Genomic DNA, 121,896 nt, shown 5'->3' with positions numbered 1-121,896 from the left:
GGACGCTGCTACGGCGCTTCGCAAGTGGAAGCAGAAGCTTCGGTCGGCCTTCGGGGTGGCCGAGGCGGGAGTTAGCCGTCCACCGAACGTCCGCCACGCATCGGATCCGGTCGACCCGTCCATGATTCCGTTGCCAGTGACCCCTGGGAGACGCCCCAGAGGGTCGACCGAGGCCGGAGTATTTTCGGCCCAAGGTGCGACGTCGACATATTTCCAAGACTCTCACATGGTGACGCCGAGGTCGGTCAGTCGCACAGAACGACTGGCGAGAGAGGCCGAGGGATATCGAACCGCTCCGACTGCTGGACGAAGTGCAAGTCGGACGCCCAGCCGACGTTACGACCTCCGCGATGACTCATCTGACGAAGATTCGTTCGACGTCGGAGACAACGGGGGTGACTTGACGAGAGAATGGGCACGCCAAATTCGTGAGCTGAGCGCTGTGGAGAATGACAGTGCGACACCGAGGCTAGAGATCGCTACACATCTCCCACTCGGAAATATCAAGCCGTACTTGGGACTCCGCGACAAGAGCGAGAAGTCCATGCAGTGGCTCCGAGCGTTCATATACGAGATGAAAGGGACGCACACGCCGCCTAACGAATGGTGCATGGCGTTTGAATTGAGCCTCCAAGATGGTGCTCTGCATTGGTACCGACAGCTACCCCGCAAAACGAGACGCACGTGGAAATTGTTGAGCGATGCGTTCATTAAGTACTACTGTTCGAGGTTCAACCAGTCTGCGAAGGCTCGGTACTACTCGGCCAAGCGAGAGGAGAAGGAGCATGTCTGCGACTACCTCAACCGACTTAACGGCTATGCTCGCAACGCCGGAGTGCAGTTCGAGCATGGCGGTCGTGATGCAAAGGACCACGTCGAGCATTTCTTGGATTCGTGCGAAGACCGAGGTCTAGAAGAGCGTCTGTGCCATGTCCGAGTTAAGAACATTCACGACCTCGAGGATATGATCAATGATATCCTTCGTCGCAGAGAGCGAAAATCGGGACGCGAGTCCTCGGTCCGCCGCTCTCGAGGGCAAGAGGTAGCACGCCGACGCGATGGTGGACGCTCCGAGGATCCGCGGGACGGCTATCGCCGAGACCGACGTCACCGAGAGGACGACCGTCGTCGAGAAGACCGTTACCGAGACGATAACCGTCGCCGGGACGACCAACAATATCGACCGAGGGTCACTCTCACTGACGCACTGACCAACATAGTGACAGCACTGAATGCGGGACGCTCGGTGGACGTGCGTGGAGGATACCCGGAAGCGTACAACGACGGATATGATGACACCGAGGAGTATGGGCCGGAGTCTCACTCTGGCGATGACGACCGATACTCCGAAGGGTACTCGGACGACGGATACGCGTCGACCGAGGATCGAGGGCACGTGGCTGCTGCAAACGACTCTGAACGTCGCAATGCGGCTGAAGGAACGTTCGCTCGCGCCGACAACCGTCGACAGAGGGCAAGTAACGGCCAACGCCCGTATGACCGAGACGACCAGCGCCGAAACTCCACCGGACGCGATGGTCGACGCCAATATGGTCCATGCGCCGCCTGCGGAGGACTCACCCATTCGGCTCACTACTGTTTTAAGCGATGCAAGATGTGCAAGCAGGTTCATGATGCCGGGAAGTGTGAAGCCTTCCAAGAACTCACGAATCTCCTCCGAGCTAAGGTCGAGAAGAAGGACCTCTCGCCGGAATTGCAGGAACTCGTCTATGGGAGTCATTTAAACTAGGCAGCCCGCCAACTGAAACTGGGTTGGTCCCAATCGGGCTGCCACAGTTAGCCAAACCTGCGCTGGATGCGGACTATATGTTCGCATTCGCAGGTGTGAGCAAACGGTCTGATGACTTGAATATGGAATATGTGAAAACGACGGAAAATGTAAAGGAGAGAGGCGTAAGCCTCGGTGAGAGTGAAGTGAATGGACGACGTGTGGACGGAGACGGAGTGGAGCTAACCGATGCTTCGATCCTCAGCATGGCCAAAATCGACCATCCATCCCGAGACCTCGGCCAGACGATTAAACTGTTATCTGGCGAGAGAATGGGGTGGTGGTCATCCCAGCGCTATGACAAGAGGAAGCGATTGCGAGCCCTCGTCAATGGGGCTGTAAACGACTCGCGAACGAGGATTCTGCTGGACACTGGAGCGAATGTCAGTGTGATTTCCGCGTCATACGCGAAACGGTTGCGCTTGCGCGAAGTTCCAGATCACGGTAGGAGTCTGGAGGTGCGAGGAATTAACCCAGGGGTGATGGAGACCCGCAGACGAGCACTCGTTAAAGTCACGCTAGGCTGGGAGCGCGTGTACGAATTTGAAGTATGGGTTATGGATCACAGTGCAGGAGTGGACGTGGTCCTGGGAACAGACTTCATGATTCCAGCCGGAGTCCGGTTGGATCTGTTCCACGGTACTGCGAGACTACCGGATGAGGTAACGGTGCCCCTGGTGAAGTCGCAGAACCCAGCAGAGGCCGAGCCGTACAGCATGCAAGTGACTGGACGCCCGACCGAGGATTTGTCGGTCCCAGGGCGTGAGTGGCAAGAATTTAGGTTACCACGACGACGGCCGCCTCTGACTACTCACGATGTGTGGGCACGCCGGATTGGAAACCTGGTGCCCACTGTAACGAGGTCTCGACGAGGGCAGCCGACGATGGTGCGACTAACGAACGTGTCACCGAAGATTGCTCACTGCGCGAGACACGAATCGGTACTGCTGTGGGTGAAAAAGGGTGACCTGCCGCAAGGAGATGGATACACTCGTTTGAACTCCGCTAAGTATGAGGAGTGGCAAGTCCTGGCGTACGCGGAGTGTCGAGACGAGACTTTGTTCACGCGGGAACGCAAACTCTACGAACGATGGTTGGCAGATCAGCCACCAGCTGTAGAACGACGAGACTATCCGACACCTAGCGGCATCCTACCTCGACCATCCGACGACTTGGAAGGCCTAGACGAGGGCCAGATAACGTTCGCGAATAGGGGCACTGAGGAACCGACAGAACGAGACCGAATGCCGTTGACGACTTCGGTGCAACCCTCTGACGAACCCGTTGGAGATAGATGGGTCGACGAAGATGACGACTCGGTGGCGACCGACACCTCTGATGGCGCGGATACCACGTATACGAGTGAAGAGATCTCCATCCCAGTCCTCGGTGATGACCCGGAGACCCGATTGGACTCTGCCTTCGTAGCAATGATGCATGAGATTACCGCGGGGGACGGTTCAGGTAGTGGGAACACCGATACCAATACGTCCGAACATTTAGCGAATGAGATCGAGTGGACGGACTATGCACACGAGTTGGCGTTCTTACCGGACCTGACCGAAGCCTCGGAAACGGTACTGGATTATTCAGGACCGAATGTTCTGAACCCGAGCGCGACAGCCCGTCAACAAGAAAGTCTCGTTGCGGTGCTGAAACGACACGAGAAGATCATGATTGCGAGTGGGAATGCTCTGCCACCACCGGCCTACGGTGTGGTGTGCGATATTGACGTACAGGGGCATCCACCCATCAAACAGAGAGCTCGGAGAACACCGCTCCGACACCTTCGGAAGCTGTACGAGCTTCTGAAAGGCTTGCTGAAAGCTCGTCTAGTGGCGTTTTCAGACAGTCCATGGGCGTCGCCCATCGTGATCGTGCTCAAGAAGAATGGAGTTGATATTCGGTTGTGCATCGACTACAAGCTGGTGAATGCAGTGACGGCGATTATGGAGTACGCCATGCCGTTAGTCGACGACTTGTTGACCGACCTGGAAGCCTACCTATGGTTCTGCTCGCTTGATGCGGCCAGTGGATTCTGGGCTATTATGATGACGATGCGGGCCCGCAAAGTCTCGGCATTCGTCTGTGCACTCGGACATTTCGAATGGCTTCGTATGCCGTTCGGATTGAAGAATGCACCGATGATTTACCAACGAATGATTGACAATGCTCTGTGGGGTTTCGTCCAACCCAAAGGCGGCTGGCTCCACTTCTCGGAGCTTATGCGAACGGCCGAAGCCCACGCCGAGGTTGCGCGGACAGGGGTGACCGACCCTTCATCGCGACGACTCGAGGAGTCAACAACTCGGGTGACCAAATTCGAGGCCGACCGCGAATCCTCGGTCACGCTTGACGCAGTGAATGGGTTAGTGAACAGCCCTGTTGCCGACATGTTCTCCACCGGAGAACCGGATGAATCCTTGTTGGTGCCGGTGTTCGACCGGCGGTCGTTTGTCGATGACATCTGTTTTGGGTCCGAGACTTTCGACGCGTGCCTGGAGACGCTAGACCGACTGCTCCAACGGTTCACCGAATGTCGCATTAGTGTGAGCTTTACGAAGAGTATCTTCGTCCAGCCAAAGGTGGATTTCCTGTCACACGAAGTCTCTGCAGAAGGTATTCGAGCCGACACCAAGAAGATGAAAGCAGTGACCGAGCTGCCATTCCCTGCTTCAAAAAAAGGGATGCAGTCTTTCCTCGGTGCGCTGAATTATTACAGTCGATTCATCCAGGACTTCGCAGTGTATGGAGCGGCTTTGTATCAGTTGAAGGATGAAGACTTCACGCCTAGTGGCAGCCTCTCGGCGGCCAAGCGAAGCTTCGCAGCGCTCCAACAGAAGGTTGCAGAGGCACCGATCCTCCGGCACTTTGACCGAGACAAGGAGGCGCATGTCACGTTATTCGCGAATGAGTGGGCATTGAGCTCCACTGTGATGCAATACCATGATGACAAGCTGCACCCGGTTCGATTTTGTGGCCGAGTCCTCAAGGACGCCGAGATGAACTACCACCCGGCCGAGAAGGAGGTCTTAGCGCTACTGCTGGTGTTGAAGGTGTGCTACTCCCAGTTGGTGGGTCGGACCATCCACGTCTATACGCGTTTTTCAACGCTCGAATGGGTGCACAAATCTAAGACACTGTTCGGTCGAGCGACCCACTTTGCGGTTATGTTGTCCCCGTGGCACCTGGTGGTCAACAGAGTCAAGGAACGCGATTGCACGTTTGCTCAGCTTCTCCAAGCTGGCCTCACAAGCTTCGTGGAATTGGAAGACTCGTTAGCCCCGGTTACACCGCCGACGAGAGGGTCACCTACTTCTCGTATGGACCCCCACTTGCTGTATGCCTGCCTACCGAGGTCCTATACCGGATTTGTGATGTCGTTCGATGGTTCGGCCAAGACCGAAAGGAACGGTGGATACGGCAGTTGCTCGTGGATTTTGTGGACATTACCAGAATGGACTGTAGTGACGGCTGCGAGTGCTTATCTCGAGACCACCACGGTAAACCTCGCTGAGTATGCTGGAATGAACAACGGCGTCTCAGCTGCGCTCGAACATGGAGCCGAGGATTTAGTCATCGTGGGAGACTCGAGACTCGCAATCCAGCAGTCCCTAGGGGTGATGGCATGTCGAAAGGAGTCTCTGATGGTTCAACTGAATCGTCACCGAGAACTCACGACCAAGCTGCGGTCGGTGAAGTACTTGCACGTGGTCCGAGAATTCAACGCTGCAGCAGATTCGTTGGCAAGCGAGGCTCTCAGCAGCAAAGAATCCAGCGTAGCTTCGACCGAGGCTAGGAAATTAGAATTGGTCGAGCTGAACCGGATCGGAGAGGTCATCTATGAACCCTCAGTACAGACCACGGCCGAAGAGAAACCGACAGTCAGCTTCGCCCGAGCCCAAGTAGCCCGTGGAATCTCCCGCGACAGATCTTTTTTCGACTTTGTGCGGGACGAACCCGACTACCTAACTGCAACAACCAGACACCAAGCAAAAGCGAGGAAGAAACGAGTCCAGTTTGCAGATGAAATGTCGGTGATAGAGCCGAATGGTACAGATGAGCGAGACGAAGCGAATGGTGTGACCACCGAAGCTCAGAGTGAGCTGAGAGCCGAGCAATCGAGCAACGAGGGAGACCCTGGCGCTCCAAACGCAGAAGACGTTGACCCTGTGGTTATACAGGAAGAGCGCCGGAGACGAATCTCCGCCGCCCAGGATGAAGAGCTGAGATGGTCGAACCTAAAAGCGGTCCTCCGAGGCAAGGAAACAGACCTAAGCTACAGAGCAGCCAGAGACGCTTGGAAGATGGCCGACAAGTTCGTGCTTAGCGAGGATGGTGTACTGTATTTTCTTGGAACGAACCGTCGGTGGGGCAACGAACGCCGAGAGGAGACAACGATGCGTCTAGTGGTGCCCACAACGATGATTCAGGAAGTACTACGGAGTTGCCACGACTCGTTGGAAGGCGGCCACCAAGGTATCGGTCGAACGTACCACCGAGTCAAATCAGACTATTTTTGGATTGGACTATATGCAGACGCCGAACGACACGTCAAGTCCTGCCCCGACTGTAGTTCGAGCAAAAGCCGACCACAGTTCCGAGGCTATTCGCCAGGAAATGTCTTAGCAGAGCGACCGTTCCAGATGGTGTCGATGGATTTCGTCATACCGTTACCGAAGTCTCGTCGGGGCAACTCAGCCCTACTACTGTTCCAGTGCGCGTTCACAGGATTCGTCATGGGTAAAGCTATGTCAGATACTACCGCTCTGAGGGTCGCACAGGCTTTCGAGGAATGCGTGTACCGAAGATTCGGAGCACCAACTCTGATCCGACATGACCGAGACCCTCGCTTCATGAGCGAGGTGTTCCAGGCCTTTGCAGAAATGATGCAGTCTCGGTCAAGAGCGACCCTGAGCTATCGGCCGCAGGCGAACGGACAGCAAGAGAGGTCGGTGAAGACGGTCATGCAATCGGTGCGGGTGTACGCAGAAGACCCGCTGCAGCAAGACTGGGACGAGATCGCGGAGCGATTGATCTTCGCTATCAACAACTCTCAAGATGGCACCCGGAAGGACACTCCGTTTTACCTAGTTCATGGGTGGGACGCACAATCCACGCTGCGAGCGATGTCGTCGTCACTCAAACGAGGATTCGGAGGCCAGACTGACGCATTGGCATGGCGCCGAGAAGTGAACCGGCAACAGGAAATCTCGTGGAAAATGGCAATGGAGTACCAAAGTGTCGAGAAAGCTCGGAGGGCGAGAGAACACAATGAGTCGCTGGAGCGACGTGAGAGAGCTGCAGTACCGAATGTCGACGAAAACGAGACCTCTGACGAGTCACAGGTGGAGACGGGGGCAACATCTGATCCCACTGACGAAGGACCGAGGTCTCTGTTCCAACCCGGAAGCAGAGTTTGGTTGTATATGGAACGAGTCAAGCCAGGGTTGACCAAGAAACTCGCCCACCGATGGCATGGACCATTCAGGATCAAGAAAAGGATCGAAGAGTTTGCGTACGAGTTGGAATTGCCAGACCGAAGTGGGTATAGGTTCTACCCGGTGGTGCACGTGTCCCGACTCAAGGCCGTCGACGAATTTGGAGACCGACCGAAGAGTCGGTTAGCACCTGAAGTGACCGAGGATACGAGACTGGACTTCGACGAGGAGTTGTTGCCTGAAGATAGCTGGGAGCCAGACCAGCTCGCTGGCGAATATGAGGTAGAAGCCATCCTCGATGACCGATCCCCGCTGTCGACGGGCACTAGCCGCGCTGTCCGAGAGTTCAAGGTGAAGTGGATTGGGTATGATGAGCCCACGTGGGAGCCTGCCTCAAATTTATCATGTGGCGGGCTACTTTATGATTATCTGCGGACTCGGCGCAGCGAACGACGATTGCAGATGGTTCAAGTCGCTGACGAGAACTAATCTGGAGAGCTACCGAGAGTTGAACTGTCTACGGGGGTGATACAGCCCGTAGCAACAGATGAAATTTGCTACTGTATCAAAATTGCGAGTGACCAACTATTGATTGCTACCAAGCCTCTGACGAGGCCTGGTGGCGACGTCGGTTGACGAATGAACTGCCTGCGGGATGATGCAGCCCGCAGTGACAGACGAAAACTGCTACTGCATCGAACTTGCATATTTACATGTGACGTGAACGATTGTCGAATGAAATTGGATTAAATGGAATTACTTGGAGCTCAAGAACTGCCGCTACGGATGACTACGGGCTTCGGACGGCACACTAGCAGCCTGAGGAACGAACGGAGAAAATTAGTGAGACCAGACCGAAGCCTAGACCTCAGTGGTCGACGCGATGTTAGCCAAAACATCCAGATCCGACCCTTGAGCAGTTGCCGGCTCGTCGGCCGGTGCTGGGACCGAGGAGTGACCTGGTGAAGACTCTGAGACGTCTACATCTTCTCCCTCCTGGCTCGGTCGACCAGAAGCACCACCGACAGAAGCTTGGGCAGCCCATGGAGCCGTCACCGACGCCGACGGCAACGAAGGATCCACCATCAAACCCGACACCACCTCCGCCTGAGTCATCCCTCGGGGCACGAACATTGGCACCTGAGGGTTGCATGGGGCGAACGTGGTGTTGAACGGGTGGCTAGCCGGCGCGTCGACCCAACAATTGCGCCACGGCTGCCTGTCGTCCAACGTGGCGAGCTCTCCGAGCCAATCTTCTGACGCCGGAGCCCACTCAATTACCTCGAACGAATATTGGAGGTACGTGGGCTCCAGCAAGAACTCGGTGATCGACTCCCGAGGCTTGCCGGTGCGCTCGATGCACCATTCCCAACAGCGGTAAAGCATCTGTTGGCGAATGCGATCAGCACGGAGGTTACGGGCCTTGTTGTACTCGGTCCAGGCGGCACGGAGGGTGACGACCGACGGATCGGTCGCTCCAAGCCTCTGTGCCTCGCTCCGGAGAAAAGTCTCAACGGCAGCTACCTGGACCCAGTGGCGCCGCTCCCACAAAGCGAGACCGAGGTCTGCTTTCTCCGTTCGGTCGGTCGAGACGCCTTGGAATTGGCGCCACATTTTCACTGTGCGCGCCAACCCACTTGCGCGAATCGAAATCTTGGACCCCGGCGGATTCTGGTCCAGCCCGAATAGGCATGGGACCTCCGGCATCTTCTGGCGCACTTGCTGCCACGGATGAGCCGGATTAGTCCAATCCGCCAGGGCCCGGATCCCAGCAACCGAGCACGGGGACTCGACGCCCTTTGCAATAGGCGGAGTCACGCTCTGGTTCTGGATCTGGCACCAGGCAGTTTGTGCGCCTGGTGCCGTGAACCCAGGGGTCAAGAACGGGTTCGCCAGCATCGAAAGACGCTGGGAATCCACACTCCCGGGAACCGTTGGCACGGCCGGGGCGAACGAATTCGGGTCCGTGCCTGGAGCGGTCGACAGCGTGGCCGTGACCTCGGAGTGCGCGCGACGCGTCGCAGACCGAGCCGCCGAAAGACGTGCGCGTGGCTGGCTAGCCGACGCTGCAGAAATCTCTGGGGCACCCGCAGCCGACCCAACCGGAGTCGCCGGTGTTGGAACCGACGAGACCGAGGGTGGCGCCGAAACTGGCGGGCCGACCGAGGTCACCAGAACGGCAGGCGACGACTCAACGCCAACGGCTGGAATCGGGGCGACAACACCACCACTGGGGGAAGCCACCGAAGGTGAGGAGACCTTGGGAACCTCGGACGACTGGCCAGAGCCGAGAATGAAATCGTCCGAAGCCTCCAGAGTCTCCAGAGCCTTCATCGAGCGCAAATTAGCCAGCACCGAGGCACTGCGCGACGGGCGACCGTCATGCCGCGGTGGAGTAATCACCGGCGACGAAAATGGCCCGGACGCAGGAACCGCAGCCACCGGAGCTTCGGTGACGACCTCCTCCCCCGACAAGTCAACGACTTCGGCCGAAGATGGAGGCACCGAAGAATCCGGGGCAGGCGTATGCGCCGGAGAACCAGGTGACGGCCCCGCCAAAAGACTCGGTGAGGGTGAGGGGGTCGACCCAGACACGGGAGATGACACCGGAGTCGACCCAGAGGCGCCCGAGGGTCCACCTTGAGCGCGAGCTCGAAGGTTGACCGACGGTCGGCCCAACCGCTTGCCAGCGGGAAGAGCCGACTTCGACAGTGAGCTCGGAGAAGAGCTGCGCTGTCGGAGACGCTTGCGCCGGTCACGCCGACGCCTGGAGACCGAGGGGATGAGCGGCAAGTCATCCGACTCATCGCTGTCGTCCCCGGCGCCGGCAGACGCCTCGGCTGGAGCCTTGGTCTCGTCGCCAGAGTCCATGGCAGCATCGGGGCTGTCCTCCGAACTCTCGGAGGACGAACTCCGGCTGCGCTTGGAACAAATGCTCGGAGGCGACAGCCCGAGCAACTCCCAGTCGATGTCCTCTGAGGTGATACCTGACAGAGGAAACATGAAGAGTTAGAGGATGAGAGACGACCGAACAAGTGGAGACTGAAGACTTACCAGCAGAGGCAAGGACCAAGGTATCCACGTCCAAGTCGTGGGCAGCCGAGTGACGGCGCAAGACGGAGTTGGCTCGCTTCAGGCTCGCATTTTCCTCTTGCAGAGCCTGCAGCTGAGCCGGAACCGCACCCGCAGAGGCTTGAGCAGCCGCAGCGAGGTCGCTCCGAAGCTTGGCCAGCTGCGCCGTGTAGGCAACGAGGCCAGCTTTAAATCGCTCCCGATCCTTCCGGATCAGGCGCTGAGCAGCCGCCGCCGAAGTCTCGGCAGCCTTGGCGCGAGCCGACAAGCCTGCCACGATGTCGGCGTGGTGGCCGAGAGCAGCATTGGCAGCGTTGTGGTGCCGGGTGAGAGCCACGTGATCCAGGCGGAGCTGACGCAGGGTGTCCGTAGCCTGGTTGCTGTCGCTCGTCGCCTGGGTGCAGAACATCTCGATCTTCTCACGCTGTTGCACCTCTGCGTGCAACCGATCCTCTGAGTCGGCGCACTGGGCCTGCAGCCGAGCGATCTCATCCCGTAGAGAGATGATCTCCTCGGACTCGGCAAGCGGGAGCCGAGCAGGTGCAACAGCAGCCGACAGAATCTCACCGAGATCTGTGGCGCTCTCCAGCCGACTGTCCAGGACAGAGTCGACGCGTCGTGGACGCTGGCGCGCAACGCCGACGACCAGGTGACCCAGCTGCAATAGCTGCCGCTCGATGGACGAGGGTTCCGAAGGCTCGGCTTGAGCACTACGGGGTAGATCACCATCGGTGGGGTCAGTTTGACACCCAACCGAGACGCTGTGGGTCGCCGGCGACCCCGGCGGTGTCGAAACAACCGTCGGAGTGGCGCCAAGGAGGTACGCCAACACCGGGGAAGACCCCGGCGATGACGGAGGCGTGGGTGGGGACGAACCCTCTGCACCCTCACCAGCAGCCATAGGCGTGGCAGCCGGCGACCGAGGAACGGTCACCGAAGCTCCGGCGGAGCCAGAAGCAGCGGATGGAGTGCCGCTAGCATCCTGTGAACGTGGATTACGATGGATGCAAGCACCGAGAGGTCAGGCAAAGTTCAAGGAGCATGAAGAAGAAAAGAGAAGCAGGAAACGAACCTCTCCGGATGCATCAAGAGCATGAAGAGCGGCAGCCGTAGCTCGGTTGAGCAACGGCGAGCGGCGAGCCATCAGGGCGCGATCAAGAGGCGCCGCGACGCGCACTACTTGCGGAAGTTTGCGTCGAGGCGGGGGCAGTTGTGGCGTTGGGTTTTGGTGCCGAACTGTCACGGTTTGGCTGACGTTGCACCTTTCAGTGAACGGCGACAGAGCGTCTTGATTGGCGGGTCTCATTTCCCGCGCTATAGTGACCTAGGAACAATAGTGACCGAGGTCTCGGCTGGGTCTAATAAAACCCCGGCCGAGGTTAAAAGCCTCGTTTGTACCCATTTCGTGTCGTACCCTCGGCTGTGTAGAGCCGGCTATACGATTTCCCACAGAGATCTGTTTACACTTGATATTTGTATAGAGATATAGGACTAGCCAAATGATGACCTACAGAGGCTCCCAGAGCTGTAGGAAAGAGAAATAAATCAGCAGTCTTCCCCACAAGCCACCAAGGGTCAAGTCCGTCTTCGGTAAGTCTAGCTAGCTTGTCTTAGGGTCTGGATACGCTCGGCTGCGTGGGATGCCTGTCAGCGAGCTTGAGGTACATTGAACCGAGAGTTTGTTGCTGGTCAGTCCAAGAGATAGGAGTGGCCGAGAGTTAGGGACGACAAGGAGTGTCGGTCCCTATATATTGGTGGAACCCGAGTGTTCCCAAGTGTATTTCACTACCCGCCGAGGTTACCCTCGGCAAACCCGTATTAGGCGTGACTGCCGGTACCCTTACTTCTGAGGGACTGCGGGGGTTCGCGCGAAAGCGCAATATTGCATTCTAGCCCTCGCTCGTGGCTAGTAGTGCAGGTTTTAAGGTTGACCGAACTCAACCTTGGTATACAGAGGCGCTTACAACCAACCCGGTGTAAGGGATCGTTCCTGGTCTTCAGGTGTTGATCCAACGTTCGCTGACCTTTCGCGAGGGAAGCGTGTGTTGTTGGTGGGACTCATACCGTTCGGTAGTGAGATTTTCTGCGTGTTCCTACACGACAGAGCATGCAGAGAGTTTATGTGACGGGCCTCTGTCACACAGTTGCCATCGCGCCTCCGCGATGGCTAATCACCGTCTAGATCAATCTAATGGCTGGGGCGGGGTCAACACCCGACACTGTCTTGTCAATCAATCAATCAGAGTTTAATGTGCCTGTTACTTCCCAAGCGCAAGTGTACGTCGGTAACAGGTTCGTCATAGCCCGTTACAGTTTACCTGTGCACTTAATCCGGGTTCCACCTGGCCTTTCATCGTCTGCCAGTCTGCAGACATATCGTGGTTTAGACCCTTCAAGCAACGCCTACGAAAAGAATGGGTAAGTGAACTGACAGCGCAACTTAGAGCCCATCACCAGCAGCGAGAAGCCACACAAGTTAAACTGGTGCCACCAACGCGTAAAATTGCTATCACTTGGGCTATGAAGGCGTGGAAAAGTCTTGGCTGTGTTGTGATTCAAAAGCGGGTTTTCGCGACTTTCAAGCTTTGAAGATGGGAGCACAGACAACACAGCAGAAACAGAGGCCGTAGTCCCTGAAAACGACGTTGTTGAAGAGCTCGAGCGCCTCAACGCTGTGGTCGATACGATCAGCGAGTCTACAAATATACTGAAATAGGCTATACCTCTGAATGATAATTCCCTTGTGAATATGCTAATGAATTCAAAATTATACTTAGGCCTGTCGTGGCATCGGCCGGGGACCTGCGATGCGACCTAGTGCCGGAGAATTTATGATAAAGCTGCAAACCTCGTCAGTGTTGGTCGACGAACTGCAGAATACTACTGGGAGTATAAGCACAAACCTCAACCATCAATTGGAAGACCAAGTGCGCAAACCAAGCGAGTACGCCAGAGCGACTCTTCTACTGATGGCCTGGAAGAGCTGTTATGTACCATTTATTCAGCGCGCAAGTTTATTTATGCCAGCTTCTTCATTTTCAGTAGCGTTGGCACTCATAAAACGAGTGAAGGCCGGTGTTCAAGTGCTGTTGTATATCGATAGAGGCCAGGGATGTGAAGGAGGCAATTCAAACAAGGAAATTCTTGAGCTTTTGAAGGCAAACGATATTGCCGTCCGTCCTTCGACATCCATGCTGCTCTAGAATTGTCGACGGATCAAAACTGTTCATCTGGTCCAGCAATGCGGGCTCGGGACCATCGATCACCCAAAGCCCCGCAATCAAGAAGCTAATGTCCTGCTGCAGAGTATGCATCAGGTCAGCAAGATCGGTAAGTTCGTACCTCGCGATTTCGCCGGATGCTTACTGTATTTGTGAAGCTGCTAGCTATGTTGCGAAGTTCGTTGTTGAATACGGCGAGGCAGCGTGATATGAGCGACTATCTGGCAGGTCTCGAGGGCCTCGAGGTTCGAGCTGAAGTACCATTTCGAGGAACAAGGAGGCAGGACACCAGCTAACGGGATTCTATTGCGAGGACGGGCGTTACGATGCTGGTCTCGAGCTACTCACTCGCACCGCACCGTAGTAAAGGTAGCTTCAGTTGCTATAGTCATGGCGGCGCGCTCAGGACATGCCAGGCGGAGGACGGTGGTGATTGCCGCCGACATCTGGGCCGGCGCTGGAGCGGAGCAGCGACACCTGCACAGATGCATGTCATCGCAAAAATCGAGTGAGCCACATGGTCGCCTTCAATTGGGACGCAGCACGGCGGCTTCAGCGCAAACCGAAGCATTCGCCCCGATCACCAGCGCTCGACGGAGAGATCGACTCACCTCGGCCTGCAAATTCAGACACATCTGCCGGAACATGGCCACTTCGTTCTGGAGCCCGTTGATAATCTCTGTGGTCCACCAAGCGTAGAGACCATGCACACAAGATCGCACGTCAATCAGTCACCGCTCGTCACGCCGTCGCACTCCATGCGCAAATCCACACAGCGAAATGAAGGAAAGCACGTACCGCCACTGCGCTGCAATTGATCCTGCAGGTTGCGGTTCGCGTGCTTCATGGAAATACATGTACCGCGGGCAAAATACACCCAGTCGCAGAGCGTCAGCTAGCGGTTAACCCCTGCGTCAATGCTCGGCCACGTACCCCGAGTTGATCCTGCACCATGAGGAGCTGCGAGTTCTGCTGCGTGGAGAGCAGGAGCTGGTCCATCACCTCCGTCACCGCCACCGTGCGCTTCATCTGGCCGTCCACGCGCGTGATGGTAATGTGCGCCGGCGTGTACACCGCACCCAGCTCCGCCTCTGACGACGACTGCGGTCCACTAGCTGCTGCTGCTGCTGCTGACGGAGCGGCGACAGGTGCCACCGCCGGCGCTACATTCTGTTGCTTTTTCTGCTGAGACTGCTGCACCTTTGAAGGAGACGAAGCCTGAAGAAGCACCACGCGTAAATCGCAACCGCAAATCGTCAGCGCCCATTTGCTGGCCATGTACCACCGACACACCCACCTTCTTCTGCTGCTGCTGAGGTGCTGGCTGCAGCTTCTTCTCGAGGCCATTGGGCACTGCAGCCGTCTGCACACAAAAGTCAAGGGCCAGCACAACCGTCAGCTCCATCATCAACAGATCTTCGAGCCAACATCTAGTGAGCCGCCAAGGATGGCTACCGGTATTGTCCTTACCTGCTGCTGTTGCGGTGCTGCTTTCATCAAATCTGCCAGCGTGCGCTTGGGCTCTACAGCCTCCGCCTTCTGCTCCCTAACATGGTCCTCCACCTCCTCAGCGGGCGAACCGGCAGGCGACGGCGTCTTGTTCTTCTTGCCTTTGGTCTTCTTAGGCTTGGACACGGACACGAACGCCAGGTCCTTGAGCTGAGCCGAGTCGCTGCAATTGCACACACGCAACAGCGTCAGCAATGGGCCGGCCCAACGAGCCACAACGACGGATCTCACCTGTTTTTCTTCTTGGAGCGCGACTTCTTCTTCTGCTTCTGCTTCTCCTTGCGCTCCTGTTGCCGCTCCTCGGCGCTGCCATCGTCCGAGTCGAAGGCGTCGCTCACGCGCAGCTGGTTGAAGGCCGCGAAGACGCTCGGCTTGCCGCGGGTCGCCATGCTCGAGTCTTAGGGGGTCCGGTAGTGGGTGAGCAATAAGGAAAAGTGTTTGGCTGTGTGTTTTGCATGAAATATAGTAGGATTGTAGCGTAGAATATGACACAAGGTAGGTTGCAGTGTAGCCATCTTCTGTTGCACGCCACCAAATGCACGAGGCGGAAGAAAAGAAACACTTCACCTGGAGAAAGCAAAAATGAGAGTCTTTCGGATTTGGAGGCGCTTTTTGCAGGGTGAAGTGGGTCGTCTATCAGTCTGTCGACTCACTCGTAGGTGTCGGGATACTTGACAGGCACCTGGCGCGCGGCGTCGGGCGACCAGAGCGGTCCTCCGACCAGCATCTCAGTGATTTCATTGCACGAGAGACTCACGGATGAAATGGCATCGAAGAGCTGCTGCGACGACGTGCTCTTGGGGAAGTTGTGCAGGAGCCTCATGATGTCTTCCGGCTCCATCGCCAGCAATGAGTCCTGGAAGAGCGACAGCAGACCTGCAGACGGGCACGAAACGCATCAGCCTGTGTATCTCACAACGCATTCGACAAAAGCCTCACCCATGCTGGCCTGGAAAAAGAACGGCGTGCCCAGCAGCACGTAGACGTCCCACAGCCGCAGCGCCAGGTCCAGCGGCAGACTCCTTGTGAACAAAGTAAGTGCCCTGCCGCGCGAAACATAAGTGAAGAACGAGTACTTAGTTGAAGACTCGGCAGCACTACACGCTGCGAAGTAAAAGCGGAGCGTACCAATCCACAGCATACATCTGCGCGTCAATACCAAGCTCCTGGAAGTGCGCTGCCAGAGCCGGTAATTCGTACTCGAGGATCTGGTTGTACACCTCGATGTAGTGAAATGTCTGAAGTGGAAGAAATACACAAAGGAGTCGGTTAGCCAAGAAAGCACAGGTATGTACCATGCTTGTCATCTCAGTTACGCACTCGTGTCGCCTCTAGGCGGAACATGTCGAATAGCAGGCTTGAACTCATCATAGCCACTAACGCCTTGAAGGCAGTGAAGCTGTCCATGTGAAAACACAATGTAGCTGCCAGGTAGCTCATGCCCTGCACATAACCCAAGTCCGGTCGGTAGCAAATGTACGCCTCTAGCACTTCCGTTGTGCGCGCCGTCCCCTCTGCACCAGGCTGAAACAGCGGGTGATGGCCGAACGTCCGTGGCATGTCAACGTTGACGAGCTTGATGCTGCGCTCCCCGTGTGCGACAAGCATCTCCGCAATGCCCACGGCATCCTGCAGCATATTTTGCGCAGGAAGGATGGCAGAAGACCGCCGTGCTCTTTTTCGATCAGTAATTTCCGTCGCCATCGAGACTTCTGTAGTCGGCAAAACGTCCGAATCAGCGGTAGGCTGAGTATTTGTTGATTCGTCCGTCGTCACGGGGGATTCTTCCTCTTCAACGTTGGTGTCCGACGCAGACGAAGCACTGCTCACACTGGAAACACTCCTCGTTGGTGACTCGAGAATCGGACTTGCACTGCTAGAGCTGGTTGGTGTCTCAGCCACCGAATGGTCCACGTCCCGCTTCAGTGACATTTCCATGAGCACAGCTTGAGCTCGAGCCTTGCAAATGTTGAACAGGTCTTGGTTGACTTGCAGCGTGTTGCCAAGCGTCCACGCCCACGCCCGACCTCGCAGCTCTTTGGGGATGCCTGCAAAGCACAAGGCATCGAGCAGAGGCACATCCTCGCGCGTTCCACCGCTCGGTTGCGTGAACACCTCGTCCAGCCACGTCTCAGTAAACGTCCGCTTCAACTTTGGGAGCTGCTGCCGCCGTCTCTCCGCGCGACGCTCTTTCGACGCGCGCTTATGAGACTTGTTTCGACCGTTCTGCATCGTAGCCGCCGCGGACGATTTCTTGGCTGCACTCGACGGATTCCGTCCAAAAATCGTCGAGTCTGAGATTGACCGCCGAACGCCTACGTCTCCTCCAGGCAGCAGCGCACGCAGCTCCGTGACCCAGCTGCGCCTTTCTTGCTCCGTCGTCGCACTCAGGAAGAGTTTCCTGGTCGGTGTCTGCAGCACGAAGACGAAGTTGCCTGGATGGCGCACCTGGTTTTGGTCATCGATCTGTCATTGCCACAAGTGCCTTTTGATCAGCGATTGCAACATCTTCCTCTAACTTACTGCTAGACACGCACCACTTGGACGTCTCCCAATGTCAGCAGCAGTCGCGGCTTGCGGCCAGACTTGGTCGAGTACGTCACCTCATTCTGCAGAGCAAAATCACCAGTCAGCCCTGCTATTGTCCGCCTATTGGTTGGGTTTCTGGCTGTCGCTTGCCTGAGTGAGCATAAAGTAGCGGACGCGCCAGATCTTCAGGTGCTTGCTCTGCACAACGAACAACGCCCACACTCGGTCAGATGCTTCAACTACGAGTCAGCTACGCCACACGCGCCTGTTTGTGCAGATAGCCTTGCAACACGAGCTCGAGCGGCGGCGGCGCCACGCTCATCGAGGCCGGGCCGAGCTGTTTCAGCACTGCGATTCCATGTTTTCTCTTTTTTATACGTTCGGCGTCGCTGAGTGGCTGAAAAGAAGGCGTTCTCTCGAACCGTTCTGATCGTAGTCCGAGTGCCTATAAGATGCGACTGCCTGAGCTGGCGGTGGCGACGCACTCGTCCTCCGCTCAGCCGTCCCCTGCACGCAGCAGCCTCCGCCTTCGCCTCCGCCCGTCCACCGCCCCCTCCCCAGCAGCAGGCGACGACTCTTCGTCCGGGTGGGCGCTGCCACCGCTGAACCAGTTCATGACACTACCCGGTCGCTTCTTGGCCTCCCGAAACAGCCTCAGCGCCAGCAACAACAACACTGTGACCGCCTCCAGAACCAACAACACGCGGGACAACCTCCTGCACGACGAGGACGAGCGTTGGACCTCTCGCGACCACTTTGTGTTGCCCCACATGATTCACTTCCAGGATGAGTTCGAGGCTGACGACAACACAGGCCCAGCCCCCACCCAGCCGCCAGAGGAGATTGACCTCACGCTCTCGTCGTCTGAGGACGAGGGCGGCTCCCGCAGCGCAGGCAGCGACGTGATTGAGATTCTGGAGCCCACCGATGCCGCTCCGCAGCCGACGCCTTTGCGTCGGAAAAGACGACGGCCAGGTGCTGCGCCCCTGCTGGTGCCCAAGCGCCAGCGCACGATGGACATGAAGAGCGCCGAGTCCACCAACGTCAGCATCCACAACAGTGACGTCGTGGAGGAGTTCAAGGCGCAACTCAAGTGCAGCATCTGCCTGGACGTGCTGGAAGACATGACCTCCACCTTGTGTGGCCACATTTTCTGCGCCCAGTGCGTCCACCAAGCGATCCGCGCCAACGGCAAGTGTCCACTGTGCCAGCGCCGTCTACATCTCAAGGACACGCATCGAATTTACTTTTGAAGAGGTTGGCAGCCAGCCAGCCACACCCGCGAGACACGGCTGCCAGGTCGGCATATATTTTATTTTGGCGTGCTACAATTCAGCTACGACGTCGTCGCCGGCTCCTGGCACTCGCTCGCAGAGACGTCGTCTGTGGAGTAAAAGTGATTGAAATTGAGCCGGAGTAGAAGACTCTACGGGGCAAGCAGACAGAGCACAAGTGTCAGTAGATTAGAGCGGTAGCCGCGTCTTTCGCTATTTACTTTTTTCCACCAACACTAAAACACCAGCGTGTATGCGCAGGAACCGTAATCATAGCAAGCGAAACAGCTCACGTACCTCTGAAAACTCCCGTGTGCTCCGTTCTGCATCGTGGTTCCCTCTGTGCAGACTGGCAGCAAATGCCCACAGCGCAACATCGCAGACTCCGCACAATGCGCGGATGCGAGTCTCTTCAGAAGCTCTTCCTGTCACTTGTCGCTCCAGCCCTCGCACAAACCCCGTCAAGCCCCAAGCTGCTGCGAGAGTGTCCAGGAAAGCGGAGTGGGTCTGCATCACGGTGTGGAGCCCGATACAAGTCAGCTCCACCAGCGCATTATTTTAACGTGGAATGAAAATTTTGCAAGTCTTACCGAGTAACCAAGCGCGTCCAAGAAGCAGCACTGGATAGCGATGGCTACGTATTCCTCGTGACACCTCCGTAGTTCGGCCAGCGTTGTGGCCTTCTGCGACGCATGTTCAAGCTCTGACCACGCGGTCATCAGCACCTGCAATGGCAATAATAACAGGGTGAGCTATCACCCTCGTTGGAAAACTCAACACCTGGGCCAACCTTTGTGGCAAAAGTTTCGTTGAATGCTCGGAGGAACGACTGCATTTTGTAGATCACACCTCCGCTCAGTCGCTCTAGCGGCGAAGACAGTCGCCCTTGTCGGCGAAGCGTACGCAACATTCCCCACGCTTCTCGCATCTCCAGTGACGTCAGTCGTACGTACAGCAGAAATCGGTGCATTTGCTGGTAATGGCCTAGTGATTGGGAGGTGACCACCAATCCGAGCGGCCACGCGACGTCGTACACCAATTCGATCTCACTTAGTAAGCTTGGAACGGATGGGGTCATAGTCAGACTGTCTAGTACTGCAGCAAAGGAGAATCAGCGGGAGCAAAGGATGCGGCATCAAAAACTAACCACCTAAAGCTTACCTTGAGATAGAGCCGAGCTCGTGTTGTAGTGAAAGTTATGTGCAATTGCATCCACCACCACGGATCCCTCAATCATAGCCAGCATAAGAGCTGACGAAAGGCGACCTTCAACTCCCCAGTTTACCCGAGTGCCCGAGTTTAAACCGAGAAGAAAGTCACGCGCAAAGATGTCCATACAAAGCCCTTCTGACATGAGCATCAGCTTGCGTAACCAGCGAAGGTGTTCGACTATTTGCACCGCGTTGCGAAACCAATTCACTGCTACCTCCTCAAGGTTATGGGCAACAAGGCGGACAGGTACTTGCACACAACAGTCGACGATCGATGCAAACGAAGTAAGATCGGCCTCAGCAAGTGTCTAGAGCATACATATAACATTGGTTAGCCTTCCAAGTATTCCCAACACAAATCAGCAGATAGCAGAGCACCTCTGTTAGCGCGCTCATCAGCACTTCGGAGTCCTCTTCGGGTATCGTCCATGAAAAGAATGGATGCACGGGCGGAAGAGACACTCTTGAGGACTCTGTCGGCCCAGCATACCCTCTTGTCTCGGCTGACGGGATGCCACCCTCATCGCTGTAATCGCTTGGCGCTTCTTCCTGATCATGAGTTGAGTCCTGTATTTCAACATCTTCGCTTTCATAAGTCTGAGGAAGGACTTCACTGGGTGTAGCATCATCCGTTGGTTCACTTTGATTCACGGCACTGCTGCTATCTGCCATCTCAATATCATCCGCAAGGCCGTCGCCAGATTTCGTTTTAGAGCCTTTGGGGGGGCTATTGGGCATCCCACAAGGGCCGCCGTACAAAGCCCCGTACATCTCCGCGCCACTTCCTCCGGGTTCGTTCAAGACGCGAACAGTGGTTTTATGTGTTGCAATGTCGGAGGCTGCTGAATTGCCGAGCACACCTGAGCTACGACTTCCAGCCTCTGCATTGACCTTCACCGAAGCTCTCCAAGCACCATCATTCGTAGATGCCGACGTACGATTGCCAGCCTCCGTGTTAACCCTCACCGAAGCTCTCCAGGTACCATCATCCATGGATACTGTCGTGCGGTTTCCAGCCTCCATGTTGACCCTCACCGATGTTCGCCACTCAGGAGCCAGGGCAGGAGTCAGAGGCGCCCCAGCAGTAGCCACTAACAAGAGCTCTTCAGCTTGTGTTGATACCTGGACGCCGCCCTCGACCAGCAACGTCGCCTCTTTAATCTCACCGGTTGTTGTATCACTGCTTTGTGTTTCTTGATCTAATGCCTCAATGAACACAGGCACGATAGTTAGCAGCACATTATCTACAACAAAATTTAGCCATGTAAGTGCACCTGCAGTCCACGCAGCCGTGTCGTCTGCATAAAGACATTGAAGTTGGTCCTTCCCAGTCGATAAGCGCAGAGCGCGATCCCGTCGCCACTTCATGTAGTCATGCCGCTCCTCTGCACCGTCCATTAGCACAGTGTACCTAGTAGCAAGCAATACATTCGTGTGAGCCCATGGTGACGTACACACGGACCAAACCGCTTTCACAATAACGTACTTGTCGAGAAGAGCAAGACGACCATAGGCCTCCTCATCTGCTTGAGCCTGCTCCGTTTCCTCGACTTGCTTCTTGTCGTTGAACGCATCCTCCCGATCTAACTGAAGCTGGCGTTGCTGTTTATCCACCACTTGCTGGTCCAGCAAATTTCGTTGAAGCAGTTGAGAGTTTCTTTTTGCTTCGGCCTGTTCGCATCAATATCAAAAACACCCGACAACTGGTAAGTATTTTTCTTCAAGAGAAAGGAAGTATAACGACGCACTTACTTGTTCGAGCATCGGATCCAGGTATGGCTCATTTTCAGTAGTACACAGCGTTTCCGTAACCACGTTCGTATCAATCTCCGTATCTGCATGTTGAAATTTCTCCGTCGATGCCATGGCCTCTGCTACTGTTGCTTGCCAGTCCTCTGCATGCTCAACAGCTTCATGTCCACGTATAAGCATGGTTAGCGGCTCCATATTAACCTAATATAGTCATCGGCATTTGTTAGCAACCATCACAGGTAAAATCTGGGCAAATATTAAATAGACACACCAAAGGATGAGTCGAACTCATCGCATCTACACTTCGTAGAAGAGCTTGAACTTGACTGAGGTGGATAATAAGACGAGCGATCTCTCTCAGGAACTCGGGTAGCATCTCGACTGCCTGCGTTGATAATTCTTCACTGAATAGCCCGTCTCCTCCTCCAGAGGCGGCTTTTTCAAGCAAATTTCTACTCCAAGTTGTCACTTCAAACTCATCCTAACAACCAGCAAAGAACGTCAACACAAAATTCAATTCTAGATCACAATCTACAACCAAGCACGTACAAACGGGTCTGTTGACTCCAGCACTCTACCCGACGCAATAAGATCAGAAAGCGCAGCTAGCATTGGCGAAGACGATTTCACGAGGAACCATGTCACCAGCTCTTGCATATGTCCGGTGGCATCTTCAACGCGCAGGGACAATACGTGGCCATGCAAACGGTTTAGCAGCGCAACTCCTCGAGGAAATTTATCTACGAAAGCACGACACTTAGCCACTTGTTTTGACTTCATATAAGCAGAACCATGGCACGTACCCTGTTGTAGTAATGGCCAGAATTCTGTGTCTTCATCGCAGCCAAGTACGTGCCCAACAGTTTCCACAACTCGGCACACTTTGCGAGTCCTGCAAACAAGCTTCGCGACGGATACAATTTCTTCATCCTCTCGGTCCGTTTCACCTAGCGTAGATTCGAGGCACTCCTGTGCGATGCTTCTTACAAGTGACTACATGTTGTGCAAATAACAGAATGAAAACATTAAATACACACTCCAAGAGCAGCACAACAACAAAACTTCTCCTTACTCGATGCATCGATAGATACAACTGCAGCGCGTCTCCCATAGCCTGAAGTGTCTTCCCCCCTCGCATAGGGTCTTGGGAGTAGTAGATAGATAGCAGCTCTAATCGCATAAGCATCGTCCCAGCCTTACGAAACACCTACACAATCACATTAACGTTAGTTGACCAACTCGATGCAGCGTAGTCCAAACAAACAGATTCCACCTCCAAGACAGACGCTGTGGCTGATATGGTCGTGTTGCGGAGCTTTAAGCCGCGCTTTTCAGGCAGTTTAAACGTTGCTGTCTGGAAATCTCTTCTAAAAATCGCAGAGTCAACCCCATTCAATGCTCTCAGAGAATCCTACACAATCATTAGTGCGGCCCACGTGAGCAGCAATCCCATTCCACCAAATGAGTGTAAGCTCCCCACTCACCTCAATGAAGTCCTCTTCGTGAATTTCCAGCGGTGTATCCCCTGCGTGATTTCTACAAGCGAAATCTGTAGGAACTACCAGATCACGAAGCGACCGTTTATCCCCTCGAGCTGCTGGCCTGCAGTAGCCTGCGGGCAAACCCGTACGATTCCCCAGTTCCTCCCACGCGTACGTTTGAGCAATCCAGGGCTCAGTGGCATCAAGCGAGCTTGCTGAGCCCCACGACGAATTCTCCGTAATACTGCTTGCTTCTCCCCAGTCTCTCGACTGCCTCGAACCACCACAGTGTACCTCCCGAGTGGCGTCGTAAAAGAACACATCTTTGCTCGGAGACAGTCCGCTTCCTCTTACTTGAGGCTTCGTTTCCTTAAATGCCATGGCGTCAGTTCGACTGCGCTGTTGTTTTGAGGTACCATTGCTGTTTAGCACACATGTCGACAATTAGAAGAAAAAAGGGCTGAGTACATGTAGAGTAAAATACGCGCATACGTTTCCAAGCTGCGATCAAAGCTTTTCCGATGCGGGGAGCCACCAGGAAGGTCAATGAAACGATTAGGCTATGCAAGTACATGAAGAATTAGTTCTTTTTCGCTGAACAACCCTTTGTAACTCTCCTTGCCACTTACCTGCTTAAATGGTACCATGTTGAGGAACCCTCCGTCTCCTGCTGCAGCCACGCCGGCAGCAGGGCACCATAAGCTCGAGTGTTGACACGGTATACCATTGCCAAATGCATTGAACAAGTCTGGCGAAAAGAGTCTGTATAGATTCATTGAGAATTTGTGAATAAAACACCAGCGGTAACAGGTAGCCATTGAGTCCGTGGAGCTGCATGTACCCACCTCGACTCTTCCAGTGGAACTGGGGGCTTATTGAAGATTCCCCTTGAGCGCTGCAGCAGCATAGCATCATTCATACGGATGCGATCGCCAATGCGCTTTTTCGTAGCATCTGAAAACTAAGCAATCGCATTATCAAACCTATCAGCAACGATGGATAACCAAAACAAAGAGGCAATCAAAAGCACCGACTTACCATGATCGACTCCCCATCTGTCGTTCGCATAGGGTCTTCAAGCACAAAAGTCTCTCCGTCGTCTCCACCTGCGAGCGCAACCAGCAACCGCATCACCTCTTCAACTGGAACTGCAGCCACACCACGAAACCGTCAGCCAGTCCCTGTTCCCTCTCCTTGGCATTGCCACAACAAATTCTACCCGCTGTCTCTGCATTCAGTTGCTTCTTCTCAATCTCCATACAACGCTCCACCACCTGGTCCATGCGATCCACGACGTCGACTCTGCACAGCAGCAGCGCACAGTCACAGACTCAGTAGGCGGACCACCAAGTAGCCACCCGCGTCACACGTACACATCGGCATCTTCTCCACACCCCAGCAGCTTCGCTCGTATCTCCAGCAACTCACCCTGCACTGAAATACCGGTATCGTCGCGCTAAAACCGAGTCAAGCAGAGCCTAGTGAGATTATGAGAAAGACAAGTGGCTCTGGGACGCACGTACGGGGCTTAGAAGGCGCTCGTAGACTGGCAGTACGCGCTGGAAGTCGCCCCGAGGCTCATGACAGATGTGGGCACGCAGACGCTTGAGCAGATCCACCACTCCAGCCTCTGGAGGCGCCTGCCGCAGCAACTCGTGCATGGCGCACGATTATTATCTTGTGACACACGAACGCTACACAAATGGCTACATTCACTTCAAGGTGGCTGGCCTAAGGTTGCTCTGTATTTTAGATTAGATGGCACGTGTGTGTCCCATTTACCTACATACGTCCACATGCTGTGCTTGTGCCTACTCCGAGACGGCCTCAGCGATGGCGCGCGCCCACTGCTGTGCGAGGTTGTTGGAGTCCGTGATCCGAATGGTGTCTGACCGCTGCAGGTCAAAAGGAATTAGCTGCAAGATGGGCAATAGCAGGATAACAAGTTGCGACGCACCGATACGACGTCGAACGTGTGAGGGTCGATCTCATTCACCGTCGTGTCAGCCGCGAGGTAAACCTCGCGCTTGAAGCGGCCTGACCACGAGCTGATCACAACCAGGCGCGGAGCGTCGGTGAGATAAAGCTGTTGAGGCAAAAACTGCATGGTTAGTGTCGGCAAACACCTTGTTTGGCGTTAACACGTTGGAAGCCGTACCTCTCGCGTGCGATTAAACATCGTGGTGCGGACCTTCACGGTGGATTCGAAGCGGATCTGCTCATCGTAATCAATACAGGCTGGCCGGTTTCTTTGGACCGAGCTGCTGCTACGTGAACGCTTACTGCACCAGCGAGCAAAGCAATTAGAGGGGAAATGCCATTCTAGGCGCCTCCAAGCAGCACTACACTATACCTGAACTCATCGGACGTGCTTTCTGAAAAATCATCCGAGAAATACTCTGCGACGGTCCAATTCTCGGAAGCGCCATCCTGATTGCATAGTCCATCGATTAGCGCTTCAAACCAATAAAGATCCAACGCAGCCAGTTCTCGTACCAACTTTGGCTCGGGCAAAACCAACTCAGGAGGGCTGTACGGCGGAGTCTGATCGCCAATGTCGTCCCATTCTACACCTTCAAAGAATGGATGATTCTGCATGGCAAACACAGTCAGTTATCGGTCACTTAGACCTAAATCAGTAAAAGATCTAACCTTCAGCTCGGCATAGCCCTCTTCGTTCTGCTGAGCACCAATGCGTTCCTCGGGATCTTGGACGAGAAGCTTCCGGATCAGATCCTGTGCGGCTTCCGGGACACTGCTTGGGAAATCGAATTCTTCGCTCGAGTGGTTAATAATCTGCAAAACGCCAAGTCAGTTTGAGCAGCACTCCATGACGCTCGAAGATTTGCAAGTCTTACCACTTGGAAAGTGAGGTAATCGTTTTCTCCAACAAAAGGCGCTCGGCCAGTAAACATCTACATTTATACGGTCAAAAGGGATCAGTGCACCTAGAACATTGGGACTCGACACTGGCCGTGCACGCACCTGAAAGATTAAGCAACCCATTGCCCAGAGATCGGCCCCTCGCGAAGCCGGCTTGTCGTGCAATACTTCTGGTGACACGTAGGAGGCAGTGCCACAAAACTGACACGCATCGCTACTTTCGCCATCTTGGTCCTGTATTGCCAACACTAGCGTTTAGAACGAATACATCAACGCGATTTTCATGAAGAAAAGCTCACTGAATAGGGCGCCTTACCTTTGCCGTGCCGAAATCAGTCACCTTCAAGTGTCCATCCTCACTGAACGGGACCGCACAAGAAGTCGTTAGGATTTACGATGCAGAGGCTGTAGCTGTCTTCAATTCAAAGTGCACCGTACCTAAGAAGCAAGTTGTCGGGTTTGATGTCGCGGTGGATAACATGCTGCAGCAGGATTCTCCTTCATTAGTATCGCATACAATCACAACAACGACTTCTTTGCTGACGCAGTACCTGGGAGTGCATATATTCCAACGCGTTGACTAGCTCTGCCATGTAGAATTGCGTCAGTTCGAAAGAGCACGCAGCGTCCGAAACGCCTTGTTCCTGCTGGTTCTGATACTCCTTGCTGGTCACAACGCACTGCAATGAGCACCCTCGTATTCCCGGCATGAACAATGAACAGGCTGCGCGCACCTGATGACTCCGAAGAGATCGCCGCCGCGACATAGCTCCATCACCAAGTACAAGCTGTGGTGGTCCTGTACCCACAATTGGACGCAAAAAATGAGACGAGGAGACCAGATGGATTGCGGTTGCGGTGCTGCACTGCCCTTGGCTTCAACATCTTTGAGGCCATGCGCAGTAAATGCATCCAGAGTGCAGACGCCTTACGCGGAAGCTGCAGTAGAACTTGACGATGTTCGGGTGCGAGAGGCGCGACATGACCTTGCGCTCCGTGAGCACGAACGCTGTCTTATTCTCCTTGCGGATGAAGCTCTGGTCCATCACCTTCACGGCGAAGTCCATGTGATTCTTCTTCATCTGCGCGTGAAAAACCTGCAAGCGGCGCCAACAGGCAGCGAGAGCGACAAACCGCCGGGCACGAAGTCAGCAATAGCCCACGCAGCAGCAGCGGCGGCGGCTATAACACGGCTCACCTTGGCGTACGATCCCTGGCCCAGCACATTCCCGAAGAAAAAGTCGCTGGCCTCGGGCGCCGCATCAAGCTGGAGCGCGTGCGCCGGCGTCATGCTGGTGCTCTCCCTACTGGGCTTCGTCAAGTCGCTCAGCGCAGTTTTGGTCCACGCAATACCGGGAATAGGGTTCCCGCACCGGTAGCGCATCCGAAATAGAAAAAGTAAGCCTTTTATTCACCGGTATCAACAATTGTGCATTATTATTGTGGCCCACATGGAATAGATAACGTGCGTACCGGTACTTCACTGGTATTGGTACTCTGCGAATCAGCGCGGTTGAAAATGGTCCTGGCGAATCAGCAGGATGCGCACCGGTTTTACCGAATCCCTCCCCCCCTTTCGTAGCTCCTCGCATTCGCCCCCCAGACGTCCAGGAAGGAAGGTGCAGCTCCCCCGCCCCCGTCCTCTCACGCCACGCAGGACGCAACATGGTCTCGTTCGCGTCGCCTCTGTTCTGGCAGATCAACTACCTGGTCACCAACCTAAGCAAGAAGAACTTCAAGTCCAACGTGGCTGAGCTCAACCAGGTGCGGCCGATCTTGCGCCTCGCTGCGCTCTGTGGCTCAAACTAACGCTGTGTGTGTCGCCTGCAGCTCGTGGAACTCTACGGAGAAGACGCGCGCATCTTCCTGCTCAACTGCCTCGTCCAGGACATCGACTTCCGCGGTCAGAAGGACGCACTGAAGATCCAACTGCTCACGCACGAGGTCGCACAGGCCTCGTCACGCCCCAACTTCACCACTTTCATCTGCGAGGTGCGCCTCCCCTCCTCCTCCCTCTTTCGCTTTTAGTCACCCCCTTTTGACGGATGTTTTGCGACTGTGGCAGGCGATCGAAGGTAGCTCGCCGGACTCTGTGAGTGGACGCCACGTGACGGAGGAGTTCCTGCAGCTCTTCTGCAAGACGCTCAAGCTCAGTCTCCCGCAGCAGGTGACGGTCGGTTTGGCCTTCGCTCAAGGAGAGAAGGCTGAGAGCTCCGCCCAGGCCATCAAGTTCCTGCGCACCAAGATCCCGGAGATCTCTTCGTGCGGCGCCAAGCTGCCGTCGGACGTGCTCCACTCGCTCGTCTTCGTGCTGCGCATGAAGAAGGAGTTCCACGCGGACGTCGCAGAGACGGACTCGTTCCTCGCCAGCATTTCGTCAGCGCACCCGAACGATATGAGTTCGCTCGAGATGGCCCCGCTGACTATGGGCGACCCCGAGCACGTGGACTGTGGGCCGGTAACCGACTCGGACTCGCTGAGCCAGCTCATCTCGGACGTGTCGTCGAGCTGCGTGTTCTATGAACTGATGGAGGATGTGGGCTACTCGTGCTCGTCCTCCCCTCAGGCGTTCCGCACGCTTCTGGCCGAGGCTGGACTCGCGAAGGCTCCCACGATCCCACCGACTCAGGTCGCGGGTATGTTGGCGATGCTGTCGCGAACCTTCACCGGATTGGACGCGGAGAATGGTGCAACGTTGATGGCCAACCTTACGATTGATTTTGAGGCCACCCCGTCGGACGAGGCTGCTGCAGCACCCGTGCGGGAAAACTGGGACCTTGAGGTCATCGCTGAGGTGTTGCAGAAGGACTACGCCTCAATCAAGTGGACCAAGGTTGCAGAGAAGCTGGACCGTGCCGACCTCAGCATCCAGAACGCGACTCAGCTGCGCGTGCTTATTACGGCATTCCAGCGGTTCTCGCAGACCAAGCTCCGCGTGACCACACTGCTGCGGCCATGGAAAAACAGTCGCGCGCACATTAGCATTCTGAAGGCAGCTGTGGAGGCACCACCGGAAGTGCTGTCGTTCTCCGAGTCGCCGCGAAAGCTCGCACCGTTCGAGGGCGCTGATGCATCGGCTGTGCCTAAGAATGGCGTGTGGTTTTCTCTGGATGTAGTGGAAACGCTACTGCAGGTATCCGAGCAGGACTGCTACGGTGACGTCCGCAAGCTCCTGGATGGAGCAATGAAGACATGTCCCGATGTTCTGATTGCCAACCTGGCTCAGGCCTCACCTCGTTGGAACGCGCTGCGCGACGACATGTTCTCGGAGCTCTTTAGCACCTACATCATGGGCCGGCCCAACGCCCCGCTTATCATGCGCCATTTGTGGTCCGTCGCGCCCAAGTTGGTGCTGTACGCCAGCGTCAAGTGCTTCTACGCCGCCACAGCGCCGCACATTGTGTCGCGACTGTTCGCGCTCTTCCGCAACACGGGCGACGCCTTCGCCTCGGCCATTCATTCCAACTATTTTTCGTTTGCTTTGGCCTTAGCCACGATGGGGGCCAACCACGACGTGCTAAACTTAGAGACGTGGCTGGTGGAACGCCTCGCCTCGCAACGGACGGCGTTTGCGACGTCGTGTCTGGCCTTCGTGCACCGCAACTACACTCGCGCAGTGCCTAAGAGCAACATTACGCCGCAGTCGAGCCACGTGCTGTCCATTGAGTCGTTGGCGACTATTCTTAAGTGCATTATGGCTGTTCAAGGGGCGCTACCTGTTACTATCGCACAAGAGCTCAAGCGCATTATCACCCTCAGTATGGAGACCCACCCTGTTATCTCGGCGTCCACGCGCCCGGTCGGAGAGACCGCTAATCCTCACGTACCCGGGACAGGGGGGGCAGCCGTTGGTATTGGTGCCGGAGCTGCTGCCGCCGCGGGTATTCGAGCTGGTGGCGATCCATCTGCGAGTAGTGGTGACGCATCAACCTACACGGCAGAAATGATCGAGGAGCAGGCGAACGCGTACTTCCAACAAATCTACACGTCGGAGCAGAATATCAACGATGTTGTGGCAATGCTGAAGCGTTTCCAAGGTTCTCGCGACGAACGCGAGCGGCAGATCTTCTACTGCATGATCCACAATCTGTTTGATGAGTACCGCTTCTTCCCTCGATACCCGGAGATGGAGCTGCGCATTACTGGCGTTCTATTCGGGAAGCTCATCGAGCACCAGGTGCTTCCTCCCAACTTCCTCCAGACCGCGCTGCGTTCTGTGCTTGAGAGTCTTCGCGAGCCTGTGAATTCGAAGTTCTTCTTCTTTGGTGCCTGCGCGCTGCAGCAGTTTGTTCCAAGGCTGCGGGAATTACCCGCCTATTGTACTAATCTATCGCAGATCCCTCACTTGCAACACGCATTGCCAGAGATTATGCGCCAGGTGAACCAAGTTACCCGCTCGATCGCGCTTTCAGGACCTTCACTCGATGCGAGTTCTGGTAGCAGTGATGCATTGTCCTCTTTGGGGGGTTCACTTCCGCCATTAGGCAGTGCTGCTGAGGGAGAAGGTACATCGAGACTTGTCGCCAGCGCCGCTTCATTTGGTCTTGGATCGCCGCCGCCCGCTGTTCCAAAGGCTCAAGATGATATTGCATTGGATATTCAAATTCCGTCATCAATTTTAAGCCGTTCGGCAGGGCCGTCATTGACATCCCCGTTGCCAAAGGCTCCAGCGGCGTCACCTCCGCCCCCTGCTGCCCCCGCACCGGAGCTGAAGGTGGATCACATTTTCCATGAGTCAAGCAAGGTAGATGAGGATGAGGAGCTCGAGCAGCCTGACGAGACCGTGAAGGATCGCATTCACTTCATCGTGAACAACATGTCGATCTCGAATTTGGAGGCGAAGATCCCGGAAGTGCGTAAGATGCTGCTGCCTGCATATCATGCGTGGCTCGCGAACTATTTGGTGGTGAAGCGGATTTCGACTCAGCCTAACTACCACACGGTATACCTGATTTTCATCGAGAAGCTTATGCGCCCGGAGCTTGAGAGTGAGATCCTCAAGCGTACGCTCCAAAACGCACGCAAGCTGCTGACGTCAGGGACGATCACGACCAATTCTCAACAGCGCTCCTTGTTGAAGAACCTAGGTTCGTGGATAGGTGTCTTCACTCTCGCACGCAACAAGCCTTTGCTGCAGCGTGACTTGGACCTGAAGGAGCTTCTTTATGTTGGCTACGAGACCGGCCACCTTATTGCTGTGACGCCCTTCGTGGCCAAGATTCTTGAGGGATGCAAGAAGTCGAAGATCTTTAAGCCGCCAAACCCGTGGGTCATGGGCCTCATTCACGCCATGAGTGAGATTTACGATGTGCCGGACCTCAAGCTTAACCTTAAGTTTGAGATTGAAGTCCTGTTCAAGTCATTCAAGCTGAACGTGGAGGATCAGCGTAAGGCGCAGCTGCTGCATACGCGTAGTGCGCCTCCTCGTACGGCCAACCCTGACTTCAACGTCAAGGTTCCCAAGACCACCTCAATGATGGGACCACGGTCTGCCACACCACCGCCCGGCTCGGGGGTGAAGCTGGGACGACCGTTGACGCCGGGTAAGCAGATGAAGAAGCCTGGCGACGGATTCGTACCGGCCGGTAGCCCAACTGGAAGAGAGGGGGTGCCTGGGTATGGATCGCTTGGAGCGAGCAGTGGCGGTGGTGCGGCTGCGGAGTCTACAGTGATCCCGAACCTAGCTTCGTATGTTGCTGTGAACCCTGAGCTACCGTTGCGCAATGTGAACCTGCGTCGCCTGGTCCCTCTTGCCGTAGACCGCGCTATTCGCGAAGTGATCTCCCCCGTGGTAGAGCGCAGCGTCACCATTGCGTGCATCACTACCCGCGAGGTGATCCTGAAGGACTTTGCTACCGAATTCGATGATACGAAGATGCGTAAGGCCGCACACCTAATGGTGGCGTCGATGTCGGGATCATTGGCACTTATCACGGCCAAGGAGCCGCTTCGCAATGCTATTGGCACACACCTTCGTGCGCTGCTTCCCACCACCGCTGGGGATCCCCAGCAGCTTGAGCACGTGATCCAGGTCTGCTCCAACGAGAACACGGACTTGGGCTGCATGCTCATTGAGAAGGCATCTTCGGAAAAGGCTATGCGTGACATCGATGAGGCTCTTGCTAATGCGTATGCATCGCGTCGGCGTTACCAGCAGCAGCAAGCACAGGTTGGCAAGGCGCCAGGAGCGGATGGCGTGCACTTTTTCGAGGGTAGCGCGAGTAGCACGGCTGTGGCTGCTTCTGCAGGTTCGCCAGGGGCTCCTAGTGGTCACTGGCCCGCTGCTTTGCCTGAGGTCTTCAAGCCCAAGCTCGGTGGTGTACCACCCATGCAGCTCGTGGTTTACGAGGCCTTCCAGCGTATTCCGCGGCCCACTTCCATGCCGCTTTCATCTCGACCTGGCGCTGGTGCGTTCCCCGGTGGTGTTGTTGAGAAGGAGGGCGATACCGCTGGTGTGAGTGTGACGGCTGCATTGGATCGCTTCGCTGGACTCCTGGAACGTTTTGAGCTGTTCGTGCAAAAGATTGCTCGCCAGGCTGCAGCTGCACAGCGTGAGCTCCCGTCGCTGCTAGCAATCCCGGCGGAAAGCGAGGTCTTCGCAGTTTTGCGCGAGGTGCGTGCACTTGGTGGTAGCGTGCGTCCGGCGTTGCGTGATGAAGCTTGCCTTAAGATCGCGAACCGTATCGTGAAGTTTATGTATGAGTTGGGCAACGGTGGCCGAGGAAACGAGTTGTTCCTGGAGATTTTGGTTAGCTCGTTGGAAGCACTGACGGCAAGCTGCGACAAGCTGCGCAAGGAGATTGTTGGTTGGGTTCTGCGTGCACCCGTGGACGACAAACTGAAGTTGCATTGTGAAATCATTGTGGCGCTTATCCGCTACAAGGTGGTGGATGCCAGCGAGTTTGACGTATATCTGGCACGCAACATGGAGCGCAACAGTGTGGCGATTGAGTTTGCCGTTCATGTGGTTCGCCAGTGCCTGATCATGGAGCATGTAGGCGTGGCAACCCAGTTGCCAAACACTCTGGAAGCGCTTGCACGGATTGTGGAACGTCATGGCGGTGCGACTGCCAACAAGAATGTGCAGATCCTTGCCGCACTGCTAGAGCAAGCGCGTGTGCAAAAATTGCAGAGCCGCCCGACACCGCCGGCGCCACAGCAGCCCCAGAAGAGCATGGGTGCGATCGGCAGTGGTTCTGCGAAGAGCACCGGAGAACGCCCACTCGTGCAGGAGCATGCCGCTTTCCGCCATACGGTGAGCAATGCTCTGGAGCACTGGATCGCCATTTACAAAGAGCCGACTGGCAACTCGAAAATGCATGCCCAGTACCTCCAGATGCTGAAGCAGTACGGTCTGCTTGCTGATGACGAGAGCGTCTCCTTGTTTTTCAAGTTCGGCACAGAGCTGTGCGTGGATGCGTGCCTGAAGAGCTCTTTTGCCGCGAGCGATCCTGCTGCACTCAAGGCGGGTGCAAAGGTACCGCTGAACTACGCGGTGCTGGATGCACTTACCCACTTAATGGCGCTGCTGGTGAAGTACCTGGACCCTTCACCCGCCGCAAAGCTGCAGGTGCTAAACCACGCTGTTGGCGCTATTGCTAACGTCTTGGTGGCAGCACACGACCTGTCGCGCAAGAAGAAGGCCCCCTTCGACCAGCGCGTTTTCTTCCGCATGTTCGTAAACCTTATGAAGGAGTTGACGGCCCAGGAGCCGGCCCTGGACGCTATCAACCTGCAGGTCCTCAACACCTTTGCCAGCGCGTACAACACGCTGCAGCCACTCGGACTGCCCGGATTCGTGTTTGCTTGGACGGAGCTTATCTCGCACCGTTGCTTCATGCCGCTGCTGCTGCGTGCTAAGCAGCAGCGTGGCTGGCAGATTCTTCACCGCCTTCTCATGAACTTACTCGTGTTCATGGAGCCGTTTTTGCGTCATGCGGACTCGGCCGTGCCGCTGCCAGACTCTATCGCGGCGCTGTACAAGGGTGTTGTGCGCATCATTTTGGTGCTGCTGCACGACTACCCGGACTTCCTGAGCGATTTCTACACTAGCTTCTGCGACGTGCTGCCTGCGGCCTGTGTGCAGTTGCGTAACGTGATCCTGTCGGCGTTTTCTCGCTCGATGCGGCTGCCTGACCCGCTGACGCTGGGACTTCAGGTCGCTCAACTCCCCGAAGTGAGCGTGGCTCCGCGACCCATGCCTGCCTGGGGGGCCGCGCTCACGAACAACGGCATCAAGGACTACGTCGACGAGTTCCTGCACGCTACTGCAAACCGTGCGTCGGCGTTCCCGTCTGACCTGATCTCGAAGCTGATGCGTCCTGCTGCCCAGCTGGAGCGCGACCCGACGTCCTGCAAGTACGCGCTGCCGGCGCTCAACGCGCTGGTGCTTTACTTGGGGAAGGAAGGCATTGCGGAAATGGCCAACGGAGGCTCCACGCCGCCGCCAACGCCGTCTGGAGCTGACGCCAAGCCGAGTACGACCAGCAAGTTCGAGCAGAGCGCGGCCATGGACGTGTTCCGCTACCTGGCGGACGAGCTGGACACGGAAGGCCGCTACTGGTACTTCAGCTCCCTGGCGAACCACCTGCGCTACCCGAACAGCCACACGCACTATTTCAGCTGCGTCATCCTGTACCTGTTTTCGTACTCGAGCAACAAGATGGTCAAGGAGCAGATCACCCGCGTGCTCATCGAGCGGCTGATCGCCAACCGCCCGCACCCGTGGGGCTTGCTGGTGACGTTCATTGAGCTCATCCGCAACAAAAGCTACAAGTTCTGGGACCAGGACTACCTCGAGTGCTCGAGCGAGATCAAGGAGGTGTTCGACGACGTTGCTCGCACGTGTCTCGGCACGGCGCCGGGTGCTTCGAGTGCCAGTCCGCTGGCCTCACTTGGTGGAAGTGCCATCTCGGCTTCCTCCCCCAGCACCTCCTCCTAGACTCTAGGGGGTAAGTAGCACCATTAGCACCTTTGTTAACTGTAGGAGCGGCATGCTAGTCGCCTGGACAAATACCTTTTTGCCAATGTAACGTTGCTTGTTTGCTTCATTTTATGAGCAAATCGTTCTCTTATTAGTGAAAATGGAGCGCGAGCGGATATTGGAAGAAGTGGCGAAAATTGAGGCGTACCTGGCCTCGTACCGCCCCGAAGAGGGCGAGCTGGCCTTCAACACGAGCATGGGGTGCTTCCGAGCCAAGCCGCTTCGATCCGTTTGCATCCGTCGCGGCATTCGCGCGCAGGGGAAGGAGTTCCGAGGCGCCTCCACCAAGAACAACTACATCGCAGCGCTGTGGGAGCACTGCAGAAGTCACGGGACCTCGAGCCCCACCACCACAGAGACCACCAGACAAGACACCCCTCCGCTATACGCCGCGCCGCCCAACAGCAGCCACAGCCTCATCAGGCCAGCGCAGCCGACCAAACACTGCGTCATTCGCCTCATGAACGTGCTCTTCAGCGACGGATTCTCGCACAGACTAGCGGCACTGCACGCAGGCGCAGAAGACCGCAGCTTCTGGGAAGACGTGGCTGCGTCCTATTGCTCCACTTCGCTGGAGCTGGACGGACTCATCTCGGCGCACCAACGCTATCGGACACTCAATCCGTCGGCTGCGGAGCCGCATCCGCCGGCCAAGCTTCGAGACGTGTGGAACACCCTGTGCGTCGTGTACGAGGCAGCCTTTGAGCGGGTCTTGATGACCGACAAAAGCTCGGGGAACTTCTCAGAGGTCTACCAAGGCCGACTCGACGTGCTTTATCTGCATGAATGGCTTCGAATCCGTCCTGAGCTCACTTCTACCGTTGGGATCAAGCTGCTGGAGCAGGAAGACACCGAGCAATCCTCGAGCCCCTCGGACGTCTCGGAGACACAGAGCAATTATGAGGCGAGTGAAGCTGATTTGGAGACTAACAACACGCAGACTGTCGTTGAAGTGGCGACAGCTGAAAGTGTGCCCGAGACACAAATGAACGACGTAAAGATCATCGCCGATACACAAACCCTCAACACAGAGGAGGGTATCCCTGAGGCGGAGACGAGCCGTGACTCAACTCAAAGCATCGTCGAAACCCAGGTGGACGAAGAGCACGCGGATGAGGTGCGAGAATGTACCGAGACACAAACAAAGAAACGGAGATTAATCACAGACATTCTGCAGCGAGATGCCCCAGATGAGATGGAGATCAAGCGCCGAAGACTAAACGACTCGTCAGAGTATGTGCGAAGTCTGTTTCGCACAGTGGAGACGATGAGATCAGCGGGCTGTGATGAACCCGTACTGAGCGAAATGCTGCAAGAGGCTCAGCGTCAGGCCTCCAAATTAGTACGGGCATCAAAAAATGAGTTGCCCTAGCGGTAGGTAAACACGAACTTCACGCAGGTCTCATTAATGCAAAGGAGACTTCCACTTCGCACTCACTTGCACGAAGATGACTCTATTCGCAGAGCTACTTCCAGCCGCCTCACTTTTCAAACTTGCGCAGGATGTTGAAGGCAGCCACGTACTGCAGAGCCGTGTGCTTGAGGCTGTACTCACTGTTAGGCAGCCCCACCTTCTCAAAAAGTGCCGGCATGTTTTCCACGGGCTTGCGCAGGTGGTCGTGCGAGGCGAAGTTGCCCAAGAACTCGTCGATCAGCATGTCAACGTGGGAAACCGTGTAGCACGGCGAGTACTGCACCTCGATGATGAGGCCTCGGGGCAAATTATTGCGGGACATGAACGTGCACACGCTCACCACAAAGTCCCCCACCACGTACTGCGTGCCCTGCAGTACAACAACCAAAGCTCAGTCAGGCATGCCACCTACCAGACTAAAGAGCCCACAGTTGTGCACCTCGAACTGCCCGTCCGACTTGAAGGCGTAGATCTCCACTTGCTGGAGGATGTTGGCTCCGTCCAGGCCGCATTCGAGCAGCGATACGTCCTCCATGAGCCCTTCCACGCCGTTGTCGCTGGGCGCGATGCCGTGCGCCTTCTCGTTGGCCAGCACGGCGTACACCAGGTCGTCGTTCTGTGACATTCTCAGCATGAACATGCGCTGGTTGACACAGCCGTCCGTGAGCGTCTTGCGGTTGAAGAGGCGGCAGTGCACCACGTGCCGCCCGACCTTCTCGCCGCCCATTGACTCCAGTTTGCGCAGCAGTTCCTGGTACTTTTGCGTGATGTTGACATCCTGGATGATCACCACTCTGTCCACAGCAAGCAAGGCATAATACAAGTCAGTTCAAGTAGCGCTCCGCTGCGGTAGCGGCCGGCAAAGGAGGTCGGTACCTGGTCATGCCCGTCATGGTCATCTGCTTTGGCAATACAATATAACAATAGTATTTATCATGATATTTCAATATCGCTAGTGTTATATTTGCTTTCGATGGAGGCCGACGAGGAAGAGCGGGAAGTGGCGACAGCGTCGGCCGCGTTGTTCGGCGGCGCGGAGGGAGAGCCACGCTTCGACGACGACGGGATGGATGGCTCCGACCTGCCACCGTCGTTTGCCCTGCCGCTGCTGACTCGGGGCGACGAGGAGGAGGCGGCAGACGCACGGGAAGAGGAAAATACAGCTCAGCCAGAAAAGCAGACGCCAAGCGTGATTTCCCAGGCCACAGAGGAGCCACCAGACAGCGCAGAGGTGGAAGTCGACGCTCAGGAGACAGAGACGGAAGACACCGCGGAACAAACGGAGGAAACCGCAGACCGGCGAGGCTTCCAGTGCCGCTCCGAGAACTGCCCCAAGTTCGCTCAGGCGGGAGGTCTCTGTATTGCCCACGGTGGGGGCTATCGCTGCCAGACGCCGTTCTGCGCCTTTTTCAACTTGCGCACGTGTCCGGACCACGGAGGCTCCAAGCGCTGCGGTGTCACAGGCTGTACGCGCGTGGCGTTGGGCACGTCGGCGCTTTGCTGTGCGCACGGAGGGGGGCGGAAGTGCAGCATTAAGAAGTGTGACAAATATGACGCTGGACAGGGATTCTGTCTGGCTCATGGCGGCGGACGGGACTGTACGACCAACGGGTGTACGAAGAAGGCCATTCGCTACGGACTCTGTAGTGGACATGGCGGACGGGCGCGCTGCAAGGTAGAAGGATGTACCAAGTACGATCGGGGCCAGGGCAAGTGTAAGGCACATGGTGGTGGATATTTCTGTAAGGTGCAGGGCTGCGGCAAGAAGGACAAGGGCGGCGGTCTCTGTGTGGCCCATGGTGGGGGCAAGAAGTGCTACGTGGAGGGATGCACGACGCCGTGTGTTGGTGGAGGCCGTTGCAAGCTTCATGGCGGAGGTAGACGGTGCCAATCTCAAGACTGTCGCAATTGGGCTCTCAATGGCGGTCGATGCAAGGAGCACGGTGGCACGGGCAAGCGCTGCTCGCGTCGTGGTTGCGACAAACACGACCAAGGAGGCGGGTTCTGCCTGGCTCACGGCGGCGGCTTCACCTGTACATTCCCGGACTGCACCAAGAAGCAGGTACGAGGGTATTCGTCTGGGATGCGTCGTTTGTACAATGGTCTTTGCTAACCATAACCTTTGTCACATGTGTTTATCAGATCCGTTTTGGACGCTGCTGTGCGCATGGAGGAAAACCACGATGTACGGTGGCTGGCTGCGAGCGTCTGGGGCAAGCCCGTGGACTTTGTAAGGCTCACGGTGGCACCAAGCCTTGCAGTTTTCCGGAGTGTACGCGAAAGGCAAATAGCGGTGGCCATTGTATTCGACATGGCGGCGGCGGGCGTTGCAAGACCGAGGGCTGCTTGAAGACAAACCGAGGTGGAGGCTACTGCAAGGCTCATGGCGGTGGCAAAAAGTGCACCGTGCCTGGCTGCAACGAGTGGGCCATCGGCGGCGGTGTGTGTCCTCAGCACGAGCTCTTCGGTGCGGCTGCTGTTGTCTCGGTGTGACGATGGCTGCGGAGTTGGAGCAGGCATGACACCAAATATCTATACCATGCGTGCGATTTGTGTTTTGTGTATTTTGTTCTTGAATGGACTTGCTTCCCTCTCGCCTTTTGTCTAAGTGTAGTGCTGCGCCAGTTGTCAGGAGTTCCGCCAGCACACAAGCTTACAGGTACGCGAGGCCCGAGTTGATTGACTCAACCTCCGCCGGCGAGAGCGGCAAGCGCTTTGCGCTGCTGAAGGGCAGGACGTCCGCACTGGACGGTTGTACAGGTACTGCGCGCAGAGGCGAGGGCGGCAGGTTGAGGCCCAGCGGCTTAGACAACGGCGACGGCTTCTGAGGCAGCAGCGAGCGCTTCCCCAGGAACTTGATGAGCGGCACGCGGTGTCCGGACGATGCAACAGCGGCGACAGCGGCAGCGGGGGCCACTTGTGACGACGCGGCGGTCGTCGTCTGTGCAGATTTGTTGGAGCCGCTCGGTGCCAACGCGTCGTCCAGCGAGAAGAGTGGCTTGCCCACCTCGACGTTCTCCTCCAGCTGAGCCAGGACCTCCACGATGGTGCCGGCTACTGGACTCGTCACGTCCACGCTCACCTGACAGCAATGGTGAGTGCTTCTGCAGTGTCATATTCCTATGCAGAGTTAGATAAATGTACCTTGTCGGTCTCGAGCACGAGCACCACTTCGTCGGCGTGCACCGCGTCCCCCGCCTTCTTGACGATCTCCACGAGCGTCCCCTCGCTGATTGAGTCGCCCATGGACGGCACATTGACGGTCTGGATGGCCAGGCGTCCCGCGGACGCGTGGAAGGCGCGGCGCAGCGGCAGGCAGGAACGGCTCAGCATGGCGGTCGTGTTCTGGATAGCGTGGGGCCGAAAATGGACGGTACAGAAAATGTGGCGTTTGGGCCCAACTTCAAGCCACAAACAACGTTTAACTGCCACAAACAATGGATGGGTGCAATAGACTTCCTACTGCACCCGACCTGGCACTCATCCCATCATTAGCATGTCATTCCCGATTGCGCAAAGATGAAGCTGTTCCTGCCGCTGCTCGCGTCGTCCCTCGCCGGCTGCGCGTGGGTCTACCGCTCCCACCAACAGCGTCTCCAGCACGAAGACTTCCTGCGTGGCTTGGCGCAACCCCAGCGGTACCGGGGCCTGCCGGTGGTCGTCGTTGTGGATGTGGGGAGCTCCTCGATCCGCGCGAGCTGCTTTGCACTTGTGTCCGGGGCCCAATGGGTCCTCATCGACGGCTCCCTGCAGCAGCAGCACGTGACGTCTATTGACGTTCACGGAGAGGCCGACTGCGCGCAGATCTCGGCGGCGGTGGAGCGCGTTCTGGACCACACGATGGACTTTCTGCGAGCGACGGACCTAACGCAGAAGCTCGTGGGTGTGGGCTTCAGCACCTTCGCCATGAACGTTCTGGGTGTGGACGCCAAGGGGAAAGTGGCTACTCCAGTGTACACGGTGAGGGGGTTGGAAAAAAAGGGGGGGGGTGCTGACTGGAGAATTGACACAAACTTGTAGTATGCTGGCAGAAGGAAGACCACGGCGGTGTGGGCCAAGGAGCTGCAGGAGAGACTGGTGGCTCGCGGGGAGCTGGAGGACGCCCATAACCGCACAGGTAGAGAGGGCGTGCTTTTGGTAGTGAGGAGTGGCTTGCTGACGGGGTACTGCTACGGTAGGAACGGTCATTCATCCTGCGTATGCGCCGGCCACGTTCCTGCGTCTTCATGAGGAAGACCCAGCAATGTTGGAGCGTGTCACCAAGTGGCAGAGCATTTCAGGCTACTTGATTGGCAAGTGGACCACTGCAGCCGAGCAGGAAGGGTGCTTACCTATCAGTTTTTCGGAGGCGTCGTGGATGGGGCTGCTCGACTTCCGACGCAGTCAGTGGGACTCGAGACTGCTTGAGCTCGTTGGCATGGACAGCAACAAGATGCCGCCGGTTGCGGACTCGTCCGTGCCTTTCTCGGGACTGAATTCGACGTTCGCGAAGCGATGGCCCGAGCTGAAAAGCGTGCCGTTCTTCCTCGGTGTCTCGGACGGAGCTGCGGCGAACATCGGATCCAAGTGCATCGATGCATCGTAAGTGCTATTCAAGTGAAAGGGCTGTGCCAGTGTGTGATGTACTTACACAAATGTTATTTATGACTAGGCGAATCGCTGTGACGATCGGCACCAGTGCTGCGCTTCGTGTCGTGCTGAGTGCGGATGCCATGAAGAATGCGAAGGTTCCGAAGGGTCTGTGGTGCTATCGTATTGGCGAGGACCAAGTTCTTCTTGGCGGCGCGCTCAGTGACGGCGGATCGGTGTACAAGTTTTTCCGCGAATCACTTCGTCTCAGCGACGACGGTGAGAGGCCTTCAATATTTGCGACCAAAACCTCGGCTCTAATGCATTCTGTTGTTGGTGTAGACTTGACGTCTGAGCTAGAGAAGCTTGCTCCGACGAAGCACGGCCTCACTGTGCTGCCGTTCCTAAGCGGCGAGCGTGCACCAGGGTGGCTGGAAAATGCGACCTGCACCATCACCGGCATCAACAAGTGGACAACACCTATCGAGTTTTTGCGTGCTGGCATGGAGTCTATTGCCCTGCGTATTGGTGTGCTGTTCTCTCTTCTGGGTACGTATATTTATTTTGCTATAGTGTAAGTAAGTGCCTTCTACTCTCACTAATTTTCGTGCAATCACTAGCTTTCTCTGCTGACTTGGACGCAACGGTCGTTGTAAGCGGCACAGCACTCACGTCGTCACCAGTTTGGCGGCAGATGATCGCCGACTGCTTGGGAAAGAAGTTGATCCTCGAGGCTAGCGCCACGGAAACTACTTCGCGTGGTCTTGCGGTGCTAATCGGAACGTACTTGAGTCTTCACACTCTTCAAGACTCGGGATCATTTCCGTCGGGAACTACCCACCTAGAGTACTCGCATCCCGATGCGGCAGCTCACGCAGCGTACCTCGAGACACGCCACGAACAAGAGTCGCTGTACCGGAAGATGTACTCGGATATTTGATCAAGGGCTTTTTGAGCAGTACCAGCGATTTTGGACTGAAATTGATTGTTCCTGTGAAGTAGATATAGCACCGTATCCGATTGCTGTCATTAATACAGTTCCAGCATTTGTCTACTTACTCGTCATCATATACTGCTGTCGACCAGACACGTGGTCCGACTCGACCGCCATCTCCGACCTCGACCTCGACCTCGACCGGAGCCTGGTACGACGGTACTCTCCTCTACTGCTGCTTCTCGATTTTTGGTCACATCGACGCTCTCTCTCACTGCCCCTGCTTCTAGTATCTCTGCGTCGTTCTTTCGAGTCTTCCAAACTTAGTGTGCTGAGAGCGAAGGCCGATGTGTCCTGCCACAGCAATTCCACCATCAACGATGGTCGTGGCTGCAACAAGCAGTACAAATAACTCCGTTAGTTGCCTCCAGCTCACCTTCCGTGCAAGCAGACTGTTGTCCTTACTCGTTTCGGCTGCGTTCCTTGCCTCCCTCCGAGGGACCCTCAACCTGCACACAACCCGCACCTCCTTCCTGTTGCCCCACGTCATTTCCATCAATATCACGTCGCCTTATCCAAGTCAATATAAAAGCATACCTTCACTAAGTGCTGAGCGTTCTTCGGTGCTTCACACGGCGATCCTTCGCACCTTCCGAACGGCGTGTTCGTGATCACCAGTGGACGGCTGGCTCCACTATCAACAAATGCAACTATCAGCTACCCAGGAGCTCCCACGTTCGTCAGCAACACTTACCGCTTCACCGCCTGCGTGTGGTGGATCATGGTCTCCAACGTCATTCCTGCAAAGGCGCCAACAGTCAGTGCAACCCCATGGCTCTCCCACTTGTGCGTTGGGCCTACCTGCTCCACCATGCCCAATGGGTCTCTAGCCAGCAGGATGTCAAACCCCGCTAGATCCACGTGCACCACCGACGGGTCGTCGTAGGCCGTGACCATGGTAATGGCTTTAAGCTTGCGCTTGAAGATGTCGAGCGTCGGCAGCAGCTCGGTCACGTCCTTGGGCGTCTTCTCCTGCGTCCGTCACTGCAACCCACTGTCAATGCAGCACACAATTGTCAGTCTCCTTCTCCCCAGCCAATCAAGTGGCGTCACTCACCGGCGGGTTCGTGTCCAGCAGTCGGCAGTGGGCGAGACGCATGTGGTTCTGGGCGTTCACGGAGCCTGGGGTCCGGAGCCTGGCCCACGACCCCCTCGAGCAGCTGCTGCTCTCGTAGCAGCAGCACATTGGCGATGGCCAGCAGTCGACATGGCGCATGCCGTCGCACGGGCCTCCCAGGAACTGGCGCGGCGTCGGCGAGTGCGCCACCATGTCGCTCTGATTATAATCCTCCAGCTTGAAGGTTGAGCTTGAAGCTCATTTTGGGACTAGATATGTAGTTTAACATAATGTATTTTCAAATGTAGTTGATCTCGAAGCTCATTTTGGGACAAGATATGGAGTTCAACATGTTTATTTACAAATGCAGCCACATGTCGAGCATGTGATTGGTGGATACTCTACATTCGACATCAGGACGGCCAAACGCCAACTGCCAAGCTCGATGCACCGCAGTCGTCGTCGTCGCCGTCGCCCCCCCCCCCCCCAGAAGCGACTCGCACTAGCCTGTCTACCACCATCGAGTCGATGGGGTCCACGCTGCTGCAATCGCTCTGACGGCCACGTCCAATGGCATTCGCGGCGGAGGACACCATCCACCTGCAGACGCTTCGACCCGACGCTCTTCGAGATGACGGGAGGAAGTAGCTGGAGAGCTCGAGCGGCTCAACGGGAAGAAGCGCTAGCAGTCGAGAGAAACGGAAACGCGCGGTTGGGGGTGTTACTGGACTCGCTCAGAGAGGGAACCGAACGCAAGGCGATGGCTGTTGCGTACTTCGAAAGCTGCTCGGAGCTCCAAGTGTATGCTGATGATCTGCACGCGTTTCCCACCCAAGCACGAGGGCAAGAGCGTCAACATTCAGAAAAAGGAGGAGTTGATCAACACCTTAAGACGCAACACAAGGCCGCTCAAGACGCTAGGGTACGTTGTTCATTACCACATTCAGTGCTTAAAGCAGCAACTAACACCTCTTGCTAGCATCTCGAACGGATTGAATCGAGCGGAGATGAGAGAACCAAAGTCCTAAGGTTGAATCAAGAGCAGCGACGACGAGAAGATCAAGAGCAAGCAGCAGTATGTGCCGCCACAATTGTTGAGCGCCGGGAGCATGACCAATCTACGCCTTTAGTACAGCATTTTTGCGCGACACAGATCCAGACATCGACTTCATTTATACTGTGCAACCGCTGTCTCCGATGAGTATTCCCGAATTTCAGCCGAAGTTGGTGTCCGCGCTAGAACGGAGCGTAAGAGTCACCGAAAATCCACCACGGCGTGTGCTTCTTCGGCGTGCTGTGCGAGTACCAGGAGGCCATCAAACTGACGCATCAGGAGAGCGTTGGGTATTTTACCCTTGTCGAGCGTCACGAGCGTGGAACTTTTGAGGCTGCTTTTTACGTTCCTGGGTCCAAGAAAGAAGGCACAAGCTCTTTGATATCGTGAACCCTGCGTGGAGCAATTGTTGGTACTACAAGAAAGCGAGATGGAGGCCAGTCTACCGGTGGAGTTGTCCTGGCAGCAAGCACTACCAAGGGAGCGAAGAGGTATGACCGCCAGGTCGTGCAACGCTACTTTGCTTGGGACCGCAACGGTGGCGGAGACCATGGATGCGTCGTTGCGCGCTTGCCATGCGGTTCTTTCTGGGCGACAGAGGTGACTCCAGCGCTTGGTATCGAGCAGACGACAACTATTTGACATGAAAAGACTGCAATGTTTGAGCATCACGTACCAGCTCTGGGTAACGGAGGCAATCCGAAGTAGCGGTTGTATCGTGCACTCATCTGCTAGACGACCGAGACACAGAAAGTGACGATGAAGAGGATGAGGATCAAAACGAGTCTGTTGAAGGAAGCGAACTGCAGAGAAAGCGCTAGAGAAGAGCTCGTGCGTTATGGCAGCTACCGAGCGAACAGACTGTGTGTGGTTGTCATGCGAGCTCAGGTGGCCCGAGACTTGAAATGTGCACTTGTGTCGCCAACAGGTCGTGTGCGAGAGCGCGATTCATTCACGATGACGCCTCACGTGTACCGTCCAGTGTCGAGCAGTAGCGCCGTTGCTGAACTTCGTTCCATCTGAAATGCTGGTTGGTGCTGGGCTCTGAGCTGCTGGACGAGCTGGCCCAGCGCCAGAGCGTACGCTGCAACTCGGCCTCGGCCTCCGCCGTAGTGTCCCAGTCGCTGCTCAAGCCGCTGATTGCCAGCTACATGCACGTGAGGGCGGACACGTGGGTGACGGAGCTACTGGGCGACCGACGACGCCTCACGACGACGCAAAGACAAGACTATTGCTGCTCTACTTCATCCTGTCGCGACCTACTACCTTCTACTGCAAGTCCCAAGTCCGCCTTGTGGCCACTGGGGTATGCTGTTGACCCCGTACAATACTCACTGACGTCTGGCAACATTGCATTGGATTGGAAGTTATGAGAAGCTGAATGGAATCACTCTACGAGCGTACTGTTGGTCTCCGCTAGCAGCTTCACGGACGTCTTTTTCTCGGTCTTGCTGGATTTCTTTGACGAGCCGCTCAGAAACGTCTGTGAAGAAAGACGTCGTATCGGCTGTAGTTCCAGCTAGAAAGGCGAGCAGGTCTGCTGGGATGTCTGTCCACCAGCAGTTGAGACGGAGCGAATGCAGAGCAGGAAAAGCGGTTGTGGTCCGCCTTCACTTTCTCGGGTCCTGGCTCAGCGTCGGCAGCTAGCGACGAAGCGCCAGCGTGTCGACCACAAAGTCCTCGCGCGCAGTAGCAATCGGTATCGAGCACATGAGCCCATGTACGATCGGGAGCTGTGGTGTTCCTTATTTTGGCTTGCACCAAGGAGTGCACTTGGCTCTCTTTCGGCACCAAAGCGCGTGGGTCTTGGAAGAAGTGGTCGCCACGCCCAGCAGCAGCAGCAGCAGCAGCACGCTCCTGAGCTACGTGCATGAAGCTCTTGTAAACTGCTCAGCGGATACAGTGCAAAGGCGTTGCGGGGCGCCTTTTGCACGAGCTCGGAGCCCTCCTCGGACGTGGCGAGCACCATCTTGATCTCGGCAACGTGCAGCAGGGCCGTGTTAAACTTGTGCAGGAGCAACTTGTCCCAGTGGAAACGTGGGGCCCGGAGCGCCCGAGGTTTTGAAGTCGATTGCCACGTCGCCTGCAGCGTTTTCGCAAGTCGGATCATCGGCGGTGCTGCACTTTCTCGCTCGGGTTTGGCACTGTGGAGTTTTGCTCATTCCACAACTGGAGCCGAACCAAGCAAGCCAAGCCCAAGACGACCATGGTGACCGAGATTTACTACCGCAAGGCGTTGGCGCAGATGAAGAACAAGCACTCGCTGCTGGAGGAGAAGCACGCGCTGCTGGAGGACGAGCACGCGCAGATGAAGACCGCGCACACGAAGCTCGAGGAGGAGCACGCCGAGCTTCTGAACGAGCGCAACGATCTGGAGGGCGACACGTGGCTTTGGATGATGCAGAACAACAAGCTACATGCCCAGCTCAAGGAACTCCAAGCCGAGCACGCTAAATGGAAGGCTGCATGCGCGTCGCTCGTGAAGGAGGTGGAGAGGAAGGTTCTGGAGGAAGATTACATGGCGTATCTGGCGCAGGCGTATGGCCAGACGCACTGGCCGGTGGCCAAGGTGGCCGAGCTGAAGGTCGAGCAGGAGCGCCAGCTCGCTGAGGCGCACCAGCTAGCCGAGGAGCGGGAGCAAGCGCTGATGGACAAGGTCGCGGCGCTCGAGAGCGAGGTTGCGACGCTCAAGGTGACCCTCAAGAGCAAGGTTGCGTCGCTCCAACGCACGATCCAGCAGAAAGACGACGACTTCGACAGCTTCCGCCGGTCCAGCAAGGAGGCCACGGACAAAGTCGTGAAGGATCTCGCAGAGGCCAAGGCCGAGACCATGAAGCACCAGAGGGTGATCCGGACGCTTCGCACGGCACGGGAGAATGGCGCGAAGACGGCCCTGTCCAGGACGAACCCGGTCAAGGAGAGGCGGTTCCCCAAGACGGTGGAGGTGTCGGCGCCGACGCAGCAGCGTGAGGCCTTGGTGGTGCTGCAGGAGCAGAGGCAGAGGCAGAGGCTGCGTGAGAAGAGCAGCAGCTATAGCAGTCGGTCGACGGTGAGCAGACCCACGACAACGAGCTCCAGGGCCTCAACAAAGACAACGGCGTCGCCTGCGACGTTGCGGGGGGTTGCGAAGGCGCCAGCGCAAACGCAGCAGCGCCCGGTTCGGAAGCAGGAGTTGAAGCAGCCCAACGGGACCAAACGTGCTCCGGCAAAGGTGACGCCCAGGTGGGAGCAGTACAAGAACCAGCGGTCAGGGCCTTCGTCTGCGGCGACATCGTCCACGTCGTCATCGCCGGAGATTTCTCCGCGATCGGCAGCGTAGTCGACGAAAGCTGGGCCTGGACTGCTGCGTGGCGGATGCGGTGGAGCAGATCAAGATTGTCGACTAGTTGATGGAACGGTTGGCGTGGAGAATTGGTGCGGGGCGGGGCACTCATCTCTGCCTCGTATCGTGGCCATTGCGCGCGACGCGGGACTCATTTCTCCCGGCGTTCCAAGCAACATGGCATCAAGCGGCACCACAAGCCCAGTTTGGCGAGCAGAGACCCATTGCTCTCTGTCGTGGCTGACCTCTCGTGGAAGGCTCCTGGATGTGGAGCGCTGAGGCTCGGTAGGTCTCGCGTGAAGTCGCGCCAGCAGTCTCAGTTGATCGGGGCCCATTACCTCCGTTGAAGCTGCAGATGCTGGCGTGCTTCGCGTGAGGTGCGGGCGTGGTGTGCTTCCGAAGTGGTCGACGGGGACTCATTACTCCCTGTCGGCCACTTTGATCGGCCACCCGCCTGCTCGTCTACCTTGCTGCGGTGCTCGCGTCCGATGCTTTCTTCGTGGGGTGTGCCTCGATTTCGCTCGCCGAATGGGCTCCTCCTATCGTGACGTGCTGCTTGATGACGACAATCGCGATGACAAGATACTATGATGAACAAGCGACCAAGCTAGCTAGGAACAGCCTGAAGACAAGTTTGCAATTTACATGTATGCGATGAGCATGTGCAGATCGTAGCGAGTAGTAGTAGTAGTATTTATTGAATCCAACAGCATTTGCTCTCACCTTTGTCTGTAGTAAAGCACCCTGGGTTGTCTCGACGTCAACACAAAAGACGACCAGCAAGAACCAAGTACTGCAACACACAGAACTCTTTTTTTATTTAATGATACGAGTGTGGGCAGTTCGTTCCTACAGCAGCTAGCGTTCATTTCCACTCGATGCCCGATCCTTGTCCGTCCTCTCCATCAGTGATCTCCGTCCTCAACATACTCCATGAACTCACTCGTGGAACTTGTCCTCGTCCTCGCTCATGTCACCGTAGACGCCGTGCTTGTCGTCCACCATGTGCTTCCAGCCCTCCTTGACGTGCATCATTTCGGTCATCTCTGTCAGAACCATCCCAGCAGCAGCGCTTCTCGGGGGCCTCGTCATGCTCGGCCACAGTGTCCCGGAGCTCATCGACCTGGTGGCGAAACACAGCAACGCAACTCACCTCGCTGTTACGAACAAGCTCAATGACCGAGGCAATGTTGCTCCACTGGTCGCTGCCTCCGATATGCGTAGCGCAGCCGTCATTCCTGTACAGCTGCAGGAAGTAGTAAGCCTGGAAGAGCTGGTACGACAAGTTAAATTCATCCCTCGTCCGGCTCCAGCCGCTTCTTGACACTGCCGCCCTGCAGCACCGAGTTCACACGGAAGATCCTGCACCAGCATCGCCACGTTAGCTTCAACGCGCCATGAGAACTCCTTCTGAGCTGCACCGCACCGGCCGATGACACCAATCTTCCGGAGCTCCTTTCGGCGTCCCCTTTTCCTTCTGCTTCTCGATTTTCTTGCGACGTTTCTCCAGGATCTTGTTGCACTGCGCCTTCAACATAGCGGCGAGCTTCTCGTCCATTTTCGTAGCCTTGGCCCCCGCCTCATGGGCCTTGGCGCTCCTCTCTGCCATGCAAGCCTTGAGTTGGGCCTCCTCGTTCTTGAAGAACTGGAAAGACGACACGAGCTCACGCGAGAGCACCGCCGTCGTGGACTCCACCAGCTTCACAGCGTCCGTGGTCTTGTCGGTGGCCTTGCCGTCCAACGGTTGACGCTGAGCACATGGAGTGCATCCTTCGTAGCCGATACGCCCCCTTAGTAGCTGACAGCGCCGTCATGAGCACGTGTAGGTAAATTCCCGATCTTTCGCCCACGACCGTGCGCCTGCGCGATGCGGCCTTGCATCAAACTACTTTTCCACTTCATTTTTTCTACCAATCATATGGGTGAATGGCAGCCAGTCGGGCATCGATGGGATGGTCACTTGGTGTCAAGCATGGTCTGTTGGCACATAAGCATAAGCAACAGGCTTGGAATACGCTGGTACATGGAGAAGGATATGCGCTACCATTTCATGTACCATCTACCTACTGCGAAGCCAGCCACGCATTTCGAGCGGGGACGGCCGTCTTGCAGTTGTCGGTGAACAGACCGTCGATGCCCATGTCGAACAGCTCCAAGTACTCGAGCGTCGCGTTGCCAGAGTAGTTGACGGCCAGACGGTAGTTCTCGTCTCGCATCGTCCACGCGTGCACCTGCAGTCCGACGGCGTGCGCGTCCTCGATCACGTTCGGGTACTCGAAGATGGTGTAGTCGGCGTCCGAGACCTGTCCGTCGCCGTTCGAGTCGACGACGTTGCCATCGGCATCCACCTCGACGGCGACGGCCTTGAGCAGGTACCTCTTCCAGGGAGACACAACGTCGGCGTACGTGGCCACCTCGGCCAGGCCCTCCGGCGTGGTGAGGTAGCCAAAGTAGTCCATGCGGTTGGTCAGAGTCCAGTCGTACGGGCGGTCGGACGGCGCCTGGAAGATGACCTCGCCTGTAAGCGGGTCGCTGTCGTAGCCGTCGAGGAGCTGCACCAGCGTGACGTTGGTGAGCTCGTTGAGGTCGCGCAGGTTCTGCGTCTCGAAGGACTGGATGAACACGGGCGCGTCGGCGTGGTTCCAGCCGTACTTGGTCAGCAGCTCCAGCAGCGTGTTCTCGATGGGGAGGCCGAGCGCCTTGTGGAAGCTCGAGTGCTTCACCTCCGGGTAGATGGCGATGGTGCGGTTGTACTCGGCCGACTTGCTCTGCGCCAGCTGGATGACCTCCTCGAACGTCGGGATCTCGTACAGTCCGTTGTAGCTCTGGTTGCGCTCGGGGAGCGGCTGCACGGCGCGCAGCGTCTTGATCTCCTCGAGCGTGAAGTCGCTGACGAAGTAGCCCTCCGTGACGATGCCGTCCAGCGTCTTGTTGGTGAGACGGTCGGCGAACTCGGGGTGGTCGGCGACGTTGGTGGTGCCGTCGATGTAGGGCTCGTGGCGGACAACGAGCACTCCGTCCTTGGTGCTGACGAGGTCGGGTTCAATGACGTCGACGCCGACTTGGATGGCGAGTGTGTAGCCGGCGATGGTGTGGTCGGGCAGGTACCCGGGTGCCCCGCGGTGGCCGACGATCGTCGGGTGCTTGAGCGACTTGATGGAGCCCTCGGTGGTGGTGACGGCGGCGGTGGTAGTCACGGGCTCCGTCTGCGTGACGGAGGCGTCTCCGCAGACGTCGGCGTTGACGTTGGTAGCAGCGAAAGCCAAGGCGAGAGCACCGGCGTAGCAAATGTTAACCATGACGGAGGAGTGCGGAGATAGCGGAGGTCTTGGTGGGGAATTCGGAAGTGAGATGAACAGCGACAGCAGGAGGAACCGCGTCAAGATTGGCATTCATGAGCCCGTGGCCCGGGGTCAGCGCGCTGAGATCGCTTTCGTGATTTGAAAGACACTGTATCTCCTGGGCGCCAGGGCATAATGGGCCGGGGAGAGCCGAATCCGCTCGGGTCACGTGTACCACATGCCGACAAAACTAAAAGATGCAAGAGGAATTAATTGCGGGGACCAGTGATAGGACATGTGTGCGAACGGAATCTACAGGCCTTGACTTCGTGCAAACGTGCTTCGAAGTAATAGCGCCAATGGACCTCCAACGCATCGGTACCTTGGAGGACGATCGAGGCGATTGCACGTCGCTGAAACTTTCAGCCTGAAAGACATGATCGCTTGGTTATTATTGCCCGGTTTTCTGGACTCGACGAGCGAGCGAGAGGCTCCGATCTGCAGCAAGTTGCATGATGCAACTTGCATCGCTGTGCTCCAGTTCTCGTGAACGCCTGACTGGCGGTCTCTCTCCGATAGAGAACGGCCGCAGAGCTGTCACTGCTTTGCGTGTTTGCAGATCAAGGAACACGCAAAGCAAAAACAACAAACACGCCGTCCTTATCACTTTACCATCTGCACCACCTATCCGCCGGAAGCTGAGTGCTTGGAGTTGTTCAATTCTTATGTTGCAGCGGGGGTACCGACAAACTGCACTCGGCTGTAGTGGGAATGGCTGTACAGCAGCACAATAGGTGGGTTGGCCGTGGAAGTGGACAATCCGCACGCCTGTCGAAGCCAAGCAATCCACCGCTCGGGCTCCAAGCTGGGGATGAAATACGCCTCCGCCGAGTCCAGCTCACGTCCAGATCTTGCTATCCGCTCGGGCTTGTAGACTTGGTAGTAGCTTGGGGGTGTTTGCAGGCCGTACGGCGCGATGACCACGAAAATTGGTTGTTGCAGGAGCTTCGCCATCATGCGGAGGGAGACCTCTGTGCCCCACAGTTCGAGCGGCAAGGACGCAGCGATATCGGACGGTGACTGCGCGATGGCGTCAATGTACTCCTGAAAAAGCGCATCCGATTCCTCCTCCGACATGGTCGCTGCTAGCTCCAGGCCTTCGACTTCCAGTAGATTGCTCGCCAAAATGGCCTGTCGGATGTCGTGCGGAAATTCCACTTCGTATCCGTAGCGGCTTGCTTCGGCAATGCCTGTCTTTAAGTGCTGGGTCATCCGCTCCAAGGCCTCAACGTGCTGCGGTGTGTCGAAGCGCATGTCGAGCAGTGACATAGCTACTGCGTAGTATTGGCAACTGCCGGTAGCTGGTGTGGGTACTGGCTGCAATCCATAGCTCTCGAGGATGTTCTCCCCGTTTGGAGTCTTCTGACGTGCATCGGTACTTGAGGGCGTGAAGACCTGGTTCCCACCTGCACGAGTGCGCTTGACGATGTCAGCAATGAGGTTCTGCTGCTTGACTAAGGAAGCTGGACGGGCGATGAATGGAGTGGCATTCTCTGCCAGAGCGGGTAAGTCTTCTGAACCACATTCGTCACCTGCAAGCCGCGAGGTGGTGGCTCGTTCCTTGGTAAACGAGAACGGTGTCTCCGCCGGGCATCCGTTTAACGCGGCGTTGGCGGACACGCAGACACCTTCAGCTTTCGCGCTCGAAGCTACGTGTACCAAGAGTAACGCCCCGACGTACCAAACACTTACCATGGCACCGGGCGAATTCGGAGAGAAATGGATTAGGATGGTGGATGTGTCGATGCCGGACCATCATGCCTTCACTGCGACTTTGCCAACAAGGAGCTGCGGCCAACGTGGGGCTAGTGCTATTAGCAGTGCGCATGCTCACTAAAACTGCTGTAACGATCCATTGCTCGGCATGACCACCCTCGGGCTTGCAGGCGTGCTCTTCCTGGCTATCGCCTCTTGGGGTGCCGATAAGAACACCAAGGCGGATATCTCCACATTGTCATCAAAACCGCTTCAGCACCCGACGATCGTCGGCCACCGCGGGGCACCCGGGTACCTGCCCGACCACACCATCGCCGGCTACACACTCGCCATCCAAGTCGGCGTCGACGTCATTGAACCCGACCTCGTCAGCACCAAGGACGGAGTGCTCGTTGTCCGCCACGAGCCCTACATCGACGGCACCACCAACGTCGCCGACCACCCCGAGTTCGCCGACCGTCTCACCAACAAGACGCTGGACGGCATCGTCACGGAGGGCTACTTCGTCAGCGACTTCACGCTCGAGGAGATCAAGACGCTGCGCGCCGTGCAGCCGCTCCCCGAGCGCAACCAGAGCTACAACGGACTGTACGAGATCCCGACGTTCGAGGAGGTCATCCAGCTGGCGCAGAGCAAGTCGGCCGAGTACAACCGCACCATCGCCATCTACCCGGAGGTGAAGCACTCGAGCTTCCACAAGGCGCTCGGCCTCCCCATCGAGAACACGCTGCTGGAGCTGCTGACCAAGTACGGCTGGAACCACGCCGACGCGCCCGTGTTCATCCAGTCCTTTGAGACGCAGAACCTGCGCGACCTCAACGAGCTCACCAACGTCACGCTGGTGCAGCTCCTCGACGGCTACGACAGCGACCCGCTCACGGGCGAGGTCATCTTCCAGGCGCCGTCCGACCGCCCGTACGACTGGACTCTGACCAACCGCACGGACTACTTTGGCTACCTCACCACGCCGGAGGGCCTGGCCGAGGTGGCCACGTACGCCGACGTTGTGTCTCCCTGGAAGAGGTACCTGCTCAAGGCCGTCGCCGTCGAGGTGGATACCGATGGCAACGTCGTCGACTCGAACGGCGACGGACAGGTCTCGGACGCCGACTACACCATCTTCGAGTACCCGAACGTGATCGAGGACGCGCACGCCGTCGGACTGCAGGTGCACGCGTGGACGATGCGAGACGAGAACTACCGTCTGGCCGTCAACTACTCTGGCAACGCGACGCTCGAGTACTTGGAGCTGTTCGACATGGGCATCGACGGTCTGTTCACCGACAACTGCAAGACGGCCGTCCCCGCTCGAAATGCGTGGCTGGCAATACTGGGTTTGCAGCTTCATGAATTCGCATTACATTTGCTGCAACTGAGCGAGCCTAACTATCTTACGCCAGTGCCTCATCGACGATCGTCTTCATCTCGTGCACGTGGATTTCGTACTGGCCTGTTGCAGGGGATGCAGAAGGGGGGCGTCCGATGTAGGAAAACTCGCGAGAGTCGCCCAGGTGCTCCAGCACAGTCAGCAACCGCGGGAGGATGTGGCCGTATGCGCCCATGTTTTTCGGCTCTTCCTGAACCCACACGATTTCTGCCTTGGGGTACCGTGCGATGCAATCGGCCACCTCATGGAACGGGAAAGGGGCCAACTGCTCGATACGAGCCGTAGCGATATTTCGGATCCCGCGGCTGCGCAAGCCATGGCGCACAGGGAAGTAGATTTTGCCGCAGCACAACACCAGCTTGCGGATCTACACAATCAAGAAAAGCGACAGTGTAGCAAGTTAGCAAGTGCATCAACAAACATCCTCCCCAGGAAATGATGCCTACCTCGTCATCGTTCACCATTGTCACTTGGTCATCGGGGTGAGGAGGGAGCACACGCTGGAATGACGTTCCCAGGGTCAAGTCAGCTAAGTCGGAGTTGCATGGGCGGTGGTGAAGAAGCGATTTCGGGGTGAACATGATCAGCGGCTTGCGATAGCTCGAGGATATCTGCCGGCGGAGCGCATGGAAATACTGCGCGGGTGTGGACGGAATCACCACCTGGACGTTTGTCCGCGTCATAGCAGCGTCAATGCCCTCTTCCGCTGTGAACTCGTCGCCGTCTTCATTGACTAGCTGAAGAAAACGCTCGATCCGTGCGCTACTGTGCTCGGGCCCTTGTCCCTCAAAACCGTGCGGTAAGTTGAGCACAATACCCGACTGCCGTTGCCACTTTTGCTCACCTGAAGTGATAAAGGTGTCAATCATTGTCTGGGCGCCATTCGCAAAATCTCCAAATTGTGCTTCCCAGATCGTCAGACCCATCGGTGTCTGGATGGAGTACCCGTACTCGAAGCCAAGCACTCCTTCCTCACTGAGTGGACTGTTGACTACGTCGAAGCGTCCACATGGCGCGTTTTCCAACCCAGTCATTTGCAGCGAGCTTCTGACGCCATCTACATCGAGGTCGTTCAGAGGCGTGTACGATGAGTTTCTCCCGGATAGGGCTTCGAATTGGTCATAGAGAACGGCGTGGCGTTGGTTGAAGGTGCCACGCTCGCAGTCTTGTCCGCTAAGCCGTACATCAACTCCTTCCACCAGCAGGCAACCAAAGGCCAGCATCTCTGCGGTTGCCCAATCTACTCGATCTCCAGTTTCAACTGCACGCAAGCGGTTGTTCATAATGGCTTCGACCTTGCGATGCGCCGAAAATCCCTGCGGAATTCGGAATAGTTGACCGCCAACCTTCTCCAGAAAGCTCTTATCAACACCCGTCGATCGGTCGTAGATAGGCTTGTCTGTAAGTTCGCAAGCATTTGAAAGGTCACCTGGGAAACTCTTCGATATGTCGCTCTTGGTGTCGGCATACCACTCAGTCTTCCAGGACGTATCACCGGGGTTATCCCATCCAGAGTGGTTTTCGCGTGAGTGATGATACTCTGAAACAAGATGATCTTCGAACGTGGAGCACATCTTGGCGTAGTCTTTGGGCGGCAGCGTACCTTCACTCGCGAGCTTCTGTGAATATAGCTTGATGATTGTTGGATGCTTGTTGATGAAGTGATACATGACTGGGGCTGTGATTTCGGGTGAATCTTGTTCGTTGTGACCGTGACGACGATAGCAAACTAGATCGACGGTCACATCACAGTGAAACGTTTGCCGGAACTCAACAGCAATTTTCATCACCTTTGCCACCGCCTCAGGGTCATCGGCGTTCACGTGGAATATCGGACTTCTGGATACCTTGGCAACATCGCTGTTCGCAACCCAAAGCAAAAGCCATAATCAGAACTACTGCAAGCTTTGGCAGCAAGTTTCAAAAGTGAACGTACGTGCAATACACCGCAGAGTCTGCATTTTTCGGCAATGTCGTAAAGCCGATCTGATTGTTGATGATGACATGGATCGTACCTCCTGTCCGAAAGTCCTCCAGAGAGCTGAACCCCAGTGCCTCTCGCACTGATCCTTGGAACATTGCAGCGTCTCCATGGATCAAGATCGGCATCACCCGACTGCCGTTATCTCCCAGTTGAGTCTGGCAGGCACGTGCTTGGCCCAGTACAACCGGGTTGACTGCTTCCAAATGCGACGGATTTGCAGCCAGGTTGACTTCCAGTTGCTTTCCATTGCGCATTTTAAGCATCGAGGATGTCCCGAGATGGTATCGAACATCATCAGAATTGTTCGGGTAGTCGGGCTCATCAGGAAGGTATGGCTGAAACTGAGAAATAATGGACCGCAGCGGACGCTGTAGCACATTCGCCAAGACGTTCAAACGGCCACGATGAGCCATCCCCATCTGAACGACCTCCACTCCATGATCACTGGCATTCTCCAGCAGCTCACAAAGGCCAGGGATCAAGCTCTCGCAGCCTTCGATGGAGAAGCGCTTTGCTCCGGAGAAGCGTCGCCCAAGAAACCGCTCGAACAGCTCCGCTTGCACCATTTGGCGTAGCATATCCACCTTCTCTTCCTTACTGTGAGGTTCGTCCTGCAATAAGAAACCACATCGTTAAACACAATGAACAACAAACAAACAAAACGCAAACACCAACCTTGTACTTTTCAAGCCGCTCGCGGATCCACAGCGCAGCGTCGCGATTGCGTAAATGCTGATACTCGAGTCCAATGTGGCCGCAGAAAAGTTCACGCAGCTCCGTCACAATCTAAAGGCACACCGCAGTCCATCAGCCACGTGCCTACAGTCCATCTACAGCCACATTCCCCACCTCTCTTAATGTAGCCACTGGACCAATAGACAAATCCTGTCCGATGAAAAACTCGCGGTCCAAGTCGCTGGCAGTGAAGCCTAGATACAAAGCACCCAGTCAGATAACAGACCCCCCTTTTGACAACAGCTTCCTCCTCACCGTGCGTCGTGAGCTCCAGCAGGTTCTTGGACGCGAGGCTGCGCAGATTGAATTCATCGAAGAAGGGCGTCTCCACCCACCGGTCTCCATTGATCCAGCGCTCCAGCTCCGGCAGTTTCTCCCCTGCAGCAGCGTTGAGTACAATAGTACGCATATCCCCATTCCCCATGCACATCGCAATTCTTACGTTTCTGCAGCGGGTCGATCTGGGCCACGTAGTGTCCATACTAAAAGCCAGAGAATCTGCGCGTGAGTGCCAGTCCAGTAGATCATTAAACGACTCGTCTTACCTGCTTGAAGGTGCGGATCAGCAGCAGCACGCGCCGTGTCTCCTCCTGCGAGCGTCGGAAGTCGTCGCTAAGCTTCTGCACGGGCGGAGGGACCTGATCGCTCTTGTACCGACGCACAATTGCGGCTGCAGGCCGCGCTCGGCCACCTCCTCTCAGCGCGCGGAGCATCTCGTATGGGGAAACGCTTTGCAGTAATAACCCACAGTTTGAGAGCAGCTCGGAGTGTTAAACAGTCGATCTGCTGTTAAATCGCAAGATGGATACACTTGTTGAAGCGGCGCGGCTGCTCGCAGATTTGCAATCGCCAGGAGATGGAGACGTCGGGCGCCTTTGTCGTGGCGCTACACTCGCTCACGTGGCGGCCTGACAATGTCAACGCCGCCGAGCGCCACGTCTGGTGCTTCGTGCAGCTCGTGCTGCACCCCGAGCAGCCGCTGGAACGCGTCTGGTTCTCGGGCGAGGACGGCAACATGATGACCCGCAGCCTGTCGATCTCGGCGCAGAGCAGCGGCCAGGCGCTGCCGCTGGACTACAACCAGAACTCCAGAGCTGTGCCGCTCACGGCCGACGCCATGCAGGAGCTGGTGCAGACGCAGCTGCTGCTGTCGCTCTACAGTGGCGCGTCCAGAGCCAGAGCCACGGACTTTTTACTGGGCAAGACGCTGGTGCCGCTCAAGATGGCGCTGTTGGGACACAAGAAGACGCAGAATGTGCTGTTTAAGCCACCAGGAGAGACGTTTGTGTTGGAGCTGGACGTCCAGTGCGACGCGGCGCTGGCAGACTTTATCCTGGCCGCGAGGGTGCTGCAGCTGCAGTCGCCCTGTGTGCGCAATCTGCCGGTGGAGTGGACGTTTCCTGCTTGTACGAGCAACGAAGAGGCGCTGCAGATTTGCGCGTCGGTGGAGCAGAATTCGGCGTGCTATGAGCTGCAGATCGCGTTGCCGCGACTAAGGGCGAGTGGAGAAGTAGGTGGGAAAAGAACTGCGTCGCCGTATCAGTTTGATGTGACGACTCTGAAGGGAGGAAAGCTGAGTTTTCAACCTGCAGTGGAGAATGAAAACCAGAATAAAGGGGTAGAGGCAACCGCGCGGCCTGCTACTGGAGGCGAGCAGCAAGAGGAGCGACCAGCTGCCCCAGTTTCGACTTTGTCAGGCGAGTGGAGTGTACGATTTCCAGGAGAGACCATCATTTATGTTCTGTATTTCAAGGTAACGTACGCCTGCATTTGTGGCGATTACCTTTCTTGTTGAACTGATTGGCGGTTTTTGATATGATAGAGCGATGTAGTCCGATTAATTGAATATTTGACTGTCGAGAAGCACGTGGGTGGAACGCTACGACGTAGTCCCGCGGATAACTCGAATGGCAAAGCAGTCGATGCCGTTTCAGCTGAATTCAGCCTCCACCTGAATGAGCTTCTCAAGCCTGGCATCACGCAGATAATACCGAAAGCTCCACTACGAGCCATTTTACCGGTCACACGAGCCTTTCTGGAGCAAGAGCTTGCAGTCGCTGCTTCGAATGATGATAAAAAGAAGTTCCAGGCTGCTCTAGCAGACTACGAGGCGACTGTGCAGCAGACTGAGTCTCTTGCGACCGCTGCGACCGCTGCAGGCACACACATCGAGATCGTTGCAGATGTTTGTCATACCCCACTAGTACTTGAGCCACCGCGAACACTGGAACCTCCGTCCAAGTCCATCAACGAGCTTATTCCTCCGCGTGACTTAGAAGCTGAAAATGAGGAACGGCGAGATATCAATGGGGACTTGCGCACAGAAATCCGCTTGGTCGTGGCGAACCTTTTGCGCGAATATGAAGACGCTTTCCGCACTAGCAGTGACAAGAAACAAGCAGCTGAGGATTATACAGCCGACACTCCTGCCTTGCGTGATGAGAAGAAACAGACTCTCATCTACCGGCTCAATACCCAGGGCGTGTATCACTCGTTTAAGGAAGCACTGAAGAAGCGAATCGTGCCTATCATCCGCGAGTCCTTTGCTCGCACTGAGGTTGTATCGGAGGAGAACGAAGCTGATGGCCAAGCTCAGCCGGACGAGAAAACAGTGGAGGAGAAGAAGAAGGAGCAATTTGGCCAGATTTACACTCTCCTCATGCAAGAAGTGAACGCAATATTGCACGAGACATTCTATTCCGACTCGAATGCACTGCTGGAGAAGGCTCATGCAGCGGCTGAAGGGCGGCCGACGCTAAAGGAAATCGCATCAGTATTAGAAGTTTTGAGGCTTAAAACGGTGGAGAACGAGGTTAGTGGTGATCTCGAGAAAAGCGAAATGCTTCATCTGGACCGAATCGCCTACGCGGAAGAGCATGCTGCTCGCGTTCCAGCTCATTCAAAAGGACAGAAGACGGTTGGTGTGGATACGGCTTCTGCATCCCAGTTACTCCAGGGTGTTTGGTACGAGTATGCGCGCTTCTGCATTGCGCAGGCAAAACTTGAAAAGGCAGGAGCTGCTTTACAACAGTGTTTGCGCCTCGATGCGCATGCCATTCAAGCCTTGATCACTCTTGTGGCAATTCAGTGCGAGCTTCGCGATTTTGTGCGTACAGAGCCTCTCGTGAAGAATGCTGTGGTGGAGGCGCAGATCATCGCGCAAAACAATCACGGAGCCGAACATAGTGCGTTGGCTCACGCTCTGCTAGCTTTCTTCTTTTCGCAGTGTGAGGGGAGAGACCCCACGGGGAACCTAACGCTGTTCGAGCTGCTCAAAGCGCAGCAAGTGTTGCAGAGCACGACTGGTGCCGATAAGCGCGTAGATGCTTCGTGTGTGAGCGCTGTGTGGATATTCCTGGCGGAGAACGCGTACGAATGCAAGCTTTGGGGGCTGACAGAGCGAGCATTGCAACTAGCCGATAGTCACTTGAAGTCTCGCGATGTGATCAGCGGGGAGCTGCGAGTTATGAAGCGAGCAATGGAAGCGGAACTGTGCTTACGAGACAGTGAAGTCGGCGAGGATGCAGGAAGCATTCGTGCAATCAAGCTGCTACAAGAAGCCTTAGAGATCGATGCATCTCATCCTGTGGCATGGTTTACGCTCGGGAAGGTGTATATCCGACAGGACTCTCAAACCAAAACTGCCATCGAGTGTCTGCAGCGTGCGCTCGAGCACCGTGGAGCATTAGCCACGGAGGCACTGCGACTGGGGCTGTACTTGCGCCTAGGCTTAGCACTCCTTCATTCGTCACAATTCGAGGACGCAGAAACCACATTTCTGCTTGCGTGCGATGAATTTCGTGTAGCCTCCTGTTGGCTCGGCGTGGGAATTGCTACTCTGCGACTCGAAAGGTGGGAGCGTGCTCAGATGGCTTTGGCTGAGGCAAACCGGTTGGACCCTTCGAACCCCGACGTGTGGGGGTACCTAGCGCTACTCGCTCTCACGGCTCACACTTCTTTCAGTGCACGAGATGAAAAAGATGCCCAGCAGTTTGTCGCCCAGGCATTGCGACATAACCTCAGCAACCCGGCGCTACTGCGTGAGCTCAGTAACGCGTTCGTGGCGATCGACCGCCTCGAACGCGCGGAAAAGCTGCTGCGTCGTTCATTAGTTTGTCAGGACTCCTCTCTCACGCGTAAAACTCTGGCTGACGTGTTGGCCGCGCAGAACTGTGCTGAAGACGCACTTCGACAGTACACCCAATCGCTTGACGTGACTGAGGACGTACAGGAACGTTGTACTCTGTTGGAGAAATGCGCACAACTGCTGACCACGCTAGGTAGACCGGAGGAAGCCCACGAGTACCGGACCATGGCGAAGCAGTTTCAAGCGGACGGGGTGCAGCTTTGATCTCTCGAAAAGCAGAAAGCAGATAATCTTATTGAGGAGATAATGGGGACTCGCGCGTTCAAGGTGTGATTTTCATTGTTAGGCTACAAGCGGATGTGCCGCTGCCGATGGTGATGTAGGTGCAGCAGCTTCCGTTTCCTCGGTAGTCGGTCGACGCTCGGCAATGCTGCTCAAGCAGCGATCAATGTTGGTGAGTCCCAGCAGCATTCCTTCGTCGGGTGTATCGAGAGAAGAGCTCATTTGGCAGTGTGCAAAGTCGATGAGACGCACATCGGCGCTGGCTGGGCCGTAGTTTTGGTCGCCTTCGTAGATGAGAAGCAGCGAGGAGCCCCAACAGCGTAGACCCGTGGTGGTGGCCATGATGCTCTTTAGCTGGCGAATTTTGGTCAGCAATTCACGCAGCGCATCCAAACGGAGCGTGGACCCGCTTGTGAGATACTGTGCATCAAAGTTTCATGACAGCGAGGTGTGAGTGATGATCTTCTAGGTGCTTTCTGTCTAACTACTCACCGTCTCGAGAGCTGGCTCAATGTCGTCGGGCTTAAGCTGTCTCCCCCAGCTCTTGTCCCAAATCGTGTAGGTGCCGTCGCGCACGTCAAAGATCTGCATGCCACAGAGCCGCAGTCCAAGAGCGAGTGAAGTGGTGGCAGCGCACTTGGCAGTGTGCGATATTACCTTGGCAGGCGATGCGTCCTCTCCGTGCTGGCGCGTGCCCATTTTGATGTCGAGAACGCATGGTCGACGAAAGTTTCGCGTGAGGTCCCCGAGCACGAGATAGTCTTTCGTGCTGCCACTGTCGGCACGCGTCGAAGCAACGCCGCTGCCGCCCTTGGCACCTTTCTTCTTCTTAGCCCGTTCCTGCTTCCAGAGCTTTGCGCTGTAGCCTCCTTCCGACGCAGGTGGTGCCATCGAACTGGACGCGGTGTGCTTGTCAAGACGGCGTTTCTTCCCGAACGAGCCCTTCCGCATCTTCTTGGGCGTAGTTAGTGGCTCGGTTGGTGGCGTTGAGGACGATTGCGATGAAGAAGGTGAAGTAGGCGACTCACTGGGTGACGACGTTGTCAGCTCCACCTTGATCTTCCCGAGAAACTGAGGGACAAACGGTCGCAGCTGTGGGAATTGTGGCGCCAGCGCCTCGTAAAATTGGAGCTCCAGCGCGACGACCGGCTTGCACACTGATCCCCCGCCACTTCGAAGAAACGCCGTGTGTCCTCCCGCCTAATCACAGCAGCTCCGTAAGAATTGATAGAGCAAGTTACCAGATTTCCTATTCCATGAGCGACTCGGTCGTAGACGCTACCTGGTGGTTGTACAAGTAGAACCTCGTCCCGTCCAGCGCTCGAGCGACGACTTCATTGGGACCCACGAGCTCCTCCGCATCCGCTGCATCGGCCGCTTTCTCCATGTTCACTTCCGTGGTATGTCCTTCCATTGCACCGGTCACTTTCTCTCCACCGACACGTTCTATTAGTGAGCCATGGGGCTTAAAGGGAGCTGAGAAGGGAGCGGCGCAAGCTTTTCTTAGCGCGGCGATAAATATAAAAGCACACCAGCACTGCTCAAAGTTCTCACTTCAACACCAATTCGTCTACAAAAGTGTAGCTTGACACGTCATATGTCACTCAAAACACGTCACTCGGACGGGGGGAGGGGGCGCCCACTCCGATCCGACTTATTAGCGCACTCGAAGCCCATCGGACACTAAGAAGCTCTTTCGCGATGAATCTGTTCCGCCTGGTGGGCGACATGGCGCACCTGGCCAGTTTCCTGGTGCTGCTGCTCAAGCTGCTGGCCTCGCGCTCCGCCGCCGGTAGCGTCCTCCCTTGTCCTGCTGTTCCTCCAATTGCAAAGACTAACTGATTGGATCTGTCGCTGTAGGCATTTCGCTCAAGACGCAGGAGCTCTTCTTCCTCGTGTTCGTGACCCGCTACTTGGACCTTTTCTTCCACTTTGTGAGCGTGTACAACACACTCATGAAGCTGCTCTTCCTGCTCTTCTCGGGCGCCATCGTGTACGTCATCCGCTTCAAGGAGCCCTTCCGCAGTTCGTACGACAAGTCGCACGACGCCTTCCTGCACCTCAAGTTCGCGGTCGCCCCCTGCGCGTTGCTGGCGCTCGTGTTCAACGAGCAGTTCGAGGTCATGGAGATCCTCTGGACGTTTTCCATCTACCTCGAGGCCGTCGCCATCATCCCGCAGCTCATCCTGCTGCAGCGCCACGGAGAAGTCGAGAACCTCACGAGCAACTACGTCGTGCTGCTTGGGGCCTATCGCGGCTGCTACGTGCTCAACTGGATCTACCGCGCGGCCACCGAGACGTCCTATCACTTCATTTGGCTCATGTTCATCGCCGGCATGGTGCAGACGGCGCTCTACGTCGACTTTTTCTACTATTACGCCATCAGGTGCGGCTGGCCGTCTAGGTAGCGACCAATTTGCAATGCTCTTGACTCATTTCCTCTCTCTTGATGTTGCAGCAAATACCACGGCAAGAAGATGACGCTGCCCTCTTAAACTGCGACTGTTGTAACTGAGTGGCGAAGAAAGTTAACTACGGAGAAAAACTGCGCGCTTCGGAGCAGGATCCAAACCGGGATTTTGATGTTCCGGAGTTGGCGAGTGCACGGCGCGTGATGAGAGATCAGTAGAAGCATACCAAGGCAACAGAAGAGAGAGTTGTTGCCTTTCGACTGCCTCCGCTTTTCTTCGTATATTGAGTTGAGAATGTTTGTTTGCTTTTTGTGCTTGTTTTCGATGGTCTTGGGATAGGAGCGCGTGCAAAGTGTACAAGCCGTCGACACTTTACTCAGCCTGTTAGACGCCTAGGAAGCTGAAGTCGCAGTGCTTGGAGACGTGGTCCGCTGCCAGATCTATCCGCTCAACGTCTTCGCGTCGGATTTTGGCCGTGAACTGCGAGACCCTTGCCGTGATCGTGTAGCTGTCTGCCTTGTCAGGCGAGACGTAGATGCACGGGATGTTGTCTGCATCAAGACGCTGTGCGAGCTCGACGCTTGGCGGGTTCCAGCCGGTGAGAATGAGACCAGACTTGAGATTCCCGCCATGCGACGTGGACGCTTCCTGGTTTCCGATGATCGCATCGATCACGTCCTTGCGGCCGCTTTGCTGTAGACGATCAACCACAACAGCGCGTTAGTGCAAACAACACGCACGGTCGAGCAAAACGCAGTCACCTTACCGTAATGACCAGTTGATTCGGGATGGCCTTGAACTGGTTCGTGTCGTCCACGGGGGCCAGCGCAAGTCGTGTACTGCTGAAATAACGCAGACTGGCATCTTTGCCTTCGCCCAAGCAACCCAACAAAGTTAGCCTTCTCTGTCAGCATCGGCTGGCTGAAATCACTCACCAGAGATGAGCTCCGACTTGAGCAGCTTAGCGTAGTCGGCCATGGTCGGGCAGGAAAGATCCTTCAGGTCAGGGATGCAGCCGACAAGCGGGACATCCCAGCGCTTGAGTGCTCGCGCGTAGTAATCCTGCAGTAAAATCGCAAGTGGTCAGCTCTCAGCAAGTACTGTACTCCAAACGCAGGGACCCACCCACCTTGATCATGTCCATCTTGGCTGGATTGACCTTGTTGAGGATCACTCCCCGTAGCCGGACGTTGTTCTGCTTGAGCATCTCTCGGTTCATCGCTAGCTGGTCGAAGGACGAACCGAGTCCGCCCAGTGCCACACAGACGGCGTCGATCTTGAGCTCCGCTGCAGCAGCACCGTAACATCATGAGCAACAGCCTCAACTTGAGTCTCCCAACGTTTCGTCACCTGCAACTTGTGCGTTGTTGAGCTCGCAGATGGAGCCCACTCCCGTGTGGCCCGTGCCTTCACAGATGAGGAAGTCGCTCTGCTCGTACAGGTGCCTGTGTGCCAGTCGGATCGAGTCCATGAGCTGCCTAGACGTGACTTTACCGTCGATGAAGTCGCGCGTGAATCCGTCCGGGAAGATGACGGGCGACATGTCCCTGTAGTCCTGCACGAGGCCAAAGTGTTCCTTGAACAGGAAGGCATCCTGCCATTGGCCAGTACACAACAGTCAGTCCACACGGCTACACTCTACAGCCGCACAACCTGCACCTTGTCCACGCGCAGGCCGCCGCCCACCGCCACGTGCTGCTGCCCCACGGGCTTGCAGTACGCCACCTGCTTGCCAGAGCCCTGAAACTTGGTCTGCAGACTCTTGACGAGCCCCAGACTGAGCGTCGTCTTGCCCACGTGCTGGCCCGTGGAGAGCACGAGCAGGTGCTTGGTCATGGCTGGAAGGTTGGGGAATGGGAGGCGCTTGTCTAGCTCTCGGCCTTGGTTTCCACTGATGATGGTTGAAGCTGCAGCCAGCTGTGTCCCGCTATTTTCAGCCAATTGAACGACGGCATTTCAAACTTGTTGAAATTGGCGCACAGTATGGCCGAGCAAATGCTGTGCGTCGTGTGCTCCATGGACATGACGCCATGGGTCCTGGCGGACCGCGAGGCGCACCTGAACGTGTGTCTGGACGCCTCGACGACCCAGCGCTACGACTGCCCCACGTGCGGGCAGGAGCTCTCGCACTACGACGAACGGCGGCGCATGGAGCACGTGAATCTCTGCCTCGACAGGGCGGAGGCTGACAACGCTCAAGGCCGTAGAAGAGAGGAAGCTGTGGTTGCAAATGCAGAGGAAGAGGGGGAGGATGTAGAAATGCAGACGCAAGTGGCGGAGCTGACGCAGGTGCAGGAGGCGGAAGAGGCAGAGGACGGCTACGACAGTGAGAGCGAGTGCGGCTACGTGTGCAAAATCTGCGGTGCCGACATGTCGGAGATTGACCTGATGCGGCGCATCCGCCATGTGAAGCAGTGCGGACAGAAGTTTGGTGTGAGACCTGGGGACATGGCGGAGGTGGAGCAGACGGAGGCGATCGCTGCAAGACTCGAGAAAAAGCCGCAGGGAGAGAGCGCGCCCAATGTGTTCGCCATCATGATGCAGTCGTCGTCTGGGAAGGCTGCTGCACCGTCGACGGCAGGAATTGGTGCGTATACAGACCGTTGGTTGAAAAGTTGTGGGGCTAACGGCTTGTTGGTTTCTGTGACACAGAGCGATCGAATGTCTTTGACGTGATGATGCGGGGCTCCAAGACAGCGGCCGTGCTGAATGCGAGGAAACGTCCTGTTCCTTTCAAGTTCACCCACAAAGCAGTTCAGCGCCGGCGGCTTCTGTTCCCCGACTTCAAGTGTATCCGCGGAACGAACCCGCCGTTCATAGTGGATGGGTTTCAATACGCCTGCAAGCAGAACTCGAGCATTTATTTCCTCACGCACTTCCACTCCGATCACTATGGCGGGCTGGGAAAGGTAAGTGCAATCACAGAACTTGTGCAAGGCTTGTCGCTGTGCTCATGTTCGCGGAATGAATTTGCCTTGCCAGAGCTTTGACTGCGGCATCATCTATTGCAACGAAGTAACCGCAAAGCTCGTCGTTCAGGAGCTGGGGGTCCAGAGCAAGTTCGTGCACCCGGTAGGAATGAACACGCCGGTGCTCGTCGGCGATGTGCAAGTGACCTTCATGGATGCCAATCATTGCCCTGGGTCAGCGATCATTCTCTTCCGCCTGAAAGACGGGAAGACGTATCTTCACACTGGTGACTTTCGGTTCCATCGGAAAATGCTGGACTATCATGGACTTCAATCGCACATCCCGACGGGAAATGAAACCATTGACCACAACGGGAAAATTGTGGGCGTCAATCGCCTTGATGGGGTCTACTTGGATACAACCTACTGCGACCCCAAGTACACCTTCCCGACGCAGCAAGTTGCCGTTGACCATGCTCTCGATCTCATGGACAAACATATGAAGCAGGAGAAAGTGCTTTACCTCTTTGGATCCTATACAATCGGCAAGGAGCGATTGTTCATGGAGATCGCGCGCAAGTTTCAGAAGAAGGTCTGCGTGTCAAATACGAAACTGAAAATCATTGAAACCTTTGGTTGGCCTGTCGAAGCAATGAAGCTCTTGACTACAGAACCTACTGCGACCAAGTACGAAGCGCGTATTCTTTCGAGTCGCTTGGTCGGGAATGGGGTTTGCTGACATTGTACCGGTTTGCTTTGTGTGTAGCCTTCACGTTGTTCGTATGCAGGACCTCCAAATGGACAACTTAACCGTACTACTCGCGAAGCATCGTCTACGATTCCGCCGCATCGTGGCATTTCGCCCCACAGGCTGGACTTTCAGCAGCAAGAATCCGCGCTCACTTTCCAAGTGCTGCACAGATCCATCGGGCAAGATCCATGTCTACGGCATCCCGTACAGCGAGCACTCAAGTTTCGCCGAGCTGTGCGATTTTGTGCAAGTCGTTAACCCCCAATCCATCATCCCAACGGTGCGTCCTTCCTGTGAGTGTCGTCGTTGAATATCGAACTTGCACTAACTGTTTGATTCACTGCTTTAGGTGAACTGCAGCAACAAGCGGCAAGCCACCAAGCAGGTTAACGCCTTGCGCCAGGTCGCGTTCCACAACATCTCGGTGCTTTTCAAGCAGCAGCAACAGATCAAGAAACAGCAAAAGCGAGACAAAAGGGCTCCAGCTGGCAGCAACCTGGATAGCGGCCACACGGACAGCGACAGCGCCCGTCCAGAGGCGCACTCAACCGACTCGAGCACGTGTCAGCTGGAAGCGCACCACTCAACCCCTGGTCAAAGTGAAATGGGCTCTGTACAGTAGCGAGGCATGCAGTCGCAGTAGGCAGGGCTGCGAATCATCTAGATGGAGTATTTACAAATGTATCGATTGATCTGCTTCCAGATGCGTCCAAATTGGTCTGCCATCACCAAGCGACACTTTGCAGAAATCCCAGCGACGACTCGAAGCGATGGCGTCGCGGGGCCGTGCTGCTGAGAGCCAAGTGCTCTCGCTAGACTCCAACGAGGTCGGCAAGCCTCCTTCAAGCGCAGGGTCTTCTCGGCCCAACACGTCAGGCGGAAGGAACAAGAAGACGAAGCTCAGTGAGTTTCGCCAGTATCTGGAGAAGGAGGAGCTGCCCCTGCTGATCGAGACGCGCCATGGGGTGCGCCGCGTGGCGTGGACAGCAAACTTGGAGCAGCTCGACTTCGCGCACTTCCTGCCGATCTGCATCAGTGGACTGCAAGAAAAGCTGGAGCCGTATCCGTCCTTCGCATTTGACGCCGCCATGATCTTGCTGGAAAGCGGTCGACGTGACACTCGCGTGCTGAAGGCGCTGCCTCAAGTGGTCCAGCAGCTCAAGGGCGCTCTGAGCACACGCGAGAAGGCCGTGGTGCATCGCGTCCTGCTGGTTTTGCAGCAGTTGGCAGTATGCGAGGGCGTCGGATCTGCCCTGACAGACTACTACCGCTCCCTTCTGCCGCTGTGCAACATCCTGCAGGACAAACACCTCGGCACCGGCGACAGCGCCACAAAGGAGCTCGTGACGGAAGCGCTTGAGACCATGGAGGCGTACGGCAAGGACGACGCTCACCTGATGATCCAGCAGTACGTCCCAGCTTTCCAGAGCTGCTGCGGCGCTTGAAACCTGTCACAGGACAATCACAGGGAGCGGCACCTTCTAGGATAGCAAGACCAGCTTGCTTGGTTCTATACACAGGGACCGTATTGCACGCGCTTCAGGCTGACGCCTTCAACACGGAATACTTAATCGCTTCGCCTCCATCTCTCAGTGCCTACAGAGCGCTCCATCTAGATGCGCGAGCGCGGGTGACGGTAGTTGCGCATTTCCTTGGGCAGTGACGTCGAGACCAGGTCGTCGAGGCTGTGGATGCCGTACTTGTTGGGGGCACCCGTACGCCACAGCTCGCGGGCGTTCAGCTGGCCGTCCGGGTTCAGGAACTCCACGCCCATGTGCTGCTGGTGCCAGCGGATCATGAAGTCGATGCGGGGAGTAGGGAAGTTGCCCAGCATCTCCGCCATGTTCTTGAGGATGCACAGCCCGTACGGAATGTCCTCCCAGAACAGACGCGAGTTGACCGCAGGATGGAATTGGTCCTTCGACACTTCCGTCAGCGGCGTAGCGCAGCCGGCGTAGCCCAGGTTCGTACGGAAGATCTGCAGCAGCGAGGAGCGGTCGGACACGTCCTTGCCGTAGTGCTTCACCACACGGTCCCCCATGGGCAGCACGTCCGAGAGGTCCAGCGCCGGGAAGCGCTGCAGCAGCGCGTACTTGACCTGCTGCAGCTCGTTGTCCAGCATCGTCAGTTGCTCGGCCGAGAACTCGTCAAAGTCCGCGTCTGTACGAAGAAGCCGGGTTAGTCGCAGGCAAGGATCAACAACACCAGCACATGAGTTGCAGTACATACACAACGTGAGACCCTCGCGCTTCTTGAGCTCCTCGAACGTGTAGGTACGCTTGCCGTCCCAGTCGCGGAAGATGGCGTAGTAGCGCGCCGGGTGGATGATCTGGTTGGACGGCGTGAGCGTCAGGTTCAGGAAGTTGGCCACCGTCTTGCACGGGATGTCGAACAGCGTCTGCATGAGCGTCGCCGCCTCGTTCTTGCGCTCCACGGGGTAGCACGCCACGTACAGGCACTGCTTGGGGCCAATGATACGGCACTTGTGGCTATGAAAGATCCACAAAAGACTCAGTCAGACACAGGATGAGCGCCATGGACAGCATGCACAGTTCACCCGTATTCCGTGGCCTTGCAGATCCACGGGATGTTCTGCAGACCAAAGAGCTGCACACGAGTAACCACCGTCAGTCCAACACCTCACGTCGCAGCTGCAGGAGCTCGTACCAGGTCCACATTAGCGAGCGTCTCCTCTCCGAGCGCCTTCTTGGCAGCCCAGTCGAAGCCTCCCTGGGCGAAGAGCGCGCCCAGCTTGACCCCCTTCTTGAGGTAGGGCGCCACGTGCTCGAGGATGGCCGGGTGCGCGTTGGCCGGGGCCGCCACGATCACCACGTCCGACTGCGGGATCACGTGCTTGGCGTGCTTGGACACGAGGCTCAGACGGCCCGTCAGGACGCCCTTGGCCTCCCAGCTGCTGCCGGCCGTGCTCAGCTCCAGCGTCTGCGCCCAGCGCTCGGGCTGGCGCGTCAGCACCTGCACGCGGACGCCATTAGACGCCAAGTACGCGGCCGCTACGTGCGCGCCGTTGCCGCCGCCGCAGATGGTGACGACGCCCACGGCCGCCGCAGCGGAGGGGACGCGCTGCTTGAGCTCGGCGCGTGCGGTAGCCACAGAGAGGGTCATAATGTGGACAGGGTCTTTGCTGCTTGGAGGGCGAAGGTGCAAATGACGTCGATTCAGGCTTTTGCACCGGAAATCCTCTAGAAGGTGGAATCCTGATGAATCGAATAGACATGGAGTTGCTAAATTTGGCGCAGTATAAGGTACAGTATGCTGCTTTTCTTTGAGACGTGATAGCATGCGAAGAGGCAAACTCAGGTTGCTTGGTCGACAAGGACAACACGGTCCACAAGGACAACAGTCTCTACAAGGACAACGTGTTCCGGTTATCGTCTTCCACCTAGTGGAGCAGCACCGAGGCTTGCTGGTGCGTTTCTGCCGTCACACGGATGGCGAACAGCTCGTTGAGCTCGTCCTTGCTGAAGGCGAAGGCCACGGCCTTGTCGATCTGCTCAATGGCGCGCGAGTACTCCTGCATCGCCATGTACACCTGGGCCAGGTGGCAGTACGCGAACTTGGAGCGAGGACACATCTCCACGGCCTTCTCGAACAGCGCCAGCGCCTGGTGGCCGTACTCGGTGCCCTTCTGCACCAGCAGGTTGCCCTGGTTGATGTACGCCATCGGGTACGACGGGTCCAGCTCGATAGCCTTCTCGAACATCTCCTCCACCGTCTTCAGGTCCACGGCGCTACCTGGGGCCTGCAGCATCTGCATGTAAGTCTCGCCTAGGTAGTTGTAGATCTCCGGCACTTCGGGCGTGATGCGCACCGCCGACGTGAGGTACTCCACGGCGCCCTGGAAGTTGCCGTTACGCGCGTGGGTGACGCCAAGCTGGATGTAGGCCATGGCAAAGTCAGGCGCGACGCTGATGCACTTCTCCAGGTCGCTCAGCGCCGCCGCCATCGACGACTCGTTGCTGGTTCCGTCCGGCGACACGTCAATGGAATGGAGCTGGCCGCGGTGGAAGAACGCTGTGGAGCACTCCGACTTCTCGACCAGAGCCTTGTCGAACCACTCGAGCGCCTTCTTCAAGTCCTTCTGGTCGAAGCACAAGCCACCCATACGAATCTTGGCAAAAATGGAGTGGGGCTTGGCAGCAAGGGCTTCCTCGAACGACTTGCGGGCGAGCTCGAACTCGCCGCGCAGGTGGTGGTACGTTCCGTTCTCAATCTGAGCAGTGTAGTAAGCCTCGTCTTCGGGCTGCACGAGCTTGCAAGCAGCGTCCAGGTCCTTGGCTGCCATGTCATAGTCCTTTTCCTTCTTCAAGGCGAGTCCCCGCTTGGTCAGCAGCAGTGCGCGCTGCTGCCGGGTGTCCTCGTCAACCGCAAGAGCCTCCAGCTCCGTCGTGTACTCGTCGGACGACTTGTCGGCAACGATATCATTCTCGTCGTCACTCGGGTGGAATGACGAGTAGTACGACGTGACGAAGAACTGGTCGGGCAGGTAGCGCGTGGGGTTCTGTTTGTTCTGCTGGGCGTCCTCGATCTCCTTGACGGTGATGTCGCTGTGGATGCGGCTGATCTCCTGGGCCAAGTTCTCGTCCACCTGTTCCTGCTTCTCTTCGGAGATCACGAGCAGACACACGTAGTCCACGAGCGATCCGCGGAGGTCCAACGTCGCCGCTCTCGCCTTGGCGCGGCGCAAGTAGGACTTGGGGTGTCTATTGTCCAGGCGTAGGGCCCTGGAGCAGTCGGCGATAACGTTCTCGTAGTCCTGCAGCTTCTCGTAGGCCGCCGCACGGTTCGAGTACATGACCTTGAGGTTGCGGGCGTCCAGCGGCTGCTGCTGCTCGCACTTGGCGATGGCGGCGGAGTAGAGCTGCACGGCTCCGTCATAGTCCCCGGCCTTGTATTTCTTGGTGGCCAGCGTGGCCTCCTGCTCACCGAGGTTCGCTACGGGTGGCGTGGGCTTGGCGTTCTGGGGGAGCGAAGCTGAGGCTTCCGGCTCCTTCTGCTGCTGCGTCGTCGCCTTGGGGGCAGCCGCCACCTTCACATCCTCGATCTGCTTGTGCTGCTGGCGGTTGCGGTAGAGTCCGAAGGCCACGAAGGCGCTGATGGTGGCCAGCGACGCCAGCACCGCGAGCTGCAGGAACGCACGCTGCTCCATTTCGGCCGCACGATCCGATCCAATACAAATCTGCAGTCAGCCGTTTTGGCAATCAGAACAACATGTCGACATCTTGTTTTCCCAAAGTTTTGAAAACTCGCTCGGGGTTTTTACGCGCGTAATTACGGCTAATGACTGGTGCCGACTTGGCAGCGGAATTGCTGGCTGGAAGACGGCAGCAAATTATGGCTGCAAACGCTCAGAATCGAAACAGTGCAGTGATCCATCGGTCGTGAGCAAGTTACCTCCAGCAACAGAATGACTGACGCCGCCGTGAACCCCAAGGCCTACCCGCTCGCGGACGCCAAGCTGACCGTGTCCATCCTGGACCTGGTGCAGCAGGCCACCAACTACAAGCAGATCAAGAAGGGCGCCAACGAGGCCACCAAGACGCTGAACCGCGGCATCTCCGAGTTCATCGTCATGGCCGCCGACACGGAGCCCCTCGAGATCCTGCTGCACCTGCCGCTGCTGTGCGAAGACAAGAATGTACCATACGTGTTCGTGCCCTCCAAGGTCGCCCTGGGCCGCGCCTGCGGTGTGTCGCGCCCCGTGATCGCCGCCTCGATCACGTCCAACGACGCGTCGCAGCTGGGCCCCCAGATCCAGAGCATGCGCGAGCAGATCGAGCAACTCCTAATTTAAGCGCCTCGACTGATTGCCAGCAGCCTCTGTCGGCCTGTAGGCTGTAGCTGGCCTCCAAAAGCCTTCAACGAGACTGGGAGACCGCTACGAGTACAGGCTGCAGACCATTTGGTGTGCTAGTTTCGAGCGCACAGATAACTGCTGCAATGCCAACACAAAGCAACGTATTTGCGCTGCTTTCCAACAATGTTGCTATTGTGTTTTTGTCTGTATTTGTGTGTTTTTGAAGCTTTGGCTAGGTCGCGCACATGAGCACGTACTCGCGAGTGCTCTCACCGAACTTGAGCACGTCCTTCTCCTTGAGCTCAATGTAGCGCGAGCCGTCGATCTTGCGTCCGTTGAGGAACGTCGAGTTGGTACTGTTGAGGTCCATGATGTACGGTCGCACTTCCTGCTCGAAGCCCAGACCGTCCTCCGTCTCCTTCTGGTACATTCGGTACTGCAGCACGGCGTGCTGCTTCGAGCACGACGGGTGCTCTGTGAGGATGTCGGCCACAGCCTTATCGCGCCCGACGAGGAACGCGCTCTTGCGATGCACATGGAGCGTCGCTGCAGCAGCCACAGAAACAACAATCGTCAGTCTCCATTTGACTCGCGACTGCATTTCCCAGTCTCACCAACGTTCTTGTCGTCCTTGAACACGTAGAACCGATAGCGCTTGGCCGGCTGACGGGCCTCAGGCGGCTCCGAGAACTTGAGGACCACTCCGTTCTGCATGTTCCCCGTCGTTTGGTCCTTGGCCAGCGCGCCAGTGAGGCCGAAGTTGGGCTTCTCCACCTCAACTGGCTCCTCCTCCTTCTCTTCATCCTCCTGTTTGCCCCACCTGCATGCAGACACAGTCAATGATGAGCCTCTATAACAGCCAGACACTCGACAGCATCATTAAAAGCCTTCGTACTGAACCAAGTGGGAGAAGTCGCGCGTTTTCTTGTCTTCATTGCGTGGCTGCTGCTCACGTCTGCCACGCCGAGGCGGGGACTTGGGTTTAGACCTGGATCTGGACCTAGAGCGCGTCTGCCAGCCACTGCGACGCGGCGGAGACCGCGAGCGACTGCGGCGACGGCGCTCCATCGTTCCCAGGGTTCCTAGCTTTCGGGAACCTAAAGCATTCACCAATCACATGCTCGAAACATGGTTACAATTGTAAATAAAGATTTAAAAATACATACCTAGTCACAAATGAGCCTTCAGCTCCATCTTCAAGCTTGAGCTGAACTAAATCCTACCTGGTGACGTTGCTCACAGCAGACGCATTTCCTGGGGAGGTCCGTGCGCTACGTGTGCCAGAACGGCACGCCGTGTCGACTTCTAGCCATCGCTAATGTGCTGCTGCTCGAGGGAGTCGTGGAGGGCCCAGACTCCGTGAGCGCCAAGAACCTCATGCGTCTCACCCACTGCGGATTGTGTGCAGGTCGAGGGAGGCAAGGAACGCGCCGAAACGAGTAAGGACAACAGTCTGCTTGCACGGAAGGTGAGCTGGAGGCAACTAACGGAGCTATTTGTACTGCTTGTTGCAGCCACGACCATCGTTGATGGTGGAATTGCTGTGGCAGGACACATCGGCCTTCGCTCTCAGCACACTAGTGCCGTGGAAGGATTCCGTGCTCAAGGCCGCACAGGTAATGCTGTCACCTTAACTACGCGTTCTTGTTTGACTAAAGTGGGGATCACTAACGCGAAACATGCCGACCTGTGTTCCGCTACGTAGCTGCCCAGGGTCGAAGGCTCATTGAAGACGCGCTCGCTGTGCAGAAGGGGGGGGGTTGTGCTGGAGTGCGTTCACTACCACTACAGAGCAGTACATGGACTCGAATTACTACATCGACGCGCAGGCGAAGGCCCAGACGAAGCCCCAGCAGACCTCTGTCAGCGCCGCGACCAGAAGTGCAAATGACTATTACGTCACTCCGACTCCTGCCCCAACGAAACCCATCGTCTATATGGCCCCCACCAGCTCCGACAACCACCGACTCGGAGCACAAAGGCTGTTTGTGACCAGCGTTTTGAGCTCGTTCGAGGCAGCCTGGATGCTATCGCAGCCTTGAATCAGACAAGAATCAAATCCAAGCAAAGGCAACACTCTTTGGGAAGCAAGTGAATTAAATAACTACCACTACGTTTGTCATCGCGAATACATACTCATCGCATACATGTAAATTGCAAACTTGTCTTCAGGCTGTTCCTAGCTAGCTTGGTCGCTTGTTCATCATAGTATCTTGTCATCGCGATTGTCGTCATCAAGCAGCACGTCACGATAGGAGGAGTCCATTCGGCGAGCGAAATCGAGGCACACCCCACGAAGAAAGCATCGGACGCGGGCACCGCAGCAAGGTAGACGAGCAGGCGGTGGCCGATCAAAGTGGCCGACAGGGAGTAATGAGTCCCCGTCGACCACTTCGGAAGCACACCACGCCCGCACCTCACGCGAAGCACGCCAGCATCTGCAGCTTCAACGGAGGTAATGGGCCCCGATCAACTGAGACTGCTGGCGCGACTTCACGCGAGACCTACCGAGCCTCAGCGCTCCACATCCAGGAGCCTTCCACGAGAGGTCAGCCACGACAGAGAGCAATGGGTCTCTGCTCGCCAAACTGGGCTTGTGGTGCCGCTTGATGCCATGTTGCTTGGAACGCCGGGAGAAATGAGTCCCGCGTCGCGCGCAATGGCCACGATACGAGGCAGAGATGAGTGCCCCGCACCGCACCAATTCTCCACGCCAACCGTTCCATCAACTAGTCGACAATCTTGATCTGCTCCACCGCATCCGCCACGCAGCACTCCAGGCCCAGCTTTCGTCGACTACGCTGCCGATCGCGGAGAAATCTCCGGCGATGACGACGTGGACGATGTCGCCGCAGACGAAGGCCCTGACCGCTGGTTCTTGTACTGCTCCCACCTGGGCGTCACCTTTGCCGGAGCACGTTTGGTCTCGTTGGGCTGCTTCAACTCCTGCTTCCGGACCGGGCGCTGCTGCGTTTGCGCTGGCGCCTTCGCAACCCCCCGCAACGTCGCAGGCGACGCCGTTGTCTTTGTTGAGGCCCTGGAGCTCGTTGTCGTGGGTCTGCTCACCGTCGACCGACTGCTATAGCTGCTGCTCTTCTCACGCAGCCTCTGCCTCTGCCTCTGCTCCTGCAGCACCACCAAGGCCTCACGCTGCTGCGTCGGCGCCGACACCTCCACCGTCTTGGGGAACCGCCTCTCCTTGACCGGGTTCGTCCTGGACAGGGCCGTCTTCGCGCCATTCTCCCGTGCCGTGCGAAGCGTCCGGATCACCCTCTGGTGTTTCATGGTCTCGGCCTTGGCCTCTGCGAGATCCTTCACGACTTTGTCCGTGGCCTCCTTGCTGGACCGGCGGAAGCTGTCGAAGTCGTCGTCTTTCTGCTGGATCGTGCGTTGGAGCGACGCAACCTCGCTCTTGAGGGTCACCTTGAGCGTCGCAACCTCGCTCTCGAGCGCCTCGACCTTGTCCATCAGCGCTTGCTCCCGTTCCTTGGCTAACTGGTCCGCCTCAGCGAGCTGGCGCTCCTGCTCGACCTCCAGCTCGGCCACCTTGGCCACCGGCCAGTGCGTCTGGCCGTACTCCTGCTTCAGATACGCCAGATACTCTTCCTCCAGAACCTTCCTCTCCACCTCCGCCACGAGCGACGCGCATGCGGCCTTCCATCGAGAGTGTTCGGCCTGGAGTTCTATGTGCTCGGCCTGCAGACAATTCTTCTCCAGCATCCAAAACCAGCTCTCGCCCTCCATATCGTAGCGCTCGTTCATAAGCTCTGCGTGCTCCTCCTTGAGCTTCGTGTGCGCGGTCTTGATCTGCGCGTGTTCGGCCTCCAGCAGTGCGTGCTTGGTCTTCACCTGCGCGTGCTCGTCCTCCAGCAGCGCGTGCTTCTCCTCCAGCAGCGAGTGCTTGTTCTTCATCTGCGCCAACGCCTTGCGGTAGTAAATCTCGGTCACCATGGTCGTCTTGGGCTTGGCTTGCTTGGTTCGGCTCCAGTTGTGGAATGAGCAAAACCCCACAGTGCCAAACCCGAGCGAGAAAGTGCAGCACCGCCGATGATTCGACTTGCGAGTTGAGAAAGTGGCGCGTCCGACGTGGTCATCAACTTCAAAACCTCGGGCGCTCCGAGCCCCACGTTTGCACTGGGACGAACAGGGGTTGGGGCTGACGAATGAGCGCTCAACTTGCCATCTCGCTCGACTTGATGCTGCACAGCTTAGCATGGGGCCGTACTCGGGCGGCGCCTTGCCCCAGGCCTCCTGGAAATGGGCGAGGATCTCGCTCGTCTACCGGTCTTGCGCTCGCAGCGCTCTTCCTCTGCATAGACGTTCATGTTGATACCTTCAGCCTGGACACGGAGGTCGTAACCAACCACAAGCTCACCATCGAAACTCGAGATGAAGACGCCGCCGCCAGGACCGGGTGTCACTCTGGAAACGGGCGTTGCACTGCGCGCATACGGCCATGGTGGCCGCCGTCGCTAACGCCACCGTAGTGATAGCCAAAGATGCGCTGCAAGTAGAGTCCGTCGTGGCATCCGGGTCCCAGCACCAGACATGTCCGTCGAGGTGGCAGTGGTCGTCGTAGCGGCACCTGATCCCAGCAGCGACGTTCCCCAGAAGCTTCGTGGATCAAGGCGGCGATGCAGACTCCACGGGGGCCAGTCCTGTATCAGACAGCTCGTCAGGCGATACTTGTTTCACTTGCCCTCGATCGGCGGCGTTCACTTCTCCTCTGTTGCGTACGCAGTCCACTCCGCCGGCAACTACTGCACCCGCAAACTCGGCATTCGCCCCCCCGTTACCGTCTACTGGATCGAAGCCGCCGTTGTTCACGCCTCCGTTGACGTACCGCTGGATGCTGTGGGAGCTTCAGAGTCAGCAGATGCCAGACTTGATCTCCGCTTAGCGGGCCGACCTCGCGATGCGGCAGTGCGCGCTGCAGCAGACGATGGAGCTGGTGCGGCGGATGCAAGACCAACAGAAGATGTCGTGGTAGCCCGCAGCCGCCCAACGCATCGCTCAACCCCTGGAGCAGTGTCTGGGGGTTCTAATCTATGGCGCAGTGAGCCAGCCTCCTTTGCGTCGTCCATGCACTTGTAGTAGCGTACATCATCAATCCATTCTCTCCGTCCGTTAGGAAATCACACACACACACCCGTACGTGTTGGCCACTTGCCCGTCGGCGTTCTGCATTCGCAGCGAGCGAACTTTGCGCGGAGCAGATCTCGTCCACGCGCCCTTCCTTGCTTGTTCCTGATTCTACCATCTCGTCTCGAGTCGTCTAACCTTCCTCGCCAGGAAATTCGACGTGATGGAGATCGGCATGGAGAAGGGTGCCTTGGCCATCTTGATGTCGTCCAGCGTGCACGTCTTGAGGCCCCACTTGGCGAACTCAACCTCGCTTCCGATCAGGAAGGCGTTGCCGCTCATGTCGACGCCCCAGGCCGCCTTGCTGTGGACCACTAACGTTCATGGCGTTCGCTGCACCTCTATCCTCTGCCTGATCTTGGCGCTTCCTGTCATTGCCCCCGGTGACGGCCTTGCTCAGGATCTTCACGGCCCCATCTTCTCCGCAGGCCTCCATCGCTCGCTGCGCAGCATCAGGAGCTGCAACCCGCAGCGCCACCACTTCAGAGGAGCATCGCCGCAGCTGAGCGTCGTACAAGCATGTTGAGCTGCTGCTCTTTTCACCTTCTTCTTCAGGAACGCACTGTCGTGGAGCACATCGTCCAGCGACTTGACCACCACTCGGCCGGGGCTCTGGCTCTGCAGCCTTAGATACCCGTCGTCCAGCACTCGCAGCCACGCGTGGATCTCCACATGCCAGCCCCTCCCATGGCCAACACCAGCTTCTTCCCATTGGCAGTGGCTGCTCCTTTCTGCGTCTGCAGCACGTTGTCGATCTTCAGCGTCCACCCGAACGTCTCCAGAGCCTGTGCAATGTGCGGGCTCGTCTTGCTGGACGTGGCCACTTGGTGCATGACTACGACCGACGTTCTGGCGCCGCACAAATGGTCGCTGAGTGCCTCGAAGTTGAGACGCACGTCGTGCAGGCTCTGGGCGCCTGCGACGGAGAGGAAGAGGAAGAGCAGGCGGCTCACGGTCAAGGACGCCGCCGTGGCGTCCAGATTGAGGAACACGTCGCGCTCGCGGTGCTTGGGCGCGGGCGTCTGTCGAGAACCACGACCGGCGACGCTCCACGTCCTCCCGTTCGGTCTTGGCCTCGTCGTTGTCGTTAACGTGCGCGCATTTGACTGGGAGGCGTAGGCGACGATGGAGACCTGCGGCATGTTGATAGGCCTGGAGGTGCTTGGAGATGCTTGCTCGTCACGCGGCCCTTTGACTTGTGGTCGATCTCTGACGGTGGACGCGAGCAAGTCGATACGAATCATGGTTCAGATTTGGCTCGCTGAAGCCCACCTCAACATGGCGTGGCTTGGTTTCTTTTGCTCGCGCACATCCATCTTCAGCGAAGTGCCAGCGATCGGGGACTCTGGAGCGCTAAACTGAGCCCTGTTCAAACTGATTCACTTGGAATTTGTATGCGGCCTCAACCCAAACGCCCAGTGTGGCTTTTTCAAGCAAAGATGGAGACACCAGCTCAAGGTACGCAAGACCAGCAGCAGGAGCAGCAGCAGCAGCAGCAGCAGCAGCAGGAGGAGACGCTGGCGCAACTGTTCGCGCAGAGCCGACTGCAGGACGCGATGCAGGCGATGCGCGAGTGGGACTCGGCCAAGCTGCAGCTGGAGTTGTCGCTGGCCTTCGCGTCGGTCCCAACGTCACCCTCGTGCTTCCTGCAGTGCGTGGAGCTCTACGGGCAACTACCAGACAAGCAGGTAGCGTTCGTGAGCCACTGGGTCGAAGCTGCTGTGAACTGCATCAAGGCCATCAAAAACCCGCAGATCTCGCAGATCGACAGCCACTTGGCCGGCTCCTTGCTGCCGGCGTTCAAGCGCTCGCGGATGCCCTTCGTGGCCGACTTCGCGCTCGCCTACCGCGTGGACGTGGAGACGCTCGCGACCTTCTGCTCGCAGCTGATCGAGACCCGCGTGGGACTTGCCGCGCACTTGATGGAGTGTCTCGAGATGAAGCACTTGCTGCCGACGCACGTGGTGCTGGAGGCGGTCATCACGCAGAAGGACTTCCGCACAGGCGACATGTTCGTCAAGGGCCACAGAGACGACCAGCAGCAGTTCGTGCAGATGCTCATTGACTGCAATGTGCAGGACAAAGTGATCAAGAAGCGACTCTCGCTATTCAAGCTGAAGGCCGACGCCTTTCCTGTCTACTTCGAACGGTACGCTGCAATGTGGGCGCTGGGTCATACACTGGATTAACGATGTATTGCTGTTTTCCTGCCATAATAGACGGCAAAAAGCGACGCTCCGCTTCTTGGTCTACTCAAAAGAGTACGAGCAAGCGCTGCAGTTTGTCGAGAGCTCCAGAGACCTGACGTTTTACGCGTGCAGAATGATCATTCGACATGCCGGAACAAACGATCCTGCTACCAAGCAGTTCATTTTTCGGACGGGGTTAGCAGAACACTTCCCGGAAGTGGATACTAGTGCTGAGGACGGCAACGCCTTTGAGGAACAGGTTGAGCTGTCGCCGCTAGACACGTGCCTCTCGCTAGTTGATGCTATCGGCGAAGCCAACATCATCTTCGTGGATACACCAGCGGCTTTACAGGAATGCGCCGACCATCTCATGAAGCAAGCTGTTGTTGGGTTCGACTCGGAGTGGAAGGCAGTGCACATTTCGGCTGACCCGGGAGACGTTCCAGCAAAATGTGCGCTTGTGCAGCTAGCCTCTCCTGACAAGGCTTTCGTAGTGGATGTGCTGGCACTTTATGACCACGGTAACATCTTGGCCCCTCTGTTTCGGTCGGAGTCGGTGGTCAAGTTGGGCTTCGACACGAAAGGGGACGTCAAGGCTCTCCGCCCGTTTTTGACAGGAGGATATGCCACCGAGAACGTAATGTCGACGCTGGTGGACCTGCAGGCTGTCACACGGAAGCTTCCAACCCTTAAAGGTTCTGCTGGTTCAAAGGAAAAGCCCAAGACTGCTCCTGACATTAGCGACGGTGGCAAGGACAACGCTAATAGCTCGGCAACAACCAGTGAGGCATCTGGGTCCGATACGAAACCAAGGAAGTGGAAGAACAAGCGGAGCAAGACTAGTGGAAGTGACGCCAGTGCCAAGTCTTCGCGCCTGGGGTTGACAGCAATCGCAGAGGCGTATTTGGGTTTGCCACTCGATAAACGTGTGCGCATGTCGGATTGGGAGCGGCGTCCACTCTCGCAAGCACAGCTGCAGTACGCTGCCCTGGATGCGCATGTGCTGGTGCAGATTTACTACAAGATGCAGGAGCAGCACCCAGTTGAGACGTTTGAGCCGGTGCTCCGACGATGTACACAGAAAACTGTCAGGTAACGATTTGTACAATCTAGGGCACATCCGTTTGTCTTGAATTGTCTATCAGCTCATGTAGCTGGTGAGTGCGTCCGCAAAGTCAACTTGGCCATCACTTTCCATGCAGAAGAGATGCTGCTGCAGAGCCTCAGGTAGCGCGGTCACCTTTAGGAAAAACTCGTTTAGTTTCTTTTGAAGTTCTTCCTTCTCCTACATCACGCCAAGGAACGACCAGGATAAGGCGGAGTTAGCGACACATTGAGCTACTCCTAATGGACGAGTTCGATTGCGCCTTACCTCGTTCGTTTTCCGCAGTTGCTGCGTCAGGTCCTGCAACTCGCCCTCAACACGAAACGTTTTCTCTCCGAGCTCGAGTTGCAGCTCCGCAATTTTCTCGCTGAGCGCCTTCTCTTTCCCCTCAGCGCTCTTGATTGTCAGCGCCAGTGTATCCACCAACTCTGTACGGTTCGCCATCTCACGTCGAACTGCGAGCTCTAACTCATCTACTTTTGCTGCAAGTACTGCCTTTTGGTTCGAGGCGTCCTGCTGCGAGTGCTCCAACACAATAGCTTTCTCTTGGAGCTCAGCATTCTGACGCTTCAAGTCGACCAGCTCATCCCGCAGACGCTTGGTCTCACTGCCATCAATCTTTACACGAGCAGCCTTGACTTCGTGCATCTTTTGCATTGTCTCCATATCGCGCGCCATCCCGGCACGCAACTGCGCTTCCTCCTGCTTGAAGTGCCCCACAAGAGCTTCCTTCTTGTCTGCAAAGTCTTTCTCAAGCTGAAGCCGCAGTTCTTCCAAGCGAGACTCGCTAAGTTGTTGCGTCACGACATTTTCTAGCTGCTGAAAGGCCTGAATTGCCTCCGTTTGGTAGAAGTCACGAAGCACAGAAGCTTTCTCGGGGCCTCGCGCCTTCTCGTTGAATTGCTTGTCAAAGCCCTGGACTGCAGCTAGCATTGCAGCAAACGTGCCACCATCACGCGTGTGTGTGACACGCGCAGAGAGCTCTGTCCACAGCGTATGGCGTAGCTCCTCGCAGTACTCACGCGACTTCTGCGTTAAAGTGCCCAGCTCGGTCTCATAGTGCGCACGAATATCCGCCTTCAGCTTGCTGCGTACAGTCCGGTACCTCGACGACTTGTACTTGCTCGCCGAATGGTACACGTCCATGCTAAGACGCCAAATCTCTTCGTGCAGATGTGTGAACGCATCGAGCTCCACGGGTGGATGTTCGAGGACAGACGGATGCACACAGTCGACGTAAGTATTCAGCGCGTCCTCCGCTAGTACACGACACTTGTCTTCCACAAAGTCGTCCCATGCTGTCCCGAAATCCAGCGGAGTTTGTTCCAGCGCCTGAGTGGAGACCTTGCGCAGCATCGAGCCGAGCATCTCCCCCGTCATCTCCAGCCCGAACAGCCTCTTGATAGTCACGTGCGGTCCACAGAAACTCTCAAAGTTCATCTGTGCACTACTCCGCGGATAAAAGACCCCCACGTTCTTAAACCTGATGAGACTCCCCAATGCTTCCACACTGGACACGGCCACCTCCTTCTCAACCTCCGCCAACTTTTCTGTCAACGAGCGACTCGGAGACAAGTCGACGCTCAGCATCTTGGGCAGCATCTCGTACACTTCCATGGTGGCGAACTCCCTCACCAACGTCTGGAAGAGCGACTGGAACTGGGGCAGGAGCGGCGCGAGGCAGCGGGTGGAGCCGATCTCGTCGTAGCACGAAACAACCAGCGACGACAGCGCACAGAGCGCGCCAATGAGCTGCTCGAGGCCCGAAGAGGCAGCCGCAGCGTCAGTCTCCGCCGTGTCGACGTCCAGCACCAGCACCTGGAAATCCTCTTCCACGTACGCGACACTGGCCAGCAGCACGAGCGCGTGGTCGTCTGAGGACGGGCCAGCGACGTCCTCTTGACCCAATAGTTTGGCCAGCAGTTCGCCCCTGGCTGCGCGCGTGGATGACGGGCCTAGGAGAGTGACGACCGCCAGACGCTCCTCGTCCAGCTCCTGCTCCAGCAGGCGCACGCCCTCGGGCGTCAGCGAGCCGGACGCATCCGCCAGCGCCACTCCGCGCCAAAGCGTGTTCATTGTCAATTTGCTTAGAGCTAGGGAGTTCTCTTAAGTACGATCCAGACTCACTTCAACTTGCACTGTCAGGAGTTCCGAGGATTGAGTGGAGATTAAGAAGGCATGGCAAGACGGATCCACTCGACTCTCCATTGTGTCCAGGAGTCTCGAAATGGCAACGACTATCCTACTGCGCACCAGTTCTCGCGTGGAAACTGCGAGCTATAAGAAACCCGAACAGGCCCATGACCGTCTTGATTCGCAGTATTTGCCTACCCGTGTTGCAGACGCAATAATGCTGGCCAGGCCCAATAGCAGCAAGATCTTAATGCGCTGATGCGCTGACCGGTTGTCGAACTTGATTCTGGGATTTACGCCGAACTCCTCGTAGAGCCATTGCACGACACCATAAAGGCCCTTTGTCGCGGCAACCTGTTTGGCCAGGGAAGAGGTTCCATGATGTCGACGGGATACTAGCCACTACACGGCAAAGCAATGGTTGGCTTTTAACATCTTCATTCCTTGACAAACAATAAACGTTGCATGCAAACTAACAGTGCAAATACACATATTCCCCACTCGCGAAAACTGACGAAACCAATAGCGTCGTAGCTCTTTACAGCAAGGCCAGATAATCCACCGCCGTCATCAGATCGCCTTCGGTGGCCTCTGCCTCCCCACAAGTTTGCTGTCCAGCCTTCAACGCTGCAATTGCAAGTAGAATCTCTGGTGTCAGCTGGTGGTTGGCCATCCACATCGACTCACTGTCTCGCTTGTGGCACTTTGACACTGCGCCTGAGTTGGGCGCCTTCAGTGGCAGTGCCAGCCTGCAGTCTGGAAATCGCTCCAGCGCCTCCTTCTGGACGTAGTCCCAAACAGCACTCTCGCCCTTGATCTGCTGGAGCGCAAACAAGGCCACAACAGGACCTCGGTACCACCACCCCGGGTGCCGCGGCTTGTGCGTGTCCAGCATGACAAAGAACTCAGCACCGAGTTCCTTGTACGCGGATATGATAATCGACTCGAACGCGTTCTTCGCCGTGAGCTGACGATTGTTGCGCTTGTTAAACAGGAGCAGGCTCAGCTTGCGTGACATGGGGGGCCAGAAGTTGCGCTCCCACACAGCACGACCGTGGGCGCGCCAAAACTTGCGAAATTTCCTTGAAAGTTCAGGGTGCTTGGGCTCGTCAAATGGTGCTGGTAGGTTGGAATACACTGCTTCCCAGGGGATCTGCGCCTCGAAAGGCTCCATTTTCTGCGTTAACTCCAGCTGACTGCGGCACATAGCATCACTCATTGCCGGTTTACCTCTTTTGCGAGACTTCTCATTAATTGGTACAGCATTATCAACCTTGCGCTTGCGTCCCCTCTTGGCCTTGGGGGGCTCCAGCGATTCAGCCAGAGAACCATCAGCCGGCTTCGCAGTTGTAACAGCACCAGTAACTTCTGATTCATCGCTTGCAGCTCTTGCTTTCGGCTTCCTGCCACGTTTCCGAGTTGGCACAGCAACAGAACTCGAGCATGACGCGACCCCTGTTTTAGCCTCCTCATTACCGCCGGGCGCACTCACAGCAACAGGAGTGATGTGTCTCTTGGTAATAATCTCAGGCTCCCCCGTAGCTGCAGCATCTTCTTGTCGCGATAAGGAGGCATCATTGTCAGGATCCTCAATAGCTACAGCATCTTCCTCGGGGCCTTCAATAGCTGCACTATCTTTCTGCTGCACTGGAGCAGAGTCACCATCAGGCTCTCTAGAATCTACTCGCGCTAAATCATCATCAATAGCTGCCACTTTATCCCCCGTCTTCACAGCAGGGTCAGGTATCTCTCGTATCTTCGTTTGGGCCACCGGCACCTCACCAACTTGTACTGCAACAGCCACACCTTCAGGTTCGCTAGGAGCTGCCACATCTTGTAGCAGCGCTGAGTCATCGGCAGTAGCTGGCGCAGTTTCTCCGGTTTTCACGGCATGACGAGGTCTCCCTCTTGCCTTCTTCTCGGCCACCGGCACCTCACCAACTTGTACTGCAACAGCCACACCTTCAGGTTCGCTAGGAGCTGCCACATCTTGTAGCAGCGCTGAGTCATCGGCAGTAGCTGGCGCAGTTTCTCCGGTTTTCACGGCATGACGAGGTCTCCCTCTTGTCTTCTTCTCGGCCACCGGCACCTCACCAACTTGTACTGCAACAGCCACACCTTCAGGTTCGCTAGGAGCTGCCACATCTTGTAGCAGCGCTGAGTCATCGGCAGTAGCTGGCGCAGTTTCTCCGGTTTTCACGGCATGACGAGGTCTCCCTCTTGCCTTCTTCTCGGCCACCGGCACCTCACCAACTTGTACTGCAACAGCCACACCTTCAGGTTCGCTAGGAGCTGCCACATCTTGTAGCAGCGCTGAGTCATCGGCAGTAGCTGGCGCAGTTTCTCCGGTTTTCACGGCATGACGAGGTCTCCCTCTTGCCTTCTTCTGGCCCACCGGCACCTCACCAACTTGTACTGCAACAGCCACACCTTCAGGTTCGCTAGGAGCTGCCACATCTTGTAGCAGCGCTGAGTCATCGGCAGTAGCTGGCGCAGTTTCTCCGGTTTTCACGGCATGACGAGGTCTCCCTCTTGCCTTCTTCTCGGCCACCGGCACCTCACCAACTTGTACTGCAACAGCCACACCTTCAGGTTCGCTAGGAGCTGCCACATCTTGTAGCAGCGCTGAGTCATCGGCAGTAGCTGGCGCAGTTTCTCCGGTTTTCACGGCATGACGAGGTCTCCCTCTTGCCTTCTTCTGGCCCACCGGCACCTCACCAACTTGTACTGCAACAGCCACACCTTCAGGTTCGCTAGGAGCTGCCACATCTTGTTGCTGTGCTGAATCATGAGCAATAGCCGCCGTTGTCTCTCCAATTTTCTCAGCACGACAAGGTCTCAAATCACCAACTTGCACCGAAGCAGCAGCATCAGGTGCTGCCACATCTCGTTGCTGCGCTGCAATAGCCGCCGTAGTCTCTCTGGTCTTCACCGCACGATGTGGTCTCCTTTTCCCCTTTCTCTGAGCCATCTGCACCTTACCAACTTGCACCGAAACAGCGGCACCTTCAGACTCTGAAAGAGCTACCGCATCTGGTCGCTGCGCTGAATCATCAGCAGTAGCAGCCGTCGCCTCTCCGGTTCCCGAAACACGACGAGATTCCCCTTTCTTCTTCTTTTGCGGCACCTGCACCTCCTCAGCTTGTGCCGAAGCAACGCCACCTCCAGGATCTCTAGGAGCTACCACGTCTTCTTGCTGCGCTGAGTCATCAGCAACAGCAGCCGTCACCTCTCCGATCTCTGAAACACGACGAAGTTTCCTTTTCTTCTTCTTGTGCACGTCTTCAACTTGTGCTACAGCAGGAGAGGCCACTCTTGGCGACGCTCGCTGTACTGACGCCCTCCCTGTTCGTCTCTTCTTCATCTTTTTCACCACTGCCGTGTCCGACGCCACTTGTTGCACTGGAGGTGGCGCCTGACACACAGGAGGGACCAGTTGCGGCAGCTCGAACGGAATCACACTGATCACCTGACAGCCTCGCTGCACGAAGTCCATGAGCGCCGTCTCCCGTTGGCACACAAACTGCAGGAACATGTGCTTGAGCAACGCCATGTTCCTCGTGGCCGTGCGGTACTGCAGATAGAGGAAGACGCAGCCGCGGGAGTCGAGTGGCCATTTCGGTTTGGCGAGCAGGAATTCCGCTTCCTGGCGTCTCCGGGCGCTGGTTCGAAGCACCGGGAAGATGGTGACGATGGTGCAGCCCTGCCGCATCATGGGCACCAAGGTGTTCTCGTGCTCATTGAGGAAATCGGCGAAGATGCGGCGCAGCATGGACAAGTTCTGCGACTTGAGACGCAGCTCCAGGTAGGCCGTGAAATCCTGCAGCATTGCGTGGTCTCGAGGCACCGACGTGGGGGGAGCTCGACCACGACTCACGTACCCGTCAACGGTCTCTACAGAACGTGCACGCGTTGTGTGCCCCGAGGAATCGGTGGACGTCGCCATAAGTATCCTGGGAGTGGTTCAGAAATGAGGCGGAGGGATTTGGTGGGGTTGTATGGACTATATAATATGGAGCGGCGTTTGACGAAATGCTGTGTGGGACGAGGAACGACGCAGCCTGTTGCTGGAGAGGTCAGAGTCGAGGAATTCGACTGCTCTGGAGCGAGTCCACGATGGAGCAGAGGACGCGATGCGATGCTGGGCTCGACGACAGCGCAGTCGCAGCTTGGCACGGTGCGTGACGACTTGTAGCCAGCGACGAAAAGCTCGAGTTTCACGACAGCGAGTGGCCAAGTGGACAGCAGAAGTGAGTTGACTGGGACCCCCCGTCGCACAGGCAGCTATATAGATAAAAGCGAGTACACGTCTGCAAGACGCTCGCCTTCGCAGCTTGATGAGCCAGGAGAGCCGCTCGACTGAGCGTCTTCGGACTAACAGGTGAGTTCTCACGAGACCGAAGCTTCAGCGGAGACTGGCGAGTCACACGAAGCTTGATGATTGGCTTTCTCGCTCGCAATTGAACTCGACAACCCCCGTGCTCTCGTCCATCCAGCAGCTCCGACGTTAGCATTTTGAGCGCAAGCGACTCGCGCTGATACTCTCGCCTCACCGACGTACTCAGTAGCAAAACGTCGCTATTGTAATCACTCACATCTGCTCATCAAAGTCCGAGCAAAAGGCAGCGCATCTACGAGCACAGGCGTCCGATCCAACTCGCACCGCCGGTTCCAGTCGGCCTTGAGCTCGCACTGAGTCGTTCGAGCTCGAAATTTCACGCCGTCGATTTGGGGTTGAACCAGCAGTTGCTTCTCCTCCACACCGCTTTGCAACAGTTTTCCTTTGCAAGAAAAGCTGCTTGGCACGGGCCAGCGCCGGGAACGCCACGATGCCCACCATGTCTTCCAGCCGTGTCACTTCAATATGGCTACATTCGATCCGGTATCCATGTCAGTCCCTTTGGTTACAGGGATACATAACCAGAGTTTACAGCGAGAGCAACATACTCACCACCACAAACAATAACTACAGCAGTCCATGGATGTGTTGGTGTTACAGGTTGCTAGAAATCGTTACTCTGATGCTTTTACTGAGTCCGAGTCCGATTCAACGCCACAAACCGCTTCGGCAGGTACCTCCTGCTCTGTCGACGGCGAGGACGCAATGGACACCCCAAGCTCGCGCGCATCGCTCTTCTCCAGCCTCTCCATGAGTTCGTTGGTGTTGAAGTCGAAGGCCACAGGGCTCCACTTCCCGTCAGCAGAAGGCGCATCTTGTGGTCCACGCTACATGACAACAGCCTTAAGTCAGCCAGCCTTTTCGGACAGAATCAACTGCTAAGTACTGCACCGCTAAGTACTGCACCTTAATAGAGAAGGACCGGAACAAGCTGGTGACGCTGCTGCTCGGGTTGAACACTGGTCCGGCGGCGCGACTGACGCTCTCCGTGCGCTTCTCGAGCTCCCGCGTGGTCTCCAGCATCCTCCCCACAAAGCGCTAACAGACAGACACCACAATCTGTCAATCTTGGTTTCACTATCGTCAACTGCAACTACTGCCCACCCACCTCGATGAGGTTCACGCGCAGGAAAATGTCCTCGAGCTCGTGGCAGTTGCCGAGCAGCTCGCTCAGCAGCTGCTCGTGGATCTGCAGCGCGTCCTGCCGCAACGCGTCGGCGGCCGCGCAGGCCTCGTCCACTTTGAACAGTGCCAGACCGACGCGCTCGTCCACGGGCTGTGTTCCCTGCGCCGTCTCGTCCAGGAGCTCCTCGTAGTCGCCGCACAGTGTCTGGAACGCGCGCTTCAAGGCGTCGTCCCCCATTTTGATCCAGCTGACAATAAATATTGAGAAAGGCAGCAATATATTTCCTCCTTTCACTGACACGTCACTGTGCTACCCAAAATCTTTTTGGTTGGCCACCGCTGATTTGGCTTCATAATTAGAGAGGAAGCGCCGCACTTCCTGTACGCGAACCCCATAGACTAGAGCTCAGCGATCGAGAGACCATGGCGGACACGGACCCCCGAGACATTTCACCCGACCAGAAGAAGGCGTGGGAGGCGTCTTCGGACTTTGCCAACTACTTTTGCACGTACGCGTTCATCTACCACCAGAAGCAGATGCTGACGGACGACCTGCGCATGCAGAGCTACCGCGACGCCATCTTCGAGAACCCCAACCACTTCAAGGACAAGGTCGTGCTAGACGTGGGCACTGGGAGCGGTATTCTGTCCATTTGGGCAGCCCAGGCCGGCGCCCGGAAGGTCTTCGCTGTGGAGGCCACGGACATTGCCGTGCAGGCGCGTAAGGTGATCAAGGCCAACAACCAGGACCACGTGATCACTGTCATCCAGGCCAAGATGGAGGACGTGGAGCTGCCCGAGAAGGTGGACGTGATCATCTCGGAGTGGATGGGCTACTTCCTCCTGCGCGAGTCCATGTTCGACTCGGTGATCGTGGCGCGCGACCGCTGGCTCAAGCCCGAGGGCGCCATGTTCCCGTCCCACGCGAGCATGTCCATCGCCCCCATGTGCAACGAGAACAACAGCAACAAGCGCTTCAACGAGTTCTCGTCGGCCATGGACGGCTGGCGCACGTTTGTGGACAACACCAAGGCGGCCTGGGGCGTCGACATGAGCGTGCTGGGCAACGCCTTCCGCAAGGAGCAGGACCAGTACTCGCTGCGCACGTCATCCTGGGAGGAGCTCAGCGCCGGAGACCTGATCGGAGACGAGGTCGAGTTCGCCAAGTGGGACCTCAAGACGTGCACGCTGGACGACATCAAGGTGGTCAAGGCACCCTTCTCCATGCCGATCTCCATCATGTCGCGCTTCGGCGGCATCGCCGGCTGGTTCGATGTCGACTTCAAGGGCTGCGCCGAGAACCCGGCGGAGAAGGAGGTGACGCTCACCACGTCCCCCTTCGTGCAGCCCACGCACTGGGGACAGCAGGTCTTCCCGCTCTACCCACCCATGCAGGTGTGCGAGGGCGACGTGGTGGTGGGCGAGATCGCCGTGGCGCGTCGTACGGACAACCAGCGCCTCATGAACGTCAAGTTCGACTTCCGCGTGCGCCGTCCCGAGGACGACGACGAGAGCATGTCGGGTCCTCCTAACTCGGCCGTCTTCCAGATCGAATAAGCAGCTCTTCAACCTAATAAATTTTCACTCTCTTGCATCCATCCAAGCAACAACTAAACTGGTAGCTAAGTCCTGCTGACGTACGTCTGCTCAAAAGCCCCAAAGATCACTTTTTATTCGCCCAGGGACCTCCCGCCATGGCGACGTTCGACCGCGAGCTGCACGCGCGCTACTTCCTCAAGAACCTGCGGTCGCTGCCGGCTCCGTACGCGTCGCAGGACTCGCAGCGCGTGGTGCTGGCCTTCTTCTGCGTGCACGGCTTGGCGCTGCTGGGGGAGCTCGAGCGCCTGGACAAGCGCCAGATCGTCGACTGGGTCTACAGTCTCCAGGTGCCGCCGGACTGCCACGACGCGAGCCTCAACGCGGGTGACTGCGGCTTCCGGGGCGGCTCCTTCATGGGGAACGGCTTCGGCTGCCCGCACACTGAGTACCAGAGCGAGGTGTACGACTCGAGCAACGTCGCGTCCTCGTTCGCCGCGCTCTGTATCCTGCGGACGCTCGGAGATGACCTCAGCCGAGTGAATAAGGCGGCGATCGTCAACTCCCTCAAGCACCTGCAGAACAAGAAGACGGGCTGCTTCTCGTCGACCAATTCTGGCTCGGAGGAGGACATGCGCTTCGTCTACTGCGCCTGCGCCATCTCGTACCTCCTGGACGACTGGTCTGGCATCGACTTGGTGGCCATGGTGCGCTTCATCAACTCGTGTCTGGTACGTTTAGTTGAGGTAAAGTTGCTGTTCGTGTGGCTGGCTCACTCTCTTGGACTGCAGAACTATGACGGAGGCATCGGCCTCAGCACGGGCGCGGAGTCACACGGCGGAGCTGTGTTCACTGCCATCGCGTCGCTCTTCCTGTCTGGACGGATGATGCAGCTCAATTGCGAGCAGTCGGACCTCGTGCGGTGGCTCGTGTTTAGGCAGCAGAGAGGCTTCCAAGGACGATGCAACAAGAGCCCAGACTCCTGTTACGCGTTCTGGAATGGCGCGACGCTCGATTTGCTGGGCAAGCACTCGCTCGTGGACATCCCGAGCTGCAAGGAGTTCATCTACTCGTGCCAGTTCCCCTTTGGTGGCCTGTGCAAATATCCTGACACTGTGCCAGACGTGATGCATTCCTACCTCAGCCTCGCGTGGCTGAGTATCGCGGCCCATTCGAGAGCTAACGCGGACGAGGAGGAAGCAGCGTGTGAGCTGCCTGAACTAGCAGCGCTGGACACGAAGCTCCAAGTTCCGTTCTTTCCCAAGCTGTCAAAAAAGCGAGAGAGCACCAAGTAGTGAAGCGACCTAGAGGCAGCAGATTAGCTTCACAGCAACAACAACCGAGCCCTTCCTCTGTTAGACGTAGCTACCAAAGCGAGCAGCGTTCTCTGTTCCTAGGTCAAGATGTCAACGCCGTCCTCGGTGATCAGCACCGTGTGTTCCGCCTGCGCCGATCGTCCTCCGTCCGCCGTCGCCACCGTCCAGCCGTCGTCCCAGTGTAAAATCTACCAGCAATTGACACAACATCAATGAGCAACCCACTCGCATGAACACGACCCACAACAGTCTCCAGTCGAACCTCGGGGCTGCCCTCCGTGAGCGCCGGCTCCACCGTAAACGCCATCCCCGGCAGCATCTTGCCTGGTTCACTATTGCGGTTGTGCAGGATGAAGGGCAGACAATGGAATTCCTTGCCGATGCCGTGGCCAGTGTACTCGCGCACGACGCCCAGCTCTTCCTGGTCCGCCAGCTTGTGCACAAACTCTCCGATGGTCGCGAAGCGGTTGAGCGGCTTGCAGCAGTTCTCGATGGCGCCCATGAGCGCCTCATTGGTCACGTCCACGAGGTGTTTGCCAGCGTCGTCGACTTGGCCCACCAGGAACGTCTGCGAGGTGTCGCCGTGGAATCCGTCCAGGAAGACGGAGATGTCGATGTTGACCACGTCTCCGTCCGCCAGCGGGCGGCTGTCCGGGATGCCGTGCACCACAATCTCGTTCACGGACGAGCACAAGGCCTTGGGGAAGCCGCCGTAGTTGAGCGGTGACGGGTACGCGCCGCGGCGGATGATCTCGTCGTGCACGAGGCGGTCGATGGCGTCGGTGGTGGTGCCCACTTGGCACAGCGGCGCGGCGAACTCGCGGATGTCCCTGGCCAGCGCACAGGCGGCGCGCAGTCGCTGCTGCTGCTCGGCGTCCAGGATGGGGATGAAGGGCTTGAGGTCCGACATGCCGCCATTGGCCGCGTACGGAGGACGCGCGATGTCCTCGGGGACGGAGCTCGGCGGCGTCTGGCGGCCGGCGACCACGCGCGGGCGACTAGCGAAGCGGCTGAAAAAGCGGCGCATGATGCGGAATGGATGGATGCAGTTAAGGGAGTGAGGGAAAGGACGAGGCACTGCAGCACCGGAAGGGAGGGAAGAGGGGCATGCATTTAACGACGGCCTTAGGACCTTAGACGTGCCTAGAGTTTGGTAAACTGGCGGCTGCGCGCTAACAGACGCGCGAGAATGGGCGACGCGGCGATGGTGAGCGCGCCTCTGGCTGGGCCGGTGGCCACCGTAGAGAGGTAGGCGAGCGCCAGCGTGCCGGCGTCTGGGTCGATGCTGGACAAGTCCACGAAAGGCACGCGGTTGGCCAGAGCCTGCAGATCCACCCCCTGGTGGATGGCGGCGTACGAACCCGCGAGCGTTGAGGCGAAGACGGTCGAGTGGAAGAGGAAGGCGGTGCGGCCGTAGCGCTTTAGCACCTGCTTGACGCGAGCGGCCATGGCTTTGAGGTGATGAGGCTGTTCCTGAAGACCCGAGAGCTTGTGACGTCACCAAGGAGAATCAGGACTGAGGGCGGCTGGGATGGCTCGGCCAGATGGGAAAAGCTGCTCGCCTTCGTGTCGATGCGAAGTGGCTGAGGTGCTGGAGGCTTGTGTCGCATGCACGAGAGAGCGACGAAGAGACTTGAGCGGCGAGTCGTCCTGCGACTCTTCACTTGCAACTGGTCAAGCGGATCCAAACGCGATCTCGCTGACTGAAGCAGAAGCTGCTGCTCATGTCCAAGCGTCTGGTATGATACGGCTGAGCTGTTTGCTGTTTGATGGACTTGTTCCTCACCTCCCGTTTGCTCCTCTGATAGAAACCGAGCGAGATCCTCACGGCCTTCTCGACGGCCAAGACCCAGGCCGCCAAACATGCCACGAGCCGCATCGTGGAGCTCGTGAACGCTGAGGACCACACCGCGCGCGTCTCGAGCTCCGTCCCGTTGCACCAGCCGCTGTTCGAACCCAGTCCGGCCGAGGTCTGGATCGACGAGTATACGCCGTTCCAGCCGCTCACGGTCAAGCTGCGCTTCCGCAACTGCGACACCGTCGTGCGCCGCCTCAAAATTGAGCCCCCGCGCTCGCCCGTCTTCCGCGTGAGGCCTTGGGAGACAACAGGCAAAGACAAAGTCGATGGTAAAGTGGCCGCAGGGATGGAGATCGCCTTCGCCCTGGAGTTCTTCCCCCAGGAAGTCACAGACTATTCCCTGGACCTCGTGTGCTCCACGGAGCGCGAGCGCTTCTTGCTGCCTGTTCGCGTGCGTGGACGCTTCGCAGCATTAGATTTACCCGACGAGCTCGAGCTTGGCATTTGCCCCGTCAAGATGCCGACAACGCGCGTCCTCACTGTGCGAAACGTGGGCACGCGTGGCTCCTCCTTTGCTTTCCAGACGAGTGAGCACTTCCGCGTGACTCCTCCTAGCGCGTTGCTGGCACAGGGGGCGGCCGTGCAGATTGAGCTCAGTCTGGTGCCACCAAACCTGGAGTCGGGACAAGGCGAGCTTGAGGTGAAAGACGACAGCGGTCAAACGGCAGTCGTGCAGTTGGCGGGTCGCGTTGTCAACGTTGACGTCTTCTTGAGTCAGCCTTTGGTGGAGCCGAATGCAACGTATCTGTCGCTGTCGTCCCGCAAAACAATCAAGATTTGCAACGAGTCCGAGTCCACGCTCGAGTTCTCGTGGAAATCCTTTGCGGACTTTGTCCAGGAGGAAGAAGAGCGAACTCACATACTAGAGGAATTATCTCGAATGGAGGCAGCGGAGCATGAGCATCTGCACCTCCAACTCGAAGAAGTCGAAGAAGTCGATGCAGGCTTCACCCAGTCGCCTTTTGACGTCCGAAAGACACTGGAGACCAAGTACATGCACTTACGCAAAGCCACCCTCGACGACTGCATGCAGTTTGTGGACGCATGCTTCTCCATAACGCCGCTGACTGGGCGGGTGTGGGCTCACTCCGAGGTGGACGTTGTTGTGTGCTTCACCCCCGAGGTGGCGCACCTGTATTCGTGTTGCGCTTTTTTGGAAATTGCTGGACAAGCAGCACGCCTGCCACTACAGATCCGAGGCCAGGGGATCGGTCCAAAAGCTAAAGTGGTGTACAACGAACTTTTGGATTTCGGTGACGTGTTCATTAATGACGAACGCACTCGAGACTTTACGATTCAAAACAAAGGCGAGATTCCAGCAGAGTTTGAGCTCATTCCGTTGACGATGCCTTCAGATACGATATTGAACGTGTACCCAAGCAGCGGAACTCTGGCGGTGAACGCAATGCTCAAGATTGAGGTGACTTTCTGTTCCCAGGAGTTAGGTGAAGCGTTCCACCACATCCGCTTCAGTATGCAGGGTTCCGATGAGCAACTCACTGTCCGGTTCAAAGCCAACGTGATTCCACCAGTCTTCCATTTCGACCTCGATCAGGTAGATTTTGGTGCTGTGTCGTACTCATTTCCGCAGACGCGAACTGTCAAACTCATCAATGCCTCTAAAATCGCGATGAAATACTCTCTGCGCGTTCCCGAAGAAGCGAGCTACAAGCAAAAGGAAATGGAGCTTGTTCCCTCTGATGGAAAACTGGATGCTTACGGAGAGCAACAGATCACAATCCACTTTACGTCCCACACCGTTAAGGTGTATCAGTACCAACTTGTTGTTGGGGTTACTGGCGTCGGTGCCGACTTGCTCAGTGTTCCATTGCGTGCGCAGTGCTTTGTTCCTGAGCTTTCGGTACTACAGCAAGAGCTGGACTTCGGTCGATGCTTTCTCCGCTACCCACACAAGCAGATGCTTGTGCTTGAAAACAAGTCACCCCACTTATTTGGACGCTTTGAAATCGGCGAGCAGGATGACCACTCACGTGCTATCGCAACATACAGCGCAAGCGAGTTTAGCGGCAAAGTGTGTCCAGGGGAACGCGTATCGGTAGAAATCTCTTTATCCTGTGAAAAGCTTGGCAGTATCCGTCTTCCAATGGTGGTAACCGTTCCAGGTAGCACAGATCTCCCGCTTTCCGTGACCTTAAGCGCCAGCGGCTCGGGTCCTAAGGTTGAACTCGATCAGCCAGAGATAAACTGGGGAAACTGCACGTGTCTCGTGGATCACGAACGGATCCTGCGCATGACGAATGTATCCTTGGTTCCGGCAGCATACAAAACATTTATTCGCAGCGCGCGCTCCAAGTTTCAGATTGATCGAAAGGAGGGAGTGCTGATGGCAGGAGAGAGTCTGGAGTTTGTGCTCGTAGCCAACCTGGATGACACGATTGTGTTTAAGGATCAGCTGCACATTTTGATCACAGAAGGAGACAACCTCGTGGTTCCCTTGTCAATTCGAGGGACAGGAACCACGATGTGGTCGCCGAGTGAGCTCCGAGTGATCGATTTCAGTCATCAGATGACGAGCAAAGAGTGCGAATGGAGCTGCACTCTTGAGAACAAGGGGAAACGGGTGCAGGTGCTCAATTGGGTGAACAAGACAGCTGCAATTGCCAACAGCAAAGTCAACTCGTTTGACCAAGGAGGTCTAGCGAGGAAAGGGACGAAGGCTGGACCAGAAAGCCGATCCACTGCTAAAACAAGCAAGGGGAGTGGTAACAATCGCAATGGAAGTGGTGGCGCAGTTGAAGGACGGGCCGAAGTTATCCCCGTGTTTTCGGTCTTTCCGGGAACTATCGAGTTGAAGCCGCGTACAGCGTGCATATTTGTCTTCAAGGGCCTCTCGTCCACGGCTGGTTTCATTCAAGAGGACCTGGTGTGCGAAACACGTGTGGGGAAGGAAAAAGTCAACCGAGTTGCATTCGTGACAGCCGTCCGCGCAAACTTTGTGAATCCAACACTCACTCCGTCGTCCTCCTTGCTGTCATTTGAGTACATCCACCACCCAGGTAACCAGATCCTGACGCAGTCGCAGCCCTTGAGTCTTATGAACGCTTGTGAGCTTCCGCTGTCATTTACACTCCGAACACAAACACCATTTGCACTCGATTGCTGGGAGGCAGTGCTACAACCAGGTGAAAAGGTGGATCTGAACGTGGAGTTCTACCCTGGCTTCAAAGATGATTACACTTGTCGCGTGATCAACGGCAAGGTGTTCGTTTCCTACACGGGCCACCCGCAGAAGGACAGCGTGGATCTCTTGGGCGACATCAGTTTTCCCAACCTTGCGTTCGAGACCACCAAAATCGACTTCGGATGCACATTGAATGATACGCAGAAGTCCATCAGCATGAATGTAACCAACGTGTCAAAAGTAGATACACGTTTCCGGTGGGTCTTCATTGAAGACGAGAAGGAAGCTCTGTCCACTGCGACCGCCAAGAAGCCGTACATTCCCATCAACCAGGTATTCGACATCCTGCCAATCCGAGGGATGCTGAGGCCAAACGAAAGCGAAAAGATCGAATTTGTGTTCTATGGGCATGCCAACAGGAAGTTTAAGAGCACGGTGGCTTGTGAAGTAGAAGGTGGGCCTGAGTACGAGCTCACTTTGTCGGGTGAGGCATCATCACTAGTCTACAAGCTGGACAAGCAATCGCTGGATTTTGGCCAGGTGTTTTACAACAAGACAGAAGATCGTGACTTCTCCATATTGAACGTGGGTAAGGTGCCTTTCTCGTTCAGCATTCTTATTGACAGCATCGCTTGTGGAAGGACACTTGAAATCTCACCCACCAGTGGTAAGATCGCCCCTAATGAGAAGCAGAGGATTTTGGTTCGCTTGCGGCCAGGCATTCCCGAATATTTCGAAGAGACTGTGGTGCTTGAAATCGCGCACTTCCAACCGATTCCGTTCAAGTTGTTTGGAATGGGTACTTTTGCCGCAGTGTCGCTTAATCTACCACGTGAAAATCACCCTGCAAGTGCTGTTCGTGGCGAAGCGCCAAAGTGGAAAGAGCTCAAAAAGCGTGCCAAGCAAAATATTCAGCTTGCGATGTTGAATCCGGCAAGTTTGGAAGGAAAACCCAACCATGTCTCTGGCGCTCTGGCCCAATCGGACTCGAAATCGACGCTTTCAACCACGTTTCGTGGGAACGAGAAAAGCAGTTTGGGATCGTCGATGCCAGGGTCACCCCAGGCAAAGACATCGACTCAGCGAGCAGCTGTGCCGGGCAGCCCTATACGCAGTGCTGTGTCAGATGAGCTAGATATTGAGATCGAAGCTTGCCGCTTATTTTTCGCGGATCATCTCCTCGTCCAAGAGCTCAAAAGGGCGGACGTGAGAGCACTGAAGAGTGCCGAGCCAAATAGTGATAACCCAGCTGAAGAGGCAGAGACCACTAAGGTCGTAGTTGCATCTACCAAACAGGGGCGACCTCTTCCACCCACTTCAGACTCCAAGTCCAAGAAGAAGATCGGGACGGAAGTGTTTCCGTTCATTCTATCACAGTTCGTTTTGGACTTTGGGAATGTTGTCGTGGGAACACACAAGATCAAACGCTTCAGTGTCACCAACATCGGCCATGGACCTGCTTCCTTCCAACTTGACAAAAATCTAGCAAGCTCGCGGGGGTTCCAGATTGAACCCGAACGCGTTGTGCGCCTGCCAGAGAAGCAGTCCGTTGACTTTACCGTCACATTCCATTCCCGAAAGAACATTGAAATGGGCCTCCACATGGCGCAGTTGCCTGTTGCCATCAAGAATGGGCCGCCATGCATTGCAATGGTTCGCGCACTAGTGACGGTACCGGACATTTCGATCTCTACAGAGAGCCTCGACTTCGGCAAAATAGCAGTGAGCACATGCCACACCATGTTCACTCAGCTACAGAACGTATCAGCTGTACCTGCGGAGTGGGCATTCAAAAAGCCCATGGGATCTACGAAAGATGTGGGCAATTTCCGCTTTACGCCACAAAGTGGCTTGCTACTTCCAGGGGCCAAAGCCAATATCCAAATCGAGTTCGTACCCGACGACGGGCGTCAATTTATGCTGAAGCTACCGATCAAAATCAACTCAAATCCGAAGACGCGGTCGATTGTTTGTCGTGGAGAAGGGTCCGAATTACGTATCTCGTTCTGCCCACCCCTTGTTGAATTGGGTCCTGTGCTTCCGTGTGCCCCACCACAAGAACAGCTCGTGGAGATTCGCAATGATTCTGACTACGCGGTTGAAGTATTTTCGTTGGACTTTGACTCATCTTATCAGGAAGATGAGGCGTTGCTACGATCTTTGACTGCGTTCACGACTGAAGATACGCTTCAGCTACCGGTTAGATTGCCAGGACAGACCATTACGGAATACCTGTCCGATAATGGCTTGATCCCAACGAACGCTGCAGAGATGACCCATACATTTGGAGACTCTGTGACGCCTAGTGACTCAATCAATGTTACTGAACCTTCGTCAGAGAACGAAGAGGTTGTCTCCTCGGAAGTGACGTCGTCGGACATGCAGATTCCTATTGCAGAGTTTTATTCTACACCAAGAAAGGGTATGGACTACATTGTGGTGGGCCCTCCGCGATGTGGGAAATCCACACAGGCTCGTCTTCTCGCGGAAAAGGAATCCCTAAGCGTTTGGACTATTGACGATGCAGTCCAGAGAATATGCGCTGCAAAAGGACCGCTTGCGACTGCTACGCGCAAAGCGCTGGGTATTGATGAAGCTGCGCCTTCTCTCGAGAGTGGAGAAGAGGCGGCAGCTGGTAGCCAAAACTCACCACAAGAGACTCCTGAATCTGACGAAGTTCACGATGTTTTTTCACAAGGCGGATCCATCAACGAGAGACTAGCATTAATATTGGATCAGGTCGTGATATGGAGGTTGGCTCAGCCTGATCTCGAACGTGGTGGTGTCCTGGACGGGTTTGACAATTCATTTCTGAGCTTTGAAGATACGCTGCGATGCTGCTCCAAGGCGTTTTTAACAGCGCGGGTGATTTTGCTGGGATTCGATGAGGACAGTTACGAGGCGATATCCGCTTCTCTGACAAATTTGGAGACCAAACTGGGAGCTAGTGCTGTTGTTGCTGTGTCTCTGTCCCGGGATCGCTTAACACCGAACAGCTCAGGAGATATCGGGAATAACGACGTGGAAGGAGTTGTTACTGGACTTGGAGAGAATGAGAGAGTTGGAGGTATGCGTCATTCTGCCTCTGAAGCAGGAAGTACTCACGAACCAGAAACGCAGACTCTTTCCGCTTCTCCTTCGCGTCAGACATTGAATTCATCCACCTTCGACACTGCAGCTAGCGATACGGGGGAGTCCAGCAACTTGCTTGAAGAGGGCATTGCCTTACAGGACATGGTGGCAGAGGTAGCACGATCACTATCGGGAGAAGTAGTCAAACCTACAACCTTTGCGGAGTATGCGCAGACGTTGGAAAACACGAAGCTCCGACTGGCTTTGTTCATGATTCGAGATGGCGTGGAGTCTGTAAGTGCCGTGCACACACCGCAACCAAGCCCCGACACTTTGAATAAAGAGAATAGCACTGATGCTGTGTGGGCTCAAGTAAAAGACAGTACCACACCCGACAACTTCATATTAGATATCCCTGTTGTGGAAGCGGGACCACCACTCCTCGTGCATGGCATGATTTACGCTACAATTGAGAAGTTTGTTCGAGAATTGGAGTCAAGTCACCTGCCCATTCCCGCTGCAGCCAAGTTTCAGCTTGTCCGCAGACCGCCAGAGAGGTTTGCCCGCAAACGGGTCGCACGTTTCTCTCTGCGCTCTCCTTCAGTGCTGTCATCGAGCGCGTCGGAAGCTAGCAGTGACAAGAGTCTTCACACGAGTGGATCGCGGTCTCAGGTACCAAGCAAGCATTCATCTCGTCCTCAGACGGCCAGCAAAGATCCCAGTCATCATCAAACTACGGTTCCAGACTCAGGCGAGCACGTGGGAAGCCCAACTGATGACGATAACCAAGATGCGTCCGAACTGTCCAGACCGCAATCTTCCAAGTCGCGTCATTCTTCTACCCCCGTTACCCGTTGGGTGATTGCCCCTCACGCGAGAGTGAATGTGCTGGTCCAATTTGCTTCGGCTGAGGTTGGGAATTTTGACTGCAGCCTGGGGTTTGAGATTGCAGGTGTTCGTCGTGAGTTTACCCTTTTTGGGCGTGGAATGTGCGGTGTGCCGACTATCAACAGCGACCCAAGAAACGTGTTCATGCATCGAGTCAAGAGTCGTCCCGAAGGTGGTTTCGTTCAGAAGAAATTTGTCATCTCAAGGAATCAGTTTGAGTTCGGGCCGCTAATTATCGCAAACCAGGCAGTGAAGCCCCCGGAAACCGAACGAGAATTCACCGAATGGCAGAAAACCAGCCCAAACAATGTCGAGGTGTTTCGAATGTCCAACAGCAGTAAGTTCCCTATCTATCTCGAGTTTGGAATGGAAAAGCAAGACGACAGTGCGTTCGCTGTGTTTCCTTCGATACTCGAGATCAAAGAGGGTGATACGAAAGAAGTGAAAGTTTGGGCGAACCCGTCTGAGCACGGTCTGCATGAAAATGCTCTAATCTGCTGTGTTGGTGACAATCCAGAGCCCATACCGTTCCAGGTTAGTTGTTATGGGTGTACACCTAAGTTAGAGCTGCGTGGGCCGTGGGAACAGCCCGCAGCAGCGAGTACATCCGAACGAGAAGATCAACGGCATGTTCCAGAACCTAACGAAGTGGTAGCAAATAATGCTCCCGTATCTTCTCGATCTAATGCCCCAGGCAGCGCACCGGTCTCCTCCCGATCCAATGCGCCCGTTGTGGAGCAACCTCCTGTACTACCTCACTCACCACAGCACCCGGTCTTGGATTTCGAGCAGCTTCTTTTAAAACGTCAAGACGAGAAAACATTTTACATTGAGAATACGTCACCGGTTGCAGTGACCTGGCGCTTGCTTAGCGAGGGTTTACCAGCCGATTTTCAGATATTCCCGCTCGAAGGCGCAATCAAGCCTCTGCAGAAGGTCCCGGTGATTGTTGCATTCTCAGCATCGACGGAGGCTGTTCATGAATTGCCCCTTCGGATTGAATTTTCAGATGCTGAGAGTGCCCTCCAAATGGAGAATCGAAACCGAATGCTTGAACTCATTTTGAGGGGGGAAGCCTACAAGATTGATGTAAGCTCTTTTGACAACGAAGCAGGCGAGCTCCCTAACCAAACTGCAACAGGAATTGCTGGGGATGCGGGTGCGCGTACCGTTGCCGGAGATGGCAGTTTGGATTTTGGCCTCGTTCGGGTTGGAGAGTGCCATGCGCGCTCTTTTAACATCCGAAACAGAGGTAAGTACAGCGTCAAGTATATCATCGCCATCAAAAGTGCTGTGACACGAGAGTACTTTACTATCGAGCCAAGTGTGATGATCCTCGAGCCGGGGCAGTCATCGTCAGTGAACGTGGTCTTCACGTCCAAAAGCGAAGTAACGCTTCGTGACTGCAGAGACATCAAGTGCACTATCATTGAAATGCTCTCTGGGGAAGCGTGCCGTGAGTTCCACGTTCATACGAGTGCGCGATCTGTCTTCAGCAAGTTCCGACTGCAACCAAACCGTGGAGTCAACTTCGGTCCGCACAAGTACAGCGATCAAGCACAAACCAAACGCATCGAGATACGAAACGATGGCGAGTTTCAATTCAAGTTCACTGTCCAAGCCTTTGCACCGGCCACAGCACGCGAGAAACAAGACACCCTGATGATTGATACGCCGCTGTCTCCATCCACACTAACCTTGGGACAGTTTGCAATTTCCCCGGACTGCGGTACGATCGATCCGGGCGTTACGATGGGGTTGAACGTAAGTTTTCAGCCGAAGGAGTGTGCAGTATATTGCGAGACGCTTCGAATTGAGATATCTGGTCGCAACACGGATGATGCAGCGGAGACAAACTTGCTGCTCTACGAAGTAGTGGGTGAAAGCTGCTATCCAGGCATCAACACTACCGATTACGAGAATATTTTTGAGGAGCAGACTGTCGTTCGATCATTAGGAGTTGAGTCAGTCATGCCAACGCCAATGCTTCGAAACGGGTCATTTCCTGGTAGCATCCTAGCCGTTACCTTCGCGGAGAAGGAGAAAGTGTTTTCTTTCGGTCCATTGATCGCAGCTGCGAATTGGAAAGGCACGGTGGAGCGTTTTAAGATTTCCAATCCGATGAAAGTAAGCTGTACGGTACAGTTTTCCATAGTCTCGGGTCCAAATAGCAGCCCTGGAACGCCAAGGACTGACGAATCCGAGGAGGCATCACAAGCGTTCACAATACAACCTGCAGTGTGGGAGATCCCTCCCCTCGAGCACCGATTCGTGAGTGTTTACTTCCGACCAACGACTATTGCGTTATTTCATGCCACATTTAGGGCGAAAGTCGACGAGAGCCCCTCTCAAAGTAATGTGGTGGATAAACTTCTTGAGTTCGAGATGCGCGGCGAAGGAACGATGCCTTGCGTCACAGTAACGGAGCCAACCGGTAGAGATTCGACTGGTGCATTAGTATTGGATTTTGGACGCGTGCGGACGTCAAAGGCGAAGGATATGCGGTTATCACTGCGCAATGATGGGATTCTATCAGCTACTGTGCTGTTTTCCATCCAAGTAAACCCCAACTTCCTCTTTGCGCTGGGTAATGGGTCTGTAGTGGTGCCACCAAAAGCCACCGAGACACTGACCTTGCAGTTTCGGCCTCAGAAAGTGCACGACGAGCCAACAGCATCCCAACTCAAAATCACGGTCCAAAACAATCCGTTCGAAGAGACCACTTTTAAGCTTTTCGGGGCTGGATACCGAGAAGACTTGGTGTTTGAAGACCTGCCTCGTGGATACGACGATGAACTTCACTTCGACGATATTCGCCTTCCTGAAGCCAGCACCAAGGATGACGCCAATGAAGCTCTTGTCCCTCCAAACGAATCCGCGTTCGTTGTCAAGGACACCAAGGTGTTCTCGCTGTGCAACCAATCTTCTGACATTGTGAGGTTCGAGTGGCCAAACGTGGCTCCGTTTACTTTTTCTCCTGGCGTCGGGCACCTAAGACCGAAGGCACACAAGCTGATTAGAGCGACATTTGAGCCGAGTTTGGGTGGTGACATGGCAGTCATTTATCAGGCACATCGGGTCGCTCTGCAGGCGCAGAGAATCTCGTACAAAAGTAGCTCGACAATCCCGAGCGATGAAAGCGGTTGGGATGAGTCCATTCAGACAATTTCTTTTGACGGACAAGCGGGAACTGGTAGTGTTACGAAGCAAGCTATAACGGAGCCTGAGTTCGAGGCGATTGGGTCTCCTTCGGCGATTGTTTTAAGTTGCTTTGCGGCTGCTGATGCCTTGTCATTCGAGTGCGATACGACATCAATTACTTTCAGGAGAACATTTATGCTGCAGGTATGCACACACAAAATCACTGTGCGCAACAAGAGCAAGATCCAGCTAGTGTACTCATGCAAATGGGAGCAAGGCCAGTCAGATATGGGCAGCTATCCCCTAGTGTCTGATGACAATTGCCCCTTTGAGGTGTCCCCTGACAGTGGTATAATAGGTGGAGACGACGTGCAAGTTTTCACCATCAAGTTTTCTCCCATGGAGGTGGACGAGTACTACTACTGGCTGTGCTTCGATATCCCTGATGCTCAAGGAAGCCAAGTAACTGCAGTTAAGGTGGATGTCCGTGGTGGGTCTCTTCGACCTGCATGTCATTTCGACGTCGATAGAAGCGACTACGCACAATGGAGAGCTCCGAGTCTTGTCGGTCCACACGGTGAGCTGGGGCCGTTAGACCCTTCGGTGAAAGTGATCGAGATGGAATCTCTTGGGGTTCGCGTGCGTAACACGCGTCGATTTTACGTTGTTAACCCAACGAATGTTTCGTATGAGTTTTCGTGGGCACCGCAGGGGGAGATTAATCCGTGTTTTCGGTGTGCAACGCCTAAAGGCCTCATGCTCGCGGGCAAGCGTTGCGAGATGATATTTGAGTTCACTCCGCAGCAACTCGAACTCCAGGAAATGTTTTGGTACTTTAAAATCCCTCACTTCCAAGTCACGCAGCTGTTCCTGTTTGTGGGCACAACTACGGAGCCTCGAGTTGCGCTTGATCGCGGTAGCGTGAACTTCAACACGTTGTTGATTGGAACCAAGACGTCTCAAAGTATTGCGTTGGTGAACCAGGAACACATTCCATTCAACTTTGTGTTTGACAAAGCGTCTCTAGACTTTGCTGGGGAGGCTCCTGCACTAATAGTGCACCCACTAAGTGGCGTAATTCCGCCGAACAGCCGAACCTCGATCGAAATTGAGTTCATTCCGACGGAAGAGAAGTCCTACAGCTTCAACGTGAACTGTATTATTAAGCGCAAGCCAACGCGGCTGTCTCTGAACGTGAAAGGGGAGGGTTACAGTATTCATGACGCGCTCATACTGATGTCCGACGATCAAAATGAAAGCCGGGCATTAGTCCCTGGCTCTGGTAACGTTCTTGACTTTGGAGCCGTGCGAGTCAACGAGGAAGCCAATCGCTCTATCGTGATTCACAACAGCGGGAAGTTTAACTTTGACTTCAACTGGAGCGCAGCGAAACAGTCTGCAGCCTTCTCTATTGAGCCGACGCAAGGCACGATCAAAAAGAACGACAAGACTACATGCAAGCTAATTTTCGCTCCAACAAAGCAAGCATCCCTTGATGGAATGCAAGCGATCTGTACCGTTGCAGGCTCCCGCAATTATGTGGTAGCACTACAAGGCAACGCAGTTCCTCCGATGCTGCAATTCTCGTTTACGTCCCACGACTTTGGTCCGTGCTTCATCGCAGAAAACGACTCCGCTCCTATGGCAGAAACAGCTACACTTACAGTGTTCAACATGGATCCTGAAAGTGGAATTGATCTCGATTGTTTGTTTGAAAAGAAGCCCCACCTACGTGTAGATTGCCCTCCTACTGTGCTTGGCCCACGAGAGACGGTTAATATCCCGATCGTGTTTACCGCCCGGCACGAAGTTGCGTATCTTGATGTAGTTCCGTTCACCGTCAACGGTTCGTCTACTATAAACATTAGCGTCCGTGGAGAAGGCGTGTTCCCTAAAGTGGAGCTAGTGAACTCATCCATGCAGATGGTTGTCCTCGGAAATTTGCAGATAGGCCAGCAAACCTCTCGGACAGTCAAGATCGCAAACCGCTCGAAGCGGAAGACAGTGGTGGAATGTGTGGACTCGCTGCAACAAGGCGTCGCATCGCTCGATGCGTTGGGTATCTCGGTCTTTCCTCGGCACGAAATCTCGCTTCGAGCCAAGGAGAGTGCAGACCTCGAGTTCCGCTTTGCGCCGACACAACGAATCCCAAGCTTTCAGAAAGAGGTACTTATCCGTGTTGGGGGAAGCACAAAGAAACTGCTGGTATTGTCGGGATGTTGTCAAGGTATTGAGGTGGTGTTGGAGACTGACACCCTTTCCTATGGAGCAGTGTGCTTGGGCAGTCAGCTCGTGAGAAAAATACGCTTACAAAATCGCGGAGACATTCCCACCAAGTTTCAATGGAACGTCCGCGACTTTGCTCCAGACTTCTTGATTTCCCCTTCGGAAGGTATTGTGGCACCAAACCAGCACAAAATAATCGAGGTGGCCTTCAAACCAGCCGCCGTGAATCCAGACATTCGCTACGATCGAGTTACGTGCATGATCGAGGGAACTGCTCCCGCTACATTGACACTGGTGGGGTCGTGTGTTCCGCAGGCGACATCGTCCATCCAAGACGTCAATTTCGATTCTCCGGTTCGACAGGAGACCCACAAAGCAATTGTGCTTGAGAACACGACTGCTTCTCCGTGGAACCTGTTCCCGGTTGTGCAAGGCGATCACTGGTCGTGCCCAGAGAACGTTCTAGTTCCAGCCCATGGCAAGGCTAACCTCGACGTGCTGTACTCTCCGTTGGTCATGACGAAGCAAAACTCCCAGGAAGAAATCGACTCGCAACGCCCCGCGGTCCACAAAGGATCCGTTTTCCTCGCTATACCTGACGGGAGTGCGTTGCTGTACAATGTATTTGGCAAGGCATCAGCTCCACTACCTGCTGCTGCAATCTCGCTCTCTACTGCTGCGAAGAAGACCTTGTCAATGTCGATTCCGATCAGGAACTGGCTCAAGACAGCCCAATCGTTTGCTGTCGATATCCAGAAGCCACCAGGAAATGAGTCCGTCGTCGTACAAGGGCCGTCGTCGATTCTACTGCACGCGAGTGCATCGCGCAGCTACAAGATGAAGTTCTTCTGCTACACGGAAGGAACGGTGGGTTTAAGTGTCCGATTGGTGAACCAGGAGAGTGGTGAGTACCTTGCACACGACGTTCAGGTGGCTGTTTCAAAGGCTGTTGACGTGGACACGTTATACTTCGAGGCTCCTGTGCGGCAATCAGTTAAGAAGACGGTGGCCATCGAAAACCCGTTCGACCCCCAGCGCCAGATCAATTTTGTGGACAAAGTTAACTGGTGGAAGTGCTCCAGCCCTTCTATCCGTGTGCGTCAACTAAACGAGATCAGTGGACGATCGGAGGGATCCTATGAGATTGAGTACCGACCCACACTGCACTCCGAGACACCCGTCGAAGATCGACTAACCATTAGCTTTGTGGAGCTCGGCGAGTACACGTACAATCTGGTGCAAAGTACTCAACCTGTCGGTCCTGAACGCATCTTGTACTTCAAGACATCCTTGGGTGGCTCTCAAGCTAAGACCTTCACGTTCACATGCTACGCTAACGCTGCAGCAGAACTATCGTGCTCCGTCCAAGATCCGACGTCATTTACCGTGGCCGGAACGTGCAAGGTTGAGGGGTCATCTTCATGGGAAGGGAAACCTGAATCAATCGTTACCAAGTTCGAACCCGAAGCGATCGGCGAGTTCCGAGATACACTTACACTCTTTTCAAACAGTGTCGGCGAGTACAAATGTACCCTTCAAGGGGTGTCTGTGCCGCCGCTGCCTCAAGGCCCCTACGTCTTCTCGACATCTAAAGACATCGAGTTTAAAAACGTATTCTCGACGGCGAAAGACTTCGAGGTCATGGTGGACAACCCTCGGTTTGTCCTATCGACAACGTCGCTGTCAATACCTGCCAAGTCATCTAAAACAATCACGGTGAAGGTAGACAATACCACAACGTCAGCAAGAGGTGAAAAGGCACAAAGTGGAGTCAGCGAGACAGGCAAACTCTTCGTGTCGTGTCCTCAGCTGAAGGATCTTCCACCGTGGGTCTACTACTTGGAGGCGGCTACTACGTGAAGAGTTCCGTCCGTAGTCGAGCTGCATTTACTCGTCGTTGATACAAAATAATTGCGTTTCCTCTCTTTGAGCTACTAAATGAGTCATCAGAAGCTTCTCGAGGCCAGTCTCAATCCACTGCAAAGGGATACACTTAAACCGCTCCTGGGCCAGTACTGCATCTGCAAGTTCAGCAATAGATCGACTTTGCAAGCGACCTGGGCAAGAGCAACAGCACAATTAGTCGGTCGTTCAACTGTCGTGCTCTCTAACTCACCTTCTAGTAGCTGGAGAAGCGCTGGCTTCAACGCTGCCTCGAAGCTCAGCAAAACATGACGATCAGCCACATCGTCTTCCAAGAACAGGAGACCTGCTCGCCGTAGTGTTCGGAAAACATATTGCAGTGCGTGAATTCTTTGGTTTTTGCTGGTTACTTCATCTCGCCCGGCCGCCTATCACGTAAACCCATCAAAGTTGAGGGAAATGAGTGCATAGAGCGATTCTCTCTCAGAACTTACATCTGCGCCACGCTCGACTGCAGCGACATGATCGCTGAAAGTGACGCTAATTGCCTCATTAGCGCTGTGTGACCTCTGCTGAAGAAGAAAACACTCGAGCCTTTCCAGCAGCACGTTGTCATGAAGCCCACGGTCCTTTCGAGTGAGGAATTGCTGTTTTCTGGTGGGGCTGACGGACAGGCTGAAGAACGCTTCGGCTGCAATGTCCTCCCATTGTGCTCCTGTATCTACGGTCCCACTAGAGGCAGTCTGTGTACTGTAGAGCTCTCCAGCAGCAGCAGAGTAATATTGATCCGAGAGCTCCATCACTTGCGTCCAGTGTAGCAGTTCCTCGTTCGGGTCTTGCACCTTGGACACTCGAAGCACTCGAAGTTCGCGGGTCCTATAAAAACACAAAAGTGAGAAATCTCTCTCAGTATCTAGAGACTCTTAACTGACGTTTCTTGCAGATCCCAGTTCCTGTCCACGTTGAGCTTCCCTTCCACGTGCACGAGGTCTCCCAGAACCACTGGAGCATGGATGTCCTGCCCCCAGACCACAGCTTTGACGAGTGCAGAGCCGTCATCCACCAGGAGCTCCACTTGCAACACGAATGAGGCGGGTTAGAGACACAGGAGCCACTTGGAAACGCGGGAGACGCACCACGATCTGCGCGCTCCACGACGGACACGATGACTCCGCTGCATTGCGCCTTGGTCAGCAGACGCGCCCGCCAGAGACCCGCGCTCTTCCACCGCCACGCGTGACTCAACGGCAGTCCCTCGAACTCGCGCAACTCGCGGCTCAACTGAAACCCCAAGAGCTTCACGAAGCTCTACATACAGCAGCAAGAGCAAGGCCGTGAGCATACACAAGTTCCTATGGGGGGGGGCTATTAAAGCATTATAGTTACCCACGTGAGTGGGTCCTTCCCCAGCTCCCGCATCGAAAAAGAGCCCTTTTGGTTTAATGCCGAGGCCTATCTATCCATAATTAAGCTAATTCGCAGTTCGAAGACGATACCGACGCCAGCGCTTGCCTGTATCCCAAGCATCCCACGAGCAAGTGCCAGACGAGCACCTCAAATAAGGTTTTATTGCTCGCGGAAAAACAGCGAGCACACTTTTTGAGGTTTTATTCCTCGCTCTGCCTAAGTACGAGAGACACGAGCAATCTTTGGTGCTCGAGAGAATTTGCTCGTTCCGACGAGGTCGCCAGAGGCCGTGCTCGTCAGCAGCCATTTCTATTGGCTAATATCAGCGTCGTAAATTACGGCGATCTTCCGCAGTCGCAAAAAATACTCAGATCGCCCCAGTCCAAGCTCGCGCAGCATCAAGCATGGCGTGCAGTACCGCGAGTCCGAGTCCAAGGCGGAAACCAATATCAAGTGTAGGCGCTGCCACCGAGCTCCTAGTCCAGAGCCGAGGCTCAGACGCAACGTCCACGATGTCGTCCGCACCAGCAGCAGTCAGACAAGCAATCGAGAACTGGACTGAGATCGGCCCCTTCAGACGGAGACCTGCGCTACCTGGTGAGACGTCCTTCATTTTTGACTGGGGTGTGCGTGTCGAGTACAACGAGGGCAACAAGACGAAGGTCGGGTTTATCTGCATGGCAGATGAATTCTGTCGAAACGCGGACAACGCCACAAATCTGTTCCTACTGTCAAAGGGAAGGACCTCCGCCGCTGTTAAGCATCTACGTCTAGTCCACCACCTCGAATCGCCGAAAACCAAGAAGGAAGGCAAGACAAAACGAAAACGTGAAGTAGAGATCGAGCACCTGCGATCGTCGACGATGTACGCGCGGAATCCAACACGTTTGAACGTTCTCCTGGAAACGCTTCGGATCATCAACCACAACTTGCCGCTGTGTATATGTGAGTACGAGGAGTCCAAGTTGCTAGAGGCCCTCGTTAAGAAGGAGGAGATGAAGGTCATCATAACTGCGGAGCGAATCGGTGAAACTATCATCGAGTTGTACTCCTCCACGAGGAAGGAGATCACCGAGTTTTTTGAGAGCAACAAAGAGGTGTACCCGAACTTCACGATGATGGCAGACTTTTGGACTTGCAAAACGACGTCGAAGAAGTACCTTGGCCTACGTGTCTACCTAATTGACAGGAATTGGCAGTTCAGGTCCTTGCTGCTGGGCACGCGCAAGTTTAGTCCCTCATACGGTGATCGTGACAAAGGTATCAGAAGGCCGTTTTTGTTATGGATGAAGCGCGCTTTGGAGGACTTCCGGTTGACTACTTCGAATTTCTACGGTGCCACGAGCGACAAGGGCTCCGATGTGAGGTGTCTACTGACGGATGAACTACAGCTACGATGGGAGTGGTGCATGGCACATATGGCTCATGCCGCAACTCGCTCTGCGTGTGGTATGAACGACAAGAAAAAACAGGAGAACCCAGAGATGACTGAATTAATTACGCAGCTAACTACAACCATCTACCAAGTACGCACGGTCGAAGTAACGGGTGATCTCTTCGAAGCACTATGCAACTCGAGGACCGAGACCTCCACAACGCGCTTGCTGAACTATTCCTCCGCCCGATTTCTGAGTATCACCAACGCTATCCGGCGAGTTCTGGAAAAGTGGCCGGCGCTTGAAGAATGGTTTGCAGAGCGCGCGCGGAAGGCAGTGCGAGATAAGACTCGCCCACCTGTGTTTCCGCTTGCCGGTCGAGAAAAGGACTTAAGCCATGTGCTGTCTGTCCTGGGTCCTGTAGCAGAGCTTAAACGGGCATGTCAAGCTGAGGCACCTAATCAAGTGGACGTGCTGATGATGCTATACAAGCTTCGATTGACTGACCTAAACAACGAAAAACCTGTTCGACATTACCTCAGCACCGACAAGAACCCTCGTTGGATTGAACCGAACGAGCTCACACCACTTGCGAAGTCTACCCGACTACTACTCCGTGATGCGTTTGATGAACGCTTCTTCAGCCGCTACTACGACGACACCAAGATGGCAAAAACTTCGTATGTATTTGAGATGCAGCAGAGACTGCATCCCATTTTCAAAAGCCCGAGATTGAACCTAAACGCCGTCATCCTGCTGGTCTGCAAACAGCAAGGGTTTGGAATACGTGAGGCCTGCGATAAGAGGGACAAAGTGCATCAGCATATTCGCGATCGGCTACACACCTTGCTGAACGATGTAGCGGATCCAAGTGATGCAGTCGAGCCACCTCCTCCAAGTCCCACCCCGTTTTATAGTGAGCTCGAGGCAATGTTTGCCCCTTCCCCCGCGCAGATCAGCGGCCGTCACTGTGAATCAAATGCGGCGACGCGTGGACGAAGAGCTGGATCGCTGGAAATACGACCCAATTGAGGTGGAACGGTCGGAGTCAGGTGCACCTGAATCGGTTCTGTCATTCTGGCGGCGAGTTGAGCACCGCAAATACTACATCTTCCTACCGCGTGCAGTGAAAGTGCTCTTTGCCATCCCAGCATCATCATGCCAGATTGAGCGGGACTTCAGCGTTAGCGGAAGTATGGTTACGTCACAACGTACCAATTTGTCGCAACACAACATCGACATGGCCACGTTCCTGAACCGCAACGACGAATTTGTGGATCTACTGCAGTGTGAGGCGATCAAAAGGGGGAAACACCGCGAGCACACGCCCTCCTGCTTCATTTACCCTCTGGATCTGGATTGGGACATGGAGGATGATTTCTCTGATGATATCTTGGCTGGCTTCATGTCGAGCACGAGTTTCAGCTTGAACGAGGAGTAGAATGAGAACTCGTAGTTTCACGAACTCGTAGTTTCACGTTCACTGTGTTTAATATATGTTTTTTGTGTGACCATATGCTTTACGTTTATTTCGTCTTATCCTCGTATTCGTCTCGCATGACACAACCACCTCGGCAACTATGGTATATTTCTCACGGTGAGTTTATCACCGCTGGCACCGCGATAACAGCCTTCCTGCTTGAGTTCAGGGACGTTTTCTTAGACGACGGTCTGACGACGACCTCCATTCCAGCTCGCCACCTCCGCAGACTCGGTATCATTTCCACGGTGAGGTTCTCCAGCGGTCTTCAGGACATCAGCAGTCTCTCCCACTGCGACCACCACCTCTGCGACCGCCACAAACACGGTGAGATGGCGTAGCACGACCTTGCACTGCTGGTGGAAATCCATGGTGATTGTATTTGTTCCTAAAACGCTCGCCATCTTGAAGCAGTGGTCCTTCCACATGCACAACGAGTGAAGGTATCGGTGGTGTGCTTGCGACTTGAGCCCTAATGAGGGCGGAGTGAAGGCATCGGTGATGTGCTTGCAGCTTGAGCCCTAATGAGGGCGTCCCGCATTCGCTGTTGTGCGTAGTGATCTTCTTCCGACAATTCATCGTAATTTTCATCTCCATCATCTTCACTAACGCTGCCACGATTTTCAATCTCTGTCTTAATCTCCTCCTTTGTCTGCGCGTAGCCATCGACAGCAACACTGATGAGTTCAATTATCGTCTTCACGCTTCTCTCCAGTGATTGCTTGATCTCTGCCAAGATATCGGCTGCAGGATCCCGAAGACGCTCTCCAATCACCTCTGTCACACCATGATTTACTTCAGCCTCTTTCGCTTGCAATTCGGCTTCACGTGCGTGCTCCACGGCCTGCAATTGACGCAATTCCGTTTCATTCGCTTGTAATTCAGCTTGTCGCTCGCGTTCCACGGCCTGGAGTTCCACGGCATGGAATTGGCGCTGCAAAGTAGTCATGCACTCGTCCACCTCCTTTCGCACAAGTTCCTTTGCGTCGTCACTGCGAAGTCCCTCACCTACTGACCCTTGCTTTAATTGAGCACGATCGCAGTGCTGCTGGAACTGATCCCGCAGAATGGAAGTTGCGTCTGCTTGGCGTTGAACTTGAAGTTGTATATCAGTCTGGAAGGACGTCAGTCCTCTCTGCACTTGTGCCTCGATACGTCGCTCTGATTTTATTGCCTCAGCCGCCACTAAATGCTTAACCGCGTCGAGTGCTGACTCTCCAGTTGAGATCACCGCGCTTGCACATACTTCTTGCCTTAGTTCATCGCGCGCGACTTGTAAACCCCTTTCTAGCGATTGTTCCACGTGGGCGTTTATGCCTGTCATGGACTTCTCCAAAAGCTCAAAAACGTGCTCGACAGATTTCTCGGAAGCGGTGCTCGCGTGCTGCCGTACCGCCGTCTGCTCCTCGACGAGCTGCTGGATCCGAGATGTAAGTATCTGGAAGATGTCGTCCATTTTGGCGGCCAGCTGAGTCTCCAGTAGATTGACTCTATTCGCTAGGGAGAATATTAGCGCATGGGACTCACACTGCATTTCACGCAGCGCATTGAAGAGCTTCTCCGTCACAGACGTTTTGATCTGCTCTCCAGCTTGCGCTTGCATCGCCATAAGCTGTTCACAGATGGCCGATTGAGTCGCCATCAGCTCTTCCTGGAACTGACCAGCTATTGCAAGCTGCTGATCCATTAGCTGCTTGATGCAGGTTTCGGTCGAGCCCTGAATGGCCATTAGAGCGGCGCTCTGGACATTACTCTGCCCTTCTTGCTGGGACTGCAGCATCGCGTGCCCCTCCACAAGATATCGCGTTTGCGCGAGAAAGAACCCCGCCAGTTTCTCGAGGTGTTCTTCAATACCAGGGAAAATGTTCGCCCCTGGTTTCTCTGCCACCACTAACGCCGACGCGGTGTCGCGACTTGGCCCTTCGGTCATGTTTTCGGTCTCATCATCAGGGTACTCAGCGTCGGCGCTTGGGCGGTCGTATATGTCTTCAACGTGATCGTCTTCGTCGCCTCGCGCAGCTTGAGCTTCCGCTTCTGCTTTCGCCTGGGCCCGGGTCAGTACCATGACGTCAGGAGCGGGGACTTGCTGGGGCGGACGGACTTGCTGGAAAGCGGGATTATATTTTACTTACGCCTGCAGAAGATCGTCGCTGAATAACGGCCAATTAAAAAATGGTCTTTTACACCCAATTGAAGCGCCGGAGAACGAGCAAATGCACCTGATATTCTCGTGCTCCCCCCCCAAAAGTGATCAGTGAGGTCGAATTGAAAAACCTCGCGAGCACTGCTCGTAAGGTTTTATTGCTCGCGGAAAAACCTCACGAGTCGTGCTCGTCATTTGCTCGTGGGGTGCTTGCTGTATCCTCCGATGTCTACCAAAAAAAAGCCAGCTGAAAATAAAATAGCTGATTGGTCAAAAATAACACCTGAGTCCTAGAAAAAGATCGATATTGTATAAAAAGACGAGTTAAAAAAAAAAATCAGTTCATTGTGATTACCTGAGCTCGACAGCTTCGAACCGTTGAAATCCCAACCCGGGGATGGTGCATGTTGAAGTGGCTATACTGAGCCACCTGCATATCTCGGCCCACGGGGGTTGTTACATGAGAAAAATCAAGAGAGGTAGCTGTAGGCGTAACCACCAGGAAAGGGCCTGGTGGTAGAATACAGCAGTTCCGCTTTCTCAAGACCCAGCTCACATCACCTTCCTCACCGCTAGTTATCTAGACTACACAGGATCCGATTTCCAACAGGGTTATGAGCCCAAGAGGACTCGTGTTTTAAGCTCAGCAGGATGAACAGCGAGACGAAGACTGAAGGGTTGCCATACGGCTGGGATGACAAGGACTGGCGGCGTTACAAGTGGATAATGAGGACGATCTTCCGGGAGCACGAGTTATTGGAGATCGCCGAAGGCAAGTTAACGCGTGCGGAACTAACCAGCCAGGAGTCCGAGGCTGCTTTCGACAAGAAGTAGTGCAGGATAATGGGAATGATAGGTTCGCTCGGCCAAGGACGCGCATGATGCATGGTCAAGACTGGAAGGACACTTCAAGAAGAAGAGTTTGGCCAACAAGCTCTTTCTTCGTCGGCGTTTCTTCACGACGATGATGGACGAAGGTGATGATGTGCTGGAGCACATCAACAAGCTCAAGACGCTGGCGGAGCAGCTCGACGCGGTTGGCGCTCCGGTCAGCGAGGACGACTTGGTGATCACGCTTCTGGGCAGTCTGAGCGAGTCGTACCAGTTCCTGATCACGGCGTTGGAGTCGAGAGCCGACTCGCTGTCGTGGGAACTCGTGACGTCTCGGCTGCTGCATGAGGACATGAAGCGCAAGGAACAAGGTGGCGGCGGCGTCGACGGAGCCGCGCACGGCCAAGGTCAAGCGTTCATGACGAGAGACAACAAGCGCAAGGGCCGACCGGTGAAGAAGACCGGAGCGTGCCACAACTGCGGCAAACAAGGACATTGGATCGCGGAGTGTCCCTCGCGGGTCCACAACGACGCTGAGCGATATCGGTCGCAGCGTGCGAACGTCGCGCAGGACGAAGAAGATCCTGGCGACTACCTTTTCTCGGTTGGTCGTACGAGCAGTGCCGCCAAGCCGAGTGACATGTGGCTGGTCGACTCGGGTGCGACGCAGCACATGACGAGTTCCAGCAAGTACATGCGGAACTACAAGAAGATGGCTCCGGTGGACGTGCATCTCGCGGACGACGGTGTGGTTCAGGCGGTGGGGACCGGCGACATTGTCATGTCGATGAAGACGCCGCGCGGCATGAAGAAGGGTGTGCTCACGAATGTGTGGCATATCCCGAAACTGTCGCGCAACCTGTTTTCGGTCGGCCGTTTCACCAAGGACGTCGGGCCAGTGACCTTCGAGAGCGACGGGTGCTTCGCGGACAACAAGGGTCTCAAGTGGCAGCTCGGCGCTCGTGAGGGCAAAGGGCTGTTCAAGCTGTGCATGACTCCGATGATGCCTGACGAGGCCAATGCGGCAAGTTCGAAGGATCGCCAAGGGGACACCACGTCGTACCTCTGGCACCTCCGACTTGGTCACATTGGCCATGGCGGTCTAGACGCCATCGTCAAGAAGAGCTACGGTGTTGGCATCAACATGACGTCGGTGAAGCAGTGGGAGCTGTGCGACGGGTGTGCACTCGGCAAGCAAACGCGAGTGAGCTACATGAAGTCGTCCCCGAACCGCGCGAAGCACGTGCTGGAGGTGGTTCACAGCGATGTGTGCGGCCCCATGCAGACGCCAACGTTTGGGGGCAAGCGCTACTTCGTCACGTTCATCGACGACAAGTCGCACTTCTGCGTCGTGTACTTGCTGAGGAACAAGTCCGAGGTGGCTGCCAAGTTCGCGGAGTTTGTGGCGTTTGCTGAAACTCAGACCGGCAAGCGCGTGCAGACACTCCGGAGCGACAACGGTGGCGAGTACACCTCCGGTGCGATGGCCAAGTTCTGTGCGGACCGCGGTATCGTGCAGAAGTTCACTCCGCCGTACACGCCTCAGCTGAACGGAGTCGCCGAGCGGATGAACCGGACGTTGGTGGAGTGTGCGCGCTGCATGCTGGAACATGCCGGCTTACCCAAGACGTATTGGGGCGAAGCGGTGATGACGGCTACGTTTCTCCGTAATCGGTGTCCGACACGCGCCGTCAGCCACGACAAGTCTCCGCACCAAGTCTGGACGGGCAAGAAACCGCTGCTGGCGAACCTGAAAGTGTTCGGTTGCCACGCGTATGTGCACGTGCCGAAGGCGAAGCGCACCAAGTTCGACGCTCGGTCGGTGCGCTGTCGGTTCCTGGGGTACTCGGAGCACGAGAAAGCGTATCGATTCGAAGAACTGGAGAACAGTCGCGTGCTGGTGAGCCGCGACGCGCAGTTCATGGAAGACGTCTTCGACAGTGGGAGACGTGACTACCATCAGAGGGAGGTGGTGGTCATTCAAGATGAAGAGACGACGGATCAAGATTCGTCGCAGTCGGATGAAGACGACAACGAAGAAGAGGAAGAGGAAGAGGAAGAAGCTGCGCGGGACGAAGACTTCGGGCCCGGCAACAAGCGACACCCGCGGACACAGTCACTGGAGGAAGCTACAGACGTTCCAAGTGCCAAGCGGTATGCGTCGCAGAGTCGACACCAGACTCTGGACGAGATGTCGGCTGCGGCTCAAGAAAGTCAAGACTTCGAAGCTGCGTACGTCGTGGATTCAGTGGGAGAAATGCCGACCACGTTCAAGTCGGCGATGGAATCCAGCGACGCAGCCAAGTGGAAGGAGGCGTGCGACTCGGAGTGTGACTCGCTGCTCAAGAACCAAAAGGCTTGGTCGCTTGATGGCAAAATGCAAAGTGATTGATTTAGGTCCTTAGTTCGCAAACTCCCTTGCTACCTCTAAGCCTACTGGATTCTCTACTGGATACACTCTACTGGATTCCTTACCGGATACTGAGTTGCTTCAGCCAATCAGCGACTGCCACGTGGATGCCCATCTTGTACCCACAATCTTGTACCCACGTGTCCCGTAATCCCCGTAGCGTAAACAGCGTCCCATCATCAGTGTCCCGCGTCCCATCATCAGCGTCCCGTCAACACAGGAATGATTGCGGTCCCACTGAGTGAAGGTCATACCGGTATCCTACCGGTATACGGCAGCTGCCCGAGGCGCCTTCTTGACAACACTCCCACTCGACTCGACAGCGATTGCACCTTGGATCCCGAGTTTGCTCCGAAGCACACTGAACTGCACTGCAGTGATCGCCTTCGTCATTATGTCCGCCAGCATGTCGGTTGTCGACACATACTGCAGCACCACTTGACCGTCTTCCACCTTCTCGCGCACGAAGTGGTAGCGAATGTCGATGTGCTTGGTGCGCGTGTGGAACTGCGGGTTCTTGGCCAACGCGATGGAGCCTTGGTTGTCCTCGTAGATCTTGACCGCTTCATCGCTTGCCATCTCGCCGAGCTCGCACAGGAACACCTTGAGCCACACTGCCTCTTGTGTCGCCTCCGATAGCGCCATGTACTCTGCCTCCGTTGAAGACAGCGCCACGGTCCGCTGCTTCTTGCTCCTCCAGCTGATGCATCCGCCGTTCATCATGAACGCGTAGCCGCTTGTGCTCCGTCTTGACTCGATGTCGCCGGCCCAGTCCGCATCCGAATATCCGCACATACCAAGGCTGTCTTCTCGTGAGAACTCGATTCCATGCGTAGGCGTCGCTTGGAGGTACCGCAGCACACGCTTGAGGGCTTGCCAATGCGTCGGACACGGGTCCGCTGCAAACTGGCTCAGCACTTCCACTGCAGCAGTCAGGTCCGGACGCGTTGCCACCATCAAGTACATGAGAGCACCGACGGCACTCCGATACGGCACGTTCTTCATCGTGTCTTCATGCTGGCAGCCACCCTCACACATGTTCTTGGTCAGCTTGAGTCCGGGGTCTTGCGGCGTCTTCACAGGCTTGCTGTCTTGCATGCCGAACTTGGTCAGGATGGACTTGAGAAACTTGGTCTGCCGCACCGTCACTTTTCCGGAGTCGCGGTCGTTCTTGATCTCCATCCCGAGGAAGTACTCCAGCTCGCCGAGGTCCGTCATCTCAAACCGCTTGCTAAACGCGTGCTTGGTCGATTCCAACAGCTCGTCGTTGCTGCTGGCGAGAACCAAGTCGTCGACGTACAGCGCCACGAAGATCATGTCTTGGCCGTCACGCTTCAGGTACACGCAGTGGTCGGACTCGCACTTCTTCAACCCCAGCTTGAGCATGAAGTCATCGATGGTCTGGTTCCACATGCGCGGCGACTGCTTCAGTCCGTACAGCGACCGCTTGAGCTTGCATACGTGGTCCGGGTGGTCTTCGTCCACTATTGAGGGTATGGAGGGTTACCGGTTTGGTATCGGTTGTTGACCGTGAACCGGTTAACCCGAACCGGTCCAATCCGAACCCACGCCGATTACGCCACCGCCGATTACGCCACTGTCGATTACGCCACCTGTGGGTACAAGATTGTAGGTACAAGATGGGCTTCGACGTGGCGCTCTCTCATTGGCTGAAGTAACTCAGTATCCAGTAAAGAATCAAGTAGTGTGTATCCAGTAGGTCTAGAGTAGCGAGAAGGCTAGCGAGCTAAAGACCTCAATCAATCACTTTCGAATCTTCGTTCTACCCCTCAAGTGGTTTCCAGTCTCCGCTCCGGTCTCGCCCAGAGTGCTGCCCTCCCTCCGCTCCGTCAAGCTTCACGGTGTCAAGATCCATACCTTCCATCAGGTTATGAGCCCAAGCACCATGTCCTCTGCCCACGACGCCTCCACCAAGGTCTCCATCGACAAGTTCAACGGAGACAACTACGCGACGTGGAACCGCTACATGCGTGGCGTGTTCCTGACCAAGTCGGTGTGGCATGTCGTGAACCGAGAGACGACACCGAGCTTCACGGACTCGCGGCCCAAGGACGAGTACGTCAAGTCGAGCAACATCGCGTTCGGACTGATGTTGCTCCACATGGACGCGGACTACCACCATGTGGTCGACGACTGCGAGGAAGCGTGGGTTGCGTGGACGCGCCTGAAGACGCTGTACGGTGGTTCGCAGAAGGCTGGTCGCATCTACCTGAAGCGCCAACTCTTCAGCATGGAGATGTCGGAAGGCGGGAACGTGTTGCATCACTGCAACGAGGTCCTCAACATCAGCGCCAAGCTCAGCAGCATCGGCGCCAAGATGGAGGACGAGGACGTGGCGATCTGCCTGTTGCGCAGTCTCCCCAAGAGCTACGAGAACGTCGTGCTGAACTTGGAGATGAGCAGCGCTGAGCTGCGATCGCAAGACGTCGTGAAGGTGCTGACGAATGAGCACATCAAGCGGCAAGGCGAGAAGACGGCGACGGTGAAGATGGAGGACGCGGCCAAGGCGTTCAACACCGACCGAGAGTCTCGCCAGTGCACGTACTGCGGGAAATTGGGGCACACGGTTGACAAGTGCTGGACCAAGCAGAAGGACGAGAATCGGGGCCCAAGACGCGGCGGCAATGGCAATGGCCGTGGACGCGGGGCCAACAATGCCCAGTGGAGGAACGACGACGCCAACTACGACTACGGCTACGGCTATGATCGAGTGGCGTTCGCGGTCTCACTGGAGTGTGGCATTTCGACGGGCAAGGATATGCTCGGCATGTGGGCGATCGACAGCGGCGCAACGCACCACATCTGCAACGACAAGGCCAAGTTCGCCCATTTGATTGAGCGAAACGAGGGCGAACTTTCGGTGGCCGACGGCAACAAGGCGGCCATCATGGGTGTGGGGACTATCGTGGAACGAGTGGTTCTGCCCAACGGCGACGAGCGCGATATCGAGATCAAGAACGCGCTGTACGTGCCACAGATCAACAAGAGTGGTCTGTTCCAAGTCGTGTTCGACGGCACCCAGATGCGCGTTGCGCACAAGGCCTCCAAGCAAGTGGTGGCGGCGGCGAACCTCGTGGATGGCCTCTACTGGCTCCAGACGCCTCAGCGATCGGCGAATGCGGCGACCAGTGGCAAGACGGTCGACCTACACGCGCGTATGGGTCACGCTCCGGTGGAGGTGCTTCGCAAGATGATCGACAACGACATGATCAAGGACGCGAAGGCACCTTCCAAGTCGAGTGGACCAAGCGTGTGTCGCGGCTGTCAGCAAGGGAAAATGGTCCAGAAGCCGTTCCCAAGCAACCGTGACAAGCGTCGCTACGACACGTTCGAGCTGCTCCACTTCGACATCTGCGGCCCCATGGAAGAAGAGTCTCTGGGTGGCAGCAAGTATCTGCTGCTGATCGTGGACGAAGCCAGCGGATGCATGAAGGGGTTCTGCCTGCGTGTCAAGTCGGAGAGCGAAGACTGCATCAAGACGTACGTCACGAAGGTGCAGACGCAGTTCGGCAAGAAGGTCAAGTTTGTGCGGCACGACGGAGCTCGTGAGTTCGCGACCAACTCGCTCAAGGCCTTCTACGAAGTCGAAGGCATCGAGCAGCAAACCACGGTTCCGTACGCGCACCAGACCAACGGCACGGCAGAACGCGCAATCCGGACCATCGTCACGATCGGCCGCAGCATGCTGCATCACGCCAAGTTGGACAAGTGTTTCTGGGCTGAGGCGGCCATGACGGCCATCTACGTGAAGAACCGCCTGCCGTCACCCAAGGTGGAGCACAAGACTCCATTCGAGATCGTGTACAAGTCCAAGCCAAGTGTGAAGCACATGCGTGTGTTCGGATGCCAGACGTACATCCTGACGCCGAAGGAAAAGCGGCGCAAGTGGGACCCCAAGGCTCGCGCCGGGTTGTTCCTCGGCTACGAAGAAGTGTCCAAGGCGTATCGACTTTATGACATCGAGGCGGGGCAGGTGGTTGTCAGTCGCGATGTCAACTTCGATGAGTCGGCCTTTGGACTTTCGACGCATACTTCGGATGAAGACGTCGATGATGCTGCGCTGGACCTGGACGCGCTCGACCTGGACGACAACGATGGACCGCGCCAAGTGAGCTTCAAG

The 121,896-nt window shown here is 56.0% G+C and overlaps 40 protein-coding genes across 41 annotated transcripts; 16 read left to right on the top strand and 24 right to left on the bottom strand.

Moving 5' to 3' along the window:
* Positions 1–13,925: 13,925 nt before the first annotated feature.
* Positions 13,926–15,421, bottom strand: KRP23_4916 (uncharacterized protein; the record flags this gene model as incomplete). The annotated part of the gene is made up of 7 exons (XM_067889929.1): positions 13,926–14,000; positions 14,135–14,202; positions 14,322–14,364; positions 14,457–14,741; positions 14,821–14,886; positions 14,994–15,195; positions 15,264–15,421. The coding sequence occupies 7 exons, from the start codon at positions 15,419–15,421 to the stop codon at positions 13,926–13,928; spliced, it is 897 nt and encodes a 298-aa protein (XP_067746519.1).
* A 260-nt stretch (positions 15,422–15,681) lies between these two features.
* Positions 15,682–17,883, bottom strand: KRP23_4915 (TBC1 domain family member 14; the record flags this gene model as incomplete). The annotated part of the gene is made up of 7 exons (XM_067889928.1): positions 15,682–15,908; positions 15,972–16,075; positions 16,161–16,270; positions 16,353–17,498; positions 17,570–17,641; positions 17,712–17,759; positions 17,827–17,883. The coding sequence occupies 7 exons, from the start codon at positions 17,881–17,883 to the stop codon at positions 15,682–15,684; spliced, it is 1,764 nt and encodes a 587-aa protein (XP_067746518.1).
* Positions 17,884–18,175: 292 nt separating this feature from the next.
* On the top strand, positions 18,176–18,814 carry KRP23_4914 (E3 ubiquitin-protein ligase complex slx8-rfp subunit slx8; the record flags this gene model as incomplete). The annotated part of the gene is made up of 1 exon (XM_067889927.1): positions 18,176–18,814. One exon carries the CDS (start codon positions 18,176–18,178, stop codon positions 18,812–18,814), a length of 639 nt encoding a protein of 212 aa, XP_067746517.1.
* An 83-nt stretch (positions 18,815–18,897) lies between these two features.
* Positions 18,898–24,940, bottom strand: KRP23_4913 (Gamma-tubulin complex component 6; the record flags this gene model as incomplete). Its single annotated transcript, XM_067889926.1, has 22 exons — positions 18,898–18,987; positions 19,133–19,342; positions 19,426–19,560; positions 19,626–19,930; positions 19,997–20,354; positions 20,425–21,245; positions 21,321–21,457; positions 21,533–21,717; positions 21,799–21,999; positions 22,070–22,279; positions 22,348–22,538; positions 22,602–22,791; positions 22,871–23,005; positions 23,072–23,209; positions 23,283–23,700; positions 23,772–23,839; positions 23,909–24,041; positions 24,125–24,240; positions 24,318–24,427; positions 24,499–24,581; positions 24,653–24,735; positions 24,803–24,940. 22 exons carry the CDS (start codon positions 24,938–24,940, stop codon positions 18,898–18,900), a joined length of 4,455 nt encoding a protein of 1,484 aa, XP_067746516.1.
* A 150-nt stretch (positions 24,941–25,090) lies between these two features.
* Positions 25,091–27,453, bottom strand: KRP23_4912 (3-phosphoinositide-dependent protein kinase 2; the record flags this gene model as incomplete). Its single annotated transcript, XM_067889925.1, has 14 exons — positions 25,091–25,174; positions 25,237–25,365; positions 25,438–25,561; positions 25,633–25,709; positions 25,776–25,871; positions 25,932–26,075; positions 26,138–26,194; positions 26,265–26,396; positions 26,479–26,521; positions 26,601–26,644; positions 26,714–26,828; positions 26,897–26,961; positions 27,095–27,259; positions 27,361–27,453. 14 exons carry the CDS (start codon positions 27,451–27,453, stop codon positions 25,091–25,093), a joined length of 1,368 nt encoding a protein of 455 aa, XP_067746515.1.
* A 374-nt stretch (positions 27,454–27,827) lies between these two features.
* On the top strand, positions 27,828–35,103 carry KRP23_4911 (CCR4-NOT transcription complex subunit 1; the record flags this gene model as incomplete). Its single annotated transcript, XM_067889924.1, has 3 exons — positions 27,828–27,926; positions 27,993–28,154; positions 28,228–35,103. 3 exons carry the CDS (start codon positions 27,828–27,830, stop codon positions 35,101–35,103), a joined length of 7,137 nt encoding a protein of 2,378 aa, XP_067746514.1.
* Positions 35,104–35,245: 142 nt separating this feature from the next.
* Positions 35,246–36,517, top strand: KRP23_4910 (uncharacterized protein; the record flags this gene model as incomplete). Its single annotated transcript, XM_067889923.1, has 1 exon — positions 35,246–36,517. The coding sequence occupies one exon, from the start codon at positions 35,246–35,248 to the stop codon at positions 36,515–36,517; it is 1,272 nt and encodes a 423-aa protein (XP_067746513.1).
* Positions 36,518–36,626: 109 nt separating this feature from the next.
* Positions 36,627–37,458, bottom strand: KRP23_4909 (Mediator of RNA polymerase II transcription subunit 20; the record flags this gene model as incomplete). Its single annotated transcript, XM_067889922.1, has 3 exons — positions 36,627–36,929; positions 36,999–37,353; positions 37,436–37,458. The coding sequence occupies 3 exons, from the start codon at positions 37,456–37,458 to the stop codon at positions 36,627–36,629; spliced, it is 681 nt and encodes a 226-aa protein (XP_067746512.1).
* Positions 37,459–37,532: 74 nt separating this feature from the next.
* On the top strand, positions 37,533–38,850 carry KRP23_4908 (uncharacterized protein; the record flags this gene model as incomplete). The annotated part of the gene is made up of 4 exons (XM_067889920.1): positions 37,533–38,025; positions 38,441–38,621; positions 38,702–38,744; positions 38,821–38,850. 4 exons carry the CDS (start codon positions 37,533–37,535, stop codon positions 38,848–38,850), a joined length of 747 nt encoding a protein of 248 aa, XP_067746511.1.
* A 362-nt stretch (positions 38,851–39,212) lies between these two features.
* Positions 39,213–39,892, bottom strand: KRP23_4907 (Dihydrolipoyllysine-residue succinyltransferase component of 2-oxoglutarate dehydrogenase complex, mitochondrial; the record flags this gene model as incomplete). Its single annotated transcript, XM_067889919.1, has 2 exons — positions 39,213–39,641; positions 39,704–39,892. 2 exons carry the CDS (start codon positions 39,890–39,892, stop codon positions 39,213–39,215), a joined length of 618 nt encoding a protein of 205 aa, XP_067746510.1.
* Positions 39,893–40,078: 186 nt separating this feature from the next.
* Positions 40,079–42,068, top strand: KRP23_4906 (Gluconokinase; the record flags this gene model as incomplete). The annotated part of the gene is made up of 6 exons (XM_067889918.1): positions 40,079–40,519; positions 40,580–40,676; positions 40,738–41,140; positions 41,211–41,407; positions 41,471–41,677; positions 41,749–42,068. 6 exons carry the CDS (start codon positions 40,079–40,081, stop codon positions 42,066–42,068), a joined length of 1,665 nt encoding a protein of 554 aa, XP_067746509.1.
* Positions 42,069–42,436: 368 nt separating this feature from the next.
* KRP23_4905 (3-methyl-2-oxobutanoate hydroxymethyltransferase) lies at positions 42,437–43,392 on the bottom strand (the record flags this gene model as incomplete). The annotated part of the gene is made up of 7 exons (XM_067889917.1): positions 42,437–42,452; positions 42,528–42,595; positions 42,660–42,756; positions 42,817–42,862; positions 42,924–42,948; positions 43,108–43,116; positions 43,180–43,392. 7 exons carry the CDS (start codon positions 43,390–43,392, stop codon positions 42,437–42,439), a joined length of 474 nt encoding a protein of 157 aa, XP_067746508.1.
* A 5,102-nt stretch (positions 43,393–48,494) lies between these two features.
* On the bottom strand, positions 48,495–50,854 carry KRP23_4904 (Glycerophosphodiester phosphodiesterase GDPD6; the record flags this gene model as incomplete). The annotated part of the gene is made up of 4 exons (XM_067889916.1): positions 48,495–48,678; positions 48,736–48,917; positions 48,982–49,345; positions 49,623–50,854. The coding sequence occupies 4 exons, from the start codon at positions 50,852–50,854 to the stop codon at positions 48,495–48,497; spliced, it is 1,962 nt and encodes a 653-aa protein (XP_067746507.1).
* Positions 50,855–51,559: 705 nt separating this feature from the next.
* Positions 51,560–51,973, bottom strand: KRP23_4903 (uncharacterized protein; the record flags this gene model as incomplete). Its single annotated transcript, XM_067889915.1, has 1 exon — positions 51,560–51,973. One exon carries the CDS (start codon positions 51,971–51,973, stop codon positions 51,560–51,562), a length of 414 nt encoding a protein of 137 aa, XP_067746506.1.
* Positions 51,974–52,760: 787 nt separating this feature from the next.
* Positions 52,761–53,962, top strand: KRP23_4902 (Glycerophosphodiester phosphodiesterase GDPD6; the record flags this gene model as incomplete). The annotated part of the gene is made up of 2 exons (XM_067889914.1): positions 52,761–53,883; positions 53,955–53,962. 2 exons carry the CDS (start codon positions 52,761–52,763, stop codon positions 53,960–53,962), a joined length of 1,131 nt encoding a protein of 376 aa, XP_067746505.1.
* A 41-nt stretch (positions 53,963–54,003) lies between these two features.
* Positions 54,004–57,431, bottom strand: KRP23_4901 (2-oxoglutarate dehydrogenase, mitochondrial; the record flags this gene model as incomplete). The annotated part of the gene is made up of 8 exons (XM_067889913.1): positions 54,004–54,366; positions 54,446–55,859; positions 55,936–56,594; positions 56,659–56,769; positions 56,833–56,912; positions 56,974–57,096; positions 57,161–57,200; positions 57,264–57,431. 8 exons carry the CDS (start codon positions 57,429–57,431, stop codon positions 54,004–54,006), a joined length of 2,958 nt encoding a protein of 985 aa, XP_067746504.1.
* A 143-nt stretch (positions 57,432–57,574) lies between these two features.
* KRP23_4900 (Cilia- and flagella-associated protein 70) lies at positions 57,575–61,069 on the top strand (the record flags this gene model as incomplete). The annotated part of the gene is made up of 2 exons (XM_067889912.1): positions 57,575–58,471; positions 58,541–61,069. 2 exons carry the CDS (start codon positions 57,575–57,577, stop codon positions 61,067–61,069), a joined length of 3,426 nt encoding a protein of 1,141 aa, XP_067746503.1.
* A 78-nt stretch (positions 61,070–61,147) lies between these two features.
* Positions 61,148–62,501, bottom strand: KRP23_4899 (Inositol hexakisphosphate kinase 3; the record flags this gene model as incomplete). Its single annotated transcript, XM_067889911.1, has 3 exons — positions 61,148–61,507; positions 61,580–62,287; positions 62,370–62,501. 3 exons carry the CDS (start codon positions 62,499–62,501, stop codon positions 61,148–61,150), a joined length of 1,200 nt encoding a protein of 399 aa, XP_067746502.1.
* Positions 62,502–62,788: 287 nt separating this feature from the next.
* On the top strand, positions 62,789–63,582 carry KRP23_4898 (ER lumen protein-retaining receptor A; the record flags this gene model as incomplete). Its single annotated transcript, XM_067889908.1, has 3 exons — positions 62,789–62,879; positions 62,948–63,473; positions 63,546–63,582. 3 exons carry the CDS (start codon positions 62,789–62,791, stop codon positions 63,580–63,582), a joined length of 654 nt encoding a protein of 217 aa, XP_067746501.1.
* A 300-nt stretch (positions 63,583–63,882) lies between these two features.
* KRP23_4897 (Phosphate acetyltransferase) lies at positions 63,883–65,334 on the bottom strand (the record flags this gene model as incomplete). Its single annotated transcript, XM_067889907.1, has 6 exons — positions 63,883–64,191; positions 64,265–64,368; positions 64,434–64,560; positions 64,628–64,785; positions 64,849–65,092; positions 65,158–65,334. The coding sequence occupies 6 exons, from the start codon at positions 65,332–65,334 to the stop codon at positions 63,883–63,885; spliced, it is 1,119 nt and encodes a 372-aa protein (XP_067746500.1).
* A 147-nt stretch (positions 65,335–65,481) lies between these two features.
* On the top strand, positions 65,482–67,780 carry KRP23_4896 (DNA cross-link repair protein SNM1; the record flags this gene model as incomplete). The annotated part of the gene is made up of 5 exons (XM_067889906.1): positions 65,482–66,085; positions 66,151–66,407; positions 66,481–67,094; positions 67,174–67,438; positions 67,508–67,780. The coding sequence occupies 5 exons, from the start codon at positions 65,482–65,484 to the stop codon at positions 67,778–67,780; spliced, it is 2,013 nt and encodes a 670-aa protein (XP_067746499.1).
* Positions 67,781–67,928: 148 nt separating this feature from the next.
* On the top strand, positions 67,929–68,603 carry KRP23_4895 (Parkin coregulated gene-like protein; the record flags this gene model as incomplete). Its single annotated transcript, XM_067889905.1, has 1 exon — positions 67,929–68,603. The coding sequence occupies one exon, from the start codon at positions 67,929–67,931 to the stop codon at positions 68,601–68,603; it is 675 nt and encodes a 224-aa protein (XP_067746498.1).
* A 167-nt stretch (positions 68,604–68,770) lies between these two features.
* On the bottom strand, positions 68,771–70,281 carry KRP23_4894 (Tauropine dehydrogenase; the record flags this gene model as incomplete). The annotated part of the gene is made up of 4 exons (XM_067889904.1): positions 68,771–69,318; positions 69,388–69,647; positions 69,716–69,765; positions 69,826–70,281. The coding sequence occupies 4 exons, from the start codon at positions 70,279–70,281 to the stop codon at positions 68,771–68,773; spliced, it is 1,314 nt and encodes a 437-aa protein (XP_067746497.1).
* A 277-nt stretch (positions 70,282–70,558) lies between these two features.
* KRP23_4893 (Mitochondrial import receptor subunit TOM70) lies at positions 70,559–72,325 on the bottom strand (the record flags this gene model as incomplete). The annotated part of the gene is made up of 1 exon (XM_067889903.1): positions 70,559–72,325. One exon carries the CDS (start codon positions 72,323–72,325, stop codon positions 70,559–70,561), a length of 1,767 nt encoding a protein of 588 aa, XP_067746496.1.
* Positions 72,326–72,583: 258 nt separating this feature from the next.
* KRP23_4892 (13 kDa ribonucleoprotein-associated protein) lies at positions 72,584–72,970 on the top strand (the record flags this gene model as incomplete). The annotated part of the gene is made up of 1 exon (XM_067889902.1): positions 72,584–72,970. The coding sequence occupies one exon, from the start codon at positions 72,584–72,586 to the stop codon at positions 72,968–72,970; it is 387 nt and encodes a 128-aa protein (XP_067746495.1).
* A 235-nt stretch (positions 72,971–73,205) lies between these two features.
* KRP23_4891 (Smad nuclear-interacting protein 1) lies at positions 73,206–74,041 on the bottom strand (the record flags this gene model as incomplete). The annotated part of the gene is made up of 3 exons (XM_067889901.1): positions 73,206–73,519; positions 73,588–73,793; positions 73,869–74,041. 3 exons carry the CDS (start codon positions 74,039–74,041, stop codon positions 73,206–73,208), a joined length of 693 nt encoding a protein of 230 aa, XP_067746494.1.
* A 60-nt stretch (positions 74,042–74,101) lies between these two features.
* Positions 74,102–75,015, top strand: KRP23_4890 (3-methyl-2-oxobutanoate hydroxymethyltransferase; the record flags this gene model as incomplete). Its single annotated transcript, XM_067889900.1, has 6 exons — positions 74,102–74,113; positions 74,216–74,332; positions 74,382–74,412; positions 74,488–74,589; positions 74,679–74,687; positions 74,765–75,015. 6 exons carry the CDS (start codon positions 74,102–74,104, stop codon positions 75,013–75,015), a joined length of 522 nt encoding a protein of 173 aa, XP_067746493.1.
* Positions 75,016–78,741: 3,726 nt separating this feature from the next.
* On the bottom strand, positions 78,742–79,257 carry KRP23_4889 (uncharacterized protein; the record flags this gene model as incomplete). Its single annotated transcript, XM_067889899.1, has 1 exon — positions 78,742–79,257. One exon carries the CDS (start codon positions 79,255–79,257, stop codon positions 78,742–78,744), a length of 516 nt encoding a protein of 171 aa, XP_067746492.1.
* Positions 79,258–79,554: 297 nt separating this feature from the next.
* Positions 79,555–81,400, top strand: KRP23_4888 (Ribonuclease D; the record flags this gene model as incomplete). Its single annotated transcript, XM_067889897.1, has 3 exons — positions 79,555–80,264; positions 80,335–80,376; positions 80,437–81,400. 3 exons carry the CDS (start codon positions 79,555–79,557, stop codon positions 81,398–81,400), a joined length of 1,716 nt encoding a protein of 571 aa, XP_067746491.1.
* Positions 81,401–81,445: 45 nt separating this feature from the next.
* KRP23_4887 (uncharacterized protein) lies at positions 81,446–83,485 on the bottom strand (the record flags this gene model as incomplete). Its single annotated transcript, XM_067889896.1, has 2 exons — positions 81,446–81,589; positions 81,677–83,485. The coding sequence occupies 2 exons, from the start codon at positions 83,483–83,485 to the stop codon at positions 81,446–81,448; spliced, it is 1,953 nt and encodes a 650-aa protein (XP_067746490.1).
* A 595-nt stretch (positions 83,486–84,080) lies between these two features.
* Positions 84,081–87,488, bottom strand: KRP23_4886 (uncharacterized protein; the record flags this gene model as incomplete). Of its 2 annotated transcripts, XM_067889894.1 has the most annotated exons (2): positions 86,723–86,743; positions 86,823–87,488. In XM_067889894.1, 2 exons carry the CDS (start codon positions 87,486–87,488, stop codon positions 86,723–86,725), a joined length of 687 nt encoding a protein of 228 aa, XP_067746488.1. The 2 variants fall into 2 exon arrangements, with proteins under 2 accessions (XP_067746489.1, XP_067746488.1); XM_067889895.1 differs by having other exon boundaries at positions 84,081–87,488.
* Positions 87,489–88,133: 645 nt separating this feature from the next.
* KRP23_4885 (uncharacterized protein) lies at positions 88,134–88,522 on the bottom strand (the record flags this gene model as incomplete). The annotated part of the gene is made up of 2 exons (XM_067889893.1): positions 88,134–88,410; positions 88,494–88,522. The coding sequence occupies 2 exons, from the start codon at positions 88,520–88,522 to the stop codon at positions 88,134–88,136; spliced, it is 306 nt and encodes a 101-aa protein (XP_067746487.1).
* A 33-nt stretch (positions 88,523–88,555) lies between these two features.
* KRP23_4884 (uncharacterized protein) lies at positions 88,556–89,304 on the bottom strand (the record flags this gene model as incomplete). Its single annotated transcript, XM_067889892.1, has 3 exons — positions 88,556–88,768; positions 88,848–88,979; positions 89,050–89,304. The coding sequence occupies 3 exons, from the start codon at positions 89,302–89,304 to the stop codon at positions 88,556–88,558; spliced, it is 600 nt and encodes a 199-aa protein (XP_067746486.1).
* A 185-nt stretch (positions 89,305–89,489) lies between these two features.
* Positions 89,490–90,623, top strand: KRP23_4883 (Protein arginine N-methyltransferase PRMT10; the record flags this gene model as incomplete). Its single annotated transcript, XM_067889891.1, has 1 exon — positions 89,490–90,623. The coding sequence occupies one exon, from the start codon at positions 89,490–89,492 to the stop codon at positions 90,621–90,623; it is 1,134 nt and encodes a 377-aa protein (XP_067746485.1).
* Positions 90,624–90,760: 137 nt separating this feature from the next.
* KRP23_4882 (Geranylgeranyl transferase type-1 subunit beta) lies at positions 90,761–91,897 on the top strand (the record flags this gene model as incomplete). Its single annotated transcript, XM_067889890.1, has 2 exons — positions 90,761–91,333; positions 91,394–91,897. The coding sequence occupies 2 exons, from the start codon at positions 90,761–90,763 to the stop codon at positions 91,895–91,897; spliced, it is 1,077 nt and encodes a 358-aa protein (XP_067746484.1).
* Positions 91,898–91,995: 98 nt separating this feature from the next.
* On the bottom strand, positions 91,996–92,945 carry KRP23_4881 (Methionine aminopeptidase 1D, chloroplastic/mitochondrial; the record flags this gene model as incomplete). The annotated part of the gene is made up of 2 exons (XM_067889889.1): positions 91,996–92,106; positions 92,181–92,945. 2 exons carry the CDS (start codon positions 92,943–92,945, stop codon positions 91,996–91,998), a joined length of 876 nt encoding a protein of 291 aa, XP_067746483.1.
* Positions 92,946–93,061: 116 nt separating this feature from the next.
* Positions 93,062–93,367, bottom strand: KRP23_4880 (uncharacterized protein; the record flags this gene model as incomplete). Its single annotated transcript, XM_067889888.1, has 1 exon — positions 93,062–93,367. One exon carries the CDS (start codon positions 93,365–93,367, stop codon positions 93,062–93,064), a length of 306 nt encoding a protein of 101 aa, XP_067746482.1.
* Positions 93,368–93,642: 275 nt separating this feature from the next.
* On the top strand, positions 93,643–108,105 carry KRP23_4879 (Hydrocephalus-inducing protein-like protein; the record flags this gene model as incomplete). The annotated part of the gene is made up of 2 exons (XM_067889887.1): positions 93,643–93,657; positions 93,727–108,105. 2 exons carry the CDS (start codon positions 93,643–93,645, stop codon positions 108,103–108,105), a joined length of 14,394 nt encoding a protein of 4,797 aa, XP_067746481.1.
* A 1,099-nt stretch (positions 108,106–109,204) lies between these two features.
* KRP23_4878 (uncharacterized protein) lies at positions 109,205–109,450 on the bottom strand (the record flags this gene model as incomplete). The annotated part of the gene is made up of 1 exon (XM_067895858.1): positions 109,205–109,450. The coding sequence occupies one exon, from the start codon at positions 109,448–109,450 to the stop codon at positions 109,205–109,207; it is 246 nt and encodes an 81-aa protein (XP_067746480.1).
* A 3,393-nt stretch (positions 109,451–112,843) lies between these two features.
* Positions 112,844–114,436, bottom strand: KRP23_4877 (uncharacterized protein; the record flags this gene model as incomplete). Its single annotated transcript, XM_067889885.1, has 1 exon — positions 112,844–114,436. One exon carries the CDS (start codon positions 114,434–114,436, stop codon positions 112,844–112,846), a length of 1,593 nt encoding a protein of 530 aa, XP_067746479.1.
* Positions 114,437–121,896: the final 7,460 nt, after the last annotated feature.

This window comes from Phytophthora ramorum, assembly GCF_020800215.1.
Source record: "Phytophthora ramorum isolate Pr-102 chromosome Unknown Phyram_PR-102_s0004, whole genome shotgun sequence".
NCBI lineage: Eukaryota > Oomycota > Peronosporomycetes > Peronosporales > Peronosporaceae > Phytophthora > Phytophthora ramorum.
Note: the sequence above shows the minus strand (reverse complement) of the source record. Positions and strands in the feature narration are given on the sequence as shown.